The 127,802-nt window shown below is 45.0% G+C and overlaps 1 protein-coding gene and 1 long non-coding RNA gene across 7 annotated transcripts; both read right to left on the bottom strand.

Annotated features, from left to right (window-relative positions):
* Positions 1-8,892: 8,892 nt before the first annotated feature.
* On the bottom strand, positions 8,893-112,628 carry LOC133401091 (cytochrome b5 reductase 4). 6 transcript variants are annotated; one of them, XM_061673595.1, is made up of 15 exons: positions 112,175-112,628; positions 111,916-112,069; positions 111,376-111,476; positions 111,092-111,176; positions 98,819-98,897; positions 98,647-98,704; positions 93,658-93,751; positions 92,230-92,262; positions 83,440-83,562; positions 64,992-65,132; positions 55,972-56,115; positions 40,834-40,984; positions 35,051-35,137; positions 17,346-17,507; positions 8,893-11,335 (listed from the first exon to the last, which is right to left on the bottom strand). In XM_061673595.1, the coding sequence occupies exons 1-15, from the start codon at positions 112,256-112,258 to the stop codon at positions 11,281-11,283; spliced, it is 1,551 nt and encodes a 516-aa protein (XP_061529579.1). In that variant the 5' UTR covers positions 112,259-112,628; the 3' UTR covers positions 8,893-11,280. The 6 variants fall into 6 exon arrangements, with proteins under 6 accessions (XP_061529579.1, XP_061529578.1, XP_061529581.1 ...); XM_061673591.1 differs by lacking the exon at positions 8,893-11,335 and adding an exon at positions 16,088-16,407; XM_061673594.1 differs by lacking the exons at positions 8,893-11,335; positions 64,992-65,132 and adding an exon at positions 16,087-16,407.
* On the bottom strand, positions 106,787-110,564 carry LOC133401092 (uncharacterized). Its single transcript, XR_009768375.1, has 4 exons — positions 110,470-110,564; positions 110,255-110,320; positions 110,124-110,166; positions 106,787-107,065 (listed from the first exon to the last, which is right to left on the bottom strand). It is a non-coding gene; the product is annotated as an uncharacterized LOC133401092 (long non-coding RNA).
* Positions 112,629-127,802: the final 15,174 nt, after the last annotated feature.

Below are 127,802 nucleotides of genomic sequence, written 5' to 3'. Positions count from 1 at the left end.
TTACAGATACTCCTCAATCAGTGTGCAAATGGAGCAGATGCTACTCTGGCATGAGTGGCCAACAACATATATGCAAATAGTGCAGCATGGCGAGACAAATACAGTGAGTGGACGAGTAATACGTAATTGGCCCCACAGAAATGTGACAACGAACTCAAGTCAAAAACTTTCCAGCTTGTTGTAATGGAATTATAGGTTAGGTGTTTAAGAAGTTGATCGCAAGAGGGAAGAAGCTGTTGGAATGTCTACTAGTTCTAGTTTGCGTTGATCGGTAGCGCCTACCTGAGGGAAGGAGCTGGAAGAGCTGGTGACCGGGGTGCAGACGGTCCGAGAGGATTTTGCACGCCCTTGTCTTAGTTCTGGCAGCGTGCAAGTCCTCAATGGTGGGTAGGGGAGTACCGACAATCCTTTCAGCAGTTTTGATTGTCCGTTGCAGTCGGAGTTTGTCCTTTTTTGTAGCAGCACCAAACCAGACTGTGATGGAAGAACACCGGACCGATTCGATGACCGCTGTGTAGAACCGTCTCAGCAGCTCCGGTGGCAGGCCGTGCTTTCTCAGAAGCCGCAGGAAGTACATCCTCTGCTGGGCCTTTTTGAGGACGGAGTTGATGTTGTTCGCCCACTTCAGGTGCTGAGAGATTGTAATTCCCAGGAACTTGAAGGTCTCGACGGTTGACACAAGGCAGCTGGACAACGTGAGGGGCAGCTGTGGCGAAGGATGCCTCCTGAAGTCCACGATCATCTCTACAGTCTTGAGCGTGTTCAGCTCCAGGTTGTGTCGGCCGCACCACAGCTCCGGCCGCTCCGCTTCCTGTCGATATGCAGACTCGTCACCGTCCTTGATGAGGCCGATGACAGTGGTGTCATCTGCAAACTTCCGGAGCTTGACAGTCGGGTTCGCTGAGGTGCAGTCGTTCGTGTAGAGAGAGAAGAGCAGCGGCGAGTGGACACAACCTTGGGGCGCCCCAATGCTGATGCTGCGTGTGGATGAGGTGACCTCCCCCAGCCTGACCTGCTGTGTCCTGCCCGTCAGAAAGCTGTAAATCCACTGGCAGATGGCAGGTGAGACGCTGAGCTGGAGAAGCTTGGTTGAAAGGAGTTCAGGGATGATGGTGTTGAACGCTGAGCTGAAGTCCACAAACAGGATCCTCGCATAGGTCCCTGCACTGTCGAGGTGTTCTAGGATGAAGTGCAGTCCCATGTTGACTGCATCATCCGCAGACCTGTTCGCTTGGCAGGCAAACTGCATGTGGTCCAGCAGGGGACCTGTGACACTCTTGAGGTGGTCCAGCACGAGACGTTCAAAGGACTTCGTGAACACAGGATAGATGGGCGTTGGTGTGTCTATTGGGATGGCAGTGATACCAGGAATTTGGGACACGGGCGTAGCTAAAACGAAGGGTAAACATTAACTAGGTGTAGAGTTTTCAGTAAAAGTCACACAAAAAAAACAAGAGGAGAAACTCAACACGGCTCTACGGAGGAGAGAGAAAGCCAAGTTGAAGTTGCCTTTCCATTCCTTGAAAGGCAACTTCAACTTGGCAGCGGTCAGGTGTAGAACCCAACAAATCAATCAAGGAGAGGGACGGTGCCAAGTAGAGTTTCTAATCATGGGGAGAGTTGAATCCTTGTCTAGATTCAAAAGGGGGTACAGAGGTCCGGAGGGCAATTTAGGTCAAGGAGGACTCTTGAAATTGTCGGCTAGCAGGCTGTAGAGGGCGACGTCCTCAATATGCAAAATGGCATCTTTGGGGACGTCGAGCCACATGGTTTGATTTGGCAGGGTGCGCTTAGGGCTGGTGTGTTGACAAGCCATTTGGACCCAACAATTTCCGCGTGAGTAGTAGTAACCTGGGCAGCACGGTGGACGACTGGTTAGAGCACATCTGCCTCACAGTTCTGAGGACCGGGGTTCAATCCCCGGCCCCGCCTGTGTGGAGCTTGCATGTTCGCCTCGTGCCTGCGTGGGTTTTCTCCGGGCACTCCGGTTTCCTCCCACATCCCAAAAACATGCATGGTAGGTTGATTGAAGACTCTAAATTGCCCGTAGGTGTGAATGTGAGTGCGAATGGTTGTTTGTTTGTATGTGCCCTGCAATTGGCTGGCAACCAGTTCAGGGTGTACCCCGCCTCCTGCCCGATGATAGCTGGGATAGGCTCCAGCACTCCTGTAGCTTCTGCTCTACACCGTGACTCATATTTCTCATATTTCATGGGCTTCAGGCCACAAATCCCATCCACTACATCTCGGTTGAACGGCTTACTGGGACACCTGTAATGGATGTCTTTTGTGAGTATGCACGTGCAAATTTGGCACCAAATACAGATCAGGATTACTATCGTGATCGGCGACTCCCGCGGGAGTACTGATTCAGTCGTAAGTGTCGCTTTGCCAGATGACAACATTCATTACGTCTTTTCGGCGACAGATGTTGCGGGAGTTGATAATTAGAAGAGTAACAAGGAAGCTATTTCTCGGAACACAGGGTTGACATACAAGACAGTGGAACTCCCGAGAGAAAAAGCCAAGTGGGCTTGGACAGGACTAATGGGGCTTGCTAGAGTTTTAGAAAGGATGCTTTTGACTAAGCTCAGGGGTAGCAAGTATGGAGGAATTCTACCCATTGTTAAGTTGTGTATGGATGACGAGAGTCCACGTTTTCAAATTTTGATTCATGCGTTCCACCTTCCCCTGAGACTGGGGGTCATATACCATAGCAAAAGAATGCTTGAGGCCGAGCGCCGCCTCCACTTTGTGAAGATGTTCATTTTTAAAATGCCATGATCTGATCAAATTCGTCTGGGGAAGCCATGGTTTGGAATGTAATGATTAACCAATTCTTTTATCACATATGCAGCATCCTCCCTTTTACAGGGATATGCCTCGGCCCAACGAGTATACACATCCATAATTACCAACAGATAACGTTGGCCCCGCACTCGTTCGGTCATGTCCGTAAAATCCAATTAAATTTCCTCCCCCGGGTGTCTCGGCAATGCAAAGTTGCCCTGGAGTGGTTTCATTGTTGGCCGAATATTAAATAATTGGCACACCTCACAATTTTTCACCAGATTTAATTGCGTCCTCTAAGAGGGTGCCGCCAATGAATAAGTACTTGTGTCATATGCTCCTTACCCACATGCACCGCTCCATGAGCTTCCTCTACCAGGAGCCGAACCGCCGAGGGAACAGGACAACCCTCAGGGTGGCGCCATAAACCTGTGGCGTCTGGGAAGGCCTTGTTGGTCTTCCAAATGGTTTTCTCTTCTGGGGAGGCAGGTTTTTGGTCCTCCAGCAATGTCTCTAACGTCACCTTTGGAAAAAATGTAACTGGTCCAAGCTCAGCACACACCATCTGATAAAGCTGGCAGATAACCCGCCGTCTGTTTTGCCGCGGCATCCGCCGCCTCATTTCATCCAGGTTACAAGCGGCCGTGTTTCCTCCGCAGGGTCTTCCTTAGAGATATGGTGAGAAGCTCGGTCATCCGGGAGGATCTCAGAGTAGAGGCGCTGCTCCTCCGCATTGAGAGGAGCCAGATGAGGTGGCTGGGGCATCTGATTCAGATGCCTCCCGGACGCCTCCCTGGTGAGGTGTTCCAGGCACGTCCCACCGGGACGACCCAGGACACGCTGGAGAGACTACGTCCTTCGGCTGGCCTGGGAACGCCTCGGGATCCCCCCGGAATAGCTGGATGAAGTGGCTGGGGAGAGGGAAATCTGGGCGTCCCTGCTAAAGCTACTGCCCCCGCGACCCGACCTCGGATAAGCGGTAGAAAATGGATGGATGGATGGATGGACAATGTCCCAACTTCATTGGAATTGGGGTTTTACACCACAAACATATGCTGAATCTGTATAAATGTTGACAATTTTTCCTTCTGCGAACTCTTTTACCACCACTCTCAACTCTGCCAGTTGCACCGATTGCGTCCCTTCCAACTTCTCTGTTTCCTTCACCTCAACTTGTCCGTTTTCCTCTTGCTGGACCACTGCATATGCTGCCTGAAGGCCTTTCTCCGGATCTCTGAAACAACAACTATCTGTATACAAAACCATCTTGACATCCGAGTCGGGCGTACCTTGCAAAGCCTGCCTAATTCGAGATCGCACCAAAGTCCTTGCAGCGCATTCATGGGGTTCGCCCTTCTGTATGGTATCTGCCACATTAATGCCATCATGCGTGTATGTAATATGTGGTACATTCAAGATGTTCTCTCAGCGGGTCTGTCTTAAAGATGACATTGTGAATGCCAATGAAGTCACGTATGCCGTTACACCGTGTGTCGTGAGTATTGTCAACGGGTGTCACATCACAATGTCTGCCGTCTTTTGTACTATCTTAGCCAGTACAGTCACATATCGAGTACATGGTGAATGTCGTTTTTCAGTCTGGTCCAACTGTACACTTAAGTTCATAAAAATATGTCACCATCCCCCTTCTTTTCAGAGACGTCCAAATAGAAAGCTTTCGTGTAATCAGCCCGGCGTAAATCTGCTGCTGAGGCGAGTGATTGTTTTAACATAATAAAAGCAGTCTCAGCCTCAGTGGTCCAGTCCAAAATGGCCGACAAGTTGCGCATGCCATGAACAGCAACCATAGCCCTCAAGGGGGCAGTCATCTACGTAATTTCTGCTGTAGCCAGTCAAGCCCAGCATGTCCCTCACAGTGTGAGGTTATGAATGAGACAAAATGGAATCCCGGTGAGCTGGGGACAATCAAAACTGCTGAAAGGATTGTCGGTACCCCTCCTACCTACCCTTGAGGACTTGCACGCTGCTAGGACTAAGACAAGAGTGTGCAAAATCCTCTCGGACCCTCCGCACCCCGGTCACCAGCTCTTCCAGCTCCTTCCCTCAGGTAGGCGCTACCGATCAACGCAAACTCGAACTAGCAGACATTCCAACAGCTTCTTCCCTCTTGCGATCAACTTCTTAAGCACCTAACCTATAATTCCATTACAACAAGCTGGCAATTTTTTGACTTGAGTTCGTTGTCACATTTCTGTGGGGCCAATTACGTATTACTCGTGCACTCACTGTCGTTGTCTCGCCATGCTGCACTATTTGCATATACTGGCCACTCATGCCAGAGTAGCATCTGCTCCATTTGCACACTGATTGAGGAGTATCTGTAACATTTGCACAACCGACATTGTCCCAGATGATCGCACTACTCGTCACTTTAAACCGCATACACTCCTTGAAGTCTCGGCGCCCTTTGCACAATGATCATTGCACCGGACTATTGCAATATTAGTCATTCGAACTGCTCTAAGTGCCAGAAGACTGCATCTTTTTGCACAATTGTCAAAAAAAAAAAAAAAAAAAAGTACCGGCATTACCAGATAACTAGCAGCTCTTTACTGCTCAGTGACTGTTTTCTTTTTTGTCAATGTCTTTCTGTCTCCAAAGTGTTCTGTAAATTGACTGTCTGTTGTCGTACTAGAGCGGCTCCAACTCACCATCACGAGTAAATGAAAAAATGTCACGGACTTCCTCGGCCAATGGCAAACAAAAGATAGCATTTGCCAAGTCAATAACTGTGAAGAATGTATGTGTGAACAATTGTGCTCAAAGCAGTAAAAGGATTGGGAACTGGAATAGTGGGTGTTGTAACAATAGAATGAATACGTCTGAGATCGTGCGCCATGCGATACTTTAACACCACCTTTTCCACAGGCAGAATTGGAGTATTCCAGGAAGACGATGAGGGCTCCAAGACCCCCGATTCCTTCAAACCTGCGATGGTGTCCCGAATGCCCTCCTCGGCCTCCGGACGGCATTGATACTGGTTTTGCCACACGCGGTGTTGGGACGAGACAGAAAAAGTAATAGCAGGCACAGTGGAGCAGAAGCCAACGTCAGTTGGGCCCTGAGTCCACAGTGACCTCAGGCAACTGAGCAAGAACTCTCTCAGCCGCTGGGTGATCCGTTACCTCTCTACCATGATCATGTGAAATTTGGTGGTGTTCTAAAATAGAGGAATTTGTAACGTGCTGAAATAACCCTGACATAGATGATGAAAACTCAACATCGGGAATGGTGGTCTGGACCCAATCAGTGGCTTTTACGCACTCTTTAATCATGGGACCCAAATCTTTAGATTGGTGTTTCGCTCCAACAGCCAATGTGATGTGTGGCACAGCTGTCGAGTCCATCTCATACCACTCACTCTGCACGTGAGGCAATGCCTGTTGATGTGACAGACAAATAGTCTGGAAAAAGTGACCACTGATGACCTTCAATTTGAGATGAGAAACGATCATGATAGACTAGGTCATGCGACTTATCATAACACAATGTACAACCCCAATTCCAATGAAGTTGGGACGTTGTGTTAAACATCAATAAAAACCGAATACAATGATTTGCAAATCATGTTCAACCTATATTTAATTGAATACACTACAAAGACAAGATATTTCATGTTCAAACTGATACACTTGATTGTTTTTAGCAAATAGTTATTAACTTAGAATTTTATGGCTGCAACACGTCCCAAAGAAGCTGGGACAGGGTCATGTTTACCACTGTGTTACATCACCTTTTCTTTTAACAACATTCAATAAACGTTTGGGAACTGAGGACACTAATTGTTGAAGCTTGTACAGCTTCAGCTGTTCAACAGTTTTACGCTTCATAATGCACCACACATTTTCAATGGGAGAAAAGGTCTGGACTGCAGGCAGGACAGTCCAGTACCCTCCATCCATCCATTTTCTGAGCGGCTTCTCCTCACGCGGGTCGCGGGCGTGCTGGAGCCTATCCCAGCGATCATCGGGCAGGAGGCGGGGTACACCCTGAACTGGTTATCAGCCAATCGCAGGGCACCTACAAACAAACAACCATTCGCACTCACATTCACACCTACAGGCAATTTAGAGTTGTCAAATAACCTACCATGCATGTTTTTGGGATGTGGGAGGAAACCGGAGTGCCCGGAGAAAACCCACGCAGGCACGGGGAGAACATACAAACTCCACACAGGCGGGGCCGGGGATTGAACCCCGGACCTCAGAACTGTGAGGCAGACGCTCTAACCAGTCGTCCACCGTGCCGCCAGTCTAGTACCCACACTCTTTTACTATGAAACCACGCTGTTGTAAGACTTACAGAATGTGGTTTGGCATTGTCTTGCTGAAATAAGCAGGGGTGTCCATGAAAAAGACGTTGCTTGGATGGCAGCATATGTTTCTCCAAAACCTGTATGTACCTTTCAGCATTAATGGTTCACAAATGTGTAAGTTACCCATGCCATTGGCAATAACACAGCCCCATACCATCACAGTTGCTGGCTTTTGAACTTTGCGTCCATAACAGTCCGGATGGTTCTTTTCCTCTTTGGCCTGGAGGACACGACGTCCACAATTTCCAAAAACAATTTGAAATATGGAGAAGTCGGACCACAGAACACTTTTCCACTTTGCATCAGTCCATCTTAGATGAGCTCGGGCCCAGAGAAGCCGGCGGAGTTTCTGGGTATTGTTGATAAATGGCTTTTGCTTTGCATAGTAGAGTTTCAAGTTGCACTTACGGATGTAATGTGGATGACTGAGTAAGGGACATGGTTCTTCAGGGAAGCTCCTTGTATACCCATTCATGGCACCCACCTGTTCGTAATTAGCCTGTTCACTTGTGGGATGTTCCAAACAGGTGTTTGATGAGCATTCCTCAACTTTCTCAGTCTTTTTTGCCACCTCTCCCAACTTATTTGGAACGTGTTGCAGCCATAAAATTCTAAGTTAATAACTATTTGCTAAAAACAATAAAGTGTATCAGTTTGAAAATGAAATATCTTGTCTTTGTAGTGTATTCAATTAAATATAGGTTGAACATGATTTGCAAATCATTGTATTCTGTTTTTATTGATGTTTAACACAACGTCCCAACATCATTGGAATTGGGGTTGTACATTGTATTATGATAAGTCGCATGACCTAGTCTATCATGATCGTTTCTCATCTCAAATTGAAGGTCATCAGTGGTCTTCCTGCGCGAAGATAGTTTCCTTGAAGTACGGCCACATCAACATATGTTCTCCTACTTACTGTAATTTGACCCTCTCCAATTCGCTCGAGGTCAATTTTAATATTTTCTCCTCTCCACATAACTCCATGATAACAAATCAAAAGACACAACAGATATTAAAAAAAGTTTTTACATTGTTCATTTTATGTTTTTTCTGTAATTTTCTACAGGTCGAACTCGGCGGACCTACCGCCCGTCTCTGGAGTGATAGATTAGACTCAACGATGGGGGAGACTCGCCTCCACCCGACAGAATAACTCAATGTAAGGGAGTCTGCTCAACCCGTCACGGAGACCCGCACCACCACACCAAAGTACCTCTGCCGAGTTCGACCTTGTCCGCAGTTGGCTGTCCAACTGCTTCCTTCTCTGAGGTTATTGTTGGCCTACAATAAAACCTCGATGTGTTCGCCGATAGGTTTAAACTCTACGGATTTAAAATCCGACGCGACCCAACACGCGCTTTTACCAATACTAAATGATATATAAATGATATCGGATACAACGGACCGTCGAGACTGAACAATGTGTCCAAAAATAGCTTCCATTTGTCACTTAAACGGCCGTTGACAATGTCTGTCAATTCCAGAATTGGCCACTGTTGTTAACTTTTTGCTGTGGCGCAATGCAGGCAGAGAACGGACTGACGAGAACGAGAACGAGAGAGAGAGAGAGAGAGAGAGAGAGAGAGAGAGAGAGAGAGAAAAAAATACAAAACTGTGACAGGTTACATACCCTGGAGTTAGAGAGAGAGAGAGAGAGAGAGAGAGAGAGAGAGAGAGAGAGAGAGAGAGAGAGAGAGAGAGAGAGGAATACAAAACTGTGACAGGTTACATACCCTGGAGTTTGGAACATGCTAGTTTTTGTAAATTTTTTTGTCAATCCATTCGCCTTAGGCAACAGATTTCGAACTAGGAAGCACACTAATTGCTCGCGGCTCATGAAAGCAACTCGCCTATAATAAAATTTTCAAGCTTGTTTTATATTTTTTTTCATTACCTAAACCTACAAAACAATAATTTTGTACTGTACAGTAATAGGAAGCATATGGCCTAAAAAAACCAAAAAAACAAAAAAAACACTTTTATGTAAATACAATCGGGGATATCGGACGCACCCCCGCCCATATGAGTATGTTCGATTGAGGTTTCACTGTAAATGTTGGATTAAAAAATGTTGATTTGACATTTTCCCCATCCACTCAACACACAAAAGTACAGAAAATTCGTACAGGCATCGATTGCGCGGAACCGGGAATGTATCGGTTTTAATGTGAAAGGTACCCATCCCTACCCATGACTGACATTGCTCATGGCGCGATGTATATCGGTAAATACATTATTATTTTGCGATCAAATGCCATTCCTAAATGTTGTTTTTGCTGTTTTACAGAAGGAATTCACTGTTCAGATGTTAGTCAGTAAAGCTAGAGATTTAGCATCAGTCAGTGTTCTGCTTTATATAGTCCATCCATCCATTTTCTACCGCTTATCCTTTATATAGTATTTTTTTAAAAAAACCTAGTTTTCACTGCTATTTGGGAGAAATAGCTCTATTTGGTGAAACCAAACTAAGCTCTACTGCTGATTGCTAAAAAACAGAAAATGGTAGTATCAAACTTCCCTGGTGAAAGACGAGAGCATTCTTTCTTTTGGTAGATATGATATCTAGAAAATCAGAGAACACAATACTCTTTGGGTCTTGTAAAATCAGTCAAAATGTTCTAAAACGACTGGCAATATGTACCGTATTTTTACGACCATAAGGCGCACTTAACAGGGTTCATTTAAATACGATTTGCAAATTCAAATGTGGGCTTGGACAGGGAGGAGTTGGCTACTCCAGCATGTGCGCTCATTTGTGAAATGTGCTTGGATTCACGAGTACGCAGAGTTTCATACAAAGTCTTACATTTTCTCCAAAATGGGCAGGGCGCCTTATAATGGGGCCTTATGTGTGCACCGAGTTCCAACATCTATAAATGTTGTTGTGTGATAAGCGCTCCGACTTTTTTTTTTTTTTTTTTTTAGCATTTCCTGCCGACACGCTGCTTATACAGAGCTGAAGCGGACGTGGCTGAGGACAGCACGCGGACGTAAAGGGAGAAGGATGACGCTAAAGCAACGCCCCCAGTAGGTATATAGTGCCGGGGTGTGCATTGTGCAAAACAACATCGGTTTGGCTAAAGACCCCCGAAAACAGACACGCTTACGAAGCACAGTTTAAACTACAAGCTATCAGTTACGCGGAGGAACATGGGAATCGGACTGCCGCGAGAGAATTCAAGATCAACGAATCCTTGGTTCACAAGTGGAGGAAGCAGGAAAACGAGCTTCGCCAAGTCAAGAAGACGAAGCTGAGTTTCCGCGGAAAAAAAAGAAAAACAAAACGCGGAAACAAGGCGAGGTGGCCCGAGTTGGTAGACCAACTCGAGCAATGGATTAAAGAGCAAAGAACAGCCGGGAGAAGTGTTGTCAAGTCACCATTCGACTGAGTGCAATAACTCGGGGCTTGCCATCATTCCGGGAGGCTTGACGAACCGCTGGACATCGGTGTAAACAAGGCGTTCAAAGTGAAGTGACCGGCGTGGGAGCAATGGATGACAGATGGCGAACACAGTTTTACTAAGACTACGAGGCAGCGCCAGGCGAGTTACGCCGCAATTTGTGAAAGGATTGTGGATGCTTGGGCTAACGCGCCTGCTTGCACTGTTGTTCGCGCTTTCGTAAAAGCTGGCATCAGTTCTGCGAACCTGGCGTGTTTGATTGAGAATTGGCCCAGCGGTTCATTTCGGATACAGAAGATGAAGACTTTGATAGATTTGTGGATGAGGATTGATCAAAAAATAACATGAGTACATTGTTAAATACTTTAATAAAGTACAACCGAAGTCAGTTTTGCTCCCGCTGCCATTTTAAAAACATTGTTTTAGCGTGCATGACTGCTACCGTACGTTTTAAGCTAGCGTATGTTTTACCATGCCTGAGCCCAATAATACGGTGCGCCTTATGTATGTGTTAAATCCAGAAATAGACCCCGTAACGGAGACTGCGCCTTTTAATACAGTGCACCTTATGGTCGTGAAAATACGGTAGTTGGTTGCTGTGAAAACGACTGGCAGTGAATGAGTTGATATCACCACGTTCTTGGTGCATAGAATGTTCTCTTCTCACACATATGATCATGTACGTATAAATTAAGTCTGATTGCCACTCCAAGGGACACACAGTCTGTAGTTTTGCAGCAGAGCACATCAGCCCTGGAAGACATGGAACTCCTCTTCACTGAAGCCCTGGTGCTTCACCAGCCTAAGAGATAAAAATTAGAAGCCTGTCAATCTCCTGCACAGTGAAATAGTTTGACTAGAAATAATCTTTTGCTAAACAATATAAATGAGATGATATATTATATATTTTATATGCTTAGCTTTCCATCAGTGAACTATGACTAGCAGAAAAGGAACAATCTGACCTGTTGTGTGCAACATATTGGGTTAAATCTTTTGAAACAATTGTTGTTCTGACTGGCAACAATCATCTCGAGAAGTTTGAAGTCGAGCCATGGAAACTAAGAAACTGATTTCGGTCTCAGCTCCCTCAGTGGGGTAGTGTTGGACAGCATTCAAGAGTAGAAGAACAAGGCGACCGGTTGAAAACTGCAATGTCTATTTTCCAGGGGTGGGCAAATTAAGGCCCTTGGGCCTCATACGGCCCGCTTAACTTTTTTTTTTAACATGGCCCATTCAGTACCCAAGAAGTAGTTAACAGTTTCAAAAAGACTGGTGACCCCTAACCCCACAATATATCATGTTTGAAATCATTGTAAATTAATACAGTAAAGGAGCAGTAGTTTCCAGAAAATGTTTTCCTCCCTGAAAGATGGCACGTGCCAAGGAGTTTACTGTTCAATCAGTGCAAAAAGCGAAACATAAACTCAAACAGTAAATTAGACGTGGTTGGTATGAAAGACTATATTTTGAGCTTTAGCTGGTTGATATTTATTTCTCTCAAATCTTTGATATTTTGTAGTAACAATCCCAACTTAACAGGAACAACTATCATCCATAGAACATGACTTTTTTTCCTATCAAATGCCAGTTGCAGCCTTTTTTCCCTTGCTTCTTTCTTCCCACCTCCAACCACTGCTGCTTGATTAAGCTTTCAAATTAAGACAGAAAACCTTGCTATGATTCTTGCTGTGCTCGATCAGCCATGCAGTAGACTCACGTGCTCACATTTGTATTTATCTTTTCACAGGTGTTGGCTAGATAACATGGCATTTACACTTCTTGTCCCTTAGCTAGTACAGTATTAGCATTCAGACCACCTTACATTTTTCACTCTTTGTTATATTGCAGCCATTTGCCAAGTTATTTTTTTCCTCATTAATGTACACGCAGCACCCCATATTTACATATTGAAAAACAAATGGAATTGTTGACATTTTTGCAGATTTATTAAAAAAATAAATACTGAAATATCCCACAGCCATAAGTATTCAGACCCTTTGCTGTGACACTCATATGTTTAACTCGGGCGATGTCCATTTCTTCTGGTCATCCTTGAGATGGTTCTACACCTTCATTGGAGTCCAGCTGTGATTGATGATACTGATTGGACTTGATTAGGAAGCAGCCACACCCCTGTCTATATAAGACCTTACAGCTCACAGTGCATGTCAGAGCAAATGAGAATCATGAGGTCAAAGGAACTGCCTGAAGAGCTCAGAGAGAATTGTGGCAAGGCACAGATCTGGCCAAGGTTACAAAAAAATCTCTGCTCCACTCAACACACAAAAGTACAGAAAATTCGTACAGGCATCGATTGCGCGGAACTCCATAATCCTTAAATGGAAGACGTTTGGGATGACCTTTCCTATAGCTGGCCGTCCAGCCAAACCGAGCAATCAGGGGAGAAGCGCCTTGGTGCGAGAGATAAAGAAGAACCCTAAGATCACTGTGGCTGAGTTCCAGAGATGCAGTTGGGAGATGGAAGAAAGTTCTACAAAGTCAACCATCACTGCAGCCATTCATCTGTCGGGGCTTTATGGCAGAGTGGCCCCACGGAAGCCTCTCCTCAGTGCAAGACACATGAAAGGCCGCATGGAGTTTGTTAAACAACACCTGAAGAACTCCATGATGGTGAGAAATAAGACTCTCTGGTCTGATGAGGTGGCCGACCGACTGGTCAGCCTCACAGTTCTGTGGACCCGGGTTCAATCCCTGGTCCCGCCTGTGTGGCGTTTGCATGTTCTCCCCGTGCCTGCGTGGGTTTTCTCCGGGCGCTCCGGTTTCCTCCCACATCCCAAAAACATGCATTGATTGGAGACTCTAAATTGCCCGTAGGTGTGATTGTGAGTTACTGTAGTAAATGGGAGAACATTACAGTTTTGTTCATGTTTGATTACCAAGGCAGAATTTGTCAATCAATTTGTATTATTCTTTATGATCCTCGAATATCATTTCTCAGTGGCATTAAAAAGAACAGATACTCTGGTTTATAATGACAGTTTTTGGGAAAATATATCGTTTTTAAAAAGTTTCTATTGTGGCAGGCCTTAATGCATAAAATATTAAGAGAGGGCAAGAGCAACAGATAAAAATATTGTACCAACAGTATGAAAGTCGGCAATAAAAGTCTGCAATATAGCGGAACTGCGACAAGAACCGTGATATAGTGGAGGATTACTGTATCTGTATTCCATGATGATAAATTGCAGGGACTCATTGTTCCAGGGCTGTGACTCATTTTTTCCATGATGTGTAAATCCCGGGACTCAAATAGTCTCAAGTGTAAAATGATCTGTGATGTTCATGACTCAGCCACAAGAAAAGACACTGGGAATAAATGGAATCCATGTGAGACTTCGGTAAGGAATTCCTAAATGAGGCCCGGGAGCTCCCCTGCCGGCCTAAAGAAGGAAAGAAAAAAAAAAAAAAAAAAAAAAAAGTCCTGGTAGGAATCACGTTTGCTTGGTGATCTTGTCCACAAATAAAACCCTGATAAAATAAACTTGTGTTTGAATATTTATTACAGCAAGTAGGAATTACGAAATTACAAAGCTATGGTCGAGTAGAAGACTCTCTTCCTTCTCTCGTGGGAGCCAGAAGACAAGGGAGTATTCTTTTCAGACAATAATTTCTTTTTTCCCTCTCTGGACAGTCCCTCCTTATCAAACCGGTTATTGCCTGTTCTTAGGCCGAATGTTATCAGCATCTCTGTCGTGCAAACGTGTGTCCTGGTGTCCTGTAAGCAGCGGCATGGAAATATTCTCCATACAGTATTTCCAAGGCGAAACCCACTGCTAACATTAAAGAACACAAATGCTTGTCTTCGTCAAGAAACATCATGATGATACTTAAGAGTTTTGGAGAAATATTCTGAGACAAAGTTCACCAAGGGGTACTCACATCACCGAATGCAACGGAAAACGAGGTCTTTGGCAATGCACTGCTCAATTTCAATCGCTACAAAATGCAACGCATGTTTTTAGGTTTCCAGTCAGCAAAACCTTTTTTTCTGAGCAGTCAGCAGCGCTCAAAACAAAGACTGAACCGTTTAATTCTCGTGACTCGACGAAAAGAGCATGGACTGATAACAGAAATGAAAACTGCGTGACATGCAGAGGTAATCAGTGATCGCCGATTGGTCAAATGCAGAGCTGTCAAATGTTCGGGAATGTCCGTATTTTGTTTTAGAAATCATTGAACGCTGACTCGTCCCACTGGCCGTAACACTAAGCAAGTTTCTGAAATGAATTTGATCAAATAAACTCCATATTGTAAAACCAAAAAAACGGCGCGTCCACATTGAACAGCCGCCCAACCTCCCTGCTTTCTGGGTCCTACCACCTGATGAATGCTTGGTGCACGCTGTTTTATTAGGCGTGTCATTATCACCAAGGGAGGACGAGGGGTGAGAAAATTAACGAGCACGGGAGCCAACTGTCCTTAAACCCCAACACTTCCCGTTCACGCGTCCTGTTACCTTCAAGCCCCCCCCCCCCCGGGCAATCAGAAATCACAGACTCATGAACTTCATGCAGAGTTGCTACAATAGGATTTCTGTTTTCCCACAAGGCAAACATTTTCTCTTTACATAACATTACTTGTTCAAAAGGTCAAAATCTGCCTCTTATATATGGAGTAAAGTGTTTTAGAATTTTGGGTAGAAAAGCATAAAAATAGACAGTGCTTAGTGGAACTTTTATTCAAATTATTGCCCAAAACAGCAAAAAAAATTGCTACACAAATCTCAGCAATTTGCTATACAATGCTAGACAATTTTTTGGGCATTTCGGACCCTGTGAATTCTGGTGTCTACCAGAAAATTCTTCAGTCAAATGTCCAGCCATCAGTGTGTACCTCAAGCTTAAGAACGCCTGCATGATGCAGCAGGAACAAGCTGAAACATAGCAGCAAGTCCACCACTCAATGGCTCAACAAAACAAAATCAATGTTATAAAGTGGCCAATTCAAAGTCCGGACTTAATTCCAATTGAAATGCTATGTAGGAGTTAAAACAATTCTACGAATAAGAGCGCGGCAAAATTCCTCTACAGTGACGTACCACCCCAATTCCAATGAAGTTGGGACTTTGTGTTAAATGTAAATAAAAACAGAATACAATGATTTGCAAATCATGTTCAACCTATATTTAATTGAATACACAACAAAGACAAGCTATTTAATGTTCAAACTGATAAAGAATTTTAGAATTTTATGGCTGCAACACATTCCCAAAAAGCTAGGACAGGGTCATGTTTACCACTGTGTTACATCACCTTTTCTTTTAACAACATTCAATAAACGTTTGGGAACTGAGGACACGAATTGTTGAAGCTTTGCAGGTGGAATTCTTTCCTTTTCTTGCTTGATGTACGGCTTCAGCTGTTCAACAGTCCGGGGTCTCCGTTGTCGGATTTTACGCTTCATAATGCGGCACACATTTTCGATGGGAGACAGGTCTGGACTGCAGGTAGGCCAGTCTAGTACCCGCACTCTTTTACTACGAAGCCACACTGTTGTAAGACATACAGAATGTGGTTTGGCATTGTCTTGCTAAAATAAGCAGGCGCGTCCATGAAAAAGACGTTGCTTGGATGGCAGCATATGTTTCTTCAAAACCTGTATGAACCTTTCAGCATTAATGGTGCCTTCGCAGATGTGTAAGTTACCCATGCCATTGGCACTAACACAGATGCTGGGTTTTGAAGTTTGCGTTGGTTTTCTGAAGTGTTCCTGAGCCCATTGGTGATATCCTTAACACATTGATGTCGGTTTTTGATGCAGTGCCGCCTGAGGGATCGAAGGTCACGGGCATTCAGTGTTGGTTTTCGGCCTTGCCGCTTACATGCAGTGATTTCTCCAGATTCTCTGAACCTGTTGATGATATTATGGACCGTAGATGATGAAATCCCTAAATTCCTTGCAATTGCACGTTGAGGAACAGTGTCCTTAAACCGTTCGACTATTTTCCCACGCACTTGTTCACAAAGAGGTGAACCTCGCCCCATCTTTGCTTGTGATTGACTGAGCAATTCAGGGAAGCTCCTTTTCTACCCAATAATGGCACCCACCTGTTCCCAATTAGCCTGTTCATCTGTGGGATGTTCCAAACAAGTGTTTGATGAGCATTCCTCAACTTTCTCAGTCTTTTTTGCCACCTGTCCCAGCTTTTTTGGAACATGTTGCAGCCATAAAATTCTAAGTTAATGATTATTTGCTAAAAACAATCAAGTTTATCAGTTTGAACATTAAGTATCTTATATCTAGTGTATTCAAATAAATATGGGTTGAACATGATTTGAAAATCATTGTATTCTCCATCCATCCATCAATTCTCTTGACCGCTTATCCTCACTAGGGTCGCAGGCTGCCGGAGCCTATCCCAGCTGTCTTCGGGCGGGAGGGGGTGTACACCCTGAACCGGTCGCCAGCCAATCACAGTCATTGTATTCTGTTTTTATTTATGTTTAACACAACGTCCCAACTTCATTGGAATTGGGGTTATAAAAGACTCATCACTAGCAACTAGTTATTATGTTTATGAGACAATTACCTTTTCATATAGCTCCAGAAAGGTTTGGATTTTTTCCTTTTTTTTTTTTTTTTCCATAAATAAAGTCATAGTTTAGAATATGCATTTTATATTTATTTGGGTTGTTTTTGAGATTTTAAAATTGGTTTGATGATCTGAAACATTTAAGCGTGGCAATATGAAAATCTGAAATCAGGCAGGGGGCAAACATTTTTTTCATAGCACTGTAATCAAAGTCAATGTTTATAATTATTATGGTTCGGTTTAAAGTATTACATACCTGATTGTCTGCTCTGTAAAGAGAGGGGGGCCACATACACAAACATAGCACTTTGACCCGTCCGGCCTACTGAGAAAATCCTTGATTACTGCATCGTCCACGCGGCCCTTCCTGCCGGTCCAGTTATCACACGGCTCCGAGAGGATGTGCTCCACCTGGAACCTGATGGAGTCAAAGGAGCACAAGTATTCTGAGGATGTCAAAAGAGAGTCCTTTCTTATCAGTGCATAATTGTAGTTGTTGCTGTTCGAGCTGTACGATAGGGCCGTAAAATATAATCCCACCTTTTTTTCCCCTAAAAATCTGATTCCTCATTTTAATAACCCCCCCCCTTCAAGAAAAAGAAACAAACAAATAAGAATGACGATTCAAAACTTGGAGAAAGTGGTCCTTTAAACAGAACCCTTGATACAGTTAAATGAAATATTTTAAATGTTGGACAATTAACAAAAAAAAATATATCCTTTGGCATTTATTTGTATGTAACAATTAAACTGTCAATGAACATAAAATGAATAAAAGGTGCCAAACAAAATTACCCTGAAAATGTAAACAGAATCCACCATAGAGTATATACCACTCCAGCTACATAGCAGGGGCTTCACTTGTCAAAGAGTGCCTAGGATTCTTACTAAAAGTGTACGTACACACAAAAGGTGAAAATGGTGCACGGCCAAATCCTTTCAAATCGTGCGTACGCACACAAGCACATCTGGAGAGAATTTGCCTGATGGGGGGGAAAAAAAAAAAACAAAAAAAAAGAATTGCTGCCCATCGACAGTGTTACTGCTACTATACTGAAAAAAAGCCCTTTGAATTTATTTAATATCATTTTATTATTTTTGAGGAGAAAAGGGGGAATTTCATCAGTTACCACATTTTAATCATGTGCAACGGTACCAATAATAAAATTAAGGGCTTTTTTGTCAGTGTGGTGGCATAACCCGGCGGTACGCACACCTGTTGAGAATTTTCTTGACAAGTCACAGTTCAGTGCGCACGTGGATCCTGCAGCAAAATCACCTTATGACTATAAATGAGACATGCTGACTAATGTATTGTGAAGGGTGAATTATGGCGACGACAGAAACAATTCGGCAAAAAAGAAACTTCTCGGAGACAGAAGTCAACATGCTTATCGGCAAGGAAGGTGGCTTTGGACTTGCCACAACAAATTTTTAAAAATGCAGCAAGTGGCAGGAGGTCTGCTGCAGTGAACGCAGTTCAACAAGGAGGACTGTAAAGGAATATTTTTTTAAAAAGTCAGACTTAAAAGTAGATGCCATGGCTTCTATTCACCACCTCATGTGTCACTACATTTCCTTGTCTCCAAAATGTGCGGCTGGATGGCTTAGAGGATCCGTACATGTGCACACGTATTCGCGTCAAGGTTTTTTGATAGGTCACATAAAACGGCACAGGAACCTGCATTGACATCTTTCAGGCCCTGTTTTATGCATATATGTTGTTTTTCCCGTTATTTTTATTTTATTTTATTTATTTTTTGAGAGGTAACATAACTCTTCGCAGAAACCTGTGCACAGATCTTTCAGGCCGTGTTGTGCGTACGCAGAGTTGATAAGTGAAGCATCTGTGTAAGATTTGTTTTTGATAGGTCACATAGCGCAGGAACTTGCGTATGCATCTTTCAGGTCCCATTTTGTGCATAGGCAGCGTTGATAAGTGAGGCCCTAGGTAAGTTGCAGAGTTTTGAAATTATAATAATAATATAAACATTTTTCGCAAGGAAAATAAGGCTGTCCTCAACATGAGGCTTTACGTATGCCCTGTTACATGTTACAATGTTACCCCCACACTGAAAACCCTCTGATGGGGGGATAGAGAGGTCTTTCTAGCCTATATTATTTAGTTCATTTCATGCTGCTGTAATGACTAAGAACTAAATATATGATCCTCATCAGAAACCTCCAACAACTCCAACACCCTCTCTGAAAGGGGGGGTTCCAGCTTGAAACCACACACCTGTCTATATAAGACCTTACAGCTCACAGTGCATGTCAGAGCAAATGAGAATCATGAAGTCAAAGGATCTGCCTGAAGAGCTCAGACACAGAATTGTGGCAAGGCACAGATTAAGCCAAGGTTACAAAAAAAAATAAAAAATTATGCTGCACTTTAGGTTCCTACTAGCACAATGGCCTCCAAAATCCTTAAATGGAGGACGTTTGGGACAACCAGAACCCTTCCTAGAGCTGGCCGTCCGGCCAAACTGAGCAATCGGGGGAGATTGCAGATCCCTCAAGGTCAGTCAGGTTGGATGGGCAGCGTCGGTGGACAGCCATTTTTAGGTCTTTCTAGAGATGTTCGATTGGATTCAAGTCCGGGCTCTGGCTGGGCGACTCAAGGACATTCACAGGCTCCTCCTGAAGCCACTCCTTTGTGATTTAGTCTGTGTGCTTTGGGTCATTGGAAGGTGAAGCGACGCCCTTGTCTGAGTTCCAGAACACTCTGGAGCAAGTTCTCTTGAAGAATTTCTTTATATTTGGCAGCTGTCATCTTGCCCTCTATGTCGACCACTCGCCCAGTTCCAGCAGCAGAAAACAGCCCCACAGCATGATGCTGCTACCGCCATGCTTCAGAGTAGTGATTGAGTTGGCCAGATGATGAGCAGTGCCTCTTCTCCAGATGTCTCTTGCAGTTGAGGCCAAAAAGTGCTATTTTGGTTCCATCAGACCAGAGAATTTTGTTTCTGCAGGTCTGAGAATCCTTAAGGTGCCCTTTGGCAAACTCCAAGGGGGCTCCCATGTGCCTTTAGTAAGACGTGGTGTCTGGCCACTCTACCATAAAGGACTGATTGGTGGAGTGCGTTAGCAATGGTTGATCTTCTGGATGGTTCTCCTATCTCTGTGAGGTAACACTGGAGCTCTGCCTTAACGACCATAGGGTTCTTGTTCACCTCTCTGACGCAAGGTCATTCTTCCCCACTTACTCAGCTCGGTCGGACGGCTAGATCTAGGAAGGGTCATGGTGGTTCCACACTTCTTCCATTTCCGAATAATCGAGACCACAGTGCTTTTCGGGACCTTCAATGCTGCTGAAATTCTTTTGTATCCTTCCCCACATTTGTGCCTTGGCACAATCCGGTCTCGGAGATCTGCAGACAATTCCTGAGACTTAATCGCTTGGTTTCTGCTCTGATATGCACTGCCAACTATGAGACCTTATATAGACAGGTGTGTGCCATTTTAAATGATGTTCAACTGAATTTACCACAGGTGGACTTCATTCAAGTTGGAGAAGCATCTCAAGGATGATCAGTGGAAATCAGATGCACCTGAGCTTAAGTTTGTCTCACAGCAAAGGGTGTGAATACTTATGTACCTATTATGTTTGAATGGGCGAAAAAACTAGGCGAATCCTTCAAGAGCAAGCTCCTGTCGCCGTTTACGGTCCACTGTGCAATACACAAGGAAAAGGGGGAGCTTTAACCATTTAAACGGAGAGTCGGTCAGGACTCTCATAGTGCCTAAAGGTGCATGGGAGCCTGGGGTAAGCGAGACTTGACAACTTGCCTACTGCCCAACGACTGAACCCGAGTGTGAGTTTATCGTGTTTTTCTTCCCAAATGTCTATGAAACTCTACTCACTGATAAATTTTGTGTCAGTCGACTGATTTAAATCAGTCCTCTCTGAGGAATAGTGTTTCCTTTTTTTTGCCACAGCGCTGAAATAGGCGTGCCACAAAGACGATTGTGACTGTTTTAAATCAAAGACAACGGCGACAGTGCCTCTTCTGTGAAATGCCCATGGACATACCAACCAGTGATCCGCTCTGCTGGTTTAGTATAAAGCTTCTGCTGTTTTGGGCAACTGCAGAAAACGCCAGAGTGCAACGAGCAATAAGGAGGAGGCATTTGTCTTGGAACAGCATCGTTGGCGAAGAAGCCGCCCAGACGGACAACACGCCGTCGAAGATTTCACTTTCACAGACCTGTGCTGAAGACCATCATTCCACAGAGCATCCGCTCTTTGAGGATGGCTGCTAGCTGGATTACAAATATTTTGTTCTTTTGAACAAAATTGCATTCCACAGAGCATCTGCTGTTTGAGGACGACAGCCAGGTGGATTACAAATATTTTATTCATGGCTAATAAAAGAAAGTTCCTTGTAATCTTCGAGAGCTGTCCTACGGCGTTAACAACACGCGAAAGAGATTTGAATGGGACAACGCGTGTGCGGCTGTCAATGCTGTGGAGACACAATAGCGTGCACACGCTGAACTAAAAAATAAGTCGCCAGACATTAAGGTGGATGTGAAGCAGAGGAAAGCTGCCCACCGCCAAAGCGTGGCCAAAAAAAGGCGGAAGAACCGGCGCGGAGGGCCTCACCCTGTTCGAGGAGAGAATCGCTGCGATCATGGGTAACGCTGCTCTCTCAGGGGTGGAGGGAGGACATGTGGCTGACTATGCTCACCCCACAAGGTTAATATCATTTTTTAGAACTCCTAATAAATGTGTTCATACATTAACCTACACTCAGCCCTGTGAGATAAAGGTTCATGCATAAATGTTGTATGTGTGGTATTTGCAATAAATCTTTTGAATTCAAATAGAAGCACATCTGCATGTCAAAGAGGATATCAAAAACTTTGACTCCTTTTTGATTCCTCAATTTATTATTTTAATACACAGGAGAGGACACGCACAGTGACAAAATAAATCGGGTTTTTTTTTTTTAGGAGAAGAGGGGTAAATTATGTCAATTTAAACACATTTTAATCATGTGCAACCGATGTACATGTTCAAATGAAGTAAATTCAAAGGACTCTTTTTTTCAGTGCATGTGCTGGAGTCACAAGAAGCGATTGTGAGGGCAATAGGCGGCATAAATGATCGCCTTGATCAATTAATAGGTGTCCTCACAAATATCAGTGGTTCATTAAATACACTGGTTAACAAATGAATTCTCAGTCCTTGCCTCAATTGCATTGTTGAAATCAAATGTTGCTGGCCGGAATTGTTCATCAGTGCTAATTATTCATGTGTCTCTGGTGTGCAGATTTATGAGAACAGTTTCTCCAAGAGTCACCTCTAAGTGTCGCCAAAGCACCAAAAGCTGCAGAAACGTGCGTACGCCAGCCACGCAGTTGGCGTGAGGCACCGCACATTTCCACGGTCATGTCACTCTTGAACCATCTGAACTTTACCGTGAAAAAGGATGGACGCCACGTTTTTGTGCGTACCTTTTGTACATGAGGCCCCAGGAGCTGCAGTACATCCCTACCCTAGGCGCTACGGGAGGCTTTGGAAGACGACAGCTCAACCCTACAACAAGAAGACAAGCTGAGAGCGATGGTGACTCCAACTAAGATGGCAGACAACGCTCCGGTGGAGGTATCTGCACCCAGAGGCCAAGGACGACACAACTTGCTCATTCAATTTATACTCTATGCAGGGGGAATTACTAGATGGGTAAAGTCAGTGAGCGATAGATTTGAACAATTAAATCCTTCCACAACGCCCGAGGAACTCCCGGGTAAAGTAGATGCAATAATTAATGACAAAGGTGTGTTTTTTGCAGAGGCAACAGATACTACCACAGAGGGGGACAGGGTACGGTTAACAGCAGTCATAACCCAACCTGTAATCCCAACTACAAAAGAAGGAAACAGAGAATGCATTCCGTGGTGGAAAGTTAGATTGAAAGTGCCAATGGGTCCCAACGTAAAGAAGATAATAAGTCCGATGTTTGCCTATGATCCCATAGTAAAGTTACTTGCACAGGAAACTAAAACAGATTACGAGCTGGTAGATGTTTTGCAAATCTGCGAGTTGTTACAAAGACTGTTCAGATTTGCTAGATGTACTGCAGGACCTTGTGCGACACCACAGCGAGAGAGACATAGAGACCGTAAGCCCTTGACCAGGGGAGGACTGGACAGTGGATTGGGTCCTGACTGTTGTTTGTGCCGATGCACCAAACAGCAGTTCAGAGCACCCACCCTTTTTGGAGTCCTTAGAGGGGGAGCTGGAGAGCGTTCCCGAGTAGTATTCTGTTATTGGACTTCTGTGCTCATCACGGATTGTCCATAACGAACACCATGTTCAAGCATAAGGGTGTCCACACGTGCACTTGGCACCAGGACACCCAAGGTCGCCGTTCGATGATCGACTTTGTGGTCGTGTCTTCGGACTTGCGGCCGCATGTCTTGGACACTCGGGTGAAGAGAGAGGCGGGGCTGTCAACTGATCACCACCTGGTGGTGAGTTGGCTCCGATGTTGGGGGGAAGATGCCGGTCCGACGTGGCAGGCCCAAACGTATTGTGAGGGTCAGCTGGGAACATCTGGCAGAATCCCCTGTCAGAAGGCGTTTCAACTCCCACCTCCGGCAGAACTTCACCCACGTCCTGAGGGAGGCGGGGGACATTGAGTCCGAGTGGACCGTGTTCTGCGCCTTTATTGCCGAGGCGGCCAACCGGAGCTGTGGCCGTAAGGTAGTCGGTGCCTGTCGTGGCGGCTATCCCGAATCCGTTGGTGGACACCAGCGGTGAGGGATGCCGTCAAGCTGAAGAAGGGCATTTTTGGCCTGTGGGACTCCTGAGGAGCTGATGGGTACCGGCTGGCCACGCGGATTGCGGCTTTGGAGGTCGCTAAGGTAAAAACCCGGCGTGGGAGGATTTCGGTGAGGCCATGGAGAATGACCTCCGGGCGGCTTCGAGAAAATTCTGGTCCGCCATCCGGGGTCTCAGGAGGGGAACGCAGTGCACCACCAACACTGTGTATAGTGGGGATGGGGCGCTGCTGACCTCGACTCGGGACGTTGTGAATCGGTGGGGAGAATACTTCGAAGACCTCCTCAATTCCACCGACACGCCTTCCCTTGAGGAAGCAGAGTCTGGGTTCTCTGAGGCGGGATCTCCTATTGCTGGGGTTGAGGTCAGCGAGGTGGTTAAAAAGCTCCTTTGTGGCAAGGCCCCGGATGAGATTCGCCCGGAGTTCCTAAAGGCTCTGGATGTTGTGGGGCTGTCCTGGTTGACACACCTCTGCAACATCGCATGGACATCGGGGACAGTGCCTCTGGATTGGCAGGGCGTGTTCCCCCTGTGTCCCCCTGTGTTCCAACTACAGGGGGATCAAACTCCTCAGCCTCCCTCGTAAGGTCTATTCAGGGTGCTGGAGAGGAGGTTCAGTTCGGAAGTGGAATCCCAGATTCAGGAGGAGCAGTGTGGTTTTCGTCCTGGCCGTGGAACAGTGGACCAGCTCTTCACCCTCGGCAGGGTCCTTGAGGGTGCATGGGAGTTCACCCAACCAGTCTACATGTGTTCTGTTTACTTGGAGAAGGCGTTCGACCGTGTACCTCGTGGAGTCCTGTGGGGGGTGCTTCGGGAGTATGGGGTACCGAACCACCTGATACGGGCTGTTCGGTCTCTGTACGACCGGAGTCAGAGTTTTGTCCGCATTGCCGGCAGTAAGTTGGAGTCGTTTCCGGTGAGGGTTGGACTGCGCCAGGGCTGCCCTTTGTCACCGATTCTGTTCATAACTTTTATGGACAGAATTTCTAGGCACAGCCGAGGCGTAGAGGGGTACAGTTTCGTGGCCTCAGAATTGCATCTCTGCTTTTTGCAGATGTGGTTCTGTTGGCTTCATCAAGCCGTGATCTCCAACTCTCACTGGAGCGCTTCACAGCCGAGTGTGAAGCGGCTGGGATGAAAATCAGCACCTCTAAATCTGAGACCTTGGTCCTCAGTCGGATATGGGTGGAGTGCCCTCTCCAGGTCGGGGATGAGATCCTGTCCCAAGTGGAGGAGTTCAAGTATCGTGGAGTTTTGTTCACGAGTGAAGGAAGAATGGAACGGGAGATTGACAGGCGGATCGGTGCAGCGTCTGGAGTGATGCGGACTTTGTATCGATCCGTTGTGGTAAAGAAGGAGCTAAGCCGAAAGGCGAAGCTCTCGATTTACCGGTCGATCTACGTTCCTACCCTCACCTATGGTCACGAGCTGTGGGTCGTGACCGAAAGAACAAGATCCCGAATAAGTTAGAATAAGTAAGAAATAAGTTTCCTCCGCAGGGTGTCTCTCCTTTAGCGATAGGGTGAGAAGCTCGGTCATCCGGGCGGGGCTCAGAGTAGAGCCGCTGCTCCTCCGCATTGAGAGGAGCCAGATGAAGTGGCTCGGGCATCTGTTTAGGATGCCTCCTGGACGCCTCCCTGGTGAGGTGTTCCGGGCACGTCCCACCGGGAGGAGACCCCGGGGATGACCAAGGACACGTTGGAGAGACTACGTCTCTCGGCTTGCCTGGGAATGCCTTGAGATCCCCTCGGAAGAGCGAGAGGAAGTGGCTGGGGAGAGGAAAGTCTGGGTTTCCCTGCTGACGCTGCTATCCCCGCGACCTGACCTCAGATAAGCGGAAGACGATGGATGGATGGATGGACTAAGAACTTTAGAGGAGGATTTGTGGCTGTGATATATGATGCTTTATTACGTACAGTGAAACAAGAGGTCTACAACCGGGCCAAAATGTACTTGAGGGCTTGTGACAATTTGGATGACGATGGAGCAGGATACACCTGCCACCCTAATTCCCCAGATGATAACACAAATGGGGGGAGCAGTAATGCCACCAGTCTCACATGTCTACGCAGCTTGGAATGACAACTAATGGTTCGTCTCCATCGCAAGTTATGGCAAGCAGAGATGTTCAAGAACTCAAGGCTCTGAAGGCCTTGGTACGACTCAAAGGCGTGCAAGAGAACGTTAAAAACTATTTACGAGAGACATGGTCTGTAATAAAAGACTATTCCTGTCAATAATCTGCTAAAAAAGCATGGTTGAAGTTAATCACCTCTGACCCCAGTCGCTCAGACGAGAGTGCACATCAAGACTACAAGAGGTGGGTGAACGATGAAGACGATGACGAAGACTCCTATATCGAGAGAGCTAAAGAAAAGCTGAAAGAAGGCAGCTCGCTAATACATGTCTGGCACAGGCTGAAAGGGGTGGTGAGTTCAACAAGGTATGTGAAGATGTTGAGAATGTTGCTGGCTGGGACCGAGGGAGAAGTTACCTTCATTAAGATGAGCCCGAATTTGACTAAAATTGAAGACTGCATCAGGAAGTGTGACCGGGTGGCCAATTATTAACATAAGTAGCGGAAGACAAACCCGTCATCCAAGCGGGAGTGAGGGAACACCGACGAACGGCCCACACAAGGGCAGCAGCAGAAAACAACGGACTCAAAGACGCCAAAGAGCCTGTGGCAGAAGGAACAGAACAAGCCCCTTGCAAGACCCAAAAGAAGATATCTCAAAAAGGAAAGCTTCCTTTCCACTGAAGAATACAACAAACTCACTCCAGAAAAAAAAAAAAAAACGTCCCTTCACGAGTTCCGCAAGGTGGCGGCTTCGGGAGGGGCAAATCAATAATGCTGGAAAGGCGCGGGTCACCCTGGACGGTGTCTACTGATGTGGGGATACTCTCTATGTTGATGTAGAAGGAGTGCCCTACCTGGTGGACACGGGAGCGGAGGTGTCCATGACCCGCCGAAGCCTGAAAGAGTTGGGACCCCTGGATGTGATTGTTGTAGATGGGATCACTACAACGATAACATTCGGCGTCTGGAAGGGACTTGTCTGGGTTATTGGACTATATAACCTATTGACCTTAAGAGACAGAAGATTTACACAAAATAAGGAATAAGCGCCAATCGGTGGAGAAGCGCTTAAATAAGTTACAAGCAAAATCGATTTGAGTAGGATCTTCGAATTGCACCGGTCCGGTGCAGTGGTACAAACCAGTGGATGTGCCCGCTGTCAAGATTCAGCAAGTGCAGGAGAGTGACCTGTCCCTAACGGTCCTATACAAGCAGTGAAGAAACCTGAAGTTATCAACTTTAAAGCTCTCAATCGCCGGACGGTGGCCAATAGAGCCAGTCTCATAAATCTTCAATCGTCACTGAAAGCACTGAAGCAGTCTTGCAGGTGCTGGATGGTTTGGATGTCACAGTATACATTGACGATGTGTACATCGTGGACGACACCGAGGGGGAACATCTCAACAAGTTGCAAGCCGTGATCGAAAGGATTTCGAAGGCAGAACTCAAGATCAATCTCAAGAAGTGCCAACTAGCAAGATGAAGGTGGACTACCTGGGCTTCCAAGTGGCAGCGGATTTGGGATTGTCAGAGGGATATTGACAAAGAATTTAACAAATTCTACCTCCCACCTGTGAGCGTCGGCTCCAAAGAATTTTGGGGCTGTGCAACTATGTTCGAGACCATGTTCCTCATTACCAAAAGCACGCAAGACCCCTGTATACACGTCTCAAGAAGAAGCCTGATGAAAGAATGACAAGAAATTGGCCCTGAACAGCTCAGGACCAAGATAATTTGGAGAACCGGAAGCAAGCTGTAAATGAAGCCGTGAAACTGGAAACTAGAACCCTGGAAGACAGATTGGTCGCCGAGGCGAGCTGTGAAGATGACGATGGAGTGGTGTTGGTAAGCAATAAAGGCGCTTTGGCGCTACACCATATCGCAGAGAAAAGGTTTCCATCCATCCATTTTCTGAGCCGCTTCTCCTCACTAGGGTCGCGGGCATGCTGGAGCCTATCCCAGCTATCATCGGGCAGGTGGCGGGGTAGACCCTGAACTGGTTGGCAGCCAATCGCAGGGCACATACAAACAAACAACCAGTCACACTCACATTCACACCTATGGACAATTTAGAGTCATCAATTAACCTAGCATGCATGTTTTTGGGATGTGGAACTGTGAGGCAGACGCTCTAACCAGTCGTCCAATGTGCCGTCAGAAAAGGTTTCCACAGGAGGAAAAGGAACTGGCTGTTTTGGCTAAGTACTGGGTGCCCTAAAAGACCTCACTCAGGGGCAGGGCATCAAGGTGGTCAAGTAGAGCCAAGTTAATCGATTCTTGCAGAAAACGACCATAGAGAGCACCAAAGCAACCAATGTGAGATGGGGAATAAGATATCCCTAACCTTGAAATTGGACCAGCGACGACCTCCACCAAGAAGCGGGTGGAGCCGAAACAAGGTGAGGACCGACCATTTGAATGGACTCTGTACACTGACGGGTCCTTGAAGGGTGGAGATCGGCAAGCTCACTGGGGCTTCATTCTTAAGCAGAATGGTGAGGAGAGACGCCGTCGCAAAGGACGAACAACTGACAGTGATCAGGCTGGAGAAGTTACTGCAGTTTTGGAAGGACTACTGGCAGTTATCAACCGACACATTGGAACATTGGACAGGTAAGAATTATAACTGACAGTCATTATTGTTTTCAAGCCCTCAAAGAAGACTTAGCCATGTGGGAAGAAAATGGCTGTGAGGGAGCAAAAGGAAAGGAAATCGCTCACTGTGACTTGTGGAAGAAAATAGCCGAGTTGAGGCTAAATTTTAACGATGTTGTCCACCAGAAGGCCCACGTCAAGGAGGGGGCCCACTGGCGAGGGAATAATGAAATTGATCTGTACGTCCAACAGAGAAGAATTATAGTTATAGGTGCAGAGAAATGGGACAAGACCCCAAATGGAAAGGCAGTCCCAGAAAAGTACGTTGGGAAGGTGTTAAACAACGCAAGGAATGGATGGCAAACCCCCAACAAAGAAAGAATTTGGTGGTAAGCAGCCGACACCCAATGTGCCGTCTGTTTGACAGAAAAGTCCTTACAGACGATATGGATGGGACTAGGATTCATGAAACCCAGATGCCCCCCTGATGTACTCGGTCAAGTACTGACCGGAGGACCGAACCCAGTTATAGTTCTGGGAGCCTGTGTGTGTGCTTATTGCCAAGTAACTTTTAAAAGGCGGGCTCGGCTACGCCCTGAGTAGTTCAGTTCCTGATTACGCGCTGAGCAGCATCCTTTGCAATCCAGTTCCTGTTCTCGAGCTTAGCCACACTTTGAGCAATCCAATTCCTTTTATTTTCTTTTTTTATTTCTCTTCTCTTCAAATTGAGCATAGATAGAAGAAGATAGTTGGTTTGAACGATGGAAAGCAATAATAATAATGGCACAGCCAACTCGAGACCCGGAGCCCGCAGAATATTGGTGTCTGTATTTAACATGGGTGTGCTACTGATGTACTGGCCGTTGGGACCTTCACCAACCCATGTGCATTTTTCTGTTGGTGGTATCTGTGGTTAAGACACTCACTTTGCGGTTTTACTTTAACATCTACACATTGGGACTGGGTCATTTTTTGGTCAACATACATGGCCGGATAGATATTAAAATGTCGACTCCTATGGGAAAAGCTCAAGCTGTTTTGATTGTAAGCGCTCATTGATGTAAGTGCCATATTTGTATAGCAAATATTATATGGAGCAGTAATAATTGAAGAAATGTTAGCCATGGCCTTTGCACTATACATTATGTGCCTTGTTTCCCGATTACTACCAAGATCCAGGAAAAAGTCGATATTTAGAACTGCAAAACTTGTAATGTGGGGAATAATTTTGGGAGTAATTTCTCTACTGTTATGGTATGGAATTGTCACTCAGATAGCTTTAATAACCTGGTTTATGACTTATGAAATATTCTTTACCTTACCCCCTACCACGAACAATAGGGGGTCTAAAGGTCAGACTGTTGTGCTCAGTAATCAGATCGGAACTGGATCCCTTAAACGTAAATTTAGGGAACAACCCTCATCACCCTCAAATAATTGAGTATGGCAAGGAGATAAAAAGGATAAATTATCCTCACTTTATCAGGAGGGATTTTTGCTCAGTTTCTTACTGTATTTTTTCTTTGGATGTATAAGACTGTATTGGACTCTGTTTTGTGAATTTTAGGCGAAATGCATACCTGCATGTGTTCTTTGCGGACTGTTTAATATGAGATGGGCCTGGGTTACTGGCAACACCTTCTGGGGGGTATGCTGCTTCCGTCGGGAACCTGGTCGTGGATGGCTCCTGCCTAATGGTCTATATCTGCCTGAGGGTGAGTCTTTCCCCCATAATGATCTGGATCGTCCATAATTCTCGGGGGTGTTCCGCACTGTATTCAAATCCAAAATGCTTCCCTTGTGAGATCAGTCGGGCGGGGACAGGACCCCTCGGCTTGGTGTAATGGCAGAGGGGAGCCATCTGGTAGCTTCCTCCCCCTATACCACCCCACTTGGCTGTTTCCTGATGCAAGGTGCTCTATAACCTCTCACCTAGGCAAAGGAGCCTGTGTTTCCATCAGCCCGGTGAGAAGGCTATGATGGAATGGATGGGGTGTTATGGGGCTAGAGCCATCTTCCCGGAGTTCGTGGGGGGAAAATTGGAGTGGGGAGGCTACACCTGATGGTCATGAGCCTGACGAATCCCTGAGGGCTGGTGAGTGTGTAATTATTGAGGACGGGGATGAGGTCATTGAGGCCTTCCCACCTGTCCTTACTCCATACCCTTCTCCTGCTCCTCATTCTGACGAACCAGCTTCCATCCCAAAACCTGCGCCAGAACCTACGCCTGAACCTACCCTGGCCATCCCTTCAACTTGTCAAATTGAACCAGTATCGCTCGCAATGAGTGTTGATGGTGATTCTGCTGTTGAAGCCTTAGAATCCTTTTTGGGATTTTTACCTGATGCTTAGTTCCCGGACCTGGCCCCAAGAAGATCGTGTTGAGTAGTGGCAAAAACTAATGTACAATATTAGTAAAATTGATAGTACGAATTATGTCTAAATTAGTATAATTAATAGTACAAACTATGTCTAAATTAGTATAATTGATAGCACGAATTATTTCTAATTTACTATAATTGATAGTATGAATTATGTCTAAAATTACAGATTGGGGACAAGCTCAGTTATGGTAAAACAACTGTACTGTAAAACGTCCACCGGATGGTGCCAAAGTGGAGATCTAACAGTTCATGACATGTCTTAACAGACATGCCAATACAGTCTTTTACTCAATTGCTTGCTTAATGTATATTAGCAGACACATTTAACCTGTTGTTAAGTGGCCTCCATAATCCTTAAATGGAAGACATTTGGGATGACCCTACCTAGAGCTGGCCGTCCAGCCAACCTGAGCAATCGGGGGAGAAGAGCCTTGGTGAGAGAGGTAAAGAAGTACCCAAAGATCACTGTGGCTGAGCTCCAGAGATGCAGTTGGGAGATGGTAGAAAGTTCTACAAACCATCACTGCAGCCCTCAACCAGTGGCCCGACGGAAGCCTCTCCTCAGTGCAAGACACACGAAAGCTTGCATGGAGTTTGCTAAAAAACACCTGAAGGACTCCAAGATGGTGAAAAATAAGATTCTCTGGTCTGATGAGAACAAGATAGAATATTTTGGACTTAATTCTAAGCGGTATGTGTGAAGAAAACTAGGCACTGCTCAACACCTGTCCAATACAATCCCAACAGTGAAGCATGGTAGTGGCAGCATCATGTTATGGGGATGTTTTTCTAGCTGCAGGGACAGGATGACTGGTTGCAATCGAAGGAAAGATGAATGCGGCCAAGTACAGGGATATCCGGGACGAAAACCTTCTCCAGCGTGCTCAGGACCTCAGACTGGGCTGAAGGTTCGCCTTCCAACAAGACAATGACCCTAAGCACACAGCTAAAATAACCAAGGAGTGGCTTCAGAACAACTCCATGACTGTTTCTGAATGGCCAGCCAGAGCCCTGACTCAAACCCAGTTGAGCATCTCTGGAGAGACCTGAAAATGGCTGGTCCCAACGTTCACCATCCAACCTGACAGAACTGGAGAGGATCTGCAAGGAGGAATGGCAGAGGATCCCCAAATCCAGGTGTGAAAAACTTGTTACATCATTCCCCAAAAGACTCCTGGCTGTATTAGCTCAAAAGGGTGCTTCTACTAAATACCGAGCAAAGGGTCTAAATACTTATGGCTGTGATATTTCAGTTTTTCTTTTTCAATAAATCTGCAAAAATGTCAACTATTTAGTTTTTTTTCTGTCAATATGGGGTGCTGTGTGTACATTTAAAAAAAAAATAAGTTAAATGAATTTAGCAAATGGCTTCAATATAAAAAAAGAGTGAAAACTTTAAGGAGTTCTTTCAGCTTCCAGATGCTGTTGGCGTGTCGCTGAATGCTCGAAAAATCCTGCCCCCTGGAACTTTCAGCTTTCAATCAAATACGTGCCTTCTTAGCTTCGAAGCTGAGAGAGGAGAATTCCCAGCAATGCACACCTCTGAGCCCCGGCGTAATGACCGGCAGCCAGGGCAATTTTCCCTCGTTTTCCTTCAAATTCAGCTGGCCGTGCATCATGCTGCTGCGGCTGCCGAAGAGCGCACCATATGCGGCCACAGCGGTTCCCCTGGATTTTTTTTCTCTTCGTCCTCACCACGCGACCTCACGGTCGGCAACTGTGAGGTTGACGGCCTTAACCGTTACAGCTGACTGCTGGCAGCCACTAACTGCTGGCGGGCTGGCACTGGGCCGCCGGATCCCACCACACCTGACACACAATTCAGTATTATATTGTTCTTTCTTTGCACGTTTTGAGTACTTTAAACATATTTAGAAACAAAAATAATTTTAGTGGTCTTTAACATTTTTAACTTTAAATGTTAAGTGTACTTTAAAATGGAACCAAAAACTATGCACAAACATAAAATCACAACAAGGGAATTGAGAATAACGTTTCATCGGTAAGAATTTTCTGGGGATATTTGCTTTGCTTTCAAACGTTCTATGAGCAAGTTTTCATTTATTTTCAATGTACATGCATTTCCTTTGACGGGAGGGGTTGCCCCGGCCGATGTGGCCGGCACGTAGGCACATCGCTAAGACGGCCTTCTAAAGCATATCTAGATTCTATTCATATCTGTGGTTATAACGTTACATCAAACACATAATCTGTGTGCTCAGGCTAATGTAAACGTTTACAGATTTAAGTACTTTACTGCCGTTGACGCTAATATAAACAGTTCACTAGCAAAATAGCTTACAGAGATGACTGCTCCTCTTTGTCAGAAATTGAATCACCTTCTTTTTTAGACGCTCATGTATCACTGTCATGCTGCAATGAAAGGCAAGTTCTGTCTCGCAGGAATTGCATCACATTCCTCTAAATTTGGTAAAATGCTCAAACTGTGATGAGCTGTGCCCTGCAGTATTGTTGTTGGCGCTTGGGTGGCACTTTGCGCCCTCTTGCCCTCTCTCTCTCTCTCTCTCCCCTCCCCTCTCTCTTCACAGCACTTCTTCGGCCGCACACCTGCCACCAATCAACTCTCGTTACCACCCGCATTTAAGCCTGCCTGACCCCGGAAATCCTCGCCAGTGTATTGAAGTTCTCCTGCGGTACAGTTCCTTCCCAGTTACGAGCAAGCTGTATAATTCCTCGTCATCTTTCTGACCTCCATGTTTTTCCTTGTCCTCAGTGTTCCGTCCGTGTTCCTCGCCAAGTATATTTCTGCTACCACGCCACCAAGCCAGCCGCCTGTCCTCATCACCGCCTGCCACACGTTCTCTGCCTCAACAACCCGCCAGCACATCCCAAGGACCATCTCCCTTCCCCTTTTTTCAAAAAAATATTCATTACTACCTCTCAGCAGCCGCCTGCTCTAGGGTCCAGTATAATTCAACACGTGACACAAACGTTCGGGCTCCGTTGCTAGCGCCGGTTAGCTGCAGTTCTTCTGGGTTTGTCACGTGGTAATCCGGACGACCACTACTGCATATGTGCGTCATAGCCAGTAAAACAAAGCTTCAAAAAGCAAAAACAAAGACGTCTACTATGAAATTGTAGATGATTTTGATTGTCGACGTAATGGTGACTAGTTGACGAATATTGGCAGTCAGGTAAAAAGCGATACACTGTGAAATTGTAGTAGTAGAGTAGTAGAGGTTGTATGTAGTTTATCACAACAGCTGCTACTACCACTGAAGTGGATCATGTGTGGAAAAATGACTGCTTTTGTAACATAGCGGGCACCATGTCTTTGACAGTATTCAGTGCGATCTACTATCGTGATGGCCTATGGGGTCCTTTCTTGTAGAAAAATAAATAAATATTTCTGCTCAAGTTGTCTGTTTTTTTTAGTGGGAGTGCTACTCACTTTGGTAGCAAGAATCTTTCAACATACTTTGCAGTACTATTTGTTGTTCATTGTCTGCCGGTACAACCCTGAACCAATTCCAAATGACTGACGAAACTGCCTCTTTCAATGTGATCACATGACATTTGATTTTTTACCAATGTTTTGCAGATAAAATATTGTAAATGCAATTTAATAAATCATTACAGACAAATTACTATAACTTTAATCTGGAACTCAAACAATGAAATATATGGAGCAAAGTATACTGCAGGTGGCTGAAGGTGCAGTCCTAATACTGTTGACAACATTAGACACATCACTGACTATAAATATAAAAGTTTTTTTTTTAGACCATCTCTATTGCTCGCTCATTCAGTTCAAAGGGCAACGCTTAAGTTTAAAACTTGGGCTGAACAATTTGGAAAAATTAATGTATATAGTTTTACATTAGCAATTCATGTTTTTCGTGTTTATCCTCTTTTTCAAACATGTAAAGAATGATTTAAACATGACAATGTTGGATACATTGAGTCTGAAATGACCACCATGCCCCTATGGCTTTTAATTATTTGGAAATTGTTCACTTTTGGTTAAGTTAAAAAAAAAAACAGCACCATAACACTTTATTTATACCATTCAAGTGAGTTTTGCACCTTTTGACAGTGACAAAAACTGGGAAAGGCTAAGAGAAAGCCTTCTAACACAATCATTACAGTACCTTTCATCATTAGCAGTTAGTTCATCCAGCTCCCTTCGCCACACAATGTCCTCTTCCCGTCGGTTAAAAAACAGCAATTGGGTTTTCCTGGAGACGTCCACATTACAGTTGTGTTCAGTTTTCATACCCTCATCATGAACAAGAATGTATTCATTTTGGGCTTATTTATTTGAACCTTTCTTCTTATCGGGTGGCAGTGTATTGCCAATTTGTTTTTAAATCCCTCACCCCACAGTATTTTTCTGACCTGCTCCAACCCTACACCCCGGCACGTTTCCTTAGGTTGACAAATCAAGATTTGCTATTCGTCCCAAAATCAGAGAGAACATTTGGAGGGGTTGGTGCTTTTTCACTTGCTGCCCCAAAGTTGTGGAATGAGCTGCCAATATACCATAGACGTTTACTGTTTTTAAATCCTCTCTTATATCCTCTCTTTACCTCAGTTTAGGATGTTGATTTAAATTTGTATTTGTGTCTTATTGTTTAATATGTGTTTCCAAATTGGTGTTACTTTGTGATATCGGTTTTATATCGATCATATTCTGTTAGCTATAACTGCTATTGTAGCTATGTGTATGTATTGTTCCTTGCTGTGTTTGTGTCTTTGGTTCTTTGTTATCTTATGCAGTGTTGAGCACGTTGGTCAAACATGATCTTCTTAAAGCGCACATTTTTGGGGGGACCCTATCCTCCGTTTTATGCAGAAAAACTCACCTGTTTGCCAAGCCATGTTTAATATAAAAAGACTGCTTTCGCACCATCTTGTGACCTAGGAACTATGTTGAAGTGAGGGGAGAGGCTTCATTTAGTCAGACCATAGCCTTGTCTAACAGGGGAAAAAAGTTTTTTACCAGCATCTTGTGGCATCTACTAGCAATTACAAACATTTCTGGGTGGACGTCACACTCTCGTGGATCTTCACTATTCGCAGCAGGGCCTGGTCTCTGAAAATGGATGGATGGATGGATGAATTTGATGCCTGCAACATGTTCCGAAAAAGCTGGGACAGGGACATGGTTACCACTGTGTTACATCACCTGTCCTTTTAGCAAAACTCAATAAGCATTTCGTAACTGATGTTCACACCCTCCACGTCCAGACTGCAGGTAAAATGCATTTGACATTGATTTAACGAATCAGCCCAGCCTTCAAGTTGAGAAAGAGGTGTTAATTTCGGCATGGCGATGTAGAACTCATTTCACTGTGAATTTCTGGCTTGAGTCTTGGTGGTTCCTGGGTTGTCCCTGAACATCCAAGCCAATTTCCTCTCTCTAAAAGTGACAGTTTGGGTCTGCGTCCATATCTTGGCAAATTGGTGACATGTCCAAATAAATATTTGAACAGATTATCTAGAAATGCCTCCCAAAATTTGTTTTTTTGCATGCGAAGACAAATTACGAGCTGTAGTCAATCATGAGCATTTACAATAAAGCTTAGCCTCGTCAAGCTAACACATTAAGAATCATTGACGATGTACATTGTATAACTTTGCCACACCAGAAAAAGAACAACTTAAATGATTCAAATCCCCAATTAATGACATTCATTCATATGATGAGCTAGGGCTGGGTGATTAAATGATCACAATTAGTGATTGCAATAAATCACGGTGATCAGCTCTGTGCGTATTTACACAATCAATCAGAGTTGACCTTTTTCTGCTCCACTTCCATTTGCAAGTTTTGGGAGTAAACAGAAAACGCGCCTCCTCGATTGGCCTGCTCCATAGCGAGATGCCAGCTACGATTCAGCCGTCCTCCAACGGAGCCAGTGGCCCCTCCCCACACTGGCTCTGGCCTGAAAACGGAGGCGGCCGCTGCGTGAGTTCCCGCAGCAAGCCGTCGGTCAAGTGATGTGAAACGGAGTCAGTGCAGCTTGTCACTCACTACTGCCTGCACACATAACTGCCGTTTCGTAGAGTGCTAATGCTACGTAGCATTAGCAGTTCAGCCATTACTATCGGTAAGGCCACAACACGCAAGCAAAGCAGCAGTTCCTCATGTCATCGTCATGTGATTTGTAAGATGACAGAACGAGCTATTCTGTATTGTTATTAAAGATGATGCCCTTTGAAAATCATCATAACTGGAAAAAAATAACTTACAATCCAAGGTATCATCATTATCCCAGAGGGGGCAGTTTGTTTATTTTTTATCTTGTATACCTCTAAGAATACGTGGGACTTCAAACCCGTGCGCTGTTCTAATTTTTTTTACATTTGTTGCACTCCATCCATCCATCCATCCATCCATCCATTTTCTTCTGCTTATCTGAAGTTGGGTGGCGGGAGCAGTAGCTTTAGCAGGGAAGCCCAAACTTCCATCTCCCCAGGCCGGCCAGGAGTCGTACTCTGTCCAGCTGGTCCTGGGTTGCCCCCAGGGTCTCCTCGCGGGGGGAAGTGCCCGGAATACCTCACCAGGGAGGCGTCCAGGAGGCATCCCAGTACTCAATGTGGAGGAGCAGCCGCTCTACTTTGAGCCCTTCCCGGATGACTGAGCTTCTCACCCTATCTCTAAGGGAGAGCCCGGACACCCTGCGGAGGTAAACTTATTTCGGCCGCTTGTACCCAAGATCTTGTTCTTTCGGTCACGACCCACAGCTAGTGACCATAGGTGAGGGTAGGAACGTAGACCGGTAAATTGAGAGCTTTTTCTTTCAGCGTAGCTCCTTCTTCATCACAACGGACCGATTTGATATCACTGCACCACTCCACCTGTCAATCTCCCGTTCCATTCGTCCCTCACTCGTGAACAAGACCAAGAAGATACTTGAACTCCTCCACTTGGGGCAGGATCTCATCCCTCACCTGGAGAGGACACTTCACCCTTTTCCAACTGAGGACCATGGTCTCAGATTTGGAGGTGCTAATTTTCATCCTAGCTGCTTCACACTCGACTGGAAACCGCTTCAGTAAGAGTTGCAGATCCCGGCTTGATGAACCCAACAGAACCACATCATCTTCAAAAAGCAGAGATGCAAGACTGAGGCCACCAAACCGGACCCACTCTACACCTTGGCTGCGCCTCGAAATTCTGTCCATAAAAGTTATGGTTAACAGATTTGGTGACAAAGAGCAACCTTGGCGAAGTCCAACCCTCACCGGAACCCAGCCCGACTTACTGCCAGCAATGCGGACCAAACTCTTGACACTGATCGTAGAGGGACCAAACAGCCTGTAACAGGGGGTTCGGTACCCCATACTCCCAAAGCACGCTACACAGGACTCCTCGAGGGACACGGTCAAACGCCTTCTCCAAGTCTATAAAACACACGTAGACTGGTTGGGTGAACTCCCATGCACCCTCGAGGACCCTGCTGAGTGTGTAGAGCTGGTCTACTGTTCCATGGCGAGGACGAAAACCACACTGCACCTCCTGAATCTGAGATTCGACTTCCCGACGGACCCTCCTCTCCAGCACCCCTGAATAGACCTTAGGCTGAGGAGTGTGTTCCCCATGTAGTTGGAATACACCCTCCGACCACCACCCAAGTTTGCCAATCCATAGGCACTGTCCCCGATGTACATGCGATGTTGAAGAGGCGTGCCAACCAGGACAGCCCCACAACATCCAGAGCCTTTAGAAACTTCGGACGAATCTCATCCACCCCCGGGGCCTTGCCACCGAGGAGCTTTTTCACCACCTCGGTGACCGCAACGCCATAGATAGGAAAACCCACCTCAGAGTCCCCAGACTGTGCATCCTCATGGGAAGGCGTGTCGGTGGAATTGAGGAGGTCTTCAAAGTATTCTCCCCACCGACTCACAACATCCCGAGTCGAGGTCAGCAGCGCCCCATCCCCACTATACACAGTGTTGGTGGTGCACTGCTTTCCTCTCCTGAGACACCGGGTGGTGGACCAGAATTTCCTCGAAGCCGTCTAGAAGTTGTTCTCCATGGCCTCACCAAACTCCTCCCATGCCCGAGTTTTTGCCTCAGTGAACACCAAAGCTTCACTCCACTTGGCCAGCAGTACCCATCAGCTGCCTCAGGAGTCCCACCGGCCAAAATTGCCTGATAGGACTCCTTTTTCAGTTTGATGGCATCCCTCACCGTTGGTGTCCACCAACGTGTTCTGGGATTGCCGCCACGACAGGCACCGACCACCTTATGGCCACAGCTCCGGTCGGCCGTCCCAGGAATGGAGGCGCGGAAGATAGTCCACTCGGACTCAATCTCCCCCGCCTCCCCCGGGAGATGGGTGAAGTTCTGCCGGAGGTGGGAGTTGAAACTCCTTCTGACATTCCCAGCAGACCCTCACAATACATTTGAGCCTGCCAGGTTGGACCGGCATCTTCCCCCACCATCGGAGCCAACTCACCACCAGGTGGTGATCGGTTGACAGCTCCGCTCCTCTCTTCACCCAAGTGTCCAAGACATGCGGCCGCATGTCCGATAACACGACCACAAAGTCGATCATCGAACCGTGACCTAGGGTGTCCTGGTGCTAAGTGCACGTGTGGACACTCTTATGCGAGAACATGGTGTTCGTTATGGACAATCCGTGATGAGAACAGAAGTCCAATGGGAGAACACCACTCGGGTTCTGATCGCCACCAGGCGCTCGTCTTCAAGCCCAACCTCCAGGCCTGGCTCCAGAGGGGAGCCCAGGTGACCCGTGTTCCGGGCAAGGGAAAACGTTTTCCTGTATTTTCAAACATTATAGGGTCTTTGGAGCCGTGCTTTGTCTGGTCCCTCACCTAGGACCTGTTTTCCATGGGTGACCCTGCCAGGGGCATCAAGCCCCAGACAAATTAGCTCCTAGGATCATTGGGACACACAAAACCCTCCACCACGATAAGGTGACGGCTCAAGGAGGGGCATTTGTTACACTTGAGTGAAAATAGTTTTTTCTATTTCTTTTTATTTTTCCATGTTTATTTTATTTAATTTGCCTTATTTGCATTGTATGGTAATGTAATGATGGCTTTACTGTTTTAAATAATGGCCATGACTAGTATTGTTGTTAGCAAAAGACACTTGATCAGGATACAGCCCTGCTAATTTTATCCGAACTGTTTTGTGTATCTAATGCTGTATTTTAACATGTATCTATGTAATTGGTATGATGCACATTTGCAAGTAGCAATAATGTTAACGAGAGGTGCAACGATTAATCGACAAATAATCAAAAATCACTGTTTAATTTGATAATGGATTAATCGTTTAGACTAGAGACATCTTAAAGCATCTTCATTAACCCTGAGGGGGGCAATTTGTTGATTTTGGGTGTTTCATACCTGCAAAAACACTCAGTCAAGACTATAAACTAGTTCACCGTGTTACTCATTATTTTGTGTACTGTTGGGTAGAAATTGTTGAAATATTTTTCTATGCTCATCTTTTAATTTTTCCTTAATTTGCTTATTACATATGTTCATAAAATGTTGACCTACTCTCGAGCTTCTCCAGAGTTCAGTAAAGATGCTTTTAAACCTGACAATGTAAAAAAAATAACTATATAAAAAAATTGTGATTATCGAGATCAAACAATATATACAATTAATTGTGATTACATTTTTTTTTTTTTGCCGTAACCCTTTTAGGTGTTAAGCGTAATACTTTTAAGTTTAAACAATATATATTTGTATCTAAAGAAATAATATATGCTTGTCCTCAAAATATGGCAAGTTTTGAACAACTTTCAGAGAAGCACTGCTATTCTAGATCAGTCAATACCTTGTCTAAACCTGTTTTGATTCAATATTTCACCTGGCTAAAGAATTGATAAATCAATCTAAGGATGAATGCATAGATGCATGCATGACCATTTTTATTACTGACCTGATAGTGGTTATCTCCTGTAGGGCCAGTTGAATGAGACGACACATTGGAGTGAAGCCTGTGCCTGCTGCTAAAAGGTAGAGAACTGCGGTATCACGAAGGGGGCGAAGACTGAATGTACCCTCAGGACCACTAACAGATACATGGTCACCTAAATAGTTACAGGAAACAAAGTTACAGTGAACATCACTAAAACTGTAGGATAAAAAAACGAGAATTCACAGAATTAAATGAATGACGTTTACAAAAATAAATGAGAAGGACCATTGATGACGGGGTCATGTTTCAAATAGGTAAGTCTCTTTTCATAGTTCGCGAGTGTGCTCAAGGTTTTACTGTTTTGATTGTTACCAATTCCCCTTACAATAACTTCTTTTCTGATTTCAAAACTAGTTACCATATTTTTTTGTGTATATGTAATAATATGAGGGGATCATTCATTTATATGGGTTTACACTTCACAGTTATTAAAGGCCCTCCGAGGTATACCATAACTACGAGGTGGCCTGTGTAATGGCGTTCGGAGATCAAATATAATTCCACCTGGCATAGAAACTCGTCACTCAACACGAAACTGATTTATCCTGTAGGCAGTGAATGCAGCACCCCTGTACACTCGGGCAGTGGTTCTTAACTGGTCCAGGCTTCAGGACCCACCATCACTCCTTATAGACAAGCCGTGACCCAGATTTCAACATAATTGAATGAAAACATGTTGCAGTTTCAACTGCCAATAGACACAACATTCAAATTTAAAGATAAAAATACAAAATTGTAGCGATAATAGAGAGGAAAAATATTCCCTTTAACACTCAAGTGGCTGAATTATAATTTAAAAAAATAATAATTAAAAAAAAAAGTGAATCTGGAGTGGGGTTAGGCATCGTTTGAATTTGAGCGATTCCGGTTCTGATTCCTTATTTCGATCCGGATCCAAATGATTCTCGATTCCGATTCTTTTAGGGGGCTGGCTCAAAAAAGTTGGCATGATTTAAATAAAGGGTGTCCAAATTATGAACATCCATTTCCTTAGCAACCGGCAGCATAGAATAAAATTAACATTTGACTCGAGGTTCTTTATGACCAGTATCAATATCAAACCTGTGGACTAAAAGACAATGTGTGGGGAACTAACCTACTGGATTTAATATTTATTAATTAATGTTCCAGCTAGAAGTTAAATGAAAATTCCTCGCAAAAGGAGGCAATGTTTGCATGCCACACACTGCTGCTAAGCAGCTGTGCAAGAGACGAATTGTTCTGGGCAAGAAAGGATGCAATTTCAGCTCGTAGTTCGTAAAAACGGGAGAGTAACTTTCCCCTCGAGAGCCAGCGCACTTCGGAATGACAGAACACCTGTTAATGCTCACTTCCAAGATCTTTGCAGAGTTTTTGAAAACACTGCATGCTCTTTGCACTTCGTTTAATGGAGTTTACCACTTGGATGACATCTTTCAATGTTCCATGAAGCACTGGTACCATATCCTTTGGTGCCAGGGCCTCCCAATGCAAAAAGTAATGCTTCCAAGCTGCATTAGGAGCTTCTCCTCATGACCGCTGAGTTTTTCCGTCATGGAGGCAGCAATGGCAGTTGTGATCCCAACGCACTTCCCAGTTTAGGCCCGCCAAACTCAAATACAGGTCCACGGAGCTGAAGATCTTCTTTGCCATTGTTGAAGTAGGGAGCTCTCGTGTGCAGAGAAATTGTTCCTGTAAGTCCCCGTTCCAAAAATGTTTTACGTACACGAGTGAAACGGCGTTGTTTGTCATGTCCGTAGATTTGTCCATTTGTAAGTAAAAATAACCACTTGCCTTAATGAGGGCTGTGGTTTGTCCTTTGACGTCATCTGAGGTCTTCAATTCGCCCACTTATAGTGTCATTTGAAAGAGGTATAATTTTTGGTTCATCTGCCGTGGATTGATCAAACATCTCTCTCACCATATCCGTGGCTGCAGGGAAGATAAGCTCTTCTGCAACTGTGTGGCTTCTTCAACTTGGCCACATGTGTACAAACTTGCTGGTACCCCTCTGTGAATCAAAGAGAAGGAGTGTTCTTTTCTTGGTATGCTTCATTTTGGCATTATAGGGGCTTTTCCATCAACCAGTCCAGGAACTTTAAGTTCCTGAGGTTCATGGTGGCAAAAGGTTCCTGTCCCAGGTGGTTTGTTTCCATTGCACTAATTAGTTCAGGGTAACTAAAGCAAATGAGGCTGAAATTGCTCATTACTGTCAATGTCTTCTCAATTTTTGAATCTTATTTATGTCTTAATCAAATTTCAAATATTTCTGATACCTTTAAAACGTTACCCTTTATCCAGATGAGGCAATTGAGAACTGATTCTCATTTGCAATGCCAACCTGGCTGCAGACAGTCTTTGAGGTAGGGAGTATTATATATACAGGTACATTTCGATGAATTAAAATATATTTATTCCATTTTATTGATATGGCATACCTATATAGAGTGTGCAACAGAAGCTTGCAGATGACTATAGATGTGACTTTATCAGCTGGAAAATGCAATAGGGAGATGAGCCTGAATCCTTACACAGTTCCACTACAAATTTGAGAATAAATCACTATCTATAGTATCTACAGGCTTCTACATTAATTTATTCAAAAAGACAAGTTCTCTAATGTTTTGGCATTCAGGCGATTACATTTTTCTTCATGCAAATTCACCAGCTTCAGAGAATATCAGCTCACATGCCTTTGATAGACCTTTTATTCACCATGTGCTATGATTTAATGGACAACACCAATTCCAATGAAGTTGGGACGTTGTGTTAAACATAAATAAAAACAGAATACAATGCAGAATGTGGTTTGGCATTGTCTTGCTGAAATAAGCAGTGGCGTCAATGAAAAAGACGTTGCTTGGATGGCAGCATATGTTTCTCCAAAACCTGCATGTACCTTTCAGCATTAATGGTGCCTTCACAGATGTGTAAGTTACCCATGCCATTGGCACTAACCCAGCCCCATACCATCACAGATGCTGGCTTTTGAACTTTGCGTCCATAACAGTCCGGGTGGTTGTTTTGCTCTTTGGCCCGGAGGACACGACGTCCACAATTTCCAAAAACAATTCGAAATGTGGACTCGTCCGACCACAGAACACTTTTCCACTTTGCATCAATCATCATTAGATGAGCTCGGGCCCAGAGAAGCCGGCGGTGTTTCTGGTTGTTGTTGATAAATGGCTTTTGCTTTGCATAGTAGAGTTTCAAGTTGCACTTACGGATGTAGCGCCAAACTGTATTTACTGACATTGGTTTTCTGAAGTGTTCCTGAGCCCATGTGGTGATATCCTTAACACATTGATGTCGTTTTTTGATGCAATGCCGCCTGAGGGATCGAAGGTCACGGGCATTCAATGTTGGTTTTTGGCCTTGCCGCTTACATGCACTGATTTCTCCAGATTCTCTGAACCTTTTGATGATATTATGGACCGTTGATGATGAAATCCCTAAATTCCTTGCAATTGTACATTGTCCTTAAACTGTTCGACTATTTTCTCACGCACTTGTTCACAATGAGGTGAACCTCGCCCCATCTTTGTTTGTGAATGACAATGAGCAATTCAGGGAAGCTCCTTTTATACCCAAACATGGCATCCACCTGTTCACCTGTGGGATGTTCCAAACAGGTGTTTGATGAGCGTTCATAAACTTTCTCAGTCTTTTTTGCTACCCTTCCCAGCTTTTTTGGAACGTGTTGCAGCCGTAAAATTCGAGGTTAATGATTATTAGCTAAAAACAATAAAGTTTATCAGTTTGAACATTAAATATCTTGTCTTTGTCATGTATTCAATTAAAAAGAGGTTGAACTTTATTTGCAAATCATTGTATTCTGTTTGGCGGTTCTGGTTAGAGCGTCTGCCTCACAGTTCTGAGGACTGGGGTTCAATCCCCGGCCCCGCCTGTGTGGAGTTTGCATGTTCTCCCCGTGCCTGTGTGGGCTTTCTCCGGGCACTCCGGTTTCCTCCCACATCCCAAAAACAAGCATGGTAGGTTAATAGACAACTCTAAATTGCCCGTATGTGTGAATGTGAGTGCGAATGGTTGTTTGTTTGTATGCAGAGTTTGTCCAGCCTGTTCGTTGTCCAAGAAGTGTGGCTCGGCGGGAAAACCTATAGATCGGTGTTTGGAAGCATTACGCTGAGGAAGACGCACACACCTGCTTGGGCTTGGACAGCCGCTCCTTAGCGCAACCGACTCGGCCAGCGGCGGACCTTACCGCCGGGGCGGTGGCAGAGTTCGACGCAAGTCCATGGCGAGATCTGCCGCCATGAGGTCCCCCATCGCCACGCTCGATCAATGATTCAAACTTTTGCGTTTTAATGTATTTTAATAGTCTTATTTTGAGCTTTGCGTAACGCTCAATCCAGTAATGGCGGCTCTGTGAATGAAAAAATTAATGCCGACAGAGGTCTGTCAACCAATCAGCATTCATCAGCACAGCCCACCCCGTCAGAGTTCCTAGTAGCTCTAGGAAGACCCTATCCGCCAGGAGGACCGAAATAATCCATGGGGAACCTTCCGTATGCTAGTGTTTTTTTTTTTCGGTGGGGACATGGGGGAAACTCGGGCTACCAGGGTAGCTTGGGAAGTTCCTACAAAGGTTCCTGCGGTGGGAAACCCCCAATAGAGCTGATGTGCCTTGCCAAAAAGTGAAATTTTTTTCTCGTCTGTCCATAGGACATTCTTTGTGTCTTGTCAACATGCAGTTTGGCATGCTTTACCTTTAACGAGGTTGTCTATAATTTTCTTTCTAATCTCTCTCTCTTTTGCTCTCTCTGGTCCATGTTTAGTGTGGTTCACACCATACCATCAAAACAGTACAGTGTCACCGTTTAATTATAACAACAAACGGTTAATTTGGGCATAAGTTACATCAAAATAGCTCTCCACAGAGGCGTTCGCTAGCCGAAAGTTCAGCCTATATGTACATTCAGCCAATCCAAATGCGAACAGCAGTCGCCACATTATGAAGACTGAAAGAGGTGTGCAATCGTCACGTGGAACTTCTTCTAAAAAGTCAACAAAGGACTAAACAGTCAGAAAGACACCCAAGATAAAAATGGAAACTACTAATGATAGTGTTCGGAAGCACTTTTCATAGATGAGAAGAGAGATCCGTGTATTGTGCAACCGTCATTGACTGACTGTGCGTATTAGAATGAAAACTGAGAAAGCGCTTGCTGGAAATACCGTGAGCAAGGCAATAATTAAAAAAAACGATCAAAGGAAATGTGCAGCAAATTGGCCAACAGAGGAATTATACTTATAAATGACGTCCCACTTTTTTTTTTTTTTTTTTTTTGTGCCAAAATCAACCAATGAATGAGAAAAGAAACGGACAAAAGAAAAAAACATTTCCCCGTTATTATGGAAGAAGGGTCTTCAATGAGGAGCTGTAGTCGTCCACCCCTTTCCCCTCAATTAAAGTTAATTAGCAATAAACTTACTTATTTAGTGTTTTGTTTCTTTAAAGTAGTGTGTTTTCACTTATTTCTATATTGCTCTACATTTATTTTTAACCACACACTGATGGAAAAAAAGGTAATCTAATTTTATTGTGGGGCTTAAATGGACTAATTACATTTCCATTCATTTCAATGGGAAACATTACCTCAGGTTAAGAACGCTTCGGGTTACAAAAAAACAAAAACAATAATTGTACCGTCCTGGTGTTTTTAGGCCACAAAAAAGCGTTTCAACTTCATGGACAATCTTATTCAACTCGTATTTTTGGTGTCATGGTTTCAATCCCGATAATGGATGCTGACACTTTTGAATTCATATTTAGTTCTATTTACAGTATGACTCAATTGCTAAACCACAAGACCCTATTGTCCGAATCAAATGCTCAGTGTCCTGAACCCACATTGAATTACACCCTTTTTGTAGAACCTTCAGCACTTTTCACCGAGTTAGACACAACATGTGAACATACTTTCACCCACGAAAACCCATTTTGCACTCTGATGCACTTGTGTTGGATAATGATAAGCACAGGAAGCAAAAGTGAAACTTAATTAAAGCACAGGTGACTTAACACAGCAACTCATAATTGATTACAATTGTGGCTAATGATGTGACGTAACCAATATAAGCCAGTTCAGTGAGTACTGGTTGTTGAAGTTTCACTATGGATAGAGACAATCCGAGAGACAGAGGCCAAGTGTTAGCATAAGTGATGGTTCAGCAGGAAGAGGAGAGAGAGGAGGTATAAGACTAAGGACAATTACATAATACAGTATATTTCAGGTTAAATACGAGCAACTTTCGTAGATCATGTTCTTGTCCACAGTTTGGCAATGAGGGAAGCGGGAATGCAGCGAGTCCAGCCCAACCTAGGCAAATTCACTGTGTCCAAGATAATCAGAAGATTCAGAGTTGTGAAGTAGGCCTAATTGCTTTTTCATTATGTACGTTTACAGCATGACTATACATAGCTGCACACAAAAGGGTGTTTCAATATATCAATTTTCCATCATACTTGTAGGCCAATGTATTTATTTATTTATTTTTTACTGCAAGTGCCAAACAGGTTTGGTTTTTTTCAAAATGTACTGCTATTGTGAACAGTAAACATAATTACTGCCGCTTTATGATATGATCATTGTTTTCCTTTTTTTCTATGTGGTATGTAATGACTGATCAGTGTTTTTTTTTTTCATTTTGATTGAATCGGGTGTGTTTTGAGGCAATAGTTTGGTTTTGCAGGAAGAGTCAGGGGTTTTCTGAATGTAATTAGAATTTTCTGATGTGTTTAAGGTATTGAGAAAATGGGTGGAGGTTTCAAGAAATGTGTTTAAGCAACTGAAAAATGTAATATTGATTGCACGGTTTATCTTATTTCATACGGTGTATAAACTTATTAGAGCTACTGTTTGAACGAATTAGTGGAAATTCGGATTCACTCGCAAATCCCCATGAACAAACGAATCCCGAATCAGAATTATCAATTTTATATAAAATCAAGTCAGAGAATAACATACAGTGGGTATGGAAACCTTCCCATGGGCTCACCACCTGTGGGAGGGGCCATAGGGGTCGGGTGCAGTGTGAGCTGGGCGGTGGCCGAAGGCGGGGACCTTGGCGATCCGATCCCCGGCTACAGAAGCTGGCTCTAGGGACGTGGAATGTCACCTCTCTGGCAGGGAAGGAGCCGAGCTGGTGTGTGAGGTCGAGAAGTTCCGACTAGATACAGTCGGACTCGCCTCCACACACAGCTTGGGCTCTGGTACCAGTCCTCTCGAGAGGGGTTGGACTCTCTTCCACTCTGGAGTTGCCCACGGTGAGAGGCGCCGAGCAGGCGTGGGTATACTTATTGCCCCCCGGCTCGGCGGCTGTACGTTGGGGTTCACCCCAGTGGACGAAAGGGTAGCCTCCCTCCACCTTCGGGTGGGGGGACGGGTCCTGTGCCTGTGCACCAAACAGCAGTTCAGAGTACCCACCCTTTTTGGAGTCCTTGGAGGGGGTGCTGGAGAGCGCTCCCGCTGGGGATTCCATTGTTCTGTTGGGGGACTTCAATGTTCACGTGGGCAATGACAGTGAGACCTGGAAGGGCGTGATTGGGAGGAACGGCCCCCCCGATCAGAACCCGAGCGGTGTTCTGTTATTGGACTTCTGTGCTTGTCATGGATTGTCCATAACGAACACCATGTTCAAGCATAAGGGTGTCCACACGTGCACTTGGCACCAGGACACCCGAGGTCGCAGTTCGATGATCGACTTTGTGGTCGTGTCATCGGACTTGCGGCCACATGTCTTGGACACTCGGGTGAAGAGAGGGGCGGAGCTGTCAACTGATCACCACCTGGTGGTGAGTTGGCTCCGATGGTGGGGGAAGATGCCGGTCCGACGTGGCAGGCCCAAACGTATTGTGAGGGTCTGCTGGGAACGTCTGGCAGAATCCCCTGTCAGAAGGAGTTTCAACTCCCACCTCCGACAGAACTTTGCTCATGTTCCGGAGGAGGCTGGGGACATCGAGTCCGAGTGGACCATGTTCCACGCCTCCATTGCTGAGGCGGCCGACCGGAGCTGTGGCCGTACGGTGGTCGGTGCCTGTCGTGGCGGCAATCCCCGAACCCGTTGGTGGACACCAACGGTGAGGGATGCCGTCAAGCTGAAGAAGGAGTCCTATTGGGCCTTTTTGGCCTGTGGGACTCCTGAGGCAGCTGATGGGTACCGGCTGGCCAAGCGGAATGCAGCTCTGGTGGTCGCTGAGGCAAAAACTCGGGTATGGGAGGAGTTCGGTGAGGCCATGGAGAAAGACTTCCGGACGGGTTCGAGGAAATTCTGGTCCACCATCCGACGTCTCAGGAGAGGAAAGCAGTGCACCACCAACACTGTGTATAGTGGGAATGGGGCGCTGCTGACCTCGACTCAGGACGTTGTGAATACTACGAAGACCTCCTCAATTCCACCGACACGCATTCCCATGAGGAAGCAGATTGTGGGTTCTCTGAGGCGGGCTCTCCTATCTCTGGGTTTGAGGTCACCGAGGTAGTTAAAAAGCTCCTCGGTGGCAGGGCCCCGTGGGTGGATGAGATTCGCCCGGAGTTCCTAAAGGCTCTGGATGTTGCGGGGCTGTCCTGGTTGACACGCCTCTGCAACATCGCGTGGACATCGGGGACAGTGCCTCTGGATTGGCAGACTGGGGTGGTGGTCCCCCTTTTTAAGAAGGGGTACCGGAGGCTGTGTTCCAACTACAGGGGGATCACACTGCTCAGCCTCCCTGGTAAGGTCTATTCAGGGTTGCTGGAGAGGAGGGGACATCTGGATGTCGAATCTCGGATTCAGGAGGAGCAGTGTGGTTTCCGTCCTAGCTGCGGAACAATGGACCAGCTCTACACCCTCAATAGGTTGCATGGGAGTTCGCCCAACCAGTCTAAATGTGTTTTGTGGACTTGGAGAAGGCGTTCGATCGTGTCCCTTGGGGAGTCCTGTGGGGGGGTGCTTCGAGAGTATGGGATACCGAACCCACTGATATGGACTATTCGGTACTTTTACGACCGGTGTCAGAGTTTGATTTGCATTGGCGGCAGTAAGTCAGATTATTTTCCAGTGAGGGTTGGACTCCGCTGAGGCTGCCCTTTGTCACCCATTCTGTTCATAACTTTTATGGACAGAATCTCTAGGCGCAGCCGAGGCGGAGAGGGGGTCCGGTTTTGTGGCCTCAGTACTGCAACCACACAGTACTCCAATGTGGTTGTGTTGGCTTCATCAAGCCGTGATCTCCAACTCTCCAACTCTCACTGGAGCGATGCGCAGCCAAGTATGAAGTGGATGGGATGAAAATCAGCACCTCCAAATCTGAAACCATGGTCCTCAGTCGGAAAAGTGTGGAATGCCCTCTCCGGCTCGGCGATGAGATCCTGCCCAAGTGAAGGAGTTCAAGTATCTTGTTCACGAGTGAGGGAAGAATGGAATGGAGATTGACAGGCGGATCGGTGCAGCGTCTGCAGTGTTGCGGAATTTTGCATCGGTATCGGTTCGTTGTGGGGAAGAAGGAGCTAAGCCGAAAGGCGCAGCTTTTTACACAGGGCCGGGTAACTTTGAATATTTCTTTGTTCCTTAATAAATTAAATCAACAATGTTTGTATGTGCCCTGTGATTGGCTGGCAACCAGTTCAGGGTGTACCAGTTCACGCCTCCTGCCCGATGATACCTGGGATAGGCTCCATCACGCCCGCGACCCTCGTGAGGAGAAGCGGCTCAGAAAATGGATGGAAATTAAATAATTTAAAAACAGCATTTTAAGTTCACTTGCATTATATTTGATAGTTACATCTGTTTGATTACCTGAAACAAAGTGCGGAAACTATCCGAAATATAAGAGTTTGAGAAGGGGGCCAATACCTTTTCATGGCACTGTATATAGAGGAAAGACATGGCCGTCAACCTAAACTGACAGTGAGCGAGGGGAGCACTGGTCAGAGAAGCAGCCAAGAAGCTCATGGTCACTATGGAGGAGCAGCAGAAATCCACAGCTCAGGTGGGAGAATCTGTCCACCGGACAACTATAAATTGTGAATTCCACAAATCTGGCCTTCCTTGGAAGAGTGGCAAGAAGAAAGCCATTGTTGAAAGAAAGGCATACAAAGACCCGCTTGCAGTTTGCCACAAGTCATGTTGGGGACACTGCAAACCTGGAAGGTGCTTTGGTCAGATGTGACCATATTTGAATTTTGTTAGCCTTAATTCAAAGCACAATGTGTGGCTGAAAACTAACACTGCTCATCATCTTGACCACACCATGCCCACAGTGAAACATGGTGGTGGCAACATCATGTTGTGGTGATGCTTCAGCAGGCAAAGGAAAGCTCGTCAGTTGATGGGAACATGGATGGAGCAAAATATAGGGAAATCCTCGAAGAGAAACTGTTGGATGCTGAAAAAGACCAGATTGGGAAGGAAATTCATTTTCCGGCAAGACAACGATCCTAAACCTCAAGCCAGAGCTACAATGGAACAGTTTAGATCAAAGAATATTCATTTGTGAGGATGGCCCAGTCAAAGTCCAGTCTAAATCCCATTGCGCATCTGTGGCAAGACTTGAAAATTGCAGAAAGTCTCCATCCAATCTGATTTAGCTTGAGCTATACTGCAAAGAAGAATGGACAAAATTCCAGTGTCGAGATTTCCAAAGACGATAGAGATATACATTAGTAACCCACAATACAGCTGTAACTGCAGCAAAAGGTGGCTCTACAAAGACGCAGGGGGCTGAATACAAATGCACACCACATTCAGATTTTTATTTGCTCAAAATCTTGAAAACTATGCATCATTTGTGTTCCCCTTTACAATTATGTGCTACTTTGTGTTGGTCAATATCATTCAATCTTGAGAAAAAAACATTTAAGTTTGTGGTTGTAAAGCGGAAAAATGTGAACAAGTTCAAGGGGTATGAATACTTTTTCAAGGCACTGTATCGGTAATAGAACATATGGCAACTGCATGTGACAAAATACAGAGAAATCAGAACACTTGGCATCTCTACTGGATGAAAAACTTCCTGATGAATGCGATTACACTTAAAGGAAATATGAGTTATTACAGAGATAGCGTTGCCGCCGTGCCATTTGCTGACATGTCGGCTTGATCTAATCACGTTTTGTTCCACGTTAGTGTGGCCTATTTTTTTTTTTTTTTGTCTTTTCAATCACCCTGTATGCTATTATTTAGTGCTAGTTGCTACAGGGACATCAGTAACCAATTTTTTTTCAAGCATCTAAGTGTTTTTATTGGACTGACAAATAACCATCTCTAATTGGTGGGCAACTGGTGAGCACATTTGCCTCACAGTTCTGATGACCGGGTTCAAATCCAGCCTTGCCTATATGGAGTTTGCATGTTATCCCCGTGCCTGCGTAGGTTTTCTCCGGGAACTCCAGTTTCCTCCCACATCCCAAAAACATGCATGGTAGGTTGATTAAGACTCTAAATTGCCCACAGGTGAGAATGGTTGGTTGTCTATGTATGCCCTGCAATTGGCTGGCTATCAGTTCAGGGTGTACCCTGCCTCTCACCCAGAGTCAGCTGAGAGCCCGGATACCCTGTGGAAAATAATTTCGGCCGCTTGTATCCAGGATCTCGTTCTTTCGATCACGACCCACAGCTTGTGACCATAAGTGAGGGTAGGAACGTAGATCAGCTTAGCTCCTTCTTTTCCGACTGAGGACCATGGTCTCAGATTTGGAGGTGCTGATTCTCATCCCAGCCGCTTCACACTCGGCTGCAAACCGCTCCAGTATAGAGTTGGAGATCACGGCTTTATGAAGCCAACAGAACCACATCATCTGCAAAAAGCAGAAATGCAATACTGAGGCCACCTAACCTCGACGGTGCGGCTGCGTCTCTAAATTCTGTCCATAAAAGTTATGAACAGAATTGGTGACAAAGGGCAGCCTTGGCGGAGTCCAAGCCTCATCGGAAACGAATCCGACTTACTGCCAGCAATTTGGCCCAAATTATGACACCGGTCGTACAGGGACCAAACAGCCCGTATCAGGGGCTGTACACCACACTCCCGAAGGTTTCTCGACTGGAAACCGCTTCAGTAAGAGTTGCAGATCCCGGCTTGATGAACCCAACAGAACCACATCATCTTCAAAAAGCAGAGATGCAAGACTGAGGCCACCAAACCGGACCCACTCTACACCTTGGCTGCGCCTCGAAATTCTGTCCATAAAAGTTATGGTTAACAGATTTGGTGACAAAGAGCAACCTTGGCGAAGTCCAACCCTCACCGGAACCCAGCCCGACTTACTGCCAGCAATGCGGACCAAACTCTTGACACTGATCGTAGAGGGACCGAACAGCCTGTATCAGGGGGTTCGGTACCCCATACTCCCAAAGCACGCTACACAGGACTCCCCGAGGGACACGGTTGAACGCCTTCTCCAAGTCCACAAAACACATGTAGACCGGTTGGGTGAACTCCCATGCACCCTCGAGGAAAGATTTAAACCAAACAGAAACATAAAAATACAATAAAAAGTGAAAGAAAGATCATTTATGAGTGAAAATGCTCGAAGAACCATGAGAAACAAATGTTTTTTAACCTGGACTTATAAACATTCACACCTGGGGCTCCATTTGTGTGCAGCATAACAGATAAATGCCGCTTCGACATGTTTGGTTTGAAGTCTGTGCTCCACTATTTGACACGAGTCTGTAGATCTCAGCGCCCTACTGGGTTTGTATTCCATGAGCATTTCTTTCATGTATTCAGGACCGAAACCATTTAGTTATTTATAGACCAGTAAGCAGAAGTTTAAAATCTACTCTAAAGATGACTGGGAGCCAGTGTAGAGACTTTAGAATTGAAATATGTTCTGACCTCTTTGTTCTGGCCAGAACCCGCATTCTGAATTAGATGCAGCTGTTTAATGCTCTTTTTTTTCCTCTAACCCAAAACAGTCAGAAGACAATTACAGTAATCAAACCTACTGGAGATAAAAGCATGGATGAACTTCTCCCGGTCTGCTTGGCACATGCAAGTACTCACACCCCTTCACTTTTTGAACATTTTGCTATGTTTCAGACTATTTCTAAAGCCGATTTGAGTATAGTTTTCTTTTAAAAAACTACTAAAATATCCCATAATGACAATTTAAAACATACGTTCAGACATTTGTGTAAATTTATAAAAAATGTAAACATTTAAACAATAGGTAAATAGGTATTCACACCCTTGGCTGGATATTTTGTTGAAGCACCTTTGGCAGCAATCACAGCCTCAAGTCTTCTTGGGTATGTCTCTAAAAGCTTGGGACACCTGTCTTGGGGCATTTTCTCCCATTCTTCTCTGCAGATCCTCTCAAGGCCAGTCAGGTTGGATGGGCAGCGTTCGTGGGCAGCCATTTTTAGGTCTTTCCAGAGATGTTCAATTGGATTCAAGTCCGCGCTCAGGCAAGGCCATTCAAGGACATTCAGAGGCTGCTCCTGAAGCCACTCCTTAGTTATCTTGGCTGTGTGCTTTGGGTTATTGTTGTGTTGGAAGGTGAATCAACGCCCTAATTTGAGTTCCAGACCCAGTCTGGTGTAGTCGCACAGTTCCTGCAGCAGAAAAACAGCCCCACAGCATGTTGCTGCCACCACCATGCTTCACAGTAGGGATGGTGTTAGCCAGATGATGAGCAGTGTGTCTTCTTCTCCAGATATGACGCTTGCAATTCAGGCCCAAAAGTTCTATTTTGATTTCTTCAGTCCAGAGAATGTTGCTTCTGCATGTCTGAGATTCCTTAAGGTGCCTTTTGGCAACCTCCGAGCGGGGTGCCGTGTGCCTTTTAGTGAGAAGTGGCTTTCGTCTGGCCACTCTACCATAAAGGCCGGATTGGTGGAGTGCATTAGCAATGGTTGACCTTCTGGATGGTTCTCATATCTCCGCAAGGCAACAGTGGAGCTCGCCTTAGTGGCCATAGGGGTCTTGTTCACCTTTCTGTCCAAGGCCCTTCTTCCCCGGTTCCTCAGCTTGGTCTGACGGCCAGATCTAGGAAGGGTCCTGATGGTTCCAAACTTCCTCCACTTCCAAAGAATTGAGACCACAGTACTTTGCGGGACCTTCAATGGTGCTGAAATTCTTCTGTATCCTTCCCCAGATTTGTGCCTTGAAACAATCCGGTCTCGGAGGTCTGCAGACAATTCCTTAGACTTAATTGCTTGGTTTCTGCTGATATGCACTGCCAACTATGAGACTTTATATAGACAGGTGCCATTCCAAATGATGTTCAATCAACTGAATTTACCACAGGTCGACTCCATTCAAGTTGTAGATTTCAAGGATGATCAGTGGAAATCAGAAGCACCTGAGCTTAAGTTTGAATGTTATAGCAAAGGGTGTGAATACTTATGCACCTATTATGTTTGAATGTTTATAATTTTTATAAAATTTACACAAATTTCTGAAAGTATGTTTTTACTTTGTCATTATGGAATATTTTATGTAGATTTATTTAAAGAAAAAACAGTCAACTCAGCCTTAGAATATGTCTTAACATAGCAAAATGTGGAAAACGTGAAGGGGTGTGAATACCTTCTGGTGGCACTATGTTTTTCAGCTGGTAAAAGGCCCTTTTAGTAATTGATTTGATATGACTTGAAAGTTAGATCTCCGGTACGTGCCCCGCTGCAATATGATTGGCTGCTGCCTCGCTGGAAGGGCATGCCGCAGATGATGTGTCCATGCTGCCATCTTGGCTACCTTACTGCTTTGCTCTGGAGTGTACACACACAATGCTTCGACTCATTGGTAAATGAGGGAGGAAGAAAAAGAGACGCACGTGCAACGAACAGTTTGGACGCTATTAAAAAAATTTTCCACCCCAAACTTTTACACATAAAATCTCAGCAAGGACACATGGATGATGAATCTGTAAGTTAGCTTTGAATGAATGTTACAACCCCACCACCTCACACAAGCAAATCTGTTATCAGGGCCCTGGCTTGCTTTACTGGTTAAGATCAGCGTCAGTTTTATGACTGGAGACACTTCAATATATGTTTTAATTGTAATACAGCTTAGTTTGTTGAATTAAAACATTAAAATGTGCAAAAATTACACTTTTTAAGTGTACATTTATAACTTACTCTTACGTTTGTGAAATGGCAAAGACTTACCTATGTATAGGCTGTTGAGATGTTGAGTCAGTACTCCATCAGGATAAACCTTAATCATGAGGTAAAGGTTTGTTTTTTCTGAGGGATTGGGCCCAATTGAAAGACTCTGGTCGACTGGGGTGTATGGTCGCACCACCTCTATGTCTGAATAAAGCAAGAACAAGTTGAATTTTGAAATTAGAAAGAAAACATGAATTGGGTCTTTTGGTGTTGATCCTTCTCTGTAAGAGCAGATGTTAACAATGTTAGGCAGTTTTAATCAACAATATCCCTTCCAGATGACGCAGATCCTCTATGCCCAAATCTGGAGTTATGCACATTTACTGTAATTAGATGATTCATGTCAATTAATATTTGATTTATTCTGTTTGATGTTAACTAATGGGCATCATAAGAGAAAATGACAGTCTGCAAATGTTACATTAGTTGCACACTATGGAAAACAAGGGGTGGAAAAATAAAATTGTGCTATTTCATGAGTTACATTTTTTTATTTCGGATAACATTAAGTTCTTACAACTGGAGTCAGACTGAGCAGGAAAACAAGTATGTTCATCACGTAAAATGTACTGTTTTTTTAATTCATGCCAGTGTTAAGTGTGATTTAACTTGATTTAATGAATCCAAGCACAGAGCTTGTCTTGTTGTGATGGGATAGAGAATTTAAAAGTGGAAGGTACAATGTACTTTTATTGGCAATTCTACAATATGCTTAGCACATACATAGGATTGAAATTATGGTACTCAAGGGCCCACGGTGCTACAACAGTGTAGAAATAAACAGTATAAAGAAGCTCAATAAAACAATGGTACATACAGTATAAAACATATAAATTAAATGTACAAATATCAAAGAATGGGAAACGTGCAACATAGTCAAAGTCTGAGTACAAAGGCACTAAGACATTTACAAATTAGAAGGCAGTGTGGGGAGATGTGCCTGTGTGTATGTACATGTGCGTGGGGGTTCAGAGTTCAGGTGGGCAGAGGACAAAGGAGGTAGGGGGCAAGAGCGGGCAGAGAGTTCAGATTCCTGACAGCCTGATGAATAAAATGGTCTTTAAGTTGCCTGGTCCTGGCCCTCAGACTCCACAGTCTCCTCCCTGATGGCATCAGACTGAAGAGGCTGTGAGATGGATGGGTGACATCCCCCGCTATGCGGAGGGCTTTGCGGGTGAAGCGGGTACTGTAAATGTCATGCAGGGAGGGAAGAGAGGTTCCAATGATCTACTCAGCATCCCTCACTAAGTGATGGAGAGTCTTGCGGCAGGATGCGGTGCAGGCTCCGTACCACACTGTGATGCAGCTGGTAAGGATGCTGTCTATGGTTCCCCTGTAGAACGAGCATGTAATGGGGGTCGGGGTTCTGGCTCTTCTCAGCTTGTGCAGGAAGTAGAGACGCAGATGAACTTTGTCAGCCAGTGATTAGATGTTGCTGGTCGAGGAGACGTCCTCAGTGACGTGCACTCCCAGGAACTTGGTGTTGCGCCCCCTCTCCACTGCAGCGCCGTTGATGTTCCGGGGAGCATGCTGGGAGTGCACTCTCCTGAAGTCCACAACAATCTCCTTGGTTCTCTCAACATTCAGGGTGAGATTGTTGCCCGTGCACCACCCGGCCAGGCGGCTCCCCTCAATCCTGTAGTGTGTCTCGTCCCCATTGCTGATGAGACCCACATCAGTTGTGTAGTCTGCAAACTTGATGAAGAGGTTGGAGCTGTGTTTGCAGTCATACAGTGCCACCAGAAAGTATTCACACCCCTTCACCTTTTCCACATTTTGCATTTTACAGACTTATTCTGAAGCTGATTTGAGTATAGTTTTAAAACAATCTACATAAAATATCCGATCATGATCAAGTTGTGCAGATTTGGTACAGATTGTGCAAATTTTATTGAAAATGTAAAAATTTAAACATAGGGTTAGGGTTAGGTACATCTTGGCTTAATATTTTGTTGAAGCACCTTTGGCAGCAATCACAGCCTCAAGTCTTCTTGGGTATGTTTCTAGGACAAGGACTAGTTGAGGGCACATACAACAAATTATTGTCCAAAAGATGTTTCCCTTTCCTTCTGCTTTAAAGAGCGCTTTATGAATACACAAGAAAAAATAATACATTTCTCTTAATAATGACTGACCAATTGGTTTTCTTTTTTTTAGACAATCAACTTTTATTTCATAAATTCACATTGAGCAGCAAACAATTTTCTTTTCTAAACATTTTCAGTCAGAAAATTTCAAACAAGTAAAAATAAAACGGGGATCGCGAGACATGCTCTGACATCGCAAGAGACAACGACACTTCCCAGACGAAACTTGGCTAGATCGTCGAATTTTCTCCACATCAACCTTTTTTTCCTCTTTTTTGGGACTGAAATGTATGTATTTTATTATAATCCCTGCTGACACCAGGATACTGTAATGGACATGCTCTCGTCAGATGGCACCATGACCCCCAATCTCGGACAGGGCTGCATCCGTCTCCACTCCCCCACCGAGACAGAGGGACGGTCAAGGGGATGCCTGGTTTATCTCACACGGACGCTAAATGAATTACCAGCCTGTCTGAAGGAGCTCATCAAAAGCAGAGACCAGAGAACCTGGTTTCTCACCAGGACTTTAAATTAATTAACAGCTACCCCAGAAATTTGGGCTCCCAGTCAACTGAAGACCCCCTGTGTGTGGAGGGCTCATGATACCGACCCAAAAGGTTTGAAAATCCGCTGGTCCCGCATCCCAAGATAAAAGTTCAAAGGACCATTTGCCATTTGAAATGCAACTCAAGACCTGTGGGACAATTGATGGAGCCCAGCGACACCCACTGGCAGTGGACGGTCACTGCCAACGGCGACAACACTCGGGACCAGATTCACCGTATGTGAATGTTGTGTGACCCTTAGAGACCTTGAATTTCACCTTAAACGGTTCACTTCCGCTACCACCGCTTGCTGTGTGGTCCTCGTAACCAACAACGGCAAGCCAATGATAAATCAAAATCATTGAATGACTGCAACTCTAATTGGCACCAAACTTATATGTCGCCAAAATCTGACTCGTCTAACAGAGACCCTAAAACGACGAGGTTCAACCAGGAAAAGGGCTCCCGAACTAAAAGCTCGCAAAGGGAATTTAGTGACGTGGCAGATTACTTAAGGTGCTCCGCAGCCAGTCCAAAGACAAAAAGCGGGACCCCATCATTAGGACTAGGCCTGACTGAGTCAAACACAGACGACGCAATAGGTCAACCAGGTAACCTCCGTTGTTCCCCTAAAGACCTGCCAAGTGCCTAGGTGACCCCGATCGACTCCACGACGACCTCCCCTCGCCATAACCTTAGCAGACCACTTTGTGACAACCAATTCCGAGACCCCTCTCGTGCCGTCCTAATCGTACGACTAGAACGTCGAGGCCCCTGACTCGCGTGACATTACGCTACTGAATAACGTTCTCCCATTCTGTCAGCTTTTGGGAGAACTAACCGCTAAAGGTACTTCTCGGAAGTTCTATTTCACTGCTACACTCGAGCATGAACTTGTCTGCGAAGCTCTGATTGACACCACGGTAGACATTACTGTTATGTCCCATGTTGTGTTCAATTAGCTTCTGACATTGCTACAAGCCAGTGGCCGTGACCTCCAACTCTGCGCACTATCCGCACATTTGCAGTGACTAACTTAACTATGCTCTACTGGACAATTGGCCCCATGACCTTAGTCCATCCGGTCTACGTGTCTCCAATTTAATCTGTCCCCCTGCTTATCGGCCAAGAAGCTTCGAGCCACTAATTGATTACAAAAATCTTCAGCTGTTGGGCGCAGGTGAAACAGGCGTTACCATCACCAACTCAGGAACTGTCCTCAGACCGGTGCATGGTGTTGGACCACTCAGAAGACTGCGACCTGTCAAGACGCACTCCTTCAAGTGACGACACCCCCATTGACCACATCACCGAGTCCCCTGTAGCCACCTCATCACTGATGAGCCGACTAAGAGAACTCGACACATTTCTCTGCCATCTTGTCCAACCACCGCACGGGTAACGCAACTGCCCCAATGTTGCTGGTGGGATTAATGTACATGACTGCCTGACAGATGACATCATCCTGGCCTTGTGGACGGACAAATCGGCAATTTCTCAGATTCAAAATTTTGAGCGAAGACGAAGTTATATTAAAAACGTCGACTGTTTCCTATTCGACTGGTTGTGCGCGCCAACCAATCAGTGACCGGTCCCCGTACGCTCTTTCAGCCTTCGCCGGAGTTAAACCTGTGACAAACAGTGACAAACCTGCTTTTGTTATTACGCCTCCATGGAGCAACAGAAATTCAAATTTGACCCTGAGATTCTTAAACAATCTAAATTTGAAGGAACTCAGGCAATTGACATCAACTACACTAAGATGCCAAAACCCCTGTTTGTGCATTCCTGCTCTGCCACATACCTTAACTTAGTGTCCTAACCATCTTTGATCGATACATGATTCTCAGCACAGCCTACCTGCCCTACCAAAAGACACGCCGAACTGCTTAGACCAGCACTCCAATGCTTGCTCAAGGTCTTCCGTAGGAAAAGAACAGCTGAACCCGAACCTGACCCCATACGTATGGTGGAGGAGGTCCTCCTTGACCCAAATGGCCCCACGGACCTCTAAACCCCCTTTTGAATCTAAATCAAGATTATGTTCTGTCCTCAAGATTAGAACATCTACTTGGCAACTTCCCTCTCCTCGATTGATGATTCGGGTTCTACACCTGACTGTTATTCACCCGTGTGCTAAGTTGAAGCGAGCGTCCTCTTCCTTCTTTCCCTCTTTCTTCTTCTCGAGAGCCATGTTGAATTTCTCCTTTTGTTTTTTGTTGTTTGTTACCGAGAACGCAACACCGAGTTAATGTTTACCCTTAGTGTTAGCATCTCCCCTGCACCGAATTACTGCTCTCACTGCCATCCCAATATACACACATACACACATCAATCGACACACGTCAATAGGCACACCTTAAGTAAGAGGTTGTTATGGACAACTGTTATAGCCATAAGGGGGTGATATGCACTAATGTTGTACTTTGGTAACTGCATTGTTGGGTGTTCTTGCCAACCTGTGCCATCTTCCAAAAGAGACATCGGCTAGATCCGCCATCGAGCAACTTCAAGCTGACAAAGCGGGGATATGTAACGGACATGCTCTCGCCAGATGGCACCATGACCCCCAATCTCGGACGGGGCTGAATCAGGAAAGGTTAACACTTCGAACAAAGAAACTATCCATCCATCCATCTTCTACCGATTATCCGAGGTCGGGTCGCGGAGGCAGTAGCTTTAGCAGGGACGCCCAGACTTCCCTTTACCCAGCCACTTCATCCATCTCTTCCGGGGGGATCCCGAGGCGTTCCCAGGCCAGCCGACGGATGTAGTCTCTCCAGCGTGTCATGGGTCGTCCCCGGGGTCTCCTCCCGGTGGGACGTGCCCAGAACACCTCACCAGGGAGGCGTCCAGGAGGCATCCGAATCAGATGCCCCAGCCACCTCATCTGGCTCCTCTCGATGTGAAGGAGCAACGGCTCTACTCTGAGAGACCTCCCGGATGACCGAGCTTCTCACCCTATCTCTAAGGGAGAGCCCGGACACTCTGTGGAGGAAACTCATTTCAGCCGCTTGTATCCGGGATCTCGTTCTTTCGGTCACGAGCTGTGGGTCATAGGTGAGGGTAGGAACGTTGATCGACCGGTAAATCGAGAGCTTCGCCTTTCGGCTTAGCTCCTTCTTTACCACAACGGATCGATACAAAGTCTGCATCACTGCAGACGCTGCACCACTGCAGACGCTGCACCGATCCACCTGTTGATCTCCCGTTCCATTCTTCCCTCACTCGTGAACAAGACCCCAAGATACTTGAACTCCTCCACTTGGGACAGGATCTCCTCCCCAACCTGGAGAGGGCCCGCCACCCTTTTCCGACTGAGGACCATGGTCTCAGATTTGGAGGTGCTGATTCTCATCCCAGCCGCTTCACACTCGGCTGCGAACTGCTCCAATGAGAGTTGGAGGTCACGGTTTGATGAAGCCAACAGAACCACATCATCTGCAAAAAGCAGAGATGCAATACTGAGGCCACCAAACCGGACCGCCTCTATGCCTCGGCTGTGCCTAGAAATTCTGTCCATAAAAATTATTAACAGAATCGGTGACAAAGGGCAGCCTTGGCGGAGTCCAACCCTCACCGGAAACGAGTCCGACTTACTGCCGGATATGCGGACCAAACTCTGACTCCGGTCGTACAGGGACCGAACAGCCCGTATCACGGGGTTTGGTCCTATCCTAATATTCTGCAATCACTCCAAAGAAGAAATGATGATATCACGTCTTCCCCAAGATGCAGGCGACAGAGAATCGTTCCTCAAGAAGGAGCCAATATTGCATGGACCATGACGATGCCTCTTCATCATGCCTCCATAAAGGGCAAAGATGGATGACACCAAGGTTGACCAGACAACCAAGGAGACACCAATGACACGGTCACAACTTCCTTTGTAAGCCAGATTTCAAAAAGACATGTTATGTTTGTCCAAAAGAGAGAGACCAAAAAGGTGATCGGAAACTGATTAAAGTTGCAACGCTTGATAGACAAAATTCAATATGGAAGAAAGCAAGAGAACTAAAAGAAACAATGTTGCAATCGATTCAAGGGAATGGAAATGAGTGTGTGGACATGGTTGCAAACGGTTTCCAGTATCATAAACTGTGCCTTACTCAGTTTCTGAATAGGCGTGCTTTTGCAAGTTTCACTGATGTGATGATTGATAGTGATAGCCCTTCTTCATTCCAAACTGGACTACAGTGGTTGTTTTCACAGGTAGAGCAGAAACTGTTTAATGACGGTTGTGTGTACACTGTCACTTGTCTTAGAGATATGCTTTGTAAGTGGTTAAAGGATAATGGTGGCTCAGAGCATGACGTTGAAACTGCAGGTAACACTAGAAGTGTCATTAGAGCTTTAAAGCCCACAGAAGTTGGGTTTCAGGGGAGAGAGAAGTCTCACGATGAAAGTGCAAAGGTAGTTAAATGTCCCCAAGCTGAATCCTTCACGTTGCTAAATCTTGCAGCAGTCAGAATGACCAAAGAGCAAAAGCCAAACTATGTCAAGACATCTTGAAAATGTAAAAAAGGGCGTTGCTGAGTGAGGTGTCAGTGAAAAACAGCAGGGATTCCAAAGTGCACAACTGCTTGTGGCTGTCGTGGTGACCCGTCGTTATGTGATCTACAGCTACCAGAATAAATTGGCGTGACTGATTGTAGTAGTTGAAAGTAGTGTTCAAGGGAACTTGTGTGATATTCTGGTCATTATATTAGGAATTTTAACAACCATTCAAGTTGTTTATGTCGTAAAATCCCAGAATGTTTTTTTAAATGAAATTTGTCAATTTTGGCCAATTCTGTGAAAATCCTGATTTTGTCATTTGGGGTTAAGGCGTAATCTACAACATAAAGTTTATAAATTGTAAAAACTTCCTTGTTATTTCCTTTACATTTTAGATTTTTTTTTTCTAGCCCCTTGCATGTTGCCAGAAAAAAAAAAGTGTGTGTGCAAGTACCCCAGATTATCACCTGCCATCAAAATTGGTGACCTGTTGACCTCTAGTGACGTCATCCATAATGCCATGATAATTTGCATAATATCAATAATTAGCATGGAACAATATATTTCTATTGATACCAAATACTTGTGCTTTTATTCATTTCAAGTACCGAGTAGAGGACATTTCATTTCCCATACCCCAATATTTCTGCTCATTTTTCTCCGAGGTGAAATGTCAAATGGTCAAATTCGCAAGACGATCGGAATGGCTAACATTTGTTTTTCCAGTGCAGAATCGCGAAAACCTACTCATAAAATACCTCAAACAAATGTTTATCATGAATAACCACCTCCTTCACAATCTGGGGTCGTTGGTTCCCCTACTAAAGCCAACAACTCCCTCTCTCTTTCATCTCGTGCCCAGCCCTTGAAGATACACACCCTTGTTTACTGTCTCCCTCTTGTGGGTCACCACAGTACATACATCTGCATTAAATCATTAAGAACGGCTTTTTTTTGTTGTTTTTTTTTTTACCATTAATTGAATTAAAACTAACTTTTATGTTCATTACATTTTAACAATCATTCAGTACTTTATTTTTATATAGTCAAGTGTAGCGTTAATGTTCAAACTTTGCATAATAATACAGTGGCTTAAAACAATCAATTAAAACAGGTGTATGGTTTAGGAATTAAACCTCTGCCTCCTTTATTTGATGAACACTTGGGCCCTCTACATTACTGTATATTAAATGTTGGTCATTATAGTGGTACATGGAAAGCAAAGTATTTTTTGAAGAGGTAACTTTTGTCAAACGTTTGAGAAGCAACACATAAATGTCCGTATTATATGTATTATATTATATGTCCGGTGGTGGTCCTGACTGATCGTGGTGGCTGACAAGCAACGGAGCTTTACTGATGCCCATTACCAAACTTCCAGGTCAAATTCAGTTCAGTTCTATTTCTGAGCCCAATATTCATACGTGAAAAAACTTTTTTTTCCCCCCTCTCTTTATTTTTTGATTGCCAATTAAAATGGAAAGAATAAATGATACACAGATTGTAACCCTTGACGATGTGGATGGAGTGATAAATGTGCAGAAGCAGAGTACTGATTGTGCTTTGGATGTGAGACGCTTCATAGTAAGAGTAAATACGGGTGACTGATGTTGTATTATTATTTTCTTAGTATTACTGACAGGGAAAAGCTAAAAGTCACTTTTTCATTCTACTATACCAAGTACTGAGTATCTATGACAGAGAATAATAAAGTTCAATTTCTGGTTCTAAGGCCTTGATTACATTTTTTCTTTTGTCGTGGCATCACATAAAAAAATATATGTTGAGATGTAAACAACAGTAAAGCTGTACACATAGAAGGATGAGATACAGTATTCATTGTTTTTTTTCTATGTTTGCCATTTTAAAAGACATTTTTTTTGGGTACCTTGAACGAGGGATTTGAGGTAGATGTGTCTCCCAACAGGCACATGCATGATGGTCCCACGTGGAAGTTGTAATTGAAAGACGCATGTGTTATGGTTCACCTCAGTCTTCGACACCAACACACAATCCCGAAAGAAAAGAGCTGCAAAAAAAAGGTGTTTCGTGTCCAACTTTAGCTGATGTGATTTGAAAAATAAGAACACACATTCAATTTGTCATGATATTGCAGATGTGCATTTTACAACATGCTATTCAAGTTCAACTATGAACAGTGAATCTCTGCTATTCGGGGGTGACACGGACCAAGCATTGCCGCAAATAGCGACGCCCTACCTAAAAAGGTTGATAATTGACTATGGATGACACAAGATGGTGGCAAACCACTACATTTATCTAAATGAAGCCTTCTGACTCACTTCAACATAGTTCATTGGCACCAAAATGCCACAAGATGCAAGGAAACATCTACGTTTGTCTAACTGAAGCTCCTCAACTCACTTCAACATAGTAAAGGGATGGGCAACTGCATACTCGGAGTGGCCCCTCGATTCATTTTAGGGGGAAAAAAAATTCTTGAATATTTTAAATGTGATAGAGGAAACGTGGCCGCGCCCACACTTTGAGTGCCCCTTAGATTAATATTTTTAAAAATATAAATAAGTTTCCTCTAACATAACAGAGCAGTTTTAAGTTGTAATAACACCATTTATCACTAAATCTTCTTCCTCAGAGAACAACAGCGATGACGCCATGATGAAATCAGCAGGAAGTGAGAATAATGATGCAATGTCGAAAAGCTACGGTAAGAGAAAACTCAGGCAGGAAAATTGCGGTCTCAAGTGGCCCGATGGTAGCGCTAACAAAAAAATGGTTGCCCCCACTATTTTTTAGGCTGCCCATCCCTAGCATAGCACCTTGGTACCAAGACACCAGAAGATGACGGCAAAGCCATACTTTTATTGCTTTGGCCTAAGCACAAGAACAGTGATTAGGTGAGTTTTCAGTGAATAACCGAGAATTCCCCCCCCCCCTTTACCCTACCCTTTTCCGAGTACCATGGTCTCAGATTTGGAGATGCTGATTCTCATTCCAGCCCCTTCACACTCTGCTGTTAACCGCTCCAGTGAGAGTTGGCGATCACGGCTTGATGAAGCCAACCTAACCACATCGTCTGCAAAAAGCAGAGATGCAATCCTGAGGCCACCAAACCAGCCCCCTCTACGCCTCAGTTGTGTCTAGAAATTCTGTCCATAAAAGCAATGCAGACCAAACTCTGACACTGGTCGTACAGGGACCAAACAGCCTATATCAGGGGGTTCGGTACCCCATACTCCTGAAGCACCCCCCACAGGACTCCCCGAGGTACACGGTTGAATACCTTCTCCAAGTCCACAAAACACATGTAGAATGGTTGGGCGAACTCCCATGCACCCTCGAGGACCCTGTCGAGGGTGTAGAGCTTGGTCCACTGCTTCATGGCCAGGACAAAAACCACACTGCTCCTCCTGAATCTGAGATTCAACTTCCCGATGGACCCTCTTCTCCAGCACCCCTGAATAGACCTTACCAGGGAGGCTGAGGAGTGTGATCCCCCTGTAGTTGGAACACACCCTCCTCCGGCCCCCCTTCTTAAAAAGGGGGACCACCACCCCAATCTGCCAATCCAGAGGCACTGTCCCCGATGCACAAGTGATGTTGCAGAGGTGTGTCAACCAGGGCAGCCCCACAACATCATCGGGCGAATCTCATCCACCCCCGGGGCCTTTCCACCGAGGAGCTTTTTAACCACCTCGGTGACCGCAACCCCAGAGATAGGAGAGCCTGCCTCAGAGACCCCAGACTCTGCTTCCTCACGGGAAGGCATGCCGGTGGAATTGAGGAGGTATTTTCCCCACCGGCTCACAACATCCCGAGTCGAGGTCAGCAGTCCCCCATCCTCTCTATACACAGTGTTGATGGTGCACTGCTTCCTCCTCGTGAGACGCCGGATGGTGGACCAGAATTTCCTCGAAGCTGTCCGGAAGTCTTTCTCCATGGCCTCACTGAACTCCTCCCATGCCCAGGTTTTTGCTTCAGCGACCACCAAAGCTGCATTCCGCTTAGCCAGCCGGTACCCATCAGCTGCCTCAGGAGTCCCACAGCCCAAAAAGGCCCGACAGGACTTCAGCATGACGGCATCCCTCACCGCTGGTGTCCACCAACGGGTTCGGGGATTGCCACCACAACAGGAAGAGACTACCTTATGGCCACAGCTATGGTCGGCCGCCTCGGCAATGGAGGCGCGGAACATGATCCATTCGGACTCAATGTCCCCCACCTCCCCTGGGACGTGGGTGTAGTTCTGCTGGAGGTGGGAGTTGAAACTCCTTTTGACAGGAGATTCTGACAGACGTTCCCAGCAGGCCCTCACAATACGTTGGGGCCTACCAGGTTGAACCGGCATCTTCCCCCACCATCGGAGACAACTCACCACGGGATGGTGATCGGTTGACAGCTCCGCCCCTCTCTTCACCCGAGTGGCCAAGACATGCGGTCGCAAGTCTGATGACACGACCACAAAGTCGATCATCAAACTGCGACCCTTGTGCCAAAGTGCATGTGTGGACACCCTTATGCTTGATCATGGTGTTCGTTATGGACAATCCGTGGTGAGCACAGAAGTCCAATAACAGAACACCACTCGGGTTCTGACCGGGGGGGCCACATTGTAGTTAGTTTCCCTCAGAGGTCCGTAGTGACTGTGAAACCATGTACAGTAAATGCTTAATCGCCTCATCATATTATTACATACAGGTAAATGCAACAAATTGATGGATAACTAGTGTTGAAATCAGAAGTCAATTATTAAGGATAATTGTTTGTTCAATTATTGTTCAAGTTATAGTAAAAAGGGGGTTGGTAACAAATGCTTGCAGTATCTCAATGGTATTATTTATTAAATATGAAAATGAAAAAATTGGTGCAGATTTTAGCAAGAATCATGGACGTTGACACACATGATTTGCTTTCGCTGGCCACATAAAATGTTGCGGGCCTGATCTGGGGCCTGACAATTGTGTCTTAGAAGCATTTCCTCCAAGCTCCAACATTTCTCTTTCAAACAGGACAAGAACGAAGGGTGGTGTATCAGCTATAGTCATCAAATAATTCTAGAGAAATCACGGATGTCTTCCCAACTTTTCAACATCGCTATTATTTATAGCAATGCCCCTTATGTTATGTATTAACAGGCCTCCCAAGCACTGCTCATCATGTGATTTTTCACAAATCTTGTCCATCATCCATAAAAAATATACTGTAGCCGAGTCATTGCTGTGTCCTGTGTGTGGCAGTGTATTTTCTCTCTAGACATACACACTGATTAATTAGCTGTTAATAATTGGTTACGTGCCGCTGTAGCGAACGAGATTCCAGGGATTGGTGACTTTTAGAGGTGCAGAGTATGAGCCAAACCAACCAGGCAGCCGCAGAGCTGCCTGGCACCACATCGTAGTCATACGGGCTGTTAGCTGTTTTTTTTGTTTTGTTTTTTTAAACGAGGAGGAAAACGCGATGACAACAATAACAAAATGTTACCGCAATTGGTTGGTAGAGTCTAAATCTTATGTCACCCAATCACTTGCCTCGGTACCTAGAGGCCAAGCGTATAACAGCCCCTTTTCCTACAAACTGACAAACTCAAAATTATATTATTGCGAATGTCGTCCTCCCTGTAGCATTTTGGACGTCCCCATAATAGCGGAACACATTGCAAATGCCCATAACAAAATATGCCCAGACCAGAAAACTTGGCATCTCTGGGTATGGGGCACGGGGCGTCTGTAGTGCTGTGCCTTCACGGGCAGCATGTTTGCAACGGCTCCGTTTTTGTTGAGCGGAGAAAGTCAGCGCAGATGTGGAGAGGGATGAGAGTTGGCGCTAAAAAGTAGAGGCTAACATTTTTCAAAATTCCCAATGGGTTCCGTGGGTCCCGCCTGATGGGAGTGAATTTCACCATCAATCACGGGATTGGGCAAGAGTGGGCGTGAAGAACATCGGCAGTGGGAACTAAGAAAACAAAGTCACTTGGAATGGATGGCAGTGAAACCATGATGCGGTTACATTTTATTTTATTTTTAATCAAATCGATATTTAAACATTTCCCCTCAGCATCGAGCTAAACTAAGGTACTGGCTCCAAGTCAAATTCATCTGTTTGCATAAATGTCTCCCAACGCGCAAAATAAACTGCGCTGCAATTTTTAAAGTTCAGCTGACGGGTGCGCCCTGCGAGAAGATAACTACCAGTGTTCATTTCTAATTGTTTGTAATATTTGTTTTTCCTTTCTTCTTTACTTTTCTTGTGATGCTTTTTATGTTACAAATCGCAAACATTATATATTATACAGGCTTTCAAGTTGAAATGACTAGATTTGAACGTTTCTGGAAAAGCTCACGGGAAGGTTCACGGTCCATGTGGGGAAAAGACATGAATATAGGGGAAAAAACTCCCTTTTTCGAGCTCGTTAAGTCCTTCTCAATAGGCTTTAATACTTTTTGTGTTTCCCCACAGGTTTTTGTGAAAAAGACATCATCACATTATATATTACTGTACGCGTCTATCCCCGTCCATCCAATATTTACATTCGTATACAGTACCTACAAAACGCTTTTGTTGCTAGAGTAATAATCATGCTCTGCTCACAATTATAAAACTGTCCATTGAGAAATTGCCTGTTCTCTATTTTAACAGAATTTGTCATATTTTGTGAAATGTATAACATTAGAAATTGCTGTTATTCTAGCTAACATGAAAAATGATTGGCTACGAACAGTGATTTGTTTGTTTGATTCCAAAAATTCAAGTCAGAAAGTCTGAAAGGAAACACAGGTTTAGAAACAGCCAAGTAACAATAAAAAAAGAAATTTTGGGACTCCAGCATAGTTGATTTTCCTCCGCTTAGTGATATTGTAAAATGATTTATTCTTCTGACCAGCCTCTCTTTTTCTTCTTCTTATTTTCCTTTCGGCTTGTCCCGTTACGGGTCGCCACAGCGCGTCATCCTTTTCCATGAAAGCCTATCTTCTGCATCCTCATCTCTCACGCCAACTGCCCTCATGTCTTCCCTGACAACATCCATCAACCTTCTCTTTGGTCTTCCTCTAGCTCTCTTGCCTGGCAGCTCCATCCTCATCATCCTTCTACCAATATACTGACTCTCTCTCCTTTGGACGTGTCCAGACCATCGAAGTGTGCCCAAAACATCGAACCTTGGCTGTCCCTCTGATGAGCTCATTTCTAATGTTAACCAACCTGGTCACTCCGAGAGCAAACCTCAACATCTTCATTTCCGCCACCTCCAGCTCTGCTTCCTGTTGTCTCTTCAGTGCCACTGTCTCTCATCCGTCCATCATGGCTGGCCTCACCACTGTTTTATAAACTGCCCTTCATCCTAGCAGAGACTCTTCTGTCACATAACACACCTGACACCTTCCGTCACCCGTTCCAACTTGCTTGGACCCTTTTCTTCACTCCCTGACCACACTCAAGATTGCTCTGGACGGTTGACCCCAAGTATTTCAAGTCCTCCACCCTTGCTATCTCTTCTCCCTGAAGCCTCATTCTTCCCCCACCAGCCCTCTCCTTCATGCACATATATTCTGTCTTACTTCGGCTAATCTTCATTCCTCTTCTTTCCAGTGCATGCCTCCATCTTTCTCATTGTTCCTCCACCTGCTCCCTGCTTTCACTGCAGATCACAATGTCATCTGCAAACATCATGGTCCACGGGGATTCCAGTCTAGCCTCATCTGTCAGCCTATCCATCACCTCTGCAAACAGGAAGGGGCTTAGGGCTGATCCCTGATACAGTCCCACCTCCACCTTAAACTCCTCTGTCACACCAACAGCACACCTCACCGCTGTTCTGCTGCCCTCATACATGTCCTGTCATATTCTAGCATCTCCGTCACTCCAGACTTCCGCATGAAGTACCACAGTTCCTGTCTGGGTACTCTGTCATATGCTTTCTCTAGATCCACAAAAACACAATGTAGCTCCTTCTGACCTTCTCCGTACTGTTCCATCAACATCCTCAAGGCAAATAATGCATCTGTGGTACTTGTTAGATATATCTTAGTAGTTATCATTTATTTGCTTAGCTTGCATTAGTATTTTGCATTAGTAGCCTGCATTAGTATTATGGACAATATTTAGATAGAAAGATGTCTCGCCTTCAAGAAGATGACTCAGCAACATTTGATGGAAGGGCGCCTTGACCAAGGACGTGATCGGATGTGGTCGGGGACGGGACAGGTGTCGTCTGGTCCTATGTTTTGTGTTGTGTCTTAATGCTTAGAATATTATGTCTTGTAGAACTCTCCTATTTTCAAATAAATGTAGGAGCGACGGGGGAGATTGTTTAGAGCGTGTTGAGAGGCTGTAACCTGAACAATCTCCCATGCGCCCTCCTCATGAGTAAAATGACCAACGTCTTCATTCCTTTTGTGTTTATTCATAATAATGTTTGGTGAGATAAATCCAACAGTACTCTTTCTAGGCACGAAACCATACTGTTGCTCGCAAATACTCACTTCTGTCCTGGGTCTAGCCTCCACTACTCTTTCCCATAACTTCATCGTGTGGCTAATCAACTTCATTCCTCTATAGTTCCCAAAGCTCTGCACATCACCTTTGTTCTTTACTCATTTAATGCCAGCCGTTTTTCAGAAATTGTGAGAGTCGAGTGCCAGCCATTTTTGACAATTTTGACAGATTTTTTTAAGGACTACAGAACATTGTGTTCTATAGCTATACAAACTTGGAACCCACCAAATGATTTAACCCTCATCTTACATCAGGAAAAAAAGTCAATTTCTACCTTCAACCACTTTTGTAAGCAGCCGTTGAACATAGGTAAGTTTCTTGAAAATACCTGTTTCCAAGTAAAAAAAACAGAGAAAAATAGCTTTTTTTGAAAGAATGCTTTTCAAGCAGAACTTTCCCTTTGATGCTATTTTTTTGCTTTTATGATAGCGCAAATATCTAAAAAATGTTTTCCTCCTATATAACATAAAAAAAACAAAAAAACCGTATTTTGATTGTAAAGTAACAGTTTATTTACAAGTCTAACACATGCATTTTCAAATTGATGATACATGAACTTTCAAGTATGTACAGCTGTGTGCGCGTGTGTGTGTCCGTGCGCATGTGTATATGCATGTTTGGATGCGTGCGTGGGACTTTTGGGGGTTCCCAGTCAGCAGACCACCAGCCATAAACAGCGACACCACTGCTTGATGCACCTCCTGTAAATGATAAAAAATAAACAATTAGCATAAAAATTAAACATATTATTGCTGCAGTATGAAGTGGACAAAAATACTTTTTTCACCTTTCTTGCCAACAGTGGGAGTGCATCTAGAAATATGTACATTTACCACAAAATATTTGTTGTTGTTGCTGCAGTGTGACGAGGAAAGGTAAAATAGTTTCTAAATTACATACATCACATTATCAGAAAATTAGAATTTGGTACACTACTGTCCATATATAAAAGGACGACAATAGAAAAAACCACCTATCAAATTAATCTAACTATCGATGTTCCAGGTTTATGTCTACAGGATGCATGATTTGTAAACGTGTAGTAACATAGGACAAACTGTCGTGCTTTTTAGTGCACGTTGCATGATTAAAATGGTAAAACGTAGTAATTACTCAAGTCAATGGACGTTAGCCTTGAAGTTAGCAGGTTCTCACCTCGTCGGTGACTTTCTGCGGATTTATGGAGGGCGACCTGCTACTCCCAGATGATAACCCAGATCAGGCTCATTGTAATCCGAGTCCGGACGTCCGATGGCAGTCCACGTTTCGGGGGAAGCAGATTGGGATATGGTCGCAATCTCACCGCGGGCCTTCGAATGCTGGACGCGCCCAGCGTTACACGGCGTTCGTTGTCATAGCGTCATCTCTTCCTTTTTTGGGAAAAAGATGATGGTACATAATCCTTTTTGACGTTAGCAAAACTCTGTTTTATAGTAAACCGTCTGTATTTATCCATTGTTTTTCGCTCTAACTGTGGATCATCGTGTCTCTCTCTCTCTCTCAACCACGCCCCTGAAACGGTCCACCATGTCACATGGGTCCTCACCGGATATAGTCAGAGGGATATTGTCTTCCTCTGACGTACTGACAAAATTCTGATCAAAGCTACTGCTGCACTCTGGTGTCGATTCAACATACTAAAATCCTTCCCAACCCTTAGATACTTATTGTGGAGCTGCCCCAAACCCTCATATTACAATATTATGAAAAAAAAAACCCTCTAAAAACGTATTAATACGTCAATGGCACTAAACGGATGGCTTCATGAAAACATATTAATACATCAGTGGTACGAAATGAGTTAAAAATGCTTCTCTGCCACTCTCATGCAGTACCACAGTTCCTCTCTGGGTACTCTGTTATAGACTTTCTCTAGATCTACAAAGACACAATGTAGCTCCTTCTGACCTGCTCTGTACTTTTCCATCAACATCCTCAAGGCAAATAATGCATGTGTGATACTCTTTCTAGGCATGAAACCATACTGTTGTTCGCAAATACTCACTTCTGTCCTGAGTCTGGTCTCCACTACTCTTCCCCATAACTTCATTGTGTGGCTCATCAACTTTATTCCTCCATAGTTCCCACAGCTCTGCACATCACCCTTGTTCTTAAATATGGGCACCAGCACACTTTTCCTCCATTCCTCAGGCATCTTCTCACCCGCTAGAATTCTGTTAAACAAGCTGGTCAAAAACTCCACAGTCACCTCTCCGAGATGCTTCCATACCTCCACAGGCATGTCATCACGACCAACTGCCTTTCCATTTTTCATCCTCTTTTAATGCCTTTCTAACTTCCCCCTTACTAATCATTGCCACTTCCTGGTCTACCACACTTGTCTTATACTCTCCCTTCTCTCTCATTTTCCTCATTCATCAACTCCTCAAAGTATTCTTTCCATCTATCCAGCATACTACTGGCACCAGTCAACATATTCTCATCTCTGTCCTTAATCACCCTAACCTGCTTCACATCCTTCCCATCTCTATCCCTCTGTCTGGCCAACCTGTATAGATCATTTTCTTTTTCTTTAGTGTCCAACCTGGCATACATGTCTTCATATGCCTCTTGTTTGGCCTTTGCCACCTATACCTTTGCCCTACGTTGCATCTCAATGGATCTGAGCAGCCTCTCTGGTGTGTTTTTATTAATGCAAGCCAGGACGCTGGCTTCGCGAAGCAGAGGTCCACAATAACCGATATTGACACGTGGGTTTCCATTTGCTGGGAGAGAGGCCAGTCGATTGTGAAGCGACGCTCTGACAGGCATAGTATGCCCTAGAAGTTGCAACTCTAATGCACGCCTTTCAACACTGCGGGGTCATACGGGCCAGTCAGCCAATCAAGTGTATTCCTTTAGACTTACACACATGGTCACATCGGTTACGCATCCAATTGGGTGCGTTTACACTCAAATGAGGAAGTGAAGCGCTCTACAGCCTGGCTAAGCGTCTTGGCTTTGAATAGACGACACAAAACTACATTTTAAGCAAAACGGCTCATTTTATGCCGATACAAGGCCATCAAGATATTGAGGCACTTTTAACTCCGCAATAACATTAATATTGTAACATCCCTACATACGAAAACAAAAAAAACAAAAAAAGTCATACGCTTGCCCAATCGGGAATGTTGTATGTTTTGCTAGCTTGCTCATAACTATTTTTTACTTCCCACGTGCAATCGGGAATCGGTAAACTTCGAGCCCTGACACCCATGTTCAACTGACAGGTTTTTGTCAATGTTGCTTGTTGGCCTCTTGGCAGCCTCCCTGACCAGTTTTCTCCTCATCTCTTCACCAATGTTGGATCCAATTCTTGGTAACTGGAAAGCCAATTCTTGGTAATGTCGGTGTTGTGCCATATTTTCTCAACTTGATGATGACTGTCTTCACTGTGTTCTATGGTATATTTAATGCAGAGGTGGGGGGATTCAATTCAAATGACTCAAGTTGCCAGTTTTATGACTTGCGACTTGCTTGACTTTAGACTTGGTAACCAAGAGACTTAACTTTGACTTGAACTACATGACTTGACAAGTCATCTCGTTTAGAGTTGGAAATTTCCATTTTAATTAAGACAGTTAGGCTTTTTTTTTTTTAAATCAACGATTTGGGGAGTGGGGATGGGGGGGGGATTGGTGTCTTTTGCGCCAACCTGGCAACACAGTCTGCTAGGCTGCGCACTTGCCAGTGTGAAGTAGCCACCTGCAGGAACAACAATGGAAAGAGCTCCAAATTCAACATTTGAATTCAAGGACTGTGTTGTTGCTGAAGTCTTTAAAAAGAGGATGGCAAGCTGCATGGTTTGCAACTTGCCCAATAAAGACTCAAGAACAACGATGTCGAACTTCATCCGTCACTACAAAACTCACAAAGGCAGGTAACCTAATTTAACAGTTTACCTGGCCAAACATTAAATGTCAGAGACTGGTCCGGGACGATTAAAAATAAAAATGATCTGATTGGGAACGTTTAAGTATAGCTGAGTAACGTAATAAGGGGTGGGACGGTTTATGATATCTGTCCGAACATTTCATTTCGGTTTATAGGCATGCAATTCTCTTTTTTGTCTCTCTCACTTACTAAAGAGGTGAAGCGGTGTGCACTCTAGAGCAGAAAGTAGCACCTAAAATATAATGCCAACTGCCTAATGGAGAAGAAGTGAAGCAGAACAAAAATGCAATTTTTGCAGATTTATTAAAAAAAGAAACAAAGTCAGTTGTGGAGATTGAGGGGGGAAAAAAAAAAAAAAAAAAAAAAAACTGGAAATGTTTGCAGGCATGGCGAAAGAGTTGCCGCGAGAAGATGCCAGGTGTGTTACAGGTCTGCTGTGTGGGATCACTTTGCATTACGATCACGCCAATAAAGTCATTGACAAAAGTGTATTCCAACATTAGTAAGTACAGTACAAATTGTGAGTAGCTACGTGTAAATATGCAGTGGGAACGTAAAGTATTCAGACCCTCCATCCATCCATTTTCTACCGCTTATCCAGGTCGGGTAGCTTTAGCAGGGACGCCCAGACTTCCCTCTGCCCAGCCACATGCGGCCGCAAGTCCGATGACACGACCACAAAGTCGATCATCGAACTGTGACCGAGGCTGTCAAGTGCATGTGTGGACACCCTTATGCTTGAACATGGTGTTAGTTATGGACAATCCGTGACGAGCACAGAAGTCCAATAACAGAACACCACTCGGGTTGTGATCGGGGGTCCGTTCCTCCCAATCACGCCCTTCCAGGTCTCATTGTCATTGCCCACCTGAGCATTGAAGTCCCCCAACAGAAGAATGGAGTCCCCAGCAGGAGCGCTCTCCAGCACCCCCTCCAAGGACTCCAAAAAGGGTGGGTACTCTGAACTGCTGTTTGGTGCATAGGCACAAACAACAGTCAGGACCCGTCCCCCCACTCGAAGGCGGAGGGAGGCTACCCTCTCGTCCACCGGGGTGAACCCCAACATACAGGCACCCACACCTGCTCGGCGCCTCTCACCGTGGGCAACTCCAGAGTGGAAGAGAGTCCAACCCCTCTCGAGAGGACTGGTACCAGAGCCCAAGCTGTGTGTGGAGGCGAGACCGACTATATCTAGTCGGAACTTCTCGACCTCACACACCAGCTCGGGCTCCTTCCCTGCAAGAGAGGTGACATTCCACGTCCCTAGAGTCAGCTTCTGTAGCCGGGGATCGGATCGCCAAGGTCCCCGCCTTCGGCCACCGCCCAGCTCACACTGCACCCGACCCCGATAGCCCCTCCCACAGGTGGTGAGCCCATGGGAAGGGGGACCCACGTTACCCTTTCGGGTTGTGCCCAGCCGGGCCCCATGGGTGCAGGATCGGCCAACAGGCGCTCGTCTTCGAGCCCCACCACCAGGCCTGGCTCCAGTAGGGGGCCCCGGTGACCCGCGTCCGAGCAAGGGAAAACGAAGTCCATTGTTTGTCGTCATCATTAGGGGTCTTTGAGCCGTGCTTTGTCTGGTCCCTCACCTAGGACCTGTTTGTCATGGGTGACCCTGCCAGGGGCATAAAGCCCCAGACAACTTTGCTCCTAGGATCACTGGGACACACAAACCCCTCCACCACGACAAGGTGACGGCTCAGACCCCCTTAAATTTTTCATTTTGTTATATTGCAGCCATTTGTTAAAATCATTTACCCAGTAAGTTATTTTTTGTCCTCATTAATTTACACACAGCACCCCATATTCCATCCATCCATTTTCTACCGCTTATCCGGGTCAGGTCGCGGGGGCAGTAGCTTTAGCAGGGACGTCCAGACTTCCCTCTCCCCACCCACTTCATCCAGCTCTTCCGGGGGGGATCCCGAGGCGTTCCCAGGCCAGCCGAAGGACGTCGTCTCAGCACCCCATATTGACAGAAAAATTCCAAACAATTCAGTTTTTTTTTTTCCGTATTCCATATTCAGAGGTGCTTCTATTTAGTAGAAGCACCCTTTTGAGCTAATTAATAAAACCATGAGTCATTTTGGGAACGATGCACAGGTGTGTTTTTCACACCTGGATTTGGGGATTTCTCCTTGCAGATCCTCTCCAGTTCTGTCAGGTTGGATGGTGAATGTTGGGTGACAGCCATTTTCAGGTCTCTCCAGAGATGCTCAATTGGCTTTAAGTCAGGGCTCTGGCTGGGTCATTCAAGAACAGTCACGGAGTTGTTCTGAAGCCACGCCGTCATTTTAGCTGTGTGCTTAGGGTCAATTGTCGTGTTGGAAGGTGAACCTTTGACCCAGTCTGAGGTCCTGAGCACTCTGGAGAAGGTTTTCGTCCAGAATATCCCCATACTTGGCCGCATTATTCTTTCCTTCAATTGCAACCAGTCGTCCTGTCCCTGCAGTTGAAAACCACCCCCACAGCATGTTGATGCCACCACCATGCTTTACTGTTGGGACTGTGTTGGACAGGTGATGAGCAGTGCCTGTTTTTCTCCACACATACCGCTTAGAATTAAGGCCAAAAAGTTCTATCTTGGTCTCATCAGACCAGAGAATCGTATTTCTCACCATTCCGTTTATTTCTGTCACTATGGGGTGCTGTGTGTCCATTAATGAGGAATAAAACGAACTTCAATGATTTTAGCAAATGGCTGCAATATAACAGAGTGAAAAATTTGAGGGGGTTTGAATACTTTCCGTACCCACTGTAATTTTCCTTATTAATGAACGTGCTACTGACGAGTGGTGTGGTAGGATTCTTTTTTTTAGTGTTTATACATCTGTAAGAACCTGTGAGTTGATATGTTATTATAACCTGTGTTGTTGTTAGTGATCCCAGCACAAGTAATTAAAGCCTATCGTGTGTCTATCAAACTCATTAGTGAATGAACACCATATCACCTGCATGTTAGTCTACTGGTGTATGGAGTTGCTGAGCCGGCACATACAGGGAGGGTGAGCCCGGCCCCCCCGTCCACAGGGGGGGTGGTGAGCCAGTGAACCCGTCCAGCAGGGGACCCCATCCAGGGGGACGCCACCAGCCCCCCGGGACCCAGGGAGGTCCGGACTCGTCCAAAAGGGAGGGGCATGGTCACTGGACCACCACACCCCCCCCAACCCACCCAGTAACCCCCACCGCCGCCACCGCCCCCACTACCCCCGGAGAGCATGGGGGTCCCAGCCACCAACAGGGCCCAACGCAGGACCCACCCAAAAACGGTTATTCCCTTAATTATGAATCTCTTTCATTCTCCATTAGTTGATTAGGTACACATCTAATTATACAGTGTCATCAGAAAGTATTCACATTTTGCTGTTCGACTTATTCTACAGCTGATTTGAGTATTGTTTACTTTTTTTTTAATGTCCATAAAATATCCCATAATAAAGTAAAAACATATTTTCAGACATTTGGGTACATTTATAAAAAAAATTAACATTCAAACATAATAGGTACATAAGTATTCACACCCTTTGCTATGATACAAACGTAAGCTCAGGTGCATCTGATTTCCACTGGTCATCCTTGAGATGCTTCTACAACTTTTCCACCTGTGGTAAATTCAGTTGACTGAACATCATTTAGAATGCCACACACCTGTCTATACATGGTCTCATAGTTGGCAGTGCATGTCAGAGCAGAAACCAAGCAATGAAGTCTAAGGAATTGTCTGCAGAACTCCGAGACCGGATTGTGCCAAGGCACAAATCTGGGGAAGGGTACAAAAGAATTTCAGCAGCATTGAAGGTCCCGAAAAGCACTGTGGTCTTGATTATTCGGAAATTGAAGAAGTGTGGAACCCACCAAGACCCTTCCTAGACCTGGCCGTCCAACCGAGCTGAGTAAGCGGGGAAGAAGGGCCTTGCGTCAGAGAGGTGAACAAGAAGCCTATGGTCACTAAAGCAGAGCTCCTGTGTTTCCTCGCGGAGAAAGGAGAACCATCCAGAAGATCAACCATTGCTAACCCACTCCACCAATCAGCCCTTTATGGTAGAGTGGTTAGACCGAAGCCACGTCTTATTAAAGTTTGCCAAAAGGCACCTCAAGGATTCTCAGACCTGCAGAATCAAAATTCAAAATTATCTGATTCTCTGAACCAAAATATAACTTTTTGGCCTGAACTGCAAGAGGCATATCTGGAGAACAGGCACTGCTCATCATCTGGCCAACACCATCCCTACTGTGAAGCATGGTGGGGGCAGCATCATGCTGTGGGGCTGTTTTTCTGCTGCAGGAACTGGGTGACTAGTCAGCATAGAGGGTAAGATGACAGCTGCCAAATATAAAGAAATTATTCAAGAGAACTTGCTCCAGAGTGTTCTGGAACTCCGACTAGGGTGTCGATTCAACTTCCATGACAATGACCCAGCACACAGACTAGATGATAAAGGAGTCGCATCGGGAGGAGCCTGTAAATGTCCTTGAGTGGCCCAGCCAGAGCCCGGATTTGAATCCAATCGAACATCCCTGGAAAAAACGAAAAATGGTTGCCCACATTACTACCCATCCAACCTGACGGACCCTGAGAAGATCTACTGAGAAGAATGGGAGAAATTGCCCCAAAACAGGTGTGCCAAGCTCGTAGAGACATACTGAAGAAGATTTGAGGCTGTGATAGCTGCCAAAGGTGCTTCAACAAAATATTAAGCCAAGGGTGTGAATACTTCCCTATTATGTTTACATTTTCAATAAATTTACACAAACGTGTAATGCGAAAATGTGTTTTAGATTGTCATTACGGGATATTTTATGCAGATTTTCTTCAACGAAAACTACACTCAAATCAGTTTTAGAAGAAGTCTAACATAGCAAAATGTGGAAAAAGTGTGTGAATACTTTCTGGTGGCACTGTATTTGACCAGCAGAAAACAATCTTGGCTTTTGTTTAATGGTCTTCTCATAAGAACTGTAGGAGTTACAGTTCTCATAAGAACCGTGGGAGTTACAAGGCTGTCACCACAAAGTACACATCGTTTGTTCAGGAATAAAGTTGAATTCAATTGAGTTTGAAACACAACTTTAAAATAATTCAGTGCAATAAATTAAATCAATCTCAGTTGTTCATTGAACCTTTAAAAGGTGTAAATACCTTTTTAGTGTTGTGATTTATGAAGGGGAAAAAATTTGAAAAAACATTTTATTACCACTCCAATATACAGAGGGTACGGAAAGTATTCAGACCCCCTTAAATATTTCACTCTTTACATTGCAGCCATTTGCTAAAATCATTTAGGTTATTTTTTTCCTCATTGATGTACACACAGCAACCTCATACTGAGAGAAAAAAAACGGAATTGTTGAAATTCTTTGAGATTTATTAAAAAAGAAAAGCTGAAATATCACACAGCCATAAGTATTCAGACCCTTTGCTCAGTATTTAGTTAAAGCACCCTTTTGAGCTAATACAGCCATGAGTCTTTTTGAGAATGAGGCGCTGCCATTCCTCTTTGCTGATCCTCTCCAGTTCTGTCAGGTTGCATGGTGAATGTTGGTGGACAGCCATTTTAAGGTCTCTCCAGAGATGCTCAATTGGGTTTAAGTCAGGGCTCTGGCTGGGCCATTCAAGAACAGTCACAAAGTTGTTCTGAAGCCACTTATTTTAGCTATGTGCTTAGGGTCATTGTCTTGTTGAAAGGTGAACCTTCGGCCCAGTCTGAGGTCCTGAGCATTCCAGAGAAGGCTTTCGTCCAGGATTTCCCTGGACTTTGCTGCATTCAGCTTTCCTTTGATTCCAACCAGTCGTCCTGCCCCTGCAGCTGAAAAACACCCCCATGATTCACAGTTGGGACTGTGTTGGACAGGTGATGAGCAGTGCCTGGTTTTCTCCACACATACCGCTTAGAATTAAGGCCAAACGTTCTATCTTGGTCTCATTAGACCGTGTTGCTGTGGCCGACAGCTGTGGCCGACAGCAGCTGTCCGTACCCACTGTATGTTGTGACGAGAGCAAGATTGTATGACTTGACTTGCGACTTGCTTAAACCAAGTAATACCGTGACTCAACTTGCTTGAAGTTCAGTGGCGACTCGACTTGACTTGCTTGATTTTTCCTCACAGTGACTTGGGACTTGCTTGAGACTTGAAGGTTACAACTTGAGACTTGCTTGTCACTTGCACATACAGCATGTGACTTGCTCCAACCTCTCATTTAATGCCTTGGAAGTTCTTTTGTACCCTTTTCCTGACTGATACCTTTGAACAATGAGATCCCTCCAATGCTGAGGAAGCTCCCAGCGAAGTTTTTAGCTGTCTGCTTTGGGCCATGACCTGTGACTGAGACCAGGATTTATGACAGTGACCAGCAAATTTTCCATAAGACGGTCTCCCAGAAGCTTTATGGCTTGTCAACATGCAGTTTGGCAAATTCTTGTCTCGCTTTATTATGACTCGTTTTCAACAGCGTTGCCCTCCTTGGTCGTCTTCCATAAAGTCCACTTTGGCTCAAACGACGACGGATGGTGCGATCTGACACGGATGTACCATGACCTCACTTTAAATTTCTTTGGAGGTTGTTCTGGGCTCGTTACCATTCGTATTATCCGTCACTTCAATGTCATCAATTTTCGTCCTGCCGCCATGTGCTGGGAAGTTGGCTACAATCCCGTGGATCTTAGATTTCTGAATATGTGCAACTGTAGTCACAGGAACATCAAGCTGCTTGGAGATGGACTTATAGCCTATACCTTAAACGTGCTTGTCTATAATTTTCTTTCTAATCTTCTGAGACAAGTCCCTCGTTTGCATCTTCTTGTCCATGTTCACTGTGGTACACTGCATGTCACCAAACAGCAGAGTGATTACTTGTCACCCTTTAAATAGGCCAACTGACTGACTGTAGTTTGAAGACGCATGCGATGCTAGCTTGAGGACACACCTTGTTTGAACGTGTCCCTATGGTCAAATTATACCTTTTCTAGGGCTACCATCATTTTTGTCCAAGGCCTGTTTCATGACTTTGTTTTTTTTTTATTATTCTGTTGAACCATAATTAAAAAAGCAATGTCTGATTTTCATAGATTTTCATTAAATTTGTGTTACTTTACTTGTTATTTCTGTGACCAATGTGGGTTTTTCTTTCATTAACAGAGGGGTACCAACAATTGTGCTGTACGATGTGACTACAGAAATGTCAGGAAACGCCTACAAGAACAGCTGAACTACATTTGGAGGCACTTTAAATGGTGACAGATGTGTGCCAGATTTTTAATTTTTTTCCCCCCAATTTAGTTGGACAGGGGCGGCAGGGTGGACGACTGCCTAGCACATCTGCCTCACAGTTCTGAAGACCCAGTATGTGTGCCTGAGATTGGCTGATGTGCCCTGAGATTGGCTGACGACCAGTTCAGGGTGTCCCCCGCCTCTCGCCCAAAGATAACTGGGATAGGCGCTGGCACGCCCGCGACCGAGTGAGGATAAGCGGTACACAAAATGAATGGATAGTTTTACCGTTTATAGGTCCCACTCATGGCTGAAAAAGTTTTGAAATTAGTTTGTCTCATTTTTTAAATAAAAAAAAAAAACTGTCATTTGAACATGGGTGTATTGACTTTATATCAACCATATCAGAGGTTGTGGACACTTGTCCAACTACATCATTCAAGCTAGGTTGTTTATTTTTACTTCTCTTATCTAAACTTTTTTTTTATTTTATCACATTATTGGAGGAAATTCATTTGAAATTATTCAACTTGGTCTCGTTTTTTTTTTTTTTTTTTTTTTAAATATCACAAAACCTGGGCATTTGAAGAAGGGGTGGGTAGATTTGTTATATCTACTGTGCCATGCGATTGAATGATGACCAGTCCAGGGTGTAACTCGCTTCTGACCTAAATTCAGATGGGATAGGCTCCAGCTCCCTCGTCACCCAACTGAGGACAAGTGGTATAGAAAATGGATAAAACAAACGTCTGGCTCACCTCTGTCTTTTTTGCTTAAAAATGTATGGTGGAATTCCAAAGGCTGACCGAAGCTCGACCAGTTTCCTTCTGCCTGCTTGTGGATGGTCACTTGGATCTTTCCCACAGAGAATGCAGTGTGAACTGTTGACAGAAATGGGAGTATAGTGTAAGACGAAAAACAAAACCATAAAATAAGCGAAGGCCATATGTGGCTGCTGAAAATATTTTACAGTCTTCCCACGATATATTGCGATTCATTGTACGCAACCCCTCTATTTGGCAGATATTTTTAGGGTTTTTACAGTATTCTTACTACATGTAATTCACGCACGTGAGAAAGGAAAGCCACAGTCCAAAATACACTTTTCAGTCATTTATTGAAAGCTGGGAGAACGGTACAACACAAAAACACTTTTGAGCACACTCACGCAGGAGCTGCTGTAGGCCACAGCTCACCCCAGACACTCACATGCAGACTCGCCGTCACATTACTCTACCAGGTCCACCTCTTGCATAGGTTTCACTCAAATGCAGTGGGTCACACAAAGTCACAAAGTATTGTCAAAATGAATGTTCAACTCTCCCGTTATGACAAAGTCAGATGTGGAGATTGAAAGAAAAATTTTTTTTTACTGTGGAAATGTTTGCAGGCATGATGAAAGAGTCTTCGCTAGAAGATGCCAGGTGTGTTACAGGTCTGCTGTATGGATCACTTTGCATTACGATCACGCCGATAAAGTCGTTGACAAAAGTGTGTTCCAGCATTAGTAAGTCCATCCATCCATTTTCTGAGCCGCTTCTCCTCATTAGGGTCGCGGGCGTGCTGGAGCCTATCCCAGCTGTCATCGGGCAGGAGTCGGGGTACACCCTGAACTGGTTGCCAGCCAATCCCAAGGCACATAGAAACAAACAACCATTCGCACTCACATTCACACCTACGGGCAATTTAGAGTTGTCAATTAACCTACCATGCATGTTTTTGGGATGCGGGTGGAAACCGGAGTGCCCGGAGAAAACCCACACAGGCACGGGGAGAACATGCAAACTCCGCTCAGGCAGGGCCGGGGATTGAACCCCGCTCCCCAGAACTGTGAGGCAGACGCTCTAACCAGTCGTCCACCACCGCCACAGTACAGTACAAATTGTGAATAGCTACATGTGAATATACAGTGGGTACGGAAAGTATTAAATGTTTAATGTTACATAATGATGTCATCAACATGAACCAAGAACTTAAATATTGGTGAAGTTGAAGCCACATTAAATCAGCAACTTACTTACTAAGTCTGCAGCAACTTACTGCAGACTTGACATGAAAACATAGTACAGTAAGTAACTAAACAAACAACCACACCATTCTCAGCACACTTTCTCTAAAGACTCTTAACTGATACAGACAGACAGACAGACAGACAGACAGACAGGCAGGCAGCGAGACATACACACACACACACACACACACACACACTGATTGTGGTCCATGAAGGCAACTGTGTGTGTGCGCGTAAACGTGAAAGTGAGTGACACACACACACACACACACACACACACACACACACACACACACACACACACACACACCCCCCATTGCTCCCACCACAGTAATTTTTATGCGTAGACCGAGAAAACATTTTCGCTCCCAGTGACAAGTTTAACCAGGTGTTTAACTAGCAAAGCTGTGGGCAATTACTATGTGACATCAGCGGTGCAGCGCGTTAAACCAGCTCATAGTCCGGACTCCAGACGAAGTTTAAAGTTCTCACTTTTCATTGTAAACATTAATTAAGCTAAGTATTGTTAGTCCTTCAATGAATCAATCCTAACCCTCCAAGACCGACTTATGACCACGCACTCTGACATGAATAATTAACCCACAATGCATTGCGCATTTAACACACCAGTTAAATTGTATTCTATGTGTGTAAATAAAAGATTAACTGCAATCAAATACACTTTCTACTCAGGAAAATAAAAATACTGTGGCAACAGTGAAATTGTGCATTTCTTTGCACTTTTATGGTACTGCACCGTCACTGTGCATTGTGTAATCACTTCTCAATCGCTTTCCTCTATTTGTTGAAAAAGATCGCGGTCTCACAGCTGGACTGCTGTTTCTTCGAATCACCAGCTCCAAAGTAGTACTTTGTGAGAGACAATGATGATGCAAAAGTAACTATTGTCTGTGAGAAGTCGTAACTGTGGTCCAATTACTTTCCTGAGGAAAGTGACGCGTTACTTTGCTTGTTACTCAAAATGGCAGTTTTGGGGAGTAAGGCGTTACCAGCATCACTGCCTCCAGGTAAGGATCTGAACCATTTAAGAACTGTTCCATTACGTCCTACCTATGTTTCCAACCTGTTCAGCAATATAATGTGATCTACTGTATCAAACGCCACACTGAGATCCAACAAGAAAAGAACTGACACCTTTCTCTCGCTTTTCTCACGCTTATATCATTTTACACTTTGATAAGAGCTAATTCTGTACTGTGATGAGGTCGGAAACTGGATTGAAATTTATTAAAAAGTCCATTTGAGTTCAAGTAATTGCTGAGTTGACTAAAAAACACTGTCAACCACAGCAAACAGAGTGGGCGTATCATTCTGGTTCTTGTGAATGATTTCTTAGAAATGTTGTCGTCTGACTAACTCTAGGTTAAAATAACAGACTTTTTCTGTTGAGGACATAGTAAATTTGGAGTTTTTTCTCCATTTACATTCTGCTTTCCTACATTTTTATTTCGGAGGTCTTTACCATCATAGTGCTCCTCGATGGTGTTTTAGGTCTGTTTAAGGTTGTCTTAGTTTTAATAGGAGCAACGGCATCCATGACATTTGACATTTTCCAGGTGAACTTATCCAAAGGTTCATCAACTGTCTCTGCATTCACTTTTGACACAGCTATGGTCTCCATAAACTTAGCGCTGGTACTCTCATTTATGTACCTTTTTATTTTTGTCAATGCACAGAGAATCTGTAATTCAAAGAACACATACAAATGATTGGAAATAGACAAGTCCTTAATGTCCAATGTTAAAATCCCAACATCCTTCAAGATTACCAGGTCTTACGTGACCTTGAGTGGGAGTTGGACTTTTTACATGTTGAGAGAGGTCAAATGTGTCGAGCATAGCAGAAACTTCTTTGGAATTTGTTTCCGTGCTATTGTCAACATGAATGTTCAACTCTCCCGTTATGACAAAACGGTTGTAGTCAGTACAGATAACTGACAGCATTTCTTAAAATTCCTCCATAAATGTTAAATTATATCTTGAAGGTCTATAAATTAATAAAACAATAACCTTTGAATAACCCTGGACTAAAAAAAGACTTTCTTTGTGCCTCATTTCCTTAACTGATGTTCTGTCATTTGTAATTCTAGGGATATAAAAATGCCTGATCTCCACAGGGGTCTGACTTATTCTGGCCGCCATGACCCCGAAAATAACAGTCAGATTTGGACTTAAGATTTTTTATGGGTGAAGGGGGGCTCCTTCTCATCTTGGTAGATGTTGGTTTCAGGCGAGGGGGGATGGAAGGAAGATACTGGCATGGTGTGCGTTGGATTCCAAATTTGACAACGGCCTTCAGCCTGACAGGGCATTTAGGCTAGTTCAGATTGAGTTTTGCGCTGGACTTTGCTCCAATGGAGGGGAGGGGTATGGGAGAGTGCTATCTCATTCATTCCTCCGATTCTTTGGGTGACGTCGGTTACTCCTCCTGCTCATCATATCAGCACTTGTTGTTCCGATTATTTAGGTACAGCTGAAGACTCCTTCTGCCACTTTTGTCCTTCAGGCACGACAACAAGGCCAATGTTTTCTCTTTCGTGCTGGTGACTGATGTACATAGTGTAAAATGTTGTCAGTCAGAAACATAACCCCTTGTTTATTTATACAGAAACGGTCTGCCCTGTAAAGATGTCTGCGATCCCAAAAAAATACAGAAATTGTTAATGAAGCTCACACTTCTTCAAGCCACTTAATTAATTGCCTAAACCTGCTGACAGACACCATATTGGTGGTAAAACACACTACTTTGATGTTCTTCTCCCTGCAAAAACGTTTCACTTCCTTGATAGCTCCATCACCAACTATTAAGGTTTGGGGTGCCATTTTTTAGTTTCATACCTTTCAGTGGTGGGGGATGAGCATTCTTTGCCAGGGTCTTGTAAAAGTGGCTAAAATCTGTTTGTTAGTCTTCCTCTTTTTTTCCCTTCGCTGTAGTGATCGTCCACAGCCGCTCTCTTGGGGTTGAAAAGGCACTCAACGTAGGACAGCCGGATTCCTTGGTAATTTATTCATGTTCTGTCCTCCCTTTTGGATACTGTCCCATATCTTTTGGCTCTGCTCCCCGTAAATTCCAGGAGAACCGTTTCCACAGTCCACATCCGTCCTCTTTGTGGAGTTAATTGGCTGTCTGTTAGTATGCTCCTGGTCACCATTTTGAGACATCGGGAGAGAGTTTTCATTCCCCGACTTTCCATTTACCTCCACGTACACTTAAAGGCGGTAAATGTTCGTTTCCAGGACCACCATCTTCTGTAGCAGTTTGTGTTAGTGTTCAGTGGAAAAGGTTGGCATCTTGTTGCTGGTCTTGTGAATAGCACTTTTGTGCTAATTAGCAGGCCACGTTCACGTAATGGTGAGGGGGGACAAAATATTGGAATATGGCAACGACTGACTGTATCTACAAAAGGTGCAGTCCCACAGGTTTAAAAATATCCAAGATTTGTTGCTTTGGAAGAAGAAAAACAAGCCAATCAGCTTTTCTTTTTTTTTTTTTCTTCAAGATGGCGCTTACCCATGTTGTAGTATTGTCTATGTTTTTGTGTTTTTCGTTCATCTTTAGGGACATTACGTGACTCACTTACACAAGGGAACACTTGCTAAACATGAGGGAGTCTACCCAGGACATTCTTTCACCAACTTTGGAAAATCCGCTCAGTTTTTCTCCACCGTGGCGTACGATCCATGGAGGCGAAGGCGAAAAATGGGGAAGTGTGCCGGCATCCAAGTGAACCGCCGTAAGAGAGGATTTGGAATGGCGCTCCCGTCGATCCACCTCGCGAATCTACGCTCCCTAGCCAATAAAACAGACGAGCTTCATCTTCTGACAAAGACCAGTAAAACCTTTGGCCGTTCCACCGCCCTGTGCTTTACGGACGCATGGCTTTGCGAACGCGTCCCTGACGGCGCCGTAATTGCTTCCGGGCTTCCAACTACACCGGGCAGACCGCGTCACGGAGTTATCGGGGAAAGCAAAAGGTGGCGGGATATGCTTCTATATCAACGGAAAATGGTGTACCTACGTCACAGAGCTCAGCGCACACTGTAGCCCAGGCTTGGAGTTGCTATTTTTGAACTGTAAGCCATTCTACTCACAGCGTGAGTTTGCATCTTTCATTCTCGCTGGTGTTTCGATCCCTCCTCAAGGTAACACAAACGCCGGACTGCTAACGCTCGTTGAACAAGTAAACACATTTGAAAAAAAGGACCCAGACTCACCCCTCATTATTCTTGGGGACTTAAACAAAGCTCAACTAAATCACAAACTCCCTAAATACAAGCAGCACATCGACTGTCCTACCAGGGAAAATAACATTTTAGACCACTGCTATACTACGCTAAATAACGCATACCATGCTATACATCGTGCAGCTCTGGGTTCGACTGATCACTGCTTAATTCACTTAATAACAACAAACAGGCAAAAACTGAAATGCGCGTAGCCTACGGTCAAAACAGTTAAGAAGTGGACCAACGAAGCAAGGATAGAACTTCAAAGCTGTTTCGACTGCACGGACTGGAGTGTCTTTGAAATTTCAACTGTCAGCCTGAATGACTATACGGACACTTTGACATCCTACATCAGTTTCTGTGAAAAGAAGAAGACTGGTAAAGTTATTTCGCAGGTTCAATAACAACAAGTGGCGGTTCACTGCCAAACTTAAGCGACTTTGCCAGGCTAAAGAGGACGCATATCAAAGTGGGAATAAAGCCCGGTATAATTGCACTTAGAAACCAGCTGACTAAAGAAATTAACATCGCACAGACAAATTATGCAGTAAAGTTAGATAAACAGTTTACCGCTAACGACTCTAAATCAGTCTTGCATGCATTACAATCGCTAACCAATGATAAGTGTCCACCCCCACCCCCCGCCCCAAGCTGAGAACAATAAAGGACTCGCTGACAACTTGATCACCGACTGCAGATTTTAAAAGGAAACTTTCACACCCCACACCCACCCAGCCGTACACCTCAGACTCCCAAGCATAAAAAGCGGCGGGCCCAGACCTTGTGACCCCATCCTGCTTCAAAGTCTACGCGGACCAGCTCACTCCAGTCGTCACACAGATCTTCAATAGCTCTTTGGAACTGTGTTAAGTACCATCCTGTTTCAAACGCTTTAACATCATTCCAATCCCCAAGAAACCTACAATCTCGGGTCTGAATGACGACAGGCCTGTCGCCCTGACATCTGTGGTCATGAAGTCCTTTGAATGCCTTGTTCTTGACCACCTAAAGAGCATCACAGGTCCCCCGCTGGACCTCCTGCAGTTTGCCTACCGAGCAAATAGGTTTGTGGATGATGCAGTCAACATGGGACTGCTCTTCATCCTAGAACACCACGACGGCACGGGGACCTACGCGATGATCCTGTTCGTGGACTTCAGCTCTGCATTCTACACCATGATCCCCAAACTCCTCTCCTCCAAGCTTCTCCAGCTCAGCGTCTCGCCTGCCATCTGCCAGTGGATTTACAGCTTCCTGATGGGCAGGACACAGCAGGTAAGGCCGGGGGACACCACCTCATCCACCCCTACCACAAGCACCGGGGCGCCCCAAGGTTGTGTTCTCGCTCCGCTGCTCTTCTCTCTCGACACAAACGACTGCACTCCGACGCACCCGACTGTCAAACTCCTGAAGTTTGCAGAAGACACCACAGTCATCGGCCTCATCAAAGACAGTGACGAGTCTACGTATCGGCAGGAAGTGAAGCGGCTAGAGCTGCGGTGCGGCCGACACAACCTGGAGCTGAACACGCTCAAGACTGTAGAGATGATCGTGGACTTCAGGAGGCATCCTTCGCCGTAGCTGCCCCTCAAACTGTCCAACTGCCCTGTGTCAACCGTCGAGACCTTCAAGTTCCCGGGAATTACAGTCTCTCAGGACCTGAAGTGGGAGATCAACATCAACTCCATCCTCAAAAAGACCCAGCAGAGGATGTACTTCCTGCGGCTTCTGAGGAAGCACGGTGTACCACAGGAGCTGTTGAGGCAGTTCTACACAGCAGTTATCGAACCAGTCCTGTGTTCATCCATCACAGTCTGGTTTGGTGCCGCTACAAAAAAGGATAAACTCCGACTGCAACAGAGAATTAAAACTGCTGAAAAGATTTTTGGTACCCCCCCCCCACCCACCCTTGAGGACTTGCATGCTGCCATAACTAAGACAAGAGCATGCAAATCCTCTTAGACCGTCCACATCCTGGTCACCAACTCCATCGAACAATGCAAACTACAACAAGCAGACATTACAACAGCTTCTTCCCTCTTGCCATTAACCTCTTCAACAGTTAACTTACTGCTGCCAATTTTGCCTCGAGATTGTTGTCACATCTCTGTCGGGCCAATTGTACATTATTCGTGCACTCACTGTAGTAGTCGTACCACCCTGCACTACTTGCGTATCTGTTGTTGACCAATACTGGCCACTCATGTGCTTGAGAATTAGCTGCACCATATGCACGATTGTCACTGTCCCAGATTATCACACTACTAGTCACTTTAAACTGCATAAACTTCTTGAGGTCTTTGCGCCATTTGCACAATGGTCACTGCACCAGACTATTGTGCTATTAGTGATTTCAAACTGCTCTAATTGCTTGAGGACTCGGCAACATTTTGCACAACTGTCAAAAAAAAAATCATCATAATTGTACCGGCACTACCACATTACTGGTAACCTTTTATTGCTCAGTGACTGTGTTTTTATGTTTTTATGTCTCAAAAGTATTCTCTGTCAATTGACTGACTGTGTCGTACTAGAGCAGCTCCAACTACCGGAGACAAATTCCTTGTGTTTTTTTTACATACTAGGAAAATAAAGATGTTTCTGATTTTGATGGTTCAGGAAAAACACCAGTTGGATGTTTTGTTGGGATTTTTGAAGCCGACAGTAATCGTTTGTTTTTGCAATTAAGAGGTTGGTGATCAACTACTCCTCATCCTCGTTTCTTTGTCCAAGCAGACACTACAGTACTTTATCACACCATTGCTTATTTCTCTTGCCTTGACATGCCACGCCACAGCACATTGCCTAACACGCTCGCCTCCTTTGCCACTTCATGACGGGAGCTCCACTGGCTCAGCGCCTTGCGAAAGTCTGTGCTTGCCGAACGGCAGCCACCGCTGTTGGTGCCAGAGCAGAGTTAATCACCTACAGTATTTTGCAGAGCATCATTTGCAGTCGCCTAAAAGTGCTTCCATCCATGTTTACCTTAAGTATCTCTACACAGCTAACATGGCTCCGACACGAAAAATATGTCAGGCTGATAATGTGGTATCGGTGTGTAGTATGGCAAATATTTTAGGAGTGTGGAATACTGTCCAGATGTACAGAATCACTAGTAACAGTTGAAACTTTCAATTTATTTTCCTCACTTTGATACAGTGACCCCGTTGTGGGGACTATACAATTATAGCAGTTTCTATTACCTGTAATATTCAAACATTTGTTAGATGTGAGAACCTTTTAAATGTGCTTTAGAAGCTCACATATATTAGCAAATTAAGGTATCTTACCAGCAATGTCTTCATCAACATTTTCTGAAAGACCTAAAACAATATAACGACAAAGATTTCACAACAAATCTCTGGGACAATGAGCATATTTGTAAACTATAAGAGTAAAATATGTAAATGCTTTGGGAGGAAAATCATTTGAACCTTTACCGAGAACCAAAGCCGTAGAACACAAATTCTGGACACTCTTTGAATTCACTGCACTGCTACGCAGTGGTTAAAGATCACATATTTTGGCTATCTATAGACCTCCATAGAGTGATTTTAACATGAATTTAGTATAAAAGTGTACATTTCATTTAAAAAAAACACCTTTGTTTTGTCATTCTGCTGTCCAGAAAAGGCCTCTCTGACAGGTACTTCTGTTTGACCCAGTTTTGTATCTGCTTTGTCCATATTTGGCTAAAACCACCCCCTTTCCTCTGATTGGTTGCCTTAGTATTGAAGACCCAACCCTCACTATTGTGAGAGCACACTTGTTTGTTATATTGGCAGCGATGGCTCAGGGGCAGAGAGGTAGGCGGAGATCTTCACTCGTGACATAAGCTCGAGGAATTCGAAGGACCTGATTTCAGGCTTCTCGGCAGAAAAACGTGTAGCTCAGGAATGCGTGGACTATTTTAATTCATATTTCACGTTTACTGGGGCAGCAGAGAGCCAATAGAGCAAAGAAAAGTAGGTCTGGTAAAATATGGGACTTATAAAATCCACGTCACAGGGTTTACAGACACCATGTTGTCTCTCCTCCCGGCTCTGATTTGCATTAGTCTCGGACAGTTTTTGGCCTTTATAAGTGGATTTCCGGCAATTTGGGGAAAAATGGTTGGCTGTGTGGTTGTAGGCTGTTCCACTCACCCCGGACACCCAAAATAAGAGAAAAGATGACACCTGTGGGTGGTAAAGCCTAATCAAATTTGAATTAAAGAAAATCTAGCATCATTATTTGAAAGAAAATCTAGCATCATTACTTTAAAGAGATGGCAAATTTATTTATTTTGTGTCAAAAGATTTATTTTGTTTTTTTGACTGGGTTCACTTTGGTAAAATATTCCCCGCCATATTTCTTGTATAGACACACACAGACATATATATATATATATATATATATATATATATATATATATATATATATATATATATATATATCGTGAGGTTTCTGAGTAAAATAACCCTTACATATGGTAAACTTTGGAAATAGTCAATTGTGTTGCATTAAATTGCAGTAACATTATGTCATGATGGGTAAAAATATGGCGCCCTTTACTGTCACTTTCCAGACTTTGTTTTCTACGGCTTTACCTAGAAATACATGTTCTAACAATTACACATTTGTCACATTGATAACATCCTGTACCACCTACTAACAGAACTACAAAATGTGTTTTTGCCTGAAAACAAAGTACAATTTCAACTGCTATATCTACTCACGTAAATGTACCATGTACGACATTTTTCCAAGCAGGACTTCGACTCGTAGTACGCCAGCCTCAAGATCAACAACGGCACATCCTGTGTTGGGTATCTAAGGGTTACATGACAATCGTGCATTATTAAAAAAAATCAATAAATAAATACAAAAAGTGTTTTTAAAGGTAAACCACACCCATAAGTAACCTAAAAAAACCACCCCAGGCTTAGAACTTCCTAAATTTCATGCTTCTGTTTTATTTGGTCATCATCTACTACAAAAATGACAGGTGAGAAAATGTCTAAGACCGAGGGGAATGTTGAGGATTGATTAAGGGGCATCCTCCTCTAATGAGAATCAAATGAGACCCACCCCCACATGTGAGGCCCGGCATGCACGTGTGATGGAAACAATGAGTCCCTGCAACTTATCATCACGGAATACAGATACAGTAATCCTCCGCCTCATTGCGGTTCTTGCTTCACGGTCTTGCTACATTGCAGATTTTTATTGCGTTGTTATGCTCTAATCTTTAATTTTTTATACTGTTTGTACAATATTTTTGTGTTATCGATTGCTCTTGCTCTCTCTCAATATATTATACAGTATGTGTTTAGCACTGCCGCGATAGCACATTTTTTAGAATAAATTGCCCCCAAAACTTTCAAGATAAACTATAGTATCGATGTTTTTCCTTATGCCACCGATATAATGATACAGCGGCTGTAATACAATGGGAAGGGAAAGTATTCAGATACCCTTAAATTTTTCACTCTTTGTTATATTGCAGCCATTTGCTAAAATAATTTAAGTACATTTTTCCCCCCTCAATGTACACACAGCACACCTTATTGACAGGAAAAAAACGGAATTGCTGACATTTTTGCAGATTGATTAAAAAAGAAAACCTGAAATATCACACACAGCCATAAGTATTCAGACAGACCCAGTCTGAGGTCCCGAGCACCCTGGAGAAGGTTTTCGTCCAGGATGTCCCTGTACTTGGGCGCATTCATCTTTCCTTCGATTGCAACCAGTCGTCCTGTCCCTGCAGCTGAAAAACAATCCGACAGCATGATGCTGCCACCACCATGCTTCACTGTTGGGACTGTATTGGACAGGTGATGAGCAGTGCCTGGTTTTTCTTCACACATACCGGTTAGAATTAAGGCCAAAAAGTTCTATCTTAGCCCGCAACCCTAGTGAGGATAAGCGGTACAGAAAATGGATGGATGACGTTCTATCTTGGTCTCATCAGACCAGAGAATCTTATTTCTCACCATCTTGGGAGTCCTTCAGGTGTTTTTTAGCAAACTCCATGCGGGCTTTCATGTGTCTTGCACTGAGGAGAGGCTTCAGTGGGGCCACTCTGCCATAAAGCCCCGACTGCTGGAGGGCTGCAGTGAGGGTTGACTTTTTAGAACTTTCTCCGATCTCCCGATTGCATTTCTTGCATCAGTCGGGGCTATATGGCAGATTGGCCCCTTGCTAAAAACACCAGAAGGACTCCAAGATGGTGATAAATAAGATTATCTGGTCTGATGAGACCAAGATAGAAATTGTTGGCCTTAATTCTAAGTGGCATGTGTGGAGAAGACCAGGCACTGCTCATCACCTGTCCAATACAGTCCCAACAGTGAAGCATGGTGGTGGCAGCATCATGCTGTCGGATTGTTTTTCAGCTGCAGGGACAGGGAGACTGGTTGCAATCAAAGAAAAGATGAATGCGGCCAAGTACTGGGATATCCTGGACGAAAACCTTCTCCATATTGCTCAGAACCTCAGACTGGGCCGAAGTTTCACCTTCAAAAAAGACAATGACCCTAAGCACACAGCTAAAATAGAGAAGGAGTGGCTTCAGAACAACTCCGTGACTGTTTTGGAATGGTCCAGCCAGAGCCCTGACTTAAACCCTATTGAGCATCTCTGGATAGACCTGAAAATGCCTGCCCACCAACGTTCACCATCCAACCTGACAGATCTGGAGAGGATCTGCAAGGAGGAATGGCAGAGGATCCCCAAATCCAGGTGTGAAAAACTCGTTGCATCATTCCCAAAAAGACTCATGGCTGTATTAGCTCCAAAGGGTGCTTCTACTAAATACTGAGCAAAAGGTCTGAATACTTATGGCTGTGTGATATTTCAGTTTTTCTTTTTTAATAAATCTGCAAAAATTTCAACAATTCTGTTTTTTTTCTGTCAATATGGGGTGCTGTGTGTACATTAATGTGGAAAAAAATTACTTGAATGATTTTAGCAAATGGCTGCAATATAAAAAAAAGAGTGAACATTGTGGGGGTCTGAATACTTTCCGTACCCACTGTATACAAAGAAATAAACTCAGAAATTAAGTTGTGTGGAAAAATGTGAAATGACACAGGGGAAAAGTATTGAACACATGAAGAAAAGAAGGTGCAAAAAGACATGGAAAGCCAAGACAACACGAAAAATCTATCAATAATCAAACAGCAATCCAGACCCTTGTCAGTGCAAATGAATATCAGCTGGTTCCGTCCTCATTGATGGCCTACAAAAAGGTCTCATTAGACACATCTCATGATGGGCAAGAGCAGAGAGCTGTCTCAAGACCATTGCAAACTAATTGTTGCAATACATAATGATGGCATTGGTTACAGGCGCATATCTAAGCTTCTGAATTTTCCAGTGAGCTCGGTTCAGGCCATAATACGTAAGTGGAAAGTCAATCAGACTACCATAAATTTGCCTCGATGAAGTGCTCTTCGCAAGATTTCTGACAGAGGAGTGCAAAGAATAATCAGAAGAGTTGTCAAAGGGCCAAGGACCACCTATGGAGAGCTTCAAAAAGACCTGGAATTAGCAGGTACTGTTGTCACAAGGAAAAGTGAGCCAATGTACTCCAAGCATGGCCTGTATGCACGCTCACCACGCAAGGCCCCATTGCTGAAAAAAAAAAAGCATGTCAAAGCTTGTTTAAAGTTTGCTAACATTTGGACAAGCTAGTTAAATACTGGGAGAATATAGTCTCGTCGGATGAGAGCAAAATTTAACTCTTTGGATGCCATAATGAACACCACGTTTGGAGGACAAAGGGCTCTGAACATCACCCTAAAAATATCATACCAACAGAGAAGTTCGGTGGTGGGAACATGATGGCGTGGGGCTGTTTTTTCAACAAATGGTACAAATAAACTTCACATTATTGACGGAAGGATGAATGATTATGATTTGCAAATTATTGTATTCTGTTTTTATTTATGTTTAACACAACGTCCCAACTTCATTGGAATTGGTGTTGTACTTTAGTATTAGACTGCATGACAAAACCAATAAAATTTATTTTTTTAAATCTATATGGGCACGGAAAATAGTCGGACAGTTTAAGGACAAGGTTCCTCAACGTACAATTGCAAGGAATTTAGGGATTTCATCATCTACGGTCCACATCATCATCAAAAAGTTCAGAGAATCTGGAGAAATCATTGCATGTAAGCGGCAAGGCCGAAAACCAACATTGAACGGGCGTGACCTTCGATCCCTCAGGCGCCACTGCATCAAAAACCGAGATCAATGTGTAAAGGATATCACCACATGGGCTCAGGAACACTTTAGAAAAACAATGTCTGTAAATGCAATTTGGCGCTACATCCCAAAGTGCAACTTAAAACTCGACTATGCAAAGCAAAAGCCATTAATCAACAACACCCAGAAACGCCGCCGGCTTCTCTGGGGCCGAGCTCATCTAAGATGGACTGATGCAAAGTGGAAAAGTGTTCTGTTCGAGCCCAGATTTCAAATTGTTTTTTGGAAATTGTGGACGTCGTGTTCTCTGGCCCAAAGAGGAAAAGAACCATCCGGACTGTTATGGACGCAAAGTTCAAAGGCCAGGATCTGTGATGTTATGGGGCTGTGTTAGTGCCAATGGCATGGGTATCTTACACATCTGCGAAGGCACCATTAATGCTGAAAGGTACATACAGGTTTTGAAGAAACATGCTGCCATCCAAGCAACGTCTTTTTCATGGACGACCTTGCTTATTTCAGCAAGACGATGCCAAACCACATTCTGCACGTGTTACAACAGCGTGGCTTTGTGGTAAAAGAGTGTGGGTACTAGACTGGCCTGCCTGCAGTCCAGATCTGTCTCCCAGTGAAAATATGTGGCGTTTTATGAAGCGTAAAATAATAAAACGGAGACCCCGGACTGTTGAACAGCTGAAGCTATACATCAAGCAAGAATGGGAAAGAATTCCACCAACAAAACTTCAACAATTAGTGTCCTCAGTTCCCAAATGTTTATTAAATGTTGTTAAAAGAAAAGGTGATGGAACACAGTGGTAAACATGACCCTGTCCCAGCTTTTTTGGAATGTGTTGCAGCCATAAAATTCTAAGTTAATGATTATTAGCTCAAAACAATAAGGTTTATCACTTTGAACATTAAATATCATGTCTTTGTAGTGTATTCAATTAAATATAGGTTGAACATGATTTGCAAATCATTGTATTCTGTTTTTATTTATGTTTAACACAACATCCCAACTTCATTGGAATTGGGGTTTGTATGATGAAAAGTTACAAAAATAACAATACAGAATACATGTAAACATGCATGCCTTTTGTTATGCTTTGCTTTTATCTGAACATACATGTTTCCATTCTTTTAAAATTATATAAAAGAAATGACCTGTTTAGTCAGCCACTGCTTGTTGCAGACAAACTTCATATTCACAGAAAAATATTTTGCAGATATAACTTGAGTCAATGTCAATCATTATTGTATACAAAGCTACGGGATGCCAATTACATTAGACGACATACATCATGCATGGTCCAGTGCTACTACCAATGTAAAAGGTAGCGTCGAGCCCTGTAAATGTTTTATTTTACATAGTATATTAATTTCTTTGTATTTATTTATTTAATTATTTATTCAAACTTTTTTAATTATTATGAGCTACTCAGTAAGTGTTCGTTTAACTTTTTTGTCCTATGAAAGAGGTGGACATACGTAGCAGATAAGTGGTATACCTTCCTTTGGGCATAAATAACCAGATGTACTGTTGTTGCAGTTTGGAACCAGTCGTACCTGCAAGGACAACACACAGATTAGACAGCAGAGGGGGGAAAGAAAAAAAGAAAGAAAGAAAAATCAATTGACATTGTTATTGTTTTTAATTATATTACAAATGTCTTTTTATACCGAGGTCGAGAGTCTTTGACGGAAAGAGGAGACACTTGGTTAGAGGTGGTGAAGACTGGTAGAGGTGGTGGCTTAATTGCTAAGGAGAAAATGGGGGGGGGGGGGGGGGGGGGGGAAACAAAATTGTTCAATTAAATCAAATGTGTATCAAAAAATGTCTGCTCATTAATGTTAATTTATTGTGATCCATCACATACTTTGATGCACTGAAATTGTGAAGCCACACGACAACATCCTATTAAACAGCGTTAACAGACATTGACATTCTTTTATTAATAAAGTTAGTAACACACAACATTTCCGGCAGGAACAGTTAACTAGTGATGGGCAAATGATACCGAGGCTTTGGCGCTTGTGTCACTCTTCCTGAAGCAGAGTGATTCGAAACGCTGTGTCGGAGCTTGTATCAAAACAAAAATGTGCCGTGACCTTCGCACGGTCTTCGCTCTTTCGCTTCGCGCGTCATTCCTGCAAAATGTTTTGAAGGTTTTCATTAGCTCATAGTCTTTCAGTGTGTGTCATTGGCTCATGGCGTTTCGTTTATTCTTTGGGTTAATCTGGAATGTGTTTTAGAGAATAGGGGAGCGCATCTGCATATTTTATTGTCATGACGATATAATCATTATTTGGTATGAATCAATGAAACACTTGAATGGCTTTTATTGCCGTCATGGCCCACCACTACTACACAAAATGATTCATACCCTGGCCTGCCGTAGTTAATGTAAATTTTCATTTGGTGGATTTAGCAGGAAACAAGTAAATTGCAAAATGTTTTAAAATGTTGTGTTAAGGGATTAAAATACATTTAAAATATATATTTGGCGAGCACGGTTGTAAGCATGTCTACCCCGCAGTTCAAAGGTTTCTGGGTCGGACTCTCTACTAAGGCCTTTCTGTGTGGAGTTTGCATGTTCTCTCCCTGCTTGAGTGGGTTTTCGCAAGGTTCTCCGGCGTCCTCCCACATTCCCCCAAAAATGCATGTTAGGTTACTTGAAGACTGTTGTCCACAAGTGTGAATGTGAATGATTGTTGGTCATCCTGCATTTGACTGGGAACCAGTCCATGGTATACCCCACATCTAGGCCAAAGTCAGCTGGGATAGGGTCATAATCAGCAAACCCTAATTTAAAAAAAAGAAAAAAAAAACACTAGAAAACTTATGTATGGATATAATTCTCGAGATTACGGAAGAAGCAACCAGCATCCATTAGAATACTGCAAAAGATTGTTTCTTTGCAATTGCCCAATAAGATCATGGATATACAACCGCAATTCCAAAAAAGTTGGGATGTTGTTAAACATAAATAAAATACAGAATACAATGATTTGCAAATCATGTTCAACCTATATTTAATTGAATAAACAACAAAGACAAGATATTTAATGTTAAAACTGATCAACTTTATTGTTTTTAGGAAATAATCATTCATTGAGAATTTTATGGCTGCAACACGTTCCAAAAAAGATGGGACAGGGTCATGTTTACCACTGAATGCAGCCCTATGGGTGGCACAAGTCAGTGCAAACTGTAGGCCGGTCCCAAGCCCGGATAAATGCAGAGGGTTGCGTCAGGAAGGGCATCCGGCTTAAAACCTCGCCAAACAAATATGAGCGTTCATCCAAAGAATTCCATACCGGATCGGTCGTGGCCCGGGTTAACAACGTCCGCCACCGGCGCCGTCAACATGCGGGGCGCCGTTGGAAATTCAGCTACTGTGGGTCGAAGTCAAAGAAGACGAGGAGGTGGAAAGCGGGTTCTTCGGCAGAAAGAGAAGAGGAAAACACAGAGCCTAGAACTGAATGTGGGGACTTTGAATGTTGGGACTATGACAGGAAACTCTCGGGAATTGGTTGACATGATGATGAGGAGAAAGGTTCATATATTGTGTGTCCAGGAGACCAGGTGGAAAGGCAGTAAGGCTAGAAGTTTAGGGGCAGGGTTTAAATTATTTTACCATGGTGTAGATGGGAAGAGAAATGGAGTCGGGGTTATTTTGAAAGAAGAGTTGGCTAAGAATGTCTTGGAGGTGAAAAGAGTATCAGATCGAGTGATGAGGCTGAAATTTGAAATTGAGGGTGTTATGTGTAATGTGATTAGTGGCTATGCCCCACAGGTAGGATGTGACCTAGAGGTGAAAGAGAAATTCTGGAAGGAGCTAGATGATGTAGTTCTGAGCATCCCAGACAGAGAGAGAGTCGTAATTGATGCAGATTGTAATGGACATGTTGGTGAAGGTAATAGGGGTGATGAAGAAGTGATGGGTAAATACGGCATCCAGGAAAGGAACTTGGAGGGACAGATGGTGGTAGACTTTGCAACAAGGATGCAAATGGCTGTAGTGAACACTTTTTTCCAGAAGAGGCATGAACATAGGGTGACCTACAAGAGCGGAGGTAGAAGCACACAGGTGGATTACATTTTGTGCAGACGATGTAATCTGAAGGAGGTTACCAACTGTAAGGTAGTGGTAGGGGAGAGTGTGGCTAGACAGCAGAGGATGGTGGTGTGTAAGATGACTCTGGTGGTGGGGAGGAAAATTAAGAAGACAAAGGCAGAGAAGAGAACCATGTGGTGGAAGCTGAGACAGGACGAGTGTTGTGCAGCTTTTCGGGAAGAGGTGAGACAGGAGGAGCTTCCAGAAGACTGGACCACTGCAGCCAAGGTGATCAAAGAGGCAGGCAGGAGAGTACTTGGTGTATCTTGTGGCAGGAAAGGAGAGAAGGAGAGTTGGTGGTGGAACCTCACAGTACAGGAAATCATACAAGGAAAAAGGTTAGCTAAGAAGAAGTGGGACACTGAGAGGACCGAGGAGAGGCGAAAGGAATACATTGAGATGCGACACAGGGCAAAGGTAGAGGTGGCAAAGGCCAAACGAGGCATATGATGACATGTATAGCAGGTTGGACACTAAAGAAGGAGAAAAGATATATACAGGCTGGCCAGACAGAGGGATAGAGATGGGAAGGATGTGCAGCAGGTTAGGGTGATTAAGGGTAGAGATGGAAATATGTTGACTGGTGCCAGCAGTGTGCTTGCTAGATGGAAAGAATACTTCGAGGAGTTGATGAATGAGGAAAATTATAGGGAAGGGAGAGTAGAAGAGGCAGGTGTGGTGGACCAGGAAGTGGCAATGATTAGTAAGGGGGAAGTTAGAAAGGCATTAAAGAGGATGAAAAATGGAAAGGCAGTTGGTCCTGATGACATTCCTGTGGAGGTATGGAAGCATCGAGGAGACGTGGCTGTGGAGTTTTTGACCAGCTTGTTCAATAGAATTCTAGTGCGTGAGAAGATGCCTGAGGAATGGAGGAAAAGTGTGCTGGTGCCCATTTTTAAGAACAAAGGTGATGTGCAGAGCTGTGGCAACTATAGAGGAATAAAGTTGATGAGCCACACAATGAAGTTATGGGAAAGAGTAGTGGAGGCTAGACTCAGGACAGAAGTGAGTATTTGCGAGCAACAGTATGGTTTTATGCCTAGAAAGAGTACCACAGATGCATTATTTGCCTTGAGGATGTTGATGGAAAAGTACAGAGAAGGTCAGAAGGAGCTACATTGTGTCTTTGTAGATCTAGAGAAAGCCTATGACAGAGTACCCAGAGAGGAACTGTGGCACTGCATGCGGAAGTCTGGAGTGGCAGAGAAGTATGTTAGAATAATACAGGACATGTACGAGGGCAGCAGAACAGCGGTGAGGTGTGCTGTAGGTGTGACAGAAGAATTTAAGGTGGACGTGGGACTGCATCAGGGATCAACCCTGAGCCCCTTCCTTTTTGCAGTGGTGATGGACAGGCTGACAGATGAGGTTAGACTGGAATCCCCGTGGACCATGATGTTTGTAGATGACATTGTGATCTGCAGTGAAAGCAGGGAGAAGCTGGAGGAACAGTTAGAAAGATGGAGGCATGCACTGGAAAGAAGAGGAATGAAGATTAGCCGAAGTAAAACAGAATATATGTGCATGAATGAGAGGGCTGGTGGGGGAAGAATGAGGCTATAGGGAGAAGCGATAGCAAGGATGGAGGACTTTAAATACTTGGGGTCAACCGTCCAGAGGAATGGTGAGTGTGGTCAGGAAGTGAAGAAACGGGTGGAGGAAGGTGTCAGGTGTGTTATGTGACAGAAGAGTCTCTGCTAGGATGAAGGGCAAAGTTTATAAAACAGTAGTGAGGCCAGCCATGATGTATGGATTAGAGACAGTGGCACTGAAGAGACAACAGGAAGCACAGCTGGAGGTGGCGGAAATGAAGATGTTGAGGTTCGCTCTTGGAGTGACCAGGTTGGATAAAATTAGAAATGAGCTCATCAGAGGGACAGTCAAGGTTCGATGTTTTGGAGACAAAGTTAGAGAGCGCAGACTTCAATGGTTTGGACACGTCCAGAGGAGAAATAGTGAGTATATTGGAAGAAGGATGAAGAGGATGGAGCTGCCAGGCAAGAGAGCTCAAGGAAGACCAAAGAGAAGGTTGATGGATGTCGTGAGGGAAGACATGATGGCAGTTGGTGTTCGAGAGGAGGATGCAGGAGATAGGCTTACATGGAAAAGGATGACGCGCTGTGGCGACCCCTAACGGGACAAGCCGAAAGGAAAAGAAAAAGAAGAAGGGTCATGTTTACCACTGTGTTACATCACCTTTTCTTTTAACAACATTCAAAAAACGTTTGGGAACAGAGGACACTAATTGTTGAAGCTTTGTAGGTGGAGTTCTTTCCCATTTTTGCTTGATGTACAGCTTCAGCTGTTCAACAGTCTGGGGTCTCCGTTTTATTATTTTACGCTTCATAATGCGCCACACATTTTCAATGGGAGACAGGTCTGGACTGCAGGCAGGCCACTCTAGTACCCGCACTCTTTTACCACAAAGCCACGCTGTTGTAACACGTGCAGAATGTGGTTTGGCATAGTCTTGCTGAAATAAGCAGGGGCGTCCATGAAAAAGACATTACTTGGATGGCAAAAGCATGTTTCTCCAAAACCTGTATGTACCTTTCAGCATTAATGGTGCCTTCACAGATGTGTAAGCTACCCATGCCATTGGCACTAACACAGCTCCATAACATCACAGATCCGGGCCTTTGAACTTTGCGTCCATAACAGTCCGGATGGTTCTTTTCCTCTTTGGCCCAGAGGACACGACGTCCACAATTTCCAAAAACAACTTGAAATGTGGACTGGTCGGACCACAGAACACTTTTCCGCTTTGCATCAGTCCATCCTAGATGAGCTCAGGACCAGAGAAGCCAGCGGCGTTTCTGGGTGTTGTTGATATATAGCTTTTGCTTTGCATAGTAGTTTCAAGTTGCACTTACGGATGTAGCGCCGAACTGTATTTACTGACATTGGTTTTCTGAAGTGTTCCTGAGCCCATGTGGTGATATCCTTTACACATTGACGTCTGTTTTTGATGCGATGCCGCCTGAGGGATCGAAGGTCACGGTCATTCAATGTTGGGTTTCGGCCTTGGTGCTTACATGCAGCGATTTCTCCAGATTCCCAAACGTTTATTGAATGTTGTTAAAAGAAAAAGTGATGCAACACAGTGGTAAACATGACCCTGTTCCAGCTTTTTTGGAACGTGTTGCAGCCATAAAAAGTTGCGTCCCAACTTCATTGGAATTGGAAACCGAAACGACACTTTGGTTGCTTCACCTCATGGAGAAGTTGCATATATACACAATGGGTACGGAAAGGGCGGCACGGTGACCGACTGGTAAGAGCGTCAGCCTCACAGTTCTGAGGACCCGGGTTCAATCCCCGGCCCCGACTGTGTGGAGTTTGCATGTTCTCCCCTTGCCTGCGTGGGTTTTCTCCGGGCACTCCGGTTTCCTCCCACATCCTAAAAACATGCATCAATTGGAGACTCTAAATTGCCCGTAGGTGTGACTGTGAGTGCGAATGGTTGTCTGTTTGTATGTGCCCTGCTATTGGCTGGCAACCAGTTCAGGGTGTACCCCGCCTCCTGCCCGATGACAGCTGGGATAGGCTCCAGCACACCCGCGACCCGAGTGAGGATAAGCGGCTCAGAAAATGGATGGATGGATGGGTACGGAAAGTATTCAGACCCCCGAAAAACGCTTTGTTATATTGCAGTCATTTGCGAAAATCATTTGCTTTGACACGTATAGATTTAACTCAGGTGCTGTCCATAAATTCAGATCATCCTTAAGATGGTTCTACACTTTCATTGGAGTCCCGATTCTCCTGATTATACTGATTGGACTTGATTAGGAATGAATTTCCAGCACCCCATTTTGACAGAAAAAAACAGAATTGTTGAATTTTTTGCGGATTTATTAAAAAAGAAAAACTGAAGCATCACACACAGCCATAAGTATCCAGACCCTTTGCTCAGTATTGAGTAGAACCACCCTTTTGAGCAAATACTGCTATGAGTCTTTTTGAGAATGATGCAAAAAGGTTTTCACACCTGGATTTGGGGATCCTCTGCCATTCATCCTTGCAGATCCTCTCCAGTTCTGTCAGGTTGGATGGTGAACATTGGTGGGCTGCAATTTTCAGCTCTCTCGAGAGATGCTCAATTGGGTTTAAGTCAGGGCTCTGGCTGGACCATTCCAAAACAGTCACGGAGTTGTTCTGAAGCCACTCCTTCTCTATTTTAGCTGTGTGCTTAGGGTCATTGTCTTTTTTGTAGGTGAAACTTCGGCCCAGTCTGAGGTTCTGAGCAATATGGAGAAGGTTTTTGTCCAGGATATCCCAGTACTTGGCCGCATTCATCCTTCCTTCGATTGCAACCAGTCTCCCTGTCCCTGCAGCTGAAAAACACCCCCACAGCATGATGGTGCCGCCACCATACTTCACTGTTGGGACTGTATTGGACAGGTGATGAGCAGTGCCTGGTTTTCTCCACACATACCGCTTGGAATTAATGCCAACAATTTCTATCTTGGTCTCATTAGATCAGAGAATCTTATTTCTCACCATCTTGGAGTCCTTCATGTGTTTTTTTTAGCAAACTCCATGTGGGCTTTTGTGTGTTTTGCACTGAGGAGCGGCTTCCGTCGGGCCACTCTGCCATAAAGCCCCGAATGGGAGAGGGGTCCAGTGACGGTTGACTTTCTAGAACCTTCTCCCATCTCCCGACTGCATCTCTGGAGCTCAGCCACATTCTTCTTTACCTCACTCACCAAGGCTCTTCTCCCCCGATTGCTCAGTTTGGCCGGACGGCCAGCTCTAAGGAAGGGTTCTGGTCCTCCCTTCAGTGCAGCAGAAATGTTTTTGTAACCTTGACCAGATCTGTGCCTTGCCACAATTCTGTCTCTGAACTCTTCAGGCAGTTCCTTTGACCTCATGATTTTCATTTGCTCTGACATGCAACGTGAGCTGGAAAGTCTTATATAGACAGGTGTGTGGCTTTCCTAATCAAGTCAAATCAGTATAATCAAACACAATTGGACTCCAATGAAGGTGGAGAACCATCTCAAGGATGATCAGAAGAAATGGACAGCACCAGTGACCAGTGTCACAGCAAAGGGTGTGAATACTTATGGCTGTGTGATATTTCAGTTTTTCTTTTTTAATAAATCTGCAAAGATTTCAACAATTCCGTTTTTTTTTTGTCAATATGAGGTGCTGTGTGTACATTAATGAGGGGAAAAAATGAACTTAAATGATTTTTGCAAATGGCTGCAATATAACAAAGAGTACAAAACGTAAGGGCGTCTGAATACATTCCGTACCCACTGTAAACACCAAAAGAAAAATAAGTTCTCTTCTTTCCTCAGAAAAAGTTTGTCTCTAGTTTACACCGTTCTTTCGTAATTAGCAGTGAAATACAAGCTACTTTCAGCCAAATCCGTTTCTGGAGGAAAACAACTGACAAAAAAGCCTTATTGTGAAAGCAGACACATCAAGCAGAACAATGACACCAGTATTTTTTTTTTTCCTTTCGTGAAAATCTCAAACATCTGAACATAAAACAACACCGAGAAAGTACTTTTGTCAGAAAAAAATGATTTATTTATAAGTATAACTATGTACAGAATTTACATTAGACAAAAATGCATGAACAAATGGGGCTCCCACATTGCACTTTTTTCCTCCAAACTCTCCTCCTCTACAGTTTGCTCAATGGTCCAGGTTTTTATTACCTTGCGCATAAAATCTTGCAAAGATTTATCCACATCTCGATTTTATTCTTTGGTGGCAGTGAATGGGATCTTGTGTGGTTGTCTCCTTGTGTGGTGGTCTCCTTGAAACCAGTCGCTACTTCTGCTTGAAGCAGAACCTGTGCAGTTTAGAAATATAACTATTACTATAAAATACATTGTTAAAAATCCCCTCCTTGAGCCGTCACCTTGTCTTGGTGGAGGGGTTTGTGTGTCCCAGTGATCCTCGGAGCTAAGTTGTCTGGGGCTTTATGCCCCTGGCAGGGTCACCCATGACAAACAGGTCCTAGGTGAGGGACCAGACAAAGTACGGCTCAAAGACCCCTAATGATGACGACAAACAATGGACTTTGTTTTCCCTTGCCCGGACGCGGGTCACCGGGGCCCCCCACTGGAGCCAGTCCTGGTGGTGGGGCTCGAAGGCCAGCGCCTGGTGGCCGGGCCTGCACCCATGGGGCCCGGCCAGGCACAGCCCAAAAGGGTAACGTGGGTCCCCCTTCCCATGGGCTCACCACCTGTGGGAGGGGCCATAGGGGTCGGGTGCAGTGTGCGCTGGCCGAAGGCGGGGACCTTGGCGATCCGATCCCTGGCTACAGAAGCTGGCTCTTGGGACGCGGAATGTCACCTCTCTGGCAGGGAAGGAGCCCGAGCTGGTGTGTGAGGTCCAGAAGTTCCGACTAGATACAGTCGGACTCGCCTCCACACACAGCTCGGGCTCTGGTACCAGTCCTCTCGAGAGCGGTTTGACTCTCTTCCACTCAGGAGTTGCCCACGGTGAGAGGCGCCGAGCAGGTGTGGGTATACTTATTGCCCCCGCGGCTCGGCGCCTGTACGTTGGGGTTCACCCCGGTGGACGACAGGGTAGCTTCCCTCCGCCTACGGGTGGGGGGACGGGTCCTGACTGTTGTTTGTGCCTCTGCACCAAACAGCAGTTCAGAGTACCCACCCTTTTTGGAGTCCTTGGAGGGGGTGCTGGAGAGCGCTCCCGCTGGGGACTCCATTGTTCTGTTGGGGGACTTCAACGCTCACGTGGGCAATGACAGTGAGACCTGGAAGGGCGTGATTGGGAGGAACGGCCCCCCCCCGATCAGAACCCGAGCGGTGTTCTGTTATTGGACTTCTGTGCTCGTCACGGATTGTCCATAACGAACACCATGTTCAACCATAAGGGTGTCCACAGGTGCACTTGGCACCAGGACACCCTAGGTCGCAGTTCGATGATCGACTTCGTGGTCGTGTCATCGGACTTGCGGCCGCATGTCTTGGACACTCGGGTGAAGAGAGGGGCGGAGCTGTCAACTGATCACCACCTGGTGGTGAGTTGGCTCCGATGGTGGGGGAAGATGCCGGTCCGACGTGGCTGGCCCAAACGTATTGTGAGGGTCTGCTGGGAACGTCTGGCCGAATCCCCTGTCAGAAGGAGTTTCAACTCCCACCTCCGACAGAACTTTGCTCATGTTCCGGGGGAGGCGGGGGACATCGAGTCCGAGTGGACCATGTTCCGCGCCTCCATTGCTGAGGCGGCCGAACGGAGCTGTGGCCGTAAGGTTCCACCAACACGCCTTCCCATGAGGAAGCAGAGTGTGGGTTCTCTGAGGCGGGCTCTCCTATCTCTGGGTTTGAGGTCTCCGAGGTAGTTAAAAAGCTCCTCGGTGGCAGGGCCCCGGGGGTGGATGACATTCGCTCGGAGTTCCTAAAGGCTCTGGATGTTGTGGGGCTGTCCTGGTTGACACGCCTCTGCAACATCGCGTGGACATCGGGGACAGTGCCTCTGGATTGGCAGACTGGGGTGGTGCTCCTCCTTTTTAAGAAGGGGGACCGGAGGGTGTGTTCCAACTACAGGGGGATCACACTGCTCAGCCTCCCTGGTAAGGTCTCATCAGGGGTGCTGAAGAGGAGGGTCTGTCGGGAAGTCGAATCTCAGATTCAGGAGGAGCAGTGTGGTTTTCATCCTGGCCGTGGAACAGTGGACCAGCTCTTCACCCTCGGCAGGGTCCTCGAGGGTGCATGGGAGTTCGCCCAACCAGACTACATGTGTTTTGTGGACTTGGAGAAGGCGTTCGACCGTGTCCCTCGGGGAGTCCTGTGGAGGGTGCTTCGGGAGTATGGGGTACCGAACCCCCTGATACGGGCTGTTCGGTCCCTGTACGACCGGAGTCTGAGTTTGGTCCGCATATCCGGCAGTAAGTCGGACTCGTTCCTGGTGAGGGTTGGACTCCGCCAAGGCTGCCCTTTGTCACTGATTCTGTTCATAACTTATGGACAGAATTTCTAGGCGCAGCCGAGGCGTAGAGGGGGTCCGGTTTGGTGGCCTCAGTATTGCATCTCTGCTTTTTGCTCATGATGGGGTTCTGTTGGCTTCATCAAGCCGTGAGCTCCAACTCTCACTGGAGCTGTTCGCAGCCGAGTGTGAAGCGGCTGGCAGCCCCTCCAAATCTGAGACCATGGTCCTCAGTCGGAAAAGGGTGGCATGCCCTCTCCAGGTCGGGGATGAGATCCTGCCCCAAGTGGAGGAGTTCAAGTATCTTGGGGTATTGTTCACGAGTGAGGGAAGAATGGAACGGGAGATCGACGATGCAGCGTCTGCAGTGATGCGGACTTTGCATCGGTCCGTTGTGGTAAAGAAGGAGCTAAGCCGAAAGGCGAAGCTCTCAATTTACCGGTCGATCTTCGTTCCTACCCTCACCTATGGTCATGAGCTGTGGGTCGTGACCGAAAGAACGAGATCCCGGATACAAGCGGCCGAAATGAGTTTCCTCCGCAGTGTGTCCGGGCTCTCCCTTAGAGAGAGGGTGAGAAGCTCGGTCATCCGGGAGGATCTCAGAGTAGAGCCGCTGCTCCTCCGCATTGAGAGGAGCCAGATGAGGTGGCTGGGGCATCTGATTCGGATGCCTCCCGGACGCCCCTCCTGGTGAGGTGTTCCAGGCACGTCCCACCGGGAGGAGACCCCGGAGACGACCCAGGACACGCTGGAGAGACTACGTCCTTCGACTGGCCTGGGTACGCCTCGGGATCCCCCCGGAAGAGCTGGATGAAGTGGCTGGGGAGAGGGAAGTCTGGGCGTCACTGCTAAAGCTACTGCCCCCGCGACCCGACCCGGATAAGCGGTACAAAAATGGATGGATGGACATTGTTGAAATTGCTGTCGTGGACAACAAAAAAAAATCTTTCAATTACCTGCGTATTGGAATGGGAGTCGAACGTCTGCTGGATGCATAACCTGGAAGTTTAAAAAAAAAAAAAAAAAAGATTACTAGAGAATACTTTTTATTGATAACGTTTTGCAAGGGTTAAAAAAAAAAAAATACTTTTCTTCCTCGCAGTCCTAAAAGACGTTCGACTCGCGGGTCTTGAATTCCTGCAAGATGGACGAGCTGTGAATGGAAAACTCTAATCAGTACTGGAGACAGATGTTACATTGTAATGTGAACTCGTTGGACTAAATGATGTTTTTTTTATACCAAGGATTGAAGGAGCGTGTTTGCTTCCTAAATATAGCTAACGCTAGCTGCAAACAAGTTACCTCAGTCTTCATCTTCGTCGGAGGAAGCTCGGGATGAAGCTTGGCTGCATTGAGGCTATCCAGGGGACTTCACTCATCTGACGATTCTGGATCCCATTTATTCAAATCCTGGTCGGCAGACGATCAGCTGGCAAGCGGCCGAGAGCATCTCGCCATATGTATGGGCCGTCATTTTGGACGATAGCTTTGCAACAAAGCGATCGGCTCAGAGCGTCATCCTTTATTCCGCCGCATGATGTAAGGCGTCAGTCACAGGAATATTTTTTTCTTGCCTTGGCGCAATAACTTTATAGTACCGAAAGCATTTTTTTATTTATTTATTTTTATTTTGTCTTCTCTCTTTTCTGCCAATATGTTTGTCTCTTCTCATTGTCTCTTGCACGCCGCCAGCCCGCCCCCTGCTTCTTCTTCCTCTGAGGAACGGACGTTCGCCTCAAGGCATTGTTGCCCTCTACAGGGTGACATTCCCCATTGCAGTTATCCAGAGGCTTGACGATCGCACAAAGTGCACAGACCCTCCCCGTTAAAAAATGCCATTGACGTCTTTAGACGGCACTGGGAGGGAATAGATGGATTCTGAATGACGTCTTTAGACGGCATTGGGAGGGAATGAGTCAAATACCTTTCATTGCTGTGGTGGGCTTCGTTGCCATCCTGCCCACCAGACACTCTTTCAACATGGACTCATAGTTTACCCACCGATGGACCTGTGGACAAACAGTCACTTTGTTGAGTCTTTACTTATTTGCAACAGTTTAAAATTCGAAGTCAAAGTCAAGGCCCAAGTACAAATGGGAAACACAATTTTTAGGTATAGGTTGTACATATATATATATATACTGTATAATGTAAAATGCAGTGCCAGTTGAAATAGAAACATGAACACCCGGCATAAAACATCCACACCTGATCGAAGAGGTCAGTGCCATCTATGCCTGCTGCTTTCATCAGCTCATCTTCTCCACCAGGGTGGTAGTCCATATAGGGAGTGACATTATACACCATACCTACAAACAGAAACGCTAATTTATTGCACATTGGTCTGCCGGCAGTCAAGGGGTGTACACCGCCTCTCACATGAAGTCCGCCTGGAATGGATAGTTACCAGTTGACCATGTTAAGCTCGAAAGAATAAGAGCGAGAACATTTGATGGACAGATGATGTTGCAGTAAGACTCTTATATTTCCATGAACACATTTAGGCATGTGTTTTGGGAAAGCTGGCACTAGCATTAAACCAAACACAGAAAATGTGTATGTTACAGATAGTGTGCCACTTTCTAGCACATGGGGAGAAGTTAGATTCGTCTTGGGTGCCATGCTCAATGCCATGGCACATCAGCTTTGGGTGCCTGTTAGTCAAAGTCATTCAACCAAAGGTCCTTTCAGTCACAATGTTAGCCCCAAGAGTCCTTAAGTGAATTGACATCTCTCGTGACAGCTTACCTCGTATACAAGTCCAGCAGTCATTCCTGGTGTTGTGTTTCTGCAATTCCTCTTGGGTAACTTCAATCCGACGCCCCCTCAACCCGGTTAGATCTTTTCCACTTTTGGAGAAGCGAATCCAGTCCATGAGACTGTGGCCTGGTTTCAAGGCAACCTTCATTGTAAAGGACAGGCATATACTTGAGGACGCGTAAACTTTATCCAGTATTTCCAACAAACGTTTACGATCAAAAAGTTTCATGAGATGTGTCCTTGTTACCTTGGCCCTCCCCGACTGGCCGGGCCGGGCGACCCGCTGCTGGGAGCTCGGCGAAGGGAACGACTGAGTTGGAATGTTCAACATGTTGCGAATGCCTCGCAGTTACCTCAACATTCGAGGAAAACCTACTCGAAGAAAAGGTCTTTACCTCGGCGAATAACAAATGAACCAAAACGCGCTCAACCTTGCGAAGAGCAAAATATGTGACTCGCAAAATTGCCTCCGTTCTGGCACATCGCTGTCGCAATGCAACTGAGCTACGATAAGATAGGTAACAAGCGACTCATATTCACAAAATAGAACGTGTCAACAACATCATTTTACAGCTAGCCCAGTCTGTTATGAGCGACATGCAAAATCCGCCGATTAACCACAACGACAAAGTGAATTAGCCATTTTAGTAAAACTACATTATTCGTAGCATGTTGCAACACCGCCAACAGTTAGACGTCATCATACCACGACGGAAATGAGACCTCTTCTTTTCTTGTAACGCCGGTTGATAGTCAAACTTGATGGCGCATTAGCGCCTCCTTCTGTTCCAACTTTGGAACAGACAGATCTTGATTCCACAAATATTAAATTATACAAATCGAAGTCAATCATTTTATTTTGAAGTCCCGTGCCCCTTAAAAATCAGAGCAATATTGTAACTTGTTCCCCAGTACCCCTTCTAAACTAACATCCCTCTCCCCTATTTTCCTTAAAATCCTCTTCCTGGCACTCCTCACATAACCTTGACCTATGTTTTCCCATCATCTTTCGAGTTTTATTGAAACCACAGTAGCCCAACCTTAACCTAGGTTAAACTATTGTTTCCTCCCTCCTCTGCGCACCGCTTACCCTATCGACTTTAATATACGTTTTAATCTTGGACAAATGTCTCCCTTTCCCTTCTCTATCCCATCTTTCCTGCCACATTTGATTGATTTGACAACATATTCAACTTTTGGTCTCTGCTTTACGAACATCATTTCTACACTTGCTTTCTTTTTCTCCACAGCCCTCTCGTTCCCTTCAACCCCTTCATGTGCCAGAACCCATAAACATTGGACTTGACCACCTTGTTTTTGCGACTCCAGCAACTGACTGAAAAACTTTGAATAAAAATAGCTTGTGCTATATCTTCCTCCATGAAGTGACTGAGGAATTTAAGAAACCTATCTCGCGCTATAAAATTCCCAAAATGACCCCCGTGACCTTTCCCGTATTCCGAGCAAGCCACCAATTTTCCCTTTGTCGGGGTGGAATGCGAAACATTGTCGAACCAACAAAACTTGATTTCCTTGATGCGCCCAAATGCATTTAAGAAAATGACCTCATGTTTACAAACTTTGGTAGATGAGCCTAGTGTAATTCAATAACTTCGGTATTAAATGCTGCCCCAAATTATAACAGACACTCAGCTCTATGTATATTTAAACTAATATGATCAAGGAAAAAGCAAAATATTCATGATTCATTTCATCCTACTTGAAACATAAAGCATAAACTGGAGTGTGATTATTTGTTGGTGGTGGTTTCACGGCCCTTTGAGCTGTGTGCCAAGGGGGCGGCTACGCTAGTGGGGGCAAAGTGTCCGCGCATTCCATTTTTGTGGGCAGCATGAAAACTAAAATAAGAATTCTTGCGCATTACGTTGCATATGGTTGCGCACAACACCGCACAATCGCGTCAAGGAAACTCGGAGTAATGTTACATTGGTGAGAATAGTTTTTTGGGCTCTGTTTTCCTCATTAAATCTTGTTAGCGCTTCCATTCGATGAGAGCTTCAGTAACCCCTTTGGCTACTAGCAAAAGGCAAATGCAAGCCAGATGATTAATAGTCGCCACAGTATAGTTGCACAAGCAGTTGTAGTAGTAGTACTAAAACTACAAGTAGAAATGGTGTTATAAAGAAAAAAAGAAGAGGTGTATATAAAGAACGTAAACGTAGTATCAGGATTTGTAAACAAAATCAAAATAACGATCAGAAACGATTTGTAATTGAAGGATAAACTAAATAACACATTTAGAAAATTACTTTTTAAATAGATGTTTTGAGGTCATTTTTATATCCATTTGGAATCTGTGGAGCCCTCAGATGGATGGATATTTCAAAAAATAAAATAAAACTAACCCTCTGTATCATCAATTCCACCCAAAGTGTTTCAATATCTGTCAGGCATTTATCCTTATTTAGTCTTTGGAAGAATTAAAGTCTACATATAATATGACATCGATTTTTTTCGACCCTTCTTATGACTACTACCTTTGAACAATGAGACCCCACGGATGCGACCGAAGCTCTCTGCGGGCCACGGGTTGCGTCGTAAGCTGTGACGACGAAAAGGTCAAGAAAGGCCTACTGGATCAACTGAGATTTATTTGGGGTCATCAAAGGCCCTTTAAATAGTGGCAGCTCTGTGTTGACTCCCATTTAACGTACGTTTGAAAGGAATTGCTTCATTCTGAAGACAGCCACATCCCCCATTTATAAGAGGGCATGTGCACCTGTCCAACCATGGTCTGAGTTTGTCGGAAGCGGAATTTTATCATCACCTATGACTCTCGAGGTTCCATCCATGCTCGTTTTCGTGAAAGAACTACAATTATAACAACGTGTCAAAAGTCAACCAATTCATTCCTGACAGAGGAGTCTATACATTTTACAGAGCGCTTGGTCAGCAGCTATGCTGATCCTAGCCTCAGCAGAGACAGCGCAGACTGAACATAGCTATCTGTTCTTGCCCCCGACTTATACAATGTTTCAAAGAGGAAGTGTGGAATCGCTGTCGTCTGATTGGTCCATGGTCCCATCTGACGACGTCATCATTGCTTTGCAGAATCAAGGCCATTTGCCGCTGGCTCCAGGCGCGGTCTTCTCATGTTTACAGCAACCCCCCCACAGCACATTGTCTTCTCCGACATCTGTTCTTTGTGGTCACCACATGCACCCTTCTGGGAGCTTTCCTGCAACACACTCCCACACCCTTATCTGATTTCCATTTTATACTATACTGCAATAAACACCCTTGTTTACCCCCAGACCAGTTACACAATAAAACCCTTTCAATTGTTTATTTTTACTCGTCCTCTCCAAAATATTGTATTTGTTTCCAGTTGAGTTGTACAGGTAACAGTTGAATTAATAGTGGGGGGATAAAATGTTTTCAAATTTTGGTCTCATTTTTGTACATCACAAAATCCTGGGATTTGAACTAGGGTGTGAAGACTTGTTAGAGCCACTGTAGCTTTCCTTCACCACCTTTGTTAATAGTTGTATTATTGACTGTGTCGAGTCTGTGAACAGAAATCAAGACCTAATCCATATGCTACTGCTTTTTTTCTTAATTTTATGACTAATTTTGGCGATGGGTGCCATTTTTATGGGCTTGAGCACCTGCCCCAAAAAATGTCCGTGCAAATGTCTGGTACCTTAAGTAATCTAAGAAACGCTGAATCCTATTCTCTTTAGTCACAAGATTATTTGTTGCTTTCTGTCATTTATTCTCATACAGAGTTGGGAAAAAGGGCTCTTTTTTACTCTGCTACTTATGCATGAACATTACAGAAACAGCAGAAGCGAACTGATTGAATTTCTTTGAACCCATTTCAATCCAAACTGAGGGTTTTTGAGGCCAATTCCACAATATGCACTTGTTTTTCATAATGTGTTTGTAAACTTGTGTCATATCTATGCTGCTGCCTGCTTTGCTTCTGCCTCATGGCCAGGACTCGTTCTTAATCTCAATGGGATAGTTCTGTCAGGAGCTGTGCACTGCAGCTCCTCTTTTGGAGCTTGGGTGGCGCTTTGCGCCCCGCCGTGCCCGCTCTCTCGCTCTCCCTAGAAATTAACCCCCTCGCCTGCGCGCCTGTTCCCAATCAGCACTCTTCACTGCCTGTATTTAAGTCTGCCTGACCCAGGGATCTGGCGCCAGAGTATTCACACTCGTTTGTGGTACACGGACCGACTCTCGTGTGTAAGTTATTGGCCTACGACCCGCACCTGTACTCACCCAATTGTGTTCTCTTCTGCTTCCAGTGCTCCTCCGGTGCCTCCCGCTTCGGTGCCCCCTCCAACCACACCGTCTAGCTCTTCCACCTCCTCACGTTCCCACTTCCTGCACCTCCCTTGTTCCTACGGACCACTATCACACCTTGGATACACAAAACCTGAGCCACTTCTTAATAAACCATTCTCATCTACTCCCTCTACCTTTGCTCCCCCGAAGAACATCGCCAACATTTCTACCAGGTCTTTCAGCGCCTACTTGAAAACCGCCTCTTTGTGAAACCTGAAAAATGCAAATTTCACCACTCTTCTGTACACTTCCTGGGATACATCATTGCCAAAGGACAACTACAACCAGACCCGGCTAAGATCGTTAACTGGCCCAATCCCTCCACCCGCAAAGAACTTCGTTTCCTGGACCTTGCCAACTTCTACCGCAGATTCAGCCGGGATTACAGTAAAGTGACCGTTCCTCTCACTTCCATCAGATTTCCATTTCAGTGGACCCCGGCAGCATCTCAAGCTTTCGAACACCTGAAGGAGCTTGTCACCTGCGCCCCCTCCCTCCAGTTTTTTGTGGATGTTGACACGGTAGCTGGGGGTTGTCCTCTTCCAGCGGGATCCTGAAACCCAGAAACTACATCCCTGTGAACGCAATCACCATCCGAACGCAATCACGATGTGGGAAATCATGAGCTGCTAGCCATCGTCTGGGCTCTGAAAGAATGGAGGCATTGGCTGGAGGGGACCGTTTCTCCGTTTATTACATGGACCGACCACAAGAACCTCGCCTATCTCCATTCCGCCAAGCGGCTTACCCCCCGGCAAGCTCGTTGGGCCCTATTACTCAGTCGATTCAACTTTAGCCTCTCTTTCCGCCCTGGTTCTCATGACAGCAAGCCGGATGCCCTCTCTCTCATTTATTCAGCCCCGTCCAACTCGGTGGAACCAGACCCCATCCTTCCCTCCTACTGCTTTGTTGAGGCTGCCCTGTGGAAGGTTGAACAAGTTGTTAAGAAGGCTCAGAGAACCCAACCCGATCCCAAGACTGGACCACCAAACCGTCTCTTCATGCCCAATTCTGTCCACTCGGGTGTACTTCAGTGGGCCCATAACTCCAAACTAATGTCATCCCGGAATCACCCGAAGCATTCTTCTGGTGGCCCAGTCTGGCAAAAGACACCTAAGAGTTTGTCCCAGCCTGTTCCATCTGTGCCCGAGGTAAGGCTTCGCACCAACCCCCAGCTGGTCTGCTGCGTCTCTTACCCATTCCGAGCCGCCCTCGGTCCCACATTTCCATGGACTTCATTACCGGCGTACCCCCCTCTGAAGGTAACACCATACCATCCTAGATTGTTTCTCCAAGTGTGTCCATTATGTATCCCTTCCAAAGTTGCCCTCTGCTTTTGAGACCGCTAACCTCCTAGTCCTTCATGTATTCACACTTCACGGCATCCCCGTTGACATTGGCTCGGACCGAGGTCCTCAGTTCTACTCCCAGCTCTGAAAGGAGTTCTGCAAGGCGGTGGGCGCAGCATCCAGTTTGTCTTCCGGCGACAACCCCCAATCCAACAGCCAGACGGAGCGGGCAAATCAAAACCTGGAGTCCGCTCTTCACTGCATTGCTGCACGCAATCCAGCCTCTAGGATCAACTTTCTTCCGTGGGTGGAATATGCCCACAACTCCCTCACCAGCTCCGCCACAGGTATGTCTCCCTTCATAACATATTACGGTTTCCAACCTCCTTAGTTTAAGGAACAGGAGCATATGGTGGTGGTTCCCACGGTGAGGGAGCACCTTCGACCTGTCCAATCTGTGTGGAAGGACATCAGGGCTGTTTTAACTCATTCAGCCAAGAAAAATAAGCAGCTGGCGGATCTTCATTGCTCTCCCACGCCAGAATACAAGATGCGTCAGATGATTGGGCGCCCCGGGCGCTTCAGCTGCCCCCTGCTCCAGTGTGTTCCACTAGCATGTGTATGTGTTCACTGTGATGGGTTAAATGCAGAGAACAAATTTTGTGTACATGCATGCATGTTCATGACAATAAAAGGTGATTCTTCTCTTCTTCTTCTTCTTCTCTCTTCTCTTCCGGTAACCTCCCTCTTGAGTCAGACCTCACCCACCCCAGGCTCCCCTTACTCTTAGAACTAAAGGAGTCCTGACTGGCTCTCCGTTTAAAGGGTTAAAGCTCCCCGTTGTTCCTGTGTATTACACAGTTAACCGGCGACGGGATCTTAAGCCAGTGTTGAGAGAGACTCGCCTCGGTTCTCACAGCCAATTGTGAAGCACCGGCCCCGCTCAAGTTAGGCTTTACTTTAACAGAGTAACCTTAATTGATGTTAAAATAAAACTCTAACCACGCTGCTTTAAGGCTGGTCTCTTTCATATGGTCGAGAGCACTTGTCATCGACCTAGCTTTGATTAGACGGTCTTGATATGACAGCCAGGACCTGTTATTGTATTAAAAATTATAGCCGAAATAACCTTTAAAAAATAGTTGGAAAAATCAGTGGCTGCATTGATATGTTATTAGGTCTCCTGACATTGACAACACTGCAGTAATTATTGAGGGATCGAAGGTCACGGGCCTGAGGGATCGAAGGTCACGGGCATTCAATGTTGGTTTTCGGCCATGCCGCTTACATGCAGTGATTCTCCAGATTCTCTGAACCTTTTGATGATATTATCGAGCGTAAATGATGAAATCCCTAAATTCCTTGCAATTGTACATTGAGGACCATTGTCCTTAAACTCTTCGACTATTTTCTCACACACTTGTTCACAAAGAGGTGAACCTCGCCCCATCTTTGCTTGTGAATGACTGAGCAATTCAGGGAAGCTCCTTTTATGCCCAATCATGGGACCCACCTGTTCCCAATTAGCCTGTTCACCTGTGGGATGTTCCAAACAGGTGTTTGATGAGCATTCCTCAACTTTCTCAATCTTTTTTGCCACCTGTCCCTGCTTTTTTGGAACGTGTTACAGCCATAAAATTGCAAGTTAATGATTATTTGCTAAAAACAATCAAGTGTATCAGTTTCAACATTAAATATCTTGTATTTGTAGTGTATTTAATTAAATATAGGTTGAACATGATTTGCAAATCATTGTATTCTGTTCTTATTTATGTTTAACACAACATCCCAATTTCATTGGAATTGGGGTTGTATGTGAAATAAGCTGCTACAGGTTATATACAGTGGGTATGGAAAGTATTCAGACACCCTAAAAAAAGTAAAAAGTTAAAATTAATTATGAAATTAAAGTTATTAAAATTAATAAAGTTCTCTCTCTTCACTGTCCCTTAACCATTTTTACATTTCAAAAAACCTGTGAGGTCATGGACTTTCTTAAGGGACTCTTTCCTGTTTCGATTACTGAGAGAGCAATTGCTGACTGACGTAGCAGTATTTCTGTTTTACAGTAGGTGGTAAAGCAAATATTGCAGCGTATATCATGAACCACAAAATTTAATGTGTAAACATTCCTTACCACAGCAAAATAAATTATTCTCCAAATCAACCCCCACATTACAAGTATGACAGCTCGAAATATCTAGATTTTTCTACAATGTAAAAGGCAAAAGCCATGGCTAAAATTACTTATGTTAACATTATTACTGCTCCATACAAGAGTAGATGTACATAAATCGCACATATATCAATGGCATCCTAGGCTACAATCAAAACAGTTTCAGCTATGCCTTTGAGTGTTGATATCTTAACATTAATTAGGCCGTGTATGTAAACCAGAAAAAGCCCCAGTCCCATGTATTGTAACAAAATCATAAAACCAGTGTTCTAACAATGGATACCACTATCAAAGAGGGGCCAGTGGGTTGGTAAAGGTCCCACCGGCCGGTACAACAATAGCACATCCATGTTAAATAAAGACACCAATATTCCGTTTCACTCATATCATGAAGTGCTCCGGGTCTCCCAGCTCTCTGGCCTAAAACATTTGTACCATTGTTACCACTTCCTGCCATGACGCAAACTATCTGCTTTACAATTTAAGTTTTTAGTAAAAAAGGGAAAACTGGACTAATCTGTGTGCTACTCTGCTCCAAAACAGGAAACAAACTACTCAAGGCGCGGCTCAGCCTCTGATTTTAAAGGCTGAGAGACTCCTCCCTCTGGGCGTGGCATCTTTGCTCGAAGCTTGCTGGTTGTTCTCTCGATTATGGCAACTGACATCCATTTTCTACCCCTTAACCGAGGTCGGGTCACGGGGGCAGTAGCTTTAGTAGTAGGGACGCCCAGACTTTCCTCTCCCCAGCCACTTCATCCAGTTCTTCAGGGGGGATTCCGAGGCGTTCCCAGGCCAGCCGAAGGACGTAGTCTCTCCAGCGTGTCCTGGGCCGTCCCCGGGGTTTCCTCCCGGTGGGACATGCCTGGAACACCTCACCAGGAGGGGCGTCCGGGAGGCATCCGAATCAGATGCCCCAGCCACCTCATCTGGCTCCTCTTGATGTGAAGAATCAGAATCATCTTTATTTGCCAAGTATGTCCAAAAAACACACAAGGAATTTGTCTCCGGTAGTTGGAGCCGCTCTAGTACGAGAACAGACAGTCAATTGACAGAAAACACTTTGGAGACATAAAGACACTGAGCAAAAACGGGTTTTTAGTTATCTGGTACATTTTCTTTTTTTCTCTCTTTGACAATTGTGCAAAAGATGCAGAGTCCTCTAGCACTTAGAGCAGTTCGAATGACTAATATTGCAATAGTACGGTGCAATGACCATTGTGCAAAGGGCGCCGAGACTTCAAGGAGTGTATGCGGTTTAAAGTGACGAGTAGCGCGATAATCTGGGACAATGTTGGTTGTACAAATGTTGCAGATACTCCTCAATCAGTGTGCAAATGGAGCAGATGCTACTCTGGCATGAGTGGCCACTATTGGTCAACAACAGATATGCAAATAGTGCAGCGCGGCGAGACTACTACAGTGAGTGCACGAGTAATATATAATTGGCCCGACAAAAATGTGACAACGAACTCAAGTAAAAAAATTGCCAGCATGTTGTAATGGAATTGTCTGCTAGTTCTAGTTTGCATTGATCGGTAGCGCCTACCTGAGGGAAGGAGCCAGAAGAGCCGGTGACCGGGATCTGGAGGGTCTGAGAGGATTTTGCACGCTCTAGTCTTAGTTCTGGCAGCGTGCAAGTCCTCAAGTGGGGAGGTGGGTACCGACAATCCTTTCAGCAGTTTTGATTGCCCGTTGCAGTCGGGGTTTGTCCTTTTTGTAGCAGCACCGAACCAGACTGTGATGGAAGAACACAGGACTGATTCGATGACCGCTGTGTAGAACATCCTCAGCAGCTCCTGTGGTACATCCTCTGCTGGGCCTTTTTGAGGACAGAGTTGATGTTGGTCGCCCACTTCAGGTCCTGAGAGACTGTAATTCCCATGAACTTGAAGGTCTCGACGGTTGACACAAGGCAGCTGGACAACGTGAGGGGCAGCTGTGGCGAAGGATGCCTCCTGAAGTCCACGATCATCTCTACAGTCTTGAGCGTGTTCAGCTCCAGGTTGTGTCGGCCACTCCGCAGCTCCAGCCGCTCCGCTTTCTGTCGATATGCAGACTGGTCACCGTCCTTGATGAGGCCGATGACAGTGGTGTCATCTGCAAACTTCAGATGCTGAAGTTTGCAGATGATGCTGCGTGTGGATGAGATGGTGTCTCCCAGCCTCACCTTCTGTGTCCTGCCCATCAGCAAGCTGTAAATCCACTGGCAGATGGCAGGTTAGACACTGAGCTGGAGAAGCTTGGAGGAAAGGAGTTCAGGGATGATGGTGTTGAACGCTGAGCTGAAGTCCACGAACAGGATCCTCGCGTAAGTCCCTGCATTGTCGAGGTGTTCAAGGTCTGCGGATGATGCAGTTGACTGCATCATCCGCAGACCTGTTCGCTCGGTAGGCAAACTGTAGGGGGTGCAGCAGGGGACCTGTGACGGTCTTGAGGTGGTCCAGCACAAGACGTTCAAAGGACTTCAGAAACACAGATGTCAAGGCGACAGGCCTGTAGTCATTTAGATCCGAGATTGTAGGTTTCTTGGGGACTGGAATGATGGTGGAGCATTTGAAACATGTGGTACTCCGCACAGTTCCAGAGCTCTATTGAAGATCTGTGTGAGGACTTGAGCGAGCTGGTCCACGCAGACTTTGAGGCAGGATGGGGACACATGGTCTAGGCCTGCCGCTTTGTTAATCTTGTTGTTAGAAGATGCGTCTCACATCCTGTTCATGGATGGTAAACGCAGAAGTCAGAGGTGTGATTCTGGTCGTGGGTGCATCACCGATCCGCCTGTCAATCTCCCGTTCCATTCTTCCCTCACTCGTGAACAAGACCCCAAGATACTTGAACTCCTCCACTTGGGGCAGGATCTCATCCCCAACCTGGAGAGGGCACGCAACCCTTTTCCGACTGAGGACCATGGTCTCAGATTTGGAGGTGCTGATTCTCATCCCAGCCGCTTCACACTCGGCTGCAGTGAGAGTTGGAGGTCACGGCTTGATGAAGCCAACAGAACCACATCATCAGCAAAAAGCAGAGATGCAATACTGAGGTCACCAAACCGGACCCCCTCTATGCCTCGGCTGCGCCTAGAAATTCTGTCCATAAAAGTTATGAACAGAATCGGTGACAAATGGCAGCCTTGGCGGAGTCCAACCCTCACCGGAAACGAGTCCAACTTACTGCCGGATATGCGGACCAAACTCTGACTCCGGTCGTACAGGGACCGAACAGCCCGTATCAGGGGTTTGTTACCCCATACTCCCGAAGCACCCTCCACAGGACTCCCCGCGGGACACGGTCGAACGCCTTCTCCAAGTCCACAAAACACATGTAGACTGGTTGGGCGAACTCCCATGCACCCTCGAGGACCCTGCCAAGGGTGTAGAGCTGGTCCACTGTTCCACGGCCAGGACGAAAACCACACCGCTCCTCCTGAATCTGTGATTCAACTTCCCTACGGACCCTCCTCTCCAGCACCCCTGAATAGACCTTACCAGGGAGGCTGAGGAATGTGATCCCCCTGTAGTTGGAACACACCCTCCGGTCCTCCTTCTTAAAAAGGGGGACCACCATCCCAGTCTGCCAATCCAGAGGTACTGTCCCCGATGTCCACGCGATGTTGCAGAGGCGTGTCAACAAGGACAGCCCTACAACATCCATAGCCTTGAGGAAGTCCGGGCGAGTCTCATCCAGCCCCGGGGCCTGTGGACACCCTTATGCTTGAACATAGTTTTCGTTATGGACAATCCATGGTGAGCACTGAAGTCAGATAATAGAACACCACTCGGGTTATGATCGAGGGTGCCGTTCCTCCCAATCACACCCTTCCAGGTCTCACTGTCATTGCCCACGTGAGCATTGAAGTCCCCCAGCAGAACAATGGAGTCCCCAGCGGGAGCGCTCTCCAGCACCCCCTCCAAGGACTCCAAAAAGGGTGGGAACTCTGAACTGCTGTTTGGTGCATAGGCACAAACAACAGTCAGGAACCATCCCCCCACCCGTAGGCGGAGGGAGGCTACCCTCTCGTCCACCTCTCGTCCACCGGGGTGAACCCCAACATACAGTCCAACCCCTCCCAAGAGGACTGGTACCAGAGCCTAAGCCGTGTGTTGAGGCGAGCCCGACTATATCTAGTCGGAACTTCTCGCGTCTGGGCAAGGTAAACCTAAATCCATTAATTTTATTCGTCATGGGGTTTTTTGGAGCCGTGGTTTGTCTGGTCCCTCACCTAGGACCTGTTTGCCATCGGTGACCCTAACAAGTGCGTGAAGCCCCAGACAACTTTGCTCCTAGGATCGAGTCAAAAAGTTTATCCTTACCAAATCAAATCTTGAAAAAAATCTTGATCAGTTCTGTCGGGCAGACGGGAGGCAGGATCCTCTGGAATCGATTGATTAGTATTTGTGATACTGTGAGACAACGTTTATGGGAATTTTCTCCCAATTCATTGTGATGTAAAGTTGCTAGTTTGACCTTTGGTGAAGATTTAGCTCAATGTTAAGCTTTTTTTTTCTGTCATCAACTCTTACGTTGGTTTGTAGACTAAAATAAAGGCTCAAAAACATCACTGCAAAAGTGCAACCAACCGTTTACCTTATTAGCTGCTTCAATGTTGGCATAGACATATTTTATTGTTTCACTCAGCCAATTTGACTTCACTGAAGTTCTGCGCGGTGTCGTTTGAGGCTCAGAGCGGAAGGGAGCATGTCAGACTTCTACACATCGTGAAAACCTCCTTTGCACAATATAATCTTATTCTAAGTGTTGCACTAAGGCGACTGGTCATTAATTTCAACAAAGTCAAGACACACTTTTGTTTGCCGCTGCTGTTGGGCACAAGCACATCTTCGTGCACATTCTTCTTTGTTGGTTTTCACCACTTTCTTCTTCGGGGTCGGCGGACTGTATGCATCGAATCTTTTACATTTGAACGATTCCAGGAGAACCAGAACATTAGTCCCGGTTCCAATTAGTGCTCGATTCTTGATGCCAAACCCTAATTGTATTTACGCAGTGTCCTTGAGCTGCCGGGTCCCTGCCTAGTTTCATTCTAATGAGCAAAATAGGTATTCCCGCAGGTATACCATCTTTTAATCTTTTGAGCATGTCCAAACAGGTCTCTCTGCTGGTCACTTTTAATATTACACTTGATTCACTGTATATTACAGTACACCAACATCGCAGTAGACCCTGCAATGTGACTATTGCGCACACGTACATTGCGATAACGATGCGCAAACAAAATATCGTTCAGCCCTTACCATACATGCACTTGGCACCAGCACACTCTAGGCCGCAGTTTGATGATCGACTTTGTGCAAGTGTCATCGGACTTAGGGTCGATGCCGCCACGTCTTGCACACCTGGGTGAAGAGAGGGACGTAGCTGTCAACTGATCACCAGCTGGTGGTGTGCTGGCTCCATTGGAGTAATTTATAGGGGCGACATGTCCCCTGCACTTTTTTTAGATGCCTTACAGCAAGGCATTGGTTAACACTGTATTTGCAGGCCCAATCATGTCGCTTAGATGTTTTAACCAGTGACGTTAGATCATAGATACGAAGAGTAGATAGGCCGGTGTGCTATAGCAGCCTGACTATGCGGCGTGCCTATGTGGCAGCCATCTTGGGGTTCCCATCAAACGCAACGCATGGACATTGAAGTAAGTCGTAACTTTCATACTGATTTTCACGAGGTTTACTTTTTTGTCAATTACAAAGCGTGTGCTGTCAATACAGTTTTATTTTCCATTATTTCAGTTACAAATGTATTTTACCTGTGAAAGGTTATTCCCAGTTCCCTTGTTGTGATTATATCGCATTGTGCGCGACCGTATGTAGCACAATGTGCTGAAATCCTTGTTCTTTTGGCTGTCCACACAACATCGAATGCGCTGACGACTTTGACCTCCCTAGCTTAGCGTCCCCGTAGGCACACAGCTCAAAAGGGCACGTCGTATCTATCTATCTATTCATATCTTAGTTTGTCAATCTTCCCCAGCGGCCAAGAGCAGTGCACTGTGCAACGAGTCTCGAGGAAGTAGAACACTTGTGCATGTGTAAGCGCAATGCCGCGTCCTCCAAAGACAGGCAAGTTTCCAGGGGCCTCATTTACAAAGACTTGCATGGATTTAGTAACGAAACATGGCATACGCTCAAATCCAAAAAACGGCATACGCACAAAAATATCCAGATGTATGAATCTGTGCGTATGCATGAAACCAAGCACATTTCCTTCGTACATCCCAATCAACGTGAAAATGAGCGCACATGTTGGAGTAGCCGACTCCTCCCTGTCCACGCCCACATTTAAATATGCAAATCATATTTACATTAACCCTGCACCTGAGATCCCAATCTCTGCATGATCAGAAAAAAAGGAAAATGAGCAAGGTAATGAAGAAAAATATTTTTTCTGAATATGAAGTTGCTCAATGAAGTGGAGGCATGCAAGAAAATCCTCTTTCGGTACGCTGTCCTCCGCCGTTAACAACAAACGAAAGAGGAGTCAATGGGACAGCGCGTGTGCGGCTGTCGATGCTGTGGAGACAGAATAGCGCGCACATGCTGAACTAAAAAATAAGTTGTCATTAAGGTGGATGTGAAGTGTAGGAAAGCTGCCCACCGCCAAAGTGTGGCCAAAACAGGTGCTCCCTCACCCCGTTCGAGGAGAGAGTCGCTGGGATCATGGGTGACGCTGCTCTCTCAGGGGTGGAGGGAGCACATGTGGCTGACTATGATCACCCCACAAGGTTAATACCATGTATTTTTAGAACTCATAACAAATGTGTTCATACAGTAACGCACACTCAGCCCTGTGAGATAAAGGTTCACGCGTAAATGTTGTATGTGTGGTATTTGTTAAATAGAAGCACATCAGCATATCAAAGAGGGTATCAAAAACTTTGACTCCTTTTTGATTACTCAATTTATTATTTTAATACACAGGAGAGGACACGCACACTGAAAAAAAAAACATGTATTTTTTTTTAGGAGAAGAGGGGTCAATTTGAACACATTTTAATCATGTGCAACTGATGTACATGTTCAAATGAAGTAAATTCAAAGGACTCTTTTTTTCAGTGCATGTGCTGAAGTCACAAGAAGCGAGTGTGAGGGCAAAAGGCAGCATAAATGATCACCTTGATCAATTAATAGGTGTCCTCACAAATATCAGTGGTTCATTAAATACACTGGTTAACAAATGAATTCTCAGGCCTTACCTCTATTACAGGCAGCACGACTGTTAGAGCATCTGCCTCACAGTTCTGAGGTCCAGGGTTCAATCCTCGGTCCCGCCTGTGTGGAGTTTGCATGTTCTCCCCGTGCCTGCGTGGGTTTTCTCCGGGCACTCCGGTTTCCTCCCACATCCCAAAAACATGCATGGTCGGTTAATTGAAGACTCTAAATTGCCTTTAGGTGTGAATGTGAGTGCGGATGGTTGTTTGTTTGTATGTATGTGCCCTGCGATTGGCTGGCAACCAGTTCAGGGTGTACCCCATCTCTCGCCTGAAGATAGCTGGGATAGGCTCCAGCACGCCACGCGCCTCCATTGTTGAGGCGACCAACAGAAACTGTGGGCATAAGGTGGGTTCGCAGTTCGCAGACAAGTGTGAAGTGGTTGGGATGAAAATGAGCACTTCCAGATCTGAGGCCATGGTCTTCAGTCGGAAAAGGGTGGAGTGCCTTATCTAATTCAGGAATGAGATCCTGCCCGAAGTGGAAGTGAGGGAAGAATAGAGCGCAAGATCGACAGGTCCTGGTGCTGCATCTGCAGCGATGCAGACATTGTGTCGATTTGTCGTGGTAAAGAAAGGATTGAGTGGAAAGGCAAAGCTCTCGCTTTTCAAGTCGATCTACCTTCCTACCCTCGTTGATGGTCACGAGCTGTGGGTTGTGACCGAAAGGACCACATCGTGGACACAAGCGATCGAAGTGAGTTTCCTTCCCAGGGTGTCTGGTAAGGTTGGGCATTGTTTGAATTTGAGCGATTTTGGTCCCGATTCCGGTTCCAAACAATTCTCGATTCCGATTATTTTAGGGGGCAGGGTCAAAAAAGTTGTTTTTTTTTAAATGAGGGGTGTCCAAATTATGAACATCAATTGTCTT

The sequence above is a fragment of the Phycodurus eques genome, chromosome 4, assembly GCF_024500275.1.
Source record: "Phycodurus eques isolate BA_2022a chromosome 4, UOR_Pequ_1.1, whole genome shotgun sequence".
In the NCBI taxonomy this organism is placed as follows: Eukaryota; Metazoa; Chordata; class Actinopteri; order Syngnathiformes; family Syngnathidae; genus Phycodurus; species Phycodurus eques.
The sequence above is the reverse complement of the archived record's forward strand: the minus strand, read 5'-3'. Positions and strand labels throughout refer to the sequence as shown.

What these genes read in the sequence shown, in the direction of transcription:
- LOC133401091 (XM_061673591.1), bottom strand. Translation starts at nt 112,258, where the DNA reads ATGTTGAACATTCCAACTCAGTCGTTCCCTTCGCCGAGCTCCCAGCAG. An exon ending in GCACTGACCTCTTCGATCAG is followed by an intron (nt 111,177 to 111,375) that starts GTGTGGATGTTT and finishes GTTTGTCCACAG; the next exon opens with GTCCATCGGTGGGTAAACTA. An exon ending in CCTCAAATCCCTCGTTCAAG is followed by an intron (nt 56,116 to 64,991) that starts GTACCCAAAAAA and finishes TGCTTTATTCAG; the next exon opens with ACATAGAGGTGGTGCGACCA.